This window comes from Eumetopias jubatus, unplaced genomic scaffold, assembly GCF_037043125.1.
Source record: "Eumetopias jubatus isolate StellerSeaLion01/CBP00866 unplaced genomic scaffold, mEumJub1_p1.0 scaffold_1, whole genome shotgun sequence".
NCBI lineage: Eukaryota > Metazoa > Chordata > Mammalia > Carnivora > Otariidae > Eumetopias > Eumetopias jubatus.
In genome coordinates this window covers 3957957-4079852 of record NW_028274807.1, presented here as the reverse complement: position 1 = coordinate 4079852, position 121896 = coordinate 3957957, and the positions used below count along the sequence as shown (strand labels likewise).

At 54.9% G+C, this 121896-nt stretch overlaps 4 protein-coding genes and 1 long non-coding RNA gene across 7 annotated transcripts; 1 reads left to right on the top strand and 4 right to left on the bottom strand.

The window, feature by feature from the left end:
• Window positions 1-5070: 5070 nt before the first annotated feature.
• On the top strand, window positions 5071-60538 carry ABCG1 (ATP binding cassette subfamily G member 1). 2 transcript variants are annotated; one of them, XM_028126435.2, is made up of 15 exons: window positions 5071-5179; window positions 12219-12462; window positions 42085-42202; window positions 43889-44021; window positions 46075-46125; window positions 49674-49819; window positions 50096-50219; window positions 51812-51926; window positions 54516-54664; window positions 54841-54942; window positions 55842-56010; window positions 56788-56888; window positions 56985-57143; window positions 58290-58408; window positions 59586-60538. In XM_028126435.2, exons 1-15 carry the CDS (start codon window positions 5138-5140, stop codon window positions 59812-59814), a joined length of 2001 nt encoding a protein of 666 aa, XP_027982236.1. In that variant the 5' UTR covers window positions 5071-5137; the 3' UTR covers window positions 59815-60538. The 2 variants fall into 2 exon arrangements, with proteins under 2 accessions (XP_027982236.1, XP_027982235.1); XM_028126434.2 differs by having other exon boundaries at window positions 54516-54700.
• Window positions 60539-79615: 19077 nt separating this feature from the next.
• On the bottom strand, window positions 79616-81347 carry TFF3 (trefoil factor 3). The gene is made up of 2 exons (XM_028126422.2): window positions 81225-81347; window positions 79616-79896 (listed from the first exon to the last, which is right to left on the bottom strand). The coding sequence occupies exons 1-2, from the start codon at window positions 81304-81306 to the stop codon at window positions 79616-79618; spliced, it is 363 nt and encodes a 120-aa protein (XP_027982223.2). The 5' UTR covers window positions 81307-81347.
• Window positions 81348-90554: 9207 nt separating this feature from the next.
• Window positions 90555-94215, bottom strand: LOC114226434 (uncharacterized). 2 transcript variants are annotated; one of them, XR_003612753.2, is made up of 3 exons: window positions 93971-94215; window positions 91629-91729; window positions 90555-91012 (listed from the first exon to the last, which is right to left on the bottom strand). It is a non-coding gene; the product is annotated as an uncharacterized LOC114226434 (long non-coding RNA). The 2 variants fall into 2 exon arrangements; XR_003612752.2 differs by having other exon boundaries at window positions 91629-91726.
• Window positions 94216-99468: 5253 nt separating this feature from the next.
• On the bottom strand, window positions 99469-101809 carry TFF2 (trefoil factor 2). Its single transcript, XM_088020965.1, has 4 exons — window positions 101719-101809; window positions 100911-101060; window positions 99881-100027; window positions 99469-99803 (listed from the first exon to the last, which is right to left on the bottom strand). Exons 1-4 carry the CDS (start codon window positions 101804-101806, stop codon window positions 99469-99471), a joined length of 720 nt encoding a protein of 239 aa, XP_087877091.1. The 5' UTR covers window positions 101807-101809.
• An 11378-nt stretch (window positions 101810-113187) lies between these two features.
• On the bottom strand, window positions 113188-115680 carry TFF1 (trefoil factor 1). Its single transcript, XM_088018894.1, has 2 exons — window positions 115605-115680; window positions 113188-113363 (listed from the first exon to the last, which is right to left on the bottom strand). The coding sequence occupies exons 1-2, from the start codon at window positions 115678-115680 to the stop codon at window positions 113188-113190; spliced, it is 252 nt and encodes an 83-aa protein (XP_087875020.1).
• Between the last annotated feature and the right edge of the window lie 6216 nt (window positions 115681-121896).

Genomic DNA, 121896 nt, shown 5'->3' with positions numbered 1-121896 from the left:
GGCGGGAGGGCCAGCAAAACAGGAATCCAGCAAACCGTGGGGGTGAAAACAATGTTTCTTTAAAATGAACCAGCCTACAGAGGGTTCCCCCTTGGTACTCATACCCAGGCTCAGGCTGCCACTCTCCCTGATACACTGTGTCCGCTGCCCTTTCCCATCCCAACGACAAGGGCTGGGACACGGTTTTCCTCTGCACTTACTCCTACCTCTTAATATTCTTTCTTTCTTCCTTCCCTCCCCACCCCTCCTGCCTTGGCTGTCTTTCTCATTCTCTCTCACTCATCCAAATTCTTCTTTTCTCTCCCTCATTCTTTCTCTCTCTTCCTTTTTTAAAGGGGAGGTGTTGGCTTTTAGGTAAACAGAGGTAGAAAAGGCCCAGGGGCCCTAATTCTTTGTTAACATGACAGAGAAAAGATCAGAGGAGCCAACAAGTCAGGGGCCATGACCAGAGGTAGGTCTCTAGCCCAGCCTAGGGCAAGTTTCCCACAGGGACGCCTCCAGGAATGTGCACCTGCTGAATGGTCGTAGGTGTGGGGATACAACAGCGGTGGGATTCATCCCTCCTGGCCCAGCTCCAGGAGTCTCTGTCACGTCTCCCACCTCTGTCTGCTAAGAGAAGGGATGAGCCCCTTTCCCTGCTGCCTGGTGCAGTACCAACATTTTGCTTTTCTCTGTCTAAAAACATCCACCTTCAGAACCAGGGCTTTGGGTTGTAAAAAGCAAGCCAGCAACCAAGCAAACCCCTCCCTATACCATCCCCTCCAGAACCGAGTTTCCTTGAGGCTTTGGGAAAAGCAGTCTCACAAACCCTCGCGCATTGTCACTGTGCAGCCCTTGATGTGGTAGGAGGGGGGCTGGGGGCGGGGCGGGGGGCCAGCCTTCTTTAGTTCTTTGTTTTCCTCCATGAAATGCTGATATATCAAATGAGGGAGATGTTCCCCTGGTGGAATATGGGCAGGGTGGGCACTTTTCCACACTGGGGTTTGGCGGGTGCTGGAAGCAGCCTGAAGGATTGGCTCCAAAAGGGACAGGGTCACTGAAGACCAGGAGGCCCCTGTGTCCCCACTTTGCCTCCCCCTAAACTACACGGCAAGGGCTCCTGCAGCTTTAGGGAAAGAATGACCCCTAAAGTGTGTTAAGCTCACAGAACGAGTTAGAAAAATACCCAGTCTAGATGAGAACCTCAGCTTTTGGATGTGGTGATTCTTTCGGGCAGGGTTTTCTCCATTTTGCACCCTGCCACACCACCCCGTGTTCCAATGTGGAGATCAGCTTTGGGCAGAGCAGGCAATCTTTTTTTTTTTTTCTTTAATTTAAAGATTTATTTATTTATTTGAGAGAGAGAGAGGGCGCACCTGTGAGTGGGGGGAGAGGCAGACGGAGAGGGAGGGAGAGAATCTCAAGCACACTCCGTGTTGAGCTCAGAGCCCAACACGGGGCTTGTTCCCAGGACCCCGAGATCGTGACCTGAGCCGAAACCGAGAGTTGGATGTCCAATAGCCTGAGCCGCCTGGGAGCCCCCAGAGCAGGCAATCTCTGAGTGTACGCTGAATGTGGGGTGAAAGTCACAGGTCCTGGAAAATGAAGTTCAGGTTGGTGTAGCTCTGTAGTTGAGCAGAAGAAAGTCAGCCAATGGGGTCCACCTTAGTTAATTCAGAGCCAGCCACCCTGTAATCAAAGAAGGCTCAAGGTCAAAATTGTCGAAAGCCAAATCACCAAAATATGAAGAAGACTGTATTAATAAAGAATATATTCATTAGATTTCTTCCTAGCCAGCTGGGAGCGGGGAGGCTGGGAAGCCATGGGGTGCCCCCGGAGGGTTCTCTGGAGGGATCTCATGTTTGGGACCTGCAGGGGTAAGGTAATCCATGATGCCAAGCCAGCCTTACCCCCTTGTGGCCGGCTCTGCGCAGGAGTTTCACCCAGATCAGTCCCCAGGTCCATGGTGAGCCCATCTGGATGTCTGAACTCCCTGTGCCCCCCCTTGCCCCCTCTTCAGTGGACACCAAGAGCAGAACCCTTGCACCAAAGACGGGGTGCTCGGGGTGCCCCCATCTCCCTGCCATTTCCCAGCCTCAGTGGCTGGACATCTGGCAGAGATAAATTGGACAGTCCTTAAAATGGAATTTGGGGGATAAAGTGCAAACCAGGCACCTGGAATGACATAATTATAAGGAAAGCGAATTCAGTCCCCAGTGGTGGAGTCCACTGACCTGCTTGTCCCTGGGATATCAGGTGGCCGGGAAGATTGTCTTTACCAGCAGTCTGAGTGGAGCCTGGGGACACTGGCTCCTCAGCGGGAGGAAGGAGAGTCTTGAATAGGTGGCCAGTGATGCACCCCAAGTTTCACAAGGGACACTGAGTCAATGGAACCCATGCAGAGAAAGGTAAGCAGGAAGAAGGGGCACAGTCTAAGAAGCAATATTGGGAGGAGGGGGGATGCCCAGGGGAGCTTGATCCAGAGAAGTGAAAGTCTAGAGAGAAATATGGCACCTTGGTTGAATAACTCAAGGCCTACTGTGGGGGGGACGGGCTGCCCGGCTCTGCGACTTGGCGTCTTAGCAGAAATCTCCACTGGGTTTGGGGTCTGGACTGGACAGTCCTGTGATGAGCTCCTCTTGTGTTTGCCTGCTTGGCACATCCACTTCTGCTCAGAGTACCCCCAAATGGCCTTGTGAGGCACCCTGTCCCAATCTTTCTGGATGGTTCCAGTGGGGCTACTCTTCTCTTTGGCCTCTTTGGCCCAGCTAATCAGTGTTTGGCACCCCCCCAAACTGGGGTACAGTGACTGGCTGCTGGCTGATGGGATGCAAGCCTGAAGCTGCTGGGGGGGGGGCTTTACAGAGACAGTCTTGCTGAGGGGGAAGCCAGCAGATGGAAAGTAGAGGCATGGAAAGAGCTAGAGACCAAGAGCTGAGGATACAGTATGGGTCCTTGGTGTTGGCAGGCTTGAAACCAGCACACCCCGAACCTTTCTGTCACCTAAGACTATGCATTATCTTTAGCGTAAGCCAGTTGGGATTGGGTTTCTGTTACTTACAACCAACAGTCCCGATACAAATGTCACAGATCCGACTTATTCTACTGTTCGCTTATTCCTTGACTTGGCACAAGAAGGATGATACCAGTAAGGATTGGGATCAGCTTGCTTGCTAGTGCCATGCATGGCGGAAAGTGCTAGACCTGCACTATTTCCCACATGACTGAGAGTCTTATTACCCAGCCTACAGATGTATAAGTGAGGACTCTTTCAGTGCCTGTCATGGAAAAGCCAGCAGCTCACGCCGTGCCAAAAAGGACTCACTTTCCCATTGTCTTCCATCTCTGGCTTCACACTCAGGGTCTACACACTGTCCCCTGGGCTGTCCCCAGAAGCCCGGCAAGCATCGCCTTACACCTCTAGTTCCTGACCAACTGTTGCTATAAATCACATGATACAGAACAGAGGGCAGGGCCGGGAGGTTTCCAGAGGAACTTCTGCACTCATCCATAGGCGTGAGGAGAGTGGACAGTGGACAGAAAATAGAGGCCAGCGCCACAAGGCTACGATGTCACATCGCCTGCCCTGACCACATAACTGGGCAGTGTCCAGCCAGATGCTCGTGGGGAAATCCTCCTCTCCTGAGTTTCATGTCTTCCTCTTACTGCTTCTTGTCTTGTCCTTCCTGTCCTGGAGCAGGTGGTGGGCTGCAGGACCAGCCACCAACCCGGGGCCCCAGAAGTAGGCACCTTTGTCTCTGCCTTTTGGCCTCATCTCTCCCCAGGAGGTTTGTGGATTTGAATCCTCTTTCCAGAACATTTGGAGTTTTTTGGCTTCCCTGTTCACTCATTTAAGGCACCACACAGCCTGCTGGGCTGGGCATGCTGAGTGGCTCCTGAAAATACAGTGGTCATGTTTCCTTCTCAGCCAAAGATAGAAGAGAGGTAACGCATTGATCTTCGGGTGAAACTATTCAGACAAAAGCAAGGCCCTCCTCCCCCTGAACTCGACATCATACCCCCTTTCCCTCCTTTGGGTTGAGAGGAGAATTTGGCTATGGTTGTCAGACCTCTGGGTGTGAAGTCCACCTGCCAGGTGTGCTGGAGGTGAGGAAAGATGCATTCCTACCTGCAGTCCCAACATGCAAACCACTGAACAAAAGCATTAGCCTCTGAGATTGGGAGTGAGAATGTCTTGTCACCATGGTTACCAGGAAATGGTCCCACTTATATATAATAAGGGCTTTAGAAGACCCCAGGCCATCTGATATTCCAGTCTGGTGCCACAATGAGAGGGTGTCTGGAGGGCCATCTCTTATGCAGTTACCCTGAACACAGCGGTGGGTCAGGTATTGAGCCAGGCACTGGAAACAAGGCTTTTTTTTATTGGGGCGGGTGGGCAGGGGCAGGACAGAGGCCTGGGCACCTTAACCAAGCGCCCCTTTGTTACCCAGCATTTAGACCTGCATCTGGCTACAACAGTGGTGCAGGAATGAGTGTGTTTGCACTGTCTCAGTGTGGGGGGGGGGATCACCCCAGATACGGATCTCTAGTTGGAGGGGGAGGGCCGGCGTTGGAGAGGCCATGTCTTCTTTAGTCCTCACGCTCCTGCCTGGCAGAAAGGTACCCAACAACGAGAAAGGAAGAGACCCCCCCCTTCCCTTCCAGCCTCCCTGACGCCCCCTCTGGCCCCATCCACACAGCCACGCCGGTTTGGAGGGGCGGTCCTTGGGGGAGACTCCACTGTGCGTCGGGCGCTCGGGGCCGCTGGTCCATCCCCGTCGAGTTTCTGGGCGCGGGGGCTCCGAGGCTGGGGAGCACCCGCAGCACCTGCCAGGACCCCGCGGGCGGCCAGGGCAGCGGGGACTCCCGCGAGCTAGCCTGCCGCCCCTCCTCAGGAGCAAAACAAGAGCACGCGCACCTGCCGGCTCCGCCCCGCCCCGCGCGCCGGCCAATCGCGGGGCGTGGGCGGGGCGTGGGCGGAGCCGGCGGGGCGGGGCGGGGCGGGGCCAGAGCCCCGGCGGCTGCCCGAGCCGGAGCCCGAGCGGGGCGCAGCAGCCCAGCCTGGAGCGAGCGCAGCCTCGTGCCCGCCGCCCGTGCCCGCCGCCGCCGCCGCCCGTGCCCGCCGCCCGCCGCCCGTGCCCGCCGCCCCCGGGGCATGGCCTGTCTGATGGCAGCTTTCTCGGTCGGCACCGCCATGGTGAGTGAGCGCATCCTTCGCCCCCGGGGCTTGCTTCTATTTTCCAGGAGAGCCAGAAACGCACAAAGACCCACACCCTCACTCTGACAGCCGCCCCTGGGTCCCCGGGGAGAAGCCCGGCTCCCATTGCCCCCCCGCCCTGGCCACCTGGCGCCTCGGGATGCCCCTTGCCCCCGCAGGGGACGTGGGGGCACGCGGAGGGGCCAGGAGTGTGCGGGAGGCGGCCAGCAGCCCCACAAGTGCACCGATGGCCCCACCTCGGCCCCTTCTGGGTAGGGGCCTGGGGCGTGGGTTCCTGAGCGCACTGGGGAGGGTGGCAGCCTGGGCCCTAGGGAAGGAGGCGGGGGAGGGGGGGGTTCCTCTCTGCCGGCGCGCGCGGCCCGGGCTTGGGGATCCGGCACTTCTCGCGCCACCCTCCGGAGCGCCGGGCACGATCTGGGGGAACAAAAGAGGGAGCTGCTCCCCGAGAACAAGAGCCTGCGCTGCCCCTGGCGCTCCCCGGGTACAACCTCTCCCGGACCTGCTCGGGAGGGAGCGGTGGATTCCGGGGAGGCAGCCCAGGGGCGAGCCTGGATACCTGCAGGCCACCTTTTCTGCACCCTGGACAGAGAGCAGGGTGGGGACAGGAAGGCGGATCTCTCGTTCCCGAGGGTGCCAGCTCCGTAGAGGGACCACCAGGCGCCGGCCGATTCAGCGCTAGACGCAGTGACATCAAGAGCTAGTCCCAGGGGTGGTCCAAAGTCTCCTTTTGCTCCTTTATAAGAGCTCCTTAAACTCACATTAGGGAAAAAACAAAAACAACAAAACAACAAACTAACCATCGACCCATCCATCCTAGGGCCTTTTATTTTTATGCCTAGCACACCGACATTGCAGTTAGGTACTTACAGACTAGATTTCGGGTCATCTAAAGTACAAATAGAAAGTATTCCGTATTTCACCCCACCTCGCCCTCCCTTTCCACCACTCTCTCTATCATCTTTCTGTGGATTTACTATCCTGCTAATTACTCCCCATAGGCTGTAAGCCCACAGTGCACGGCACGCGCAGGGTTTCACCCCCACCCCTCGCCTTATTTCATTTTTAGCATCCTGTATTTGAAGTCAGCAGGGCTCAGCAGGATTTGACCGACAGTTACCTCTTGCCTTGAGCCCAAGAAAAAAAAAAGCGTAGCTGGCTGTCTGCGCATGCTCTCTCTTACAACTGCATCCTATGCCTCCAAACAGGTTACTGTAGAATACATACCGAGCGTCGCCAGCTCATTATATAATGATTTTGTGTAAACCGATAGAATGGGGCCGCAGACATGTTTAGGATGTTGGTGGAGCAGGGGCCGGTGGCAGGGGGACTCAGCGACCAGGTCCCCTCTCTGGGCATGCCCTGCCTTCAGTACTTGGTTTCTCATGGATGAGGGGGGTTGGAAACACAGGGAAGGCAGCCCCTGCTCCTGACAGTTGCTTTTATCTGGATGAATGTTTGGGTAATGCTTGGCCATTCTTCCTTTTACATTGGTCCATCTCTTTGGGATTCCTAAATCATGTCGATAATGGAAAATTCAGGAGATTCTTATTGTTAGCTGTAGGTGAGGCATGTTTCCGATCTTTTAGATGCCGCGTAACTCCTGAAGTCATTTCAAAGCTGCAAAAGTGGTTTATACATGTGGAAAAATAATGAAATCGAAATGTTTTAAGGTATAGATGTTTTTATGTCAGGATTTTTTAATGTTATGTTATAGTCTGATGCAGACCCAGAACTCCAGTGTTCTGAGCTCACGTGGAGACACTAACAGCTGGGCTCATTTTTTTCAGGGAACATTGTTTTGTTTGAAAAATCATTCTCCTCCTCAAAAATCTTGTACTTTTTTTTTTTTTTTTTTTTTCAGTTTAAAAAATTCTACCCCGGGGTGCCTGGGTGGCTTAGTCGGTAAGAGTCTGCCTTAGGCTCGGGTCACGAACCCAGGGTCCTCGGATCGAGCCCCACCTTGGGCTCCCTGCTCTGCAGGAAGCCAGCTTCTCCCTCTCCCACTCCCCCTGCTTGTGTTGCCTCTCTCGCTGTCTCTCTCTGTCGAATAAATAAATAAAAATCTTTTTAAAAAAATAAATAAAAAATTCTACCCAAGTCATAAACAAAGAGCCCTTGAGAGAACCCCAGGATCCTGAGCTCTTCCCTCACCCCCTGATCTGGGGTCCCACCTGGGACTGACTGTGCCAGGTGTGAGTCTGGAAAAGCTGACTTGGAGGATGGACGAAACACCTGGCCCTGAGCGGGCTGGGAGGGGCAGGCACGAGGTCCCAACAGGATGGTGGTATTCGGGGCTGTTTGAAGTGGGGTTTGGCGATGATGAGATCAGCAGTCTAAGTGACCACACAAGTAATACCTGCCTTTTGCTTAGTTAAGGGTATGACGTTTGGATTATTTTCCCCACGGCAGTGGCCTTGAGGATTCTTAGCTAGCGTTATCCTCTTAGGTGGCCAGGGTACCCGGGAGGGATCTGCCCTCCAGTTGAAGGGTCCACTGCTCTAGGTGGGCACCAAGCCCAGCAGCGGCACATGGGAGAGAGAACTGAGAGAGAAGTGTGTACCAGGGCCTGCTGCCTGCGCCTTTCTCTTCCTTTACCTCCCTTCCCCATGAGCTGTGGGAAGAAGTTTCTATCTCTCATTGCGTGTCCCTGGGTGAAGAGCATGAACCAGCCTCACAGTGGCCTGAGGGGACTACTAGAGACCCTCCTCAGCTAAACAGGCAATTCTGTATGCTTGCATTTCAGTTGAAATCAGCACCCAAGAGAATATTCTCAGGAATGGCAGGCAGGAACAATTCCAAATAGGGTCTCCTCAGCATTCAACACCCATGAATGGCCTTACTATTATTTATCATTTATTATGCAGCACAAATTGTGTGTAGATGGGGAGGTCAAAGATAATGCTTGGAAAAGATAGGGAAACATACAACAAATGGGGAGCGCAGATGTATTTGCTTCATTTTTAATGAGCTCAGGAGGCTAAGGACAAACTAGCTGTAACCTACATTGCCGGCCGCTCTCATCTGAGGATGTTCCCAGAGAGCTGGTCTATTTCAGAATGACAGCCGCTGCCTCCCATCATCCAAGGTTTCATGATTTTATTAATTGGGCAAGGTCACTGGACACCTGTGGAAGAAAGGTGGCTAATGGTATGCACCACTTCGGTGTCAGTTTCTTTGTGGGGGCGGGATTGTCTGGTTTCCTCAGCTTCTCGTGGCTTTTCCTCTAATGGGCGGGGGCCGGGATGACCCAGGGTCACCTACAACTTGCCTCTAGAAAGCTAAGCAATGTTCAAGTGCTGTTAAGGGCACTGGCTGAGACAACAGGGCTCGGAGCAGAAGCCACCCAGAGCTGGACCCTGGCTTGGCTACTCATTAACCTTGGGTCTTGGGCAGGAGGCAGTCTCTGTGTCTTAGAGCCCAACTCAAAACGGAGTGGGGGATGGTGACACCCCCCCCCCGCTTGGTGCAGAGATAGTAAGAGGCATCCTCTCTGCAGCCTAGACTTTAGTGGGTACAGGTCATTGCCGAATCAATAGTCACTGTTGTTTATGATCACTCACCTAGTATGCGGGAGGCATTATTTAATACTTAAATAATGAGTACTTGATTCTGCCTCCTCCCTCCCTCTCTCCCAGGTCGGGTTAGTCACCCAGCTTTGTCCTACTGCCCTGTCCACTTGCCTCCGTTCCCACCACCACTAGCTGGCTAAGGCCACTGTCACCCTCCCATCTGCACGTTGCCACAGGAGATGGTTTTTAATTACAGTTTCGGGTCCGTTACCTCCATTTCAGATCCCTTGGTGCCCCCCAAGACTTCTAGATAAAGTGCAAAACCCTTCACAGGGTTTACGAGTGCTTCACATGCAGACCCCATGTGTCTCCAGTTTCCTCTGACTCTCCCTCCCTCCTGCCCTCCCACCCGAAATCGAAATCAGAGCTCCAGCCTCTGAATTTCTCTCAGATCTCCCGATGTTCCACTCCCTCCTGCTGCTGAGCCTTTGCACAGGCTGTTCCCTTGCAGGGACCCTCCTCCCACCCCACCTGGTCTCATTCTAGCTCTGGTCTCAGGGCATTGTGACTGCCCGCATTCTTGCCTGGAGCCCAGCCTTGAATGGGGAGCTTGCTGAGGCCACAGGCCTTGTCTGCCTGGCTGACTGCTGATCCCCAGGGCTTTGCTGGGGGCTCTCATTCCTGAATGAGTGAGTGAGCGAGAGAAGAGATAGGCTTGGAGTCCAGACCCACATCATGACACGGGTTGAGGATCTGCCGCAGTCCTGTGGTGGGTGCCAGGGAGAGGGGCTGCGGTCTGGTTGGGCCATGGCGGCTGGGATGTCAGGGAGGAGGTCCTGGGGGCCACCACTGGTGAGGAACTGCCGGATGCTCCCTGCTCCCAGCTGAACGCCCACGGTTGGAGCCGGGTCTGCCCGCAGGATGTGGGTTTGGAAGCAGACATTTAGGCTTTCCGCGGAGGTGGCGGGTGTGGGGGGGGGGGGGGCATGGGCTTCAGGGACCAGGCCTGGAGCTCCCTGTCTTCCCCACTGCTCTCTCCACTAAGCCCCGGCGCACCGATGGAGTCAAAGCCGGGGCTGTGAAGCTGGAAGAACGGCACGTGCCCCCAACGGGCAGGATGGGTGGGCAGAGGGGTGGCGCTCGGCGCCCGCTGTAGGTGCTGGAGAGGCGTTGAACGTGTGGCCGAGCTCGGGCGGGGCCTGCCGTCATCCCTTCAAGGGGCCCCAGCACGGAAGGCAGTGGGCGAAGTCACGGCAGACAGAGGCCACGTCCCGCAGCAACCCCTGCGGAGCGGAGAGGTCCTGAGGAGTCCGTGGCCGGGCAGACACAAGCCTTCCCTGCCTCTGCCTCGGGAATGTAGGAACCTACTTATGTTTGCGTGTGAAATGTTTCACATGCTCGGTGCGAGCAGCAAGCCGAGCTTAATTTTCTCAGTTTTACTTTGCACTTTAATTTTTATCCACAGAATGTTATAGTCCGTGAGCTAAGTTTTGATTTGGTTAAGCTTCTCAGAGGTAGGAGATGCCTGGGAGGGCTGTGTGTGTATGTCTTTTACTTAAAGAGCAAAGCAACATTTTCAAACATGACGAGAACCAGAAATCCTTGTGCCCACATCTCCCCTGGCCCTACGTGTGCGTCTAAATATTCGCAACCCTCAGGCCCTCCAAGATTTTTTTTAAAAGATGTATTTATTTATTGTTTTAGAGAGGGGGGAGGGGTGGAGGCAGAGGGAGAGAGAGAGAATCTCAAGCAGACTCCCCGCTGAGCGAGGAGCCCGATGTGGGGTTCCATCTCACGACCCTGAGATCAGAACCTGAGCTGAAATCAAGAGTCCGGCTGAGCCACCCGGGCGCCCCAGCCCTCCAAGATTTTTGAGCCTTTCTTTTCTTGTCTTTTCTTTTTTAAGATCTTATTTATTTATTTGACGGAGAGATAGAGAGCACAAGTAGGCAGAGGGAGAGGGAGAAGCAGGCTCTCCGCCAAGCAGGGAGCCGGATGTGGGGCTGGATCCCAGGACCCCAGGATTATGACCTGAGCCGAAGGCAGCCGCTTAACCGACTGAGCCACCCAGGCGCCCCGATTTTTGAGCCTTTCAATACCACGATGTTATAAATAATGCCAGGTCGGGGCACCTGGGTGGCTCAGTTGTTAAGCGTCTGCCTTTGGCTCAGGTCATGATCCCGGGGCCCTGGGATCGAGCCCCGCATCGGGCTCCCTGCTCTGCGGGAAGCCTGCTTCTCCCTCTCCCACTGCCCCTGCTTGTGTTCCCTCTCTCTGTGTGTCTCTCTCTGTCAAGTAAATAAATAAAATCTTAAAAAAACAAATAAAAGAAATAATGCCAGGTCTTCAACGGTATAGTCATGGACCCTAACGAGGGCGCTTTAGTGGGGGAAGAGCAGTGTGTCTGCAGTCCTATGGCAGGCAGAAGGGCCTGGATCATCAGAGAGGGTTATCGATGGGCTCTCCCAATCAGGCAGATGGTCCTCAACCCTATGGAGGAGAGGTGCCAAAGGCCCACACTTTCGGCACTGGGGAATGTTCTCTTCGGATTCGAGAGACAGCCAGGAAAAGTGCAGCATAATCTTTGTCCACCCCAGGGTTCTTCTGTGCTTTGGAGGTACCTGAGGCACATCGATCCGCTCAGCGTTGCCAAGCCATTAGATAAGGATATTCCTTACTTTGCATAAATACTTTTGGTTCTTGGCATATCTGTAACAGTTCAGTTGACTCCCAGTGGAAGCTTCCAAAAGCCAACGTCGCTACAAAATATCAGGTCCTCTGGTGTTCGGGTGGGAGGAACACCTCCTTTTTTGGTGACTCAATTTGGGGATCAATTCTGCCCCTCACCTGATTGTAGGGCTCAGAACGAGCTCCAGAAAGCGCCTGTGTCTCCATTTCCTCGTGTGTATAACAGAGAGAGAGAGAAAAAAATCAACCTTTCCAACTTTCCAGCGCTATTAGGAAGAGACAGTGAGAGGCAGGGTTGGAAGTGAGTTGGAAAATTTGCAAGGAAGGCACAAGGCCGATTCCCACAAACCCCAGCAGTTTGAGTGGAGTCATGGCTCTTGGGAAATGTTTATGAGCTTCCACAGGAAGGCACGAAAAGAGCTCATTTTAAGTAAAACTCTTTCAGTTACGCATTTCCTAGGGACCCCCGTGCATCTTTACTGGGTCTCTGAATGAGCGTTCTCACTGTAAATAGTTAATTTTTTATGGTGGCCGGTGTTTGACCCTTCGAGACAAGCAAGGGGTTTATTATAGTTTTGTGAGTCGATTTGATGACTCCACAGTGAGACTTCGGTAGATTAGTCTAATATTCTACCTTAGGCACATATATATATTTTTTAATAGAAGCAGCAGCGATGGCTAGAGATGACAAATCCCTCCGGGTAAGCACGTGGCGGATAGTCGATGACCACGAGCCTCATGGCTGGGTCCCTGGTGCCCTTCCCTTCGCGGAGCTCCTAACCTCTCTTGGTGCTTCCTCTGCTTCCTCCCCGTTTTTCTAGAATACCAGCAGTTACTCCACAGCCATGACAGAGCCCAAGTCCGTGTGCGTCTCGGTGGATGAGGTGGTCTCCGGCCACACAGAAGCCTCCGAGACGGACCTGCTGAACGGACATCTGAAAAAGGTGGACAACAACCTCACGGAAGCCCAACGCTTTTCTTCCCTGCCGCGCAGGGCAGCCGTGAACATCGAGTTCAAGGACCTTTCCTACTCAGTCCCGGAAGGACCCTGGTGGAGGAAGAAAGGTAGGGAGGGCTGCTGGGGGCGGGCGGCGCCTATGGGGGGAGGCGGCCGGTGGGCTGGGACAGTTGGGGGGCTGGAAGTCGGGGGTCTGCCCAGTCTCGTCGCTGCCACTGCGGCCAATTTCTTGACTGGCTCTGTGCCCGACTGGTCCTCACCTCTAACGCGAACAGGCTGGATGAGAGGACCCCAGATTGATGGTGGCTCTTCAGTCGTGGTAGGAAGACAGGGACTGTCACGAAGGCCGGCCAGCATCCGCCTGTGCTGGCTGCCAGCGCGGGCTCGGCCCTCTTCGCCGGATGCCCCTCACGTTGGTCTTTCAAGAGGACACGATTTCTTACTGTTCCGGAGGGCAAAGGAAGGGAGGTGCTTCTCCCAAGTTTGAAGTCCAAAGTAGCCGGTGACCTAGAGCGGCCTCTCCGGCTGCCGATCATCTACATTATGGGTGGTGCCGATGGGCTATAAATAGACTGTTGTCAAATGAGCCACGGAAATGAAAATACAAGAGAGAGAGGATGGGACTGGGAGGCTCTGGAGTTTGCCACCGTTTGCTGCGTGTTCACGGGATTTGGTGACCGATGCCGGTATTTGGAGTTTTTTTAGCCACCTGGATGTTCCTGTGCTAGCTCGAGATTTCCAAAGTGTGTAGAGTTAATGCTTCCCTGGGTTGGTGTTTTGCTTTGTTTTGTTTTTTTCCAGCCTGACCTATGTGCCCATCCTGCACCCCCCTTTCAGGCGGGTGGGGGGCAGTTGGGAGACGGCATGTCCCACGTCCCCCAGGAACAACAGCCTGTGGCTTCTCATGAGCCTTTACAACTACGGGGACATCTGTGAGGAATCTGGAACAAGGACAGTGAGCCGGGTACCGCTGGCCTATTGTATGTTAGGACTCTCAACTGAAATCCAGAGTCAGACCTTCCTTCTTTTCAAGGCAGACCCACCAAGACTTTTTTAGATTTCATGATCCTGTCTTTTCCCGCTATTACCTTCATTTTGTTCTCCTACTCCCTTGAAGCTAAGCTGTTGAGGTTGTTGGCATGGACGCTCTGGGCTTCCTTGTGACCATGGTGCTGGACTCTTGATGGACCGGCCCCTGGGACCTGCTCGCCACGTTAGTTACCAGATGACTTTATGTCTGTTTGTACAAGTAGGAACACATCCTGAGCTTTATCAGTGGCCGGCTGTATGCTGCCATCTGATACTTACATTGTCAGAGTTTGCCAGCCAGTGTTGTAAAGAAAGAAAGCCCGTGGCAGGCTCAGGGTTGGGCCCGTTTGTGTGAGCCCATTGAAGTTTCAACACAGGCTTATAGCCTTTTCCTTCTCACCGTGAAAGAAAAACCTTGGGGAAAAACTCGCTGAGCCACCAGGAGGACCTTGTTGTTTTGGCTCGGTTGGTCTAGAAGGACAAACTGTGGCAGGCCTTCGAGAGGCAGAGGTCGATTCCGGCACGTCTGTTACGTGTGGCCGCGGAAATGGTCGTGAGGCTTGGATGGGTGTCCTGGACAGTGAAGGTGCCACGCAGACCAGGCATGCAAACACTGGAAAACGGAGGCAGAATCTCGTTTTGACATCTAATACAGCAAGCGTTCATGGTTTGCAAGTGGAGAACAGCATTTCCTATTAGGTAAGGGGCTTGTGAATCCCATACTCTACGTGTTAGAGCTGGTCCCGCTAATTGTCCAAGTTAGCCAGTGGTGACGGCCTCTTCATTAGTGAGGGAGGGGCCACCCCTGCCCATTCCCAGTAGCCCCCTTGGAAGCTCCACCCAGGTGGCCTCCAGACAGACACTTGCCCTACAGTAACCTGTGTGGGCTCAGGAGGGGAGGAGCAGGAAGTGGGCCCCACGGGACCTGCCGGTGAGTCACAGATGGTTAGGGCCAGAGGGGAAATGGGCATGATCGGCCTGGTGTGTCCCGGTTGCTGGCTTCTGAACCAGTGGGGCCTGATACCTCTGTCTGGCTTCCTTCCCTGCCCCCCTCAGCAGCACCTGTTTCCGCTTTGCTCCCCCAGCCCTGCCCCCGCTGGGCGCCCCATCATTTCCTTTGTTCTCGGTACCCTGCAATTCAGAATTTAGATGGCTTTCCACTCCCCATAAATTTAAGGTGGGAAATGCTTCTCAGGAAAGGAAACTAGTGGTGGAGGGCCTTGCCCATGACCCCGAGCTCGTCAGCCAGGCCGTTGCTAACTTTGCGGCCCGCCTGGGTTCCCATGCCTCGCCTGATGCAGGGCCTCAGGGAAGCAGCGCCGCCCCTAGAGGCTTGCTGCCCACGGCGGCTTGGCGGCTTGGCTGCCACGTTAGGCTGCAAGCTGCAGGCAGGGCCAGAGCTTCCAGAACGAGGGAAGGTAGCTGCTGATGCAGCTCATGCTCACTGCGTCATCACCGTCAGGCTCTTGAGCGCTACATCCAGTAGGCTCGGGGCGTGGGGACTGTACCTCCCCAACTAAGAGGCCCCCCGGACAAATCACAAAAGTAGGCATGAAACCTGGAACCCGGCATCGGGGCTGCCCCAGGGAAGTCCCTGGGCTGGTACCTGTGCATCTGCCTTTCCCACCCGGTTCACCACACCCTCCTTGGCGAGACCCCTCCTTGCTGGGGTCCCGCTCCTTTGCCCTCAGTGTGGGATCCTGCCTTTCCTGCTTTTGTTCCTCTGATTGCTGGCAACTGCCTCAGCCCCCAGCCATGATTCGGTTAAGCTGAGAAGTCACACCCAGCCACTCTGCACATCCCGGTTTCTCACTGTGGCCATTGTGAATCTGGCACCACCTCTGTGTGAGGCCACGTGTGGCCACCTTCGGGACAGGGGCTCTTTCCCTTACCTCTCTCGCCATATTAGTTTTGCTGACTTTTTTTTTTTTTTAAGGTTTATTTCTTTTAGAGAGAGGAGGGGAGACAGCGGCAGTGGGGGAAGGGAGAGAATCTCAAGCAGACTCTGTGCTGAGTGTGGAGCCCAACGTGGGGCTCAATCTCACGACCCTGAGGTCATGACCTGAGCTGAAACCAAGTCAGACTTAACCGACTGCACCACCCAGGCGCCCCTGTGGGGTTTTTTAATCGTTGAGAATTCAGCTTTCTGTGTTGAACTCCCTGTGGTGATCACACGGCCTGCATGTCCTGGCATTTCCGGGACGTGAGTTCCTGGAGGGCCCAGCTCCAGAGAGCCGCGGTGATGGTGCACGGTCAGAGCCAAGGCTGGACCCGCGGTCCAACTCCTGCTCCAGATCTCTTTCCATCACAAAGACCCTGGGCCACTCCGTACATCCCAGGGCAGGCTCTTTCTCCCACGGCTTCTCCCAGAACCAGGCGCTGGGGCCCGGCTCGACACAGAACTCTGCAGCAAAGCTTGGCGATGCGAACAGAGTTATATTTTAAACTCCTACACGATCGTTTTAAAGAAAGAGAGTGTCCTAATGCTTGGCAAAAAGGTGGCAGGTGAATCTGTGACATCATTGGTAAGATGTCAGGCGCCGGTTCTTGAAAACCCTCGAGTGGGACGATTGCCAAGCATTGAATACGGAGTTTAACAAACATCTCTACATTTTCAATTGTAGTAACGTTTTCACCATATGATTAATGATGTCTTTGGAGGAAAAGCTAGATCATATAATAGATTCCTAGCAGGGAACATAATTGTGAAAGAAAGTGTTCTCGGGAGAACAGAGTAGACTCCAAGGATAATTTCACCGGCTTCTGATGCAGTAATTACTTTCCCCCAAGGAGTGCACTCACGTAGCACAAGCTGACAGGACAAATGACCTGGAAGAGAGTGGACTTTGGCCCGGTCACACTAGCCACTGTGTCAGGGATGTGTCGGGACAGAGGCCCTCAGTCACCCTCAGTGTGACTCACTTTGAAAGCGGCTTCCGTTCCTGTAAAGACACAGTGTTGGGGATATTTGGGACCCCTGATTAAGAACAGAATCCACATCATGAAATTCTCCGGTGAACACGCCGTGACCACATTTTACACTTAAACAGCACTTCCAGGCTTTCAGAGCTGGTTCACACAGCGCTCTCGTCAGGATGGGACCCATCACAACGAACAAGAAGAATACTTGGGGTACTGGATAACGCTGCTCCCCAAGGAGACCCGAGTAGTTTCCATCTGGATAGTTAAAGCAGTTGGTGAGGCCGCTTGGCTCAGGGGCCAATTCTGCCCTCTCTCCGCATGGGATACATGAGGTTCAGAGGCAGGGCCCAGGTCCCAGGAGCACAGAACATGGCAATTGAAAAGCGGGTCGGTACAATTTGGGGCCAAGACCCAACGAGACACCTGGTAAGCCCCTGGCCCCAAGGCGGCACACCTCGGACCACTGTGGCCTGGGGGTGTTACGCCCCATTTGATGAAGCCGTTAGGCACTGCCTTGACCGTTAATGCTGACAGATTTCCCTTTTAACCGATCTGTGGGGACGTTAGTCCCCTTCGCCATTCATAAGGACCCAGAAAGGATCCCCTGAGCCTTTGGAGAAGCTCTAGCCCTCCAGTCCCCTCGCCAGGGAGGTGAGCTGATGCGTATGGCATGCTTTCACACAAACAGGTGACATGATTCTTAGAAATTAAATACACCTCCCATGATTACCTGGTGACAAAGTTCAGGTTGAGAAGGAAAGGAATCCTATCTGGGGCTTTAGAGAGTTTTCTTTACCACTCCTGAGCCTGGCACTTGTCTCAGCTTGGTGATTCTTATGGAATGGAATAGCACGGGCTTACTCTGAAACCCTACCTCCCAGCCTTGGCCGCGCTAAATTACCAGGAAGCAGTTAAGACATTCTGGGCGGATCCACATCGGATTATCGGTCCTGGTTTGCATCTAAGCTTTAAAAAAATGCGTTTCTCAAATTAAAGTTTGCTTTCTCTTAATTTCCAAAGCTACCTCCCAGGGCCTGCCATGACAGCCTGGCTAAAATGAGTGGAATGTGCCACTAATAAATCCCTTTCAGGAATTCCATTAAGGGAAGACTGGATCCCAACCAAGCGCTGGGCTGGCTCGATGCAGCCCACAGGGGCAGGGATGGGGAGCGAAGGCCGCAAGAGGAGGACCGTGGGGAGCCCATGGCAGCTGTAGGTTTGCAGAGGGCTGGGGCTGCTCAGGCTCAAGGGGGCTTATATATTCCGCAGTATGAATGAACGGCTTTTGTGCTTCTTGGGGACCATCACGCTAAGGTGGATTTTCTTTGGGGTACAAAAGAAGATTGTTTCGAATACTTTGCCTTTGTGTTTATTTGAGGCTGTAGCTAGTCTTCCAGTACAGTGTTGGTGAGACTATACCTTGCTCACAAGGGCTCCTTGCTTGAGGCTGGGGCTTTTACAAAGGAAGCCCAATGGCCCTATGTTGCCGTGGAGAGCCCAGACGCTGGAACGCTCCTCCCTTCCCCTCTGGGGCCACTTCTTAGGTCCTCAGTACTTGGTAGCTCCCTGGGGCAGGCAGGCAGGCCACCCACTCAGGCCCTGTGGTGATGAGGTCTTCTAGAACAGTTTTGATCTTCTGCTTCCTAGGCTTTGAAAGAGGCTTTGAAAACATGTTGAGGATGGGCCGGCTCTCCAACAGAATCACAAGAGGGGAACGCATAGTGACCACAATCAATACCAGAGGGGTTGCTAGTTTACAAGGAGAATGTTAACATCCAAGAGTCTCGACGCTCCCCTTCTCGATACCCTGCATGGAAGCCCAACCATCCCCAGCTGGGACCTGCCATCAGGTGCACAAGGCAAAGGTGTGGCACCGTCAGGCGGATGGCCCCTGCAGACCTGGCTTCAGTGGCCCAGCCAACATTGGCCTTGAGGTTTCCTTTTCTCCTCCACTTCCATGGCTGGCCACCCTGTCACCTTCCCATCTGCATCTTCTCTATTCGGGCACACTTGCCTTTTGCCATTTTCCCGGAGAGTTTGCTTGTTCTTGAGCCATCCGGTATCCTCGGGGAGACTTCGCAGGGCTGTGCTCTGTTCAGTGGGGCGCTAGCGTCACTGTCTCACTTTTTGAAGACATTCTTGCCACGCTCATTTTTCACCTGCCAGGTGGGTGCCCTCCTACCCTCCTTTAACACCCCAGATATGTTCATATCGTGAGAACTGCACGTTCTGGAGCTCAAGTCCTCTGTTATAAACCAGAACCTAATCTTCAGAGGCAAAGAAATAACCCAAGGTGACATTTTGCCGAACATGAAACCATTTCTGTTGTTTATAAATTGGCAGAAAGAAATGTTTAGTAAGCATACACCTGCTCTTTTTGAGTTCAGTTCTGGAATCAACAGATTTACTTATTTAAGGAACAAAGGTAACCACGTGGTCAGGGTAAATCTGACCCGTCCCATCCAGGGGTTTGTAGAAAGGAGGTGCATTCTCTATCAAATCCGTGCTGACCAGCTTCCAAAACCTTTGTAGGAAAGCTTACCTTCAAATGAAATCTATCTAATACTGAGTGTTTGGCTGATAATATGAGAAAAGGCACCAAGAGGAGTTTTCAGGGTTAAGGGTGGAGGCTGGTGTGCCTGCAGGAGCCAGTCTGACCCCAGCCATTAGCTTCACTTCTTACTCTTCAGCTGTGTTGTCAGCCACCTGCGGCCCGCTCTATGAGCGGCATTCTGTGTCAACATGAAGACATGACAGAGTGACTTCAAGACTCTTGTTATGTCCAACTGAGACCTATATTTAGAGTCCAAATCTTGGAGGCCCACAGGGGCCTCAAAGCTCCCTTAGTCTGACCTCCCCCCGGTGGAGCAACTCTTCTTGCTGCTTCCCCACCAACGGGCGGCCGGCCTCGGTCTGGGCGCTTGCCATCTCCCCGCGCAGCCAGGTCCTTGCTTGCACATGGTGATTCTTAGAAAAAGCTTCTGTCTGTGGAGCTGAAACTGAATTTGAGTTCATCTGTTGATCCCAGTTCCGCTTTTTGGAACTTTGCAAAAACACTTATCATCTTGGTCTTGAAATAAGGTCACAAATTAGGAAGAGAAAAGCCTAACCAAGTACAAAACAATAATCGCATGCATCAAGACCCAGGGCCACCTGAGAAGGAAGACACAGAAGCATGTGGCCCCTAGAGGAAAGGAGGCTCGAGTCCCCCTTTGGGCGTGGGCATCACAATGGCATCCCTGGGGGGCAGGGCCGTGAGCAGAGCTCGAGCTCTCCGTCCCTCAACTGAGGAGTGGAGCTTCACAGACGAAGAGAACGTGAGGCCGTCTTTCTGTTTCTTTTATTGTCATAAGGCAACAAAAAGTCCCCCACCTTCATATCTCAGTGGCCTGTCTTGAAACTGAATCTTTATAGCAGGAGTTTTATGGGATTTCTCACTTGTTATTTCTGCCCTCCCACTTTTTTAGGAGAAGTGCTTATTTATTTATTTATTTTTTAATGAAAAGATAACTGTTCCCTAAGCACATGCTGTTGGCTTTAGCACGCTGCATCCTAAAGGGCTCGCGGGAGAGTCATGGGGGCGTATCTGCACGGACATCTCACCCAGGAGTAAAAGAGGTTTCCAGGGAGGCAGATCTTGGATTCAGGCTTAAACCTCAAGTCGTAACTACCTGCCTCTCAACAAGCTCCACTGAGAACTCACCTCCTTTGGTCAAACGAAGTGTGTGAAATGTTCTTTGCCTGTGACATACACAACCCCAGGCCCTGGTCACAGCTGAGGCAGCGCAGAGGGCCTCCCTACCTCCCTGGGGAGGCGGTTCCCAGATTTCCTACGTGGGCTAGGCTGGGGGAGGGGGCAGTTTCCTTCTCTGGCCTGGGTAGGAACTCCCGGCCACCTGGCGGGGGGGGGGGGGGGACCTGCACTGAGCACCTCTGCCTGTCCTCACCCTCCAGGATGGGGGTATCCGGCCACCTGCCCTGCACCTGCACGTTCCTTCCAAGGGCTGCGAGACTGGCTTGTTACCATAGAACGAATTCATTCTGGCCTGCACTTTCACCTGCACCTTCTCCGCAGAGTGAGGTTCTGGCCGCCAGCCTAGAGGAAGCTCTTCAGCGGGCTTTAAATACGGAGTGCCCCCCCCCGCCCCCTTTCCCCGGCTGTACTGGGTCAACGCTGACTCCGCGGGGCTACTGCCCCGGGGGGTGAGGGGCGCGCTAGTCCCCGCTGTACGGGGGACGCACCTGCTCCCACATGCAGATCAGGCTGCGGGTCTGGGGGAGGCTGCCCGGAGGACTTTCGCGTGCCTTGGGAACCCTAAATTCTGAAGGGCTGCTAGAGCCGCGCACAGCCCGCCCCTAGCGCGCCCGCAGATGCGGGCGGGGCAAGTCCGCGCCGCCGCGCGTGCGCAGTGGCCGCCGCCCGCCCAGGCCGCCGCCCGCGCCGGGGTTACTCTCGGTCAACGCTCGCGGGTAACCTGGGCGGCGCGGCGGCATTGGCTGCGCGCGGGGCGCTGTTGCTAAGGGGAGCCGAGGGGCCGAGCGCGGGTGGGATGCTGCGGCCCTGCGGGCGGCCGGGTCTCCGCCTCCCCGGCCCGGCGCCCAGGTGCTCCTGGGACCCCCGGCGTGCAGACCCGGTGCTCCGCCGGGGCCCGACGAACACCTGCGCCGGGGCCGCGCGCGCTCCTGCCCAGGAGCCTGATTTGACTCCGGAGACGTCACTAAAATGGATCCGATGAATGGAGAGAATCTTCACTCGATGATTATTTTGATGTCCGTTTAAGCATAACTGGGAGGCTCGGCCGGAGTGGGAACAGCACACAGACATTGAGAAAGGCCAACCGCAAGGAAACGGCGGGTGTCCTGTGTAGTGTCTGCGTTCTTGTCCTTGCAAAAGCTTTCATCATCGGCCTGGGGAGGGTTCACGAATTTTCCAGACTTCTCTTTAAAGTGGAGGGTGGCGCCATCAGGTCGCTGCCTTTGAGACGACCGACTTCTGAATCCCTATAAAATGTTCTTGTCTCCCATCCAAGTACTTGTCTCGTTTTGTTCCAGGCTCACCTGTAGGTGGGGCCGAGCAGGTTGGGCGGGAAGCACCGGCCCCAGCCGTGGCGCCCTCTCTACCGTCAGGTCAGCCTTTAAAAATGAGCAGGGCGGCTTCTGGAATCCTGGAATTCCCCTTAGGAATCCGGAGCGGGGGATCCAGTAAGCGGGCTGGAATCCGGAGGGCCAGGCTGCTGCCGGCCTGCCGCCTGCTGAGTCACTTCCATGCTGGGCGTGTCAGCCGGGCAAGGAGAAGTAACAGCAGAACTCAACCGTGTGTTTTCTGGAGTATCTAGTACACATTTTCGATGAACCCGCAAACGTGATGATAAACACAGCTTCTGCAGCTGGACCTGGGAATGGCCCGGTGGAATTGGGTGCCGTCTTTCACCTTCCCTGGGGACCGGGGCTTTCTCCAGACACATGCGGCTCGGGCGCATTTGGGCTTCATTTCGGTGTGTTATGAAACATTAAACACCCTCACTCATATGCTTTGCTCAACCCTTTGGGCTCCTGACCCAATGCAAGGAGACTAAGGACTAATGATTTTTCTCACAGTCTTGGGTTTTACTGGGTTGCTTATTTGATTTTGTGACTGTAGGGTTGACCTTTTTGTAAACTGACCTAAGGACCTACAGAGTTCCCAAGTCTCTGAGGTTCGCTGAGCTGAAGGTAGAATATACAGGAAATCAGAGATGGTGGTGGGTAAGTTTCATCACCATAAATTCCCTCTTAGGTCTTCTGGAGGATTTGCTGGTACGGAGGGTAAAAGTTTTTGCAAAAAGAAGGAAGCGCACATTTCTGATAACTGAGACGTTCCATTACTGTGAACAGTAAAATGCATGTTGCTAACATAAGATCATACCATATACAAAAGTCTGGTTGAAAAGTGGGGGGCCCAGGGTACGGGTAAAGGAAGCTTGCGGGTTTCCTGTTTCTAAGAGCTACATACCAGCTTGTCCAGAAAGTGGTTATGTCTTCAATGGTGTGAGCAGTGAGCCTTCTAACCTAATCTGCGTCTGGTCCTGCTTCCCTTAGGTTGTTAACGAACGTGCCGCACACTCTGGGCCAAAGCACCCCACTTTTCCTGCCTCTCATTTTTATCAGGCTCAGAGAGGAGGAATGATCGCGATCATCTTGTCTCTTTCTCTGTTCATAGGAATGTTCTGTCTGTCTCGATTTTGGAATTGGGTATGTCTCAAGGGCTCCCCTTGGGCCCCCTCCTTCTTGTCTCCAGACTCTTCTCTCTGAGGCCACTCTGCAGGGGTAGCCAGGCAGAGTTTGCGTGGTCTTTTCCTGCACCACGCCCCCTGCCAGGAGCCTGCCTTGCCTCCCCAGGTTGGGGAAGCGTTCCTTCACCCATCCTTCCCTCTGCGGCTTGTGCCTCCCATGGTCATGGCACTCAGCACACGATTTTGTGGTTTTCTTCCTCTCCACTTCCGAATAGGGCCTATGTCAGTTAGCCCTTATCCCTGCGGTCCTGCCCTGGGCCTGGCTCAGTGGGCGCTCACTGCCAACTGAATGAATGGACTAACAAAAGCCTAGGTCACCGTGGAGCATACGTTCGCCCTGGAAGAGATCTCAGGACAGCAGGAGCCTCGAGGAGATGGGACACCTGGATCTTCCCTGGCTGTGTGGCAGCCCGTGAGCCACCTCTGGCCGACCACCTGGGAGGAGGGGCTGCTTGCGGTTTCCTTGGGTCAGCCCAGCCCACGGCCTCACCTTACAGCACCCTGGAGGGGCAGGTTGGCGGGCAGGTGGGCGACTGGGTGGTGGTAGGTCTGGATTCTGGGCCAGGCCAGGCAGCCTGCTCTTAGATCATGGCCACTCCCCTTATGAGCCACGTGGTGTTGGGCCTCAGTCCCGGCATCTGCAGAATGGGGTGAGGAGAGTACCAGCCTCAGGGGGTTGGAGCAGGGAGTGGCTAGGGCCCACCCACACCAGGCGCGGCACACAGCGGGGCGCATTTCAGCGCTGTAGGACGGACTTTGCCCACGTGCTGGCTTCTGTGTTCTTGGCTTCACTGAGGATCTTACTCATGAATGAGAGCAATGATACCAGCCTGTTTGTCTTCCCAGCAACCACACGGGAAGCTCTCCTTACCATTCCCTTGTGGCTCAGAGCAGTGAAGTTCTCTGTCCCCGAAACAGAGTGCCCTCCCTTACCCGGGACCCACGATCTCACGTCCCGATGCCCTGGGCTGTCTGCCCGGTCTGAGGAAGACCGTTGACAAGCATCCTGGGAGTTGTGCTCCAAGGGAATTTCTGTACTGTACCTTATCTAAGGCATCCGGGCTTCCTGCTCATGGTTATTATCAGGACTGACCCCCACCATTTCAGGGATGCGAACAGATACCTTATTTAAGGCTTGTGTGCCTCTGTAGATGAGCTAGGCAGAGGTTCCATTATTTCTGGGGGGTCTTTCGAGCACTTTCGGCTTGCCGGCTGATGCGGGTTGCATCGCTGAGACTACTGACACAGAGGCATCCACACTGTCCTGACAGGATGGAAATTTCCACCATAGGAACAATGTTCCCAGCAACATTACACTTCAGAATTTGGCTCAGGAGCGAGGTTCATGTGGGTTACCTTACGAGGGTGAGAGAGATATCAGGTGCTGCGCATGTTAGTCTTGTGGCTAGATTTTCATGGCTGCAAACTAAGGACGTCATGCCAACTGCTCGTGCACAGGCAGCCGTGGTGGGGCCGGCAGCCTCTCAGGCATGGGCTGTGATAGGCCGTGGTCTCGGCGTGGCGGCTGCATTGCCAGCATGTGGATCATGTTCTTGCATTTGCAGATAGTTAAGTGTGAAATCCTGTCAGGTTGTAGTTTTGTAAAAAATGCATATTCCTTCCTTTGAGTCATAAGTGAATGTGTAACAAGGCGGAGGTTAAGATGAACTGAGTGATACATGGGGCTTAGTTAGAATCTTCTTTCTTTCTTTCTCCTTCTCTCTTTCTTTTAATAAAAGGACCGCAGGTCCTGCACCTTCTAGCAACATGCGCTCTGTGGAGGAGGACTGGGCTTGGGAATGTGGGCTCCAGAATAAGGGAGTGTGTGTTCGAAGCCCGGCTCTACCACCTACGGGCTGGGCAGCTGGGTGGGTTACCTCACCTCCCTGTGAAAGGCCCATCGTCATCACCACCATCATTATCCATCTCATGGAATCAAATAACTTCATACATAGGAAGTGCTGTGCCCAACATGTAGTGGGTTTTTTTTTTTTTTAAGATTTTATTTATTTGGAAGAAAGAAAGAGTGGGGGTAGGTATAGAGGCAGAGGGAGGGAGACAGAAACCCAAGCAGAATCCCTGCTGTGTGTGGAGCAGACATGGGGCTCGATCCCATGACCCTGACATCACGATCTGAGCCGAAACCAAGAACTGGATGCTCAACCGACTGCGCCACCCAGGTGCCCCCCCCAACATGTAGTGTTTAATAAACAGTAGCTACAATCCTTATGAATGGTTTTATATGTGCTGTACTAATATAATCACAGTAGCCTAGAATCAATAGGCTGGATCAAAGCCATTTGGTTATCATTCTAAAACTAAGTTTGGGGTAAAAATCTTAGGCTTTAAAAATAAGAGCAGCAGAGCTGGTTCCCGGTGACGCGTCACAGCCACGAGCTCGCACGCCCCTCACCTCGGCCTCACGGGGGAGGGGAGGGGAGCCGCGTGGGACAGCCGCGGTCATGGGTTGTAGGTCTTGTCTTAGAGGGAGGGTTGAGCCTTGTGTAGCCACCTTGGGCTGCAGGGCACCGGCGTGGGTAGAACGGGAGGGTGGCGGCATGACCTGCCTCGCCGCATCCCCAACACCATGTGGGGCCGTGTGTCCACGTCACTGATGACGGAACCGTGTAAGTGACAGGTTCAGAGTTCCTGCGGGGGTCACTGAGACCCCAGCCGGAATCGAGGCCGGCCTGGCCGACCCGCACGCTCCTCCTCTTTGCCCTTGGTCGTGTGAAGCAAATCCAGTGACCCACCGAGGCCCACTTCGTCAACTCCCTACATGAAAACGTTTCCTTCCTTCACGCGTGTGCCCTAAAGCCCTGTTTCCAGGGAGAACGAGGCAGCATGGTCAGAACAGACTCTCCTAGGCGTGTGCACAGCTGTGACAGGTGTGGGCGACACTCACTCCCCCAAGTGACCCGGGGTGGAGAGGGGCCGTGGGCGGGGGGGGGGGGTAAGTCAGCCGCTTTGTCACTTTGTCAGCACAGGGCATGGTAGATTGGCCAGAGAGCAGGGGTCTGGGGGCCCGGAACGGCCGGGGAGGACCACTCTGGCCGTCTGGTGGCCCTACACTCACTGTGACACCTTTGCCCACCTTCAAAAGTCACTGCCTCTCAGGACGCTGGGCAGCCGGGTTTCATGCAAACTAGTGCAAAATGGACGTTCTTTGCTGTCCCGTCAGTGAGCTCGCTGTCACGTGAAAAGGGAGGACATGTTAGGCCTGTGTTTCTACTGGGGGTTTGAAAATCTGTAGGGCTTTAGGAGGGTGGGACGAGGGCACAGGGGCTGCTCGGCGTGCGGCACAGGGCCAGGCCCGGGCGTCTGAGCCCCACGTGGCCCGAGGGAGCCTCTCCATCCCCTCCCTTCCACTGGGGACTAAAAGCTCCCTGTCCTTCAGGGCATCTCTGCAGGGAGAGCAGGCTTTGGGATGCTGGGGAAACTCAGCAAATTTATTATTCTTATTTAAGAGAGTACATGTTATATTTTTATCTTCATCTGATCCAGAGAATATTTTAGATACCGCGCATGCCTGTGTGTGTGTGTGTGTGTGTGTGTGTGTGTGTGTGTGTGTGTGTGTGCTGGTTTGAGATATCACCTGTGCGGGAAAGAGGGCAAGTTTTCCTCCTGCTTATTTGTCAAGCCTGTTCAAACCCCCACATAAAGCTGTTGTGAGCTCTATCGCTGTTGGATTCCCACACTGGTCAGTTCCACTGTGAAATCTAGAAAGAAGGCCATGTGAAGGGACAGGGGTCTGCTGCAGGACCCCGGGCACTGGCATGGGTGGGAGAGTGAGGCCAGAGTGGACACGGGGGGGTTCGTGGGTCTACAGGATGGGCCATTGGGCCCCAAGCTGCTCCTCGCCCCTCCCTGCGCAGGCCTCCAACACGAGCCTACCTGAGCCATCTGTCAGTATTTAGTAATACTCCATCAGAATAAGGATGCGTTTCCCAAATCCTCCGCACCAGCTCTAGGGACTCGGTAAGAAACACGGCGGTTGGCACAGTCATTGCTGCGCCAATAAATGGGCGCATCTAGAAGCCCTCCAAAACTTTTTCCCTTTTGCACTGCCTTCCCCATAGACGCTGTCTTACTTCGCAATCCCCACTCCCTTTTTGGCAAGGAACTTGAGCGTCTTCCTCGGCTCACAGATGGTAGATTCTGAATTGCAGGATTGTAATTCATGAATGTAAAAATCATCCTTGGAGCACAGAGGTGGTCCTAAGGGTTGGAGCGTGAGTGGGGAGGCCCCAAGGCTTCTCCCCTCTATGCTGAAGAGCAGGGGCTGTTAGGACGGCATCCATGTCCCTGCCACAAAATAGGTGATGCTCAACAGTATCTCGTTTGGAAAAAACTTGCAGAGAGCTGGTGGTGACCTTTACCACCAGGGAAGCACCTGTGCCCGCAGAAAGCCCGGAGGCAGAGAAAACCCCAGCTTGCTGGCAGAGCTGGAGGTCCAGAGAGGGTTGCTGACTTGGCAAGAGTCACACCAGGAGGTACGAGTAGAAACCAGAGTGTGAACTCCCTCACTTCCCTTCTTGCTGGCTGGGGGTGACTTCCAAGGAGAAGACCTGTGCTTGGCAAGGTCCTGGACCCCCAGTCACTGGCCCAGCTCTGTCCCCCAGATGCAAGTCAGACCCATCCTAGGTGCTGTGTTTGCTGAACCTGGGTGCCCTGGGCTGCCTCTGGAGCTTGCTCCAGTCCATTCTGGACGCTCTGGGCTTTGTGCCAGGGCATGTAGGATGGAGCAGACCTTGAGGATCAGAAGACTTTGGGAACCTCATAGATGGAAGAGCCAAAGAAAATGGGATTTACATGAAAACTTGAGCCTTTCCATTGGCTTGTGAATAAGCTTGATTTATAAAGAAGTCACTGGGTTGGCATTTTGAAGTCATAAAAATTAGAAGGGAGCTGGAAAGTGGCATACTTCTCCAGCTGACTTAGGCGTCTCTGCAGATAAAGGGATTACCCAGGGAGGGGAACCCCCCGTTTGCTTCACCCTACTGCCTGCCGGAGCTCTCTTGTGGACAGTGGGGTCCATTCGTTTTTAAGCGGTGGCTTGCCTCAATTCCCGACACAGAGGAGCGCCAACCAGGGCGCAGAAAGGGGTCAGGGCAGAGGGCAGAGCAGAAGCAAAGGCTGTGGGGGAGGCACGGAGAGGCCCACGAGGCTGGCAGGCAGCTGGGGGCCTCACTAGAGGCAGAGAAGATGGAGCAGCTCTGGGCTGGGATGTGGCCGGGCCGGGTGGGCCAACCTGTGAGGAAAACCAGGCAACTCAAGCATGTTGCTACACGTTCCTGGACTCCACCCAGCCTGGTGCACCTCCACAGCTGAGTGTCCTGGTGGAACTGGGAAGCAGAAGCACCGGGAGGTGGCGGGGGGGGGACCGTGCCTGCACCTCTTCTCCCTAGGAGCATCCTGGAGTTAGGTCAGGAACGGTGGTCCCGGCAGGAGAGCCCAGGGCAGGTGGGGGAGGTAGCAGGCGGGCGGTGAGGGCGCGCAGGTCGCTGCTCCTTGGCCAGTGACCCCAACACCTGAGTGGCTCTCTGTAGCCGCAGGCGTCAGCTTCGAGGTGAGTGACTGGGCCATCCCCGCACTTCAAAGGAGTAAACGTGGGGATTTGTACTGGGGCTGTATGTACAGGGCAGTTTCTTAAGATGAAAAAAGGTCATCAGTGGATATAAAGTAGGTTTTCAAAGGATGTGTGGCTCTCAAGACCTTTTTCACTGGCAAATACTGGCAAAACAATGAAGCTGCTATAATAAATTACCTGTTAATGAATACTTTCATAAAGTAACCTCAGTTCCGTGCAAGAAGCATCCACCGAGGTGCAGGGCGAAGAGAAGATATTCAGGCACAGCGTAAACTCCCTGATGGAAAGGAATGCACTGTCTCATGAGCCTTTTTCAGTTTCTTTTTCACGATTTTGCCTTACAGAAAGTAAGAGATGCCATTTCGAGACACAGTGGCCCGTGCAGACATTCGTGCTTGTCTATGTAATATGTACATGTATGCTTGTATTTATATGTGAGTGTTTCTTTTTAAGTCAGGGAAAGAACTTAAAGATTCACAGAAGCCAGGCTTCTAGAAAATGAAGGCCCAGGCTGATGGAGTTCGGTTTAAGAGAAATCAGCTTTTGAGATTAAACAGTATCCTGGCCACATCCAAATTTATATCTCCTATGCATATGTTTATTTTGTTCCGAGTGAGAACGTGATGTATCATTGACTACTATCAATCCTAAAGCCTAATGTAACCAGCTTAGGATAAGTTAAAAAAAAAAAAAAAGGCAAAGCCAGGGATCATAAAACAGTAAACCTGACCGTGATTTTTAAACTACAGTAGGAAAACCCCGTTCTACCGCAAATCAGACAGGAATGTCTAAGGTAAGAGATGTGAGGTGTTATACACTCTTGAGAAATAATTTCTAGCCAACACTTTTTCTGCTTCTTGGTGAATTTGCTTCTGAGTAATTTTGCGGGGAAGACATGTTTGAATTTTTTCCCCCATTCTCATGATGGGGGATAAAGCATCTACTCATCATTCAATGAATTTCTTATTAATCATCTGTTATAAGCAAAGTATTTTTGCGAAGTGTTGGGAAGGGAAATAAAGATAAAGCATGGCCGTCGAGGAGTTTAATTTCCCCGGGACAGGGGGTCATGGGAGGTGGGGAAATGCAGGGGAAGGGCTCTGGGAACTGGGAGCAGAGCGGGGTGGGTGTCAGTACCACTGCGAAGAAGCTGGGGCAGGGGACGGATGTGTAATGAGCCCAGATCCCCAGAAAAGAAAGGGGTCAGAGCCTCCTGGATGGCCCCGCTGAGCGCCCGGCCGTGGTGTTGGATGGACTCTGGACCAGGCTGTATGGTTTAAGTTCTGGCTTCGCATCTGCTGGCTGTGAGATCCAGAAGGTTATTTAGCTCTTTCCACGCCTCAGTTTTCTCATCTGTAAAGTGGGGGCATTAAAGTACATCCCATAGAGGGTGGTGTGGGAATCAGATAAGTTAGTACATGTGGGAGCATAGAATGGTGCGGTCACCACCGTCCTATCACGGAAGCGGTCCCAGATCCAGAAAGAAAGAAGCAGAAGGCATGGAACCACAGGGCAGTGAGAGATATGGTGGGGGGCTCCCGCTAAGGGAGGGTAGGCATGTGCGAGTCTGGGACGTGGAGGGGGATTCTGACTGCAAGCCGAGGGACCGCGGACCACAGGGGACAGTGGGAAGGACACAGGAGGGGAGACGCCTTGGAAGGAGGTGTGATGAGCCCCGCTCGGGCGGGTCGCCTTTCTCCTGACTGGCGCCTGCCGCAGGGCTGACTGGTGGTGCCGGCCGCCCTGCTGGGGGTGGGGGGTGGGGGCTGGCCGAGGGCCCTGGGGAGTGTGGTGCCTCTGATCACATCATTTGAAGGCATTTCAATGGACAGAAGCCAGATTCAAACCCACCTTGCTCTCCCTGTCCTGCTGGGTGCCTCATTGGTCTCTGTTGTCCCGGGGCGGGGGGTGGGGGGCGGCGGGGGTGGATATCCTGCGCAGAGACGAAGCCTCCGGGCCCGGCGGCTGCAGACCCTGAGGAGCCACACTCAGACTAGCTCCTGGGAAGTGGGCCCCGAAGATGGGCACCGGGGTGTCCAGAGAACGAGTCCGTCTGTCTAGGGGCAGTGCCCGGTCTCTGGCTGGCTCAGGAATTCTCCCTGTGGCTGCGCATGATCCTTGCAGCTGACTTCTTGGGGCCACACGTGCTGTTGGCACACACGCGTGTCTGTGTCGGAGTCTCCTGCATACCCAGGGGATCAGCCACCTGTGCGGGACGCGAGGCCAGAGCGAACAACAGGAATGACAGCAGTCTGACCCCTGCCGCCCTGCGGGGCACTGTGCCCCGACGGACCCCCAACCCTGGCGCCGTGAGGGGCTGGATAGCCCTGTCCCTGCGGCGGGGGAGCCTGGAGAACGCCGGGAGGGGGATCTGACCGGGTTGCCTCCAGGCCTGCTGCTTTGACTCTCAAGGTGGTGAATGAGTTGGCAAGAGGAACAAACAGATGAAGATGGCCCAGTGGCTTGGAGGAAGAAGACTTTTAGGGGGGTGGTGGGCTGTGCTCACTGAGACCCGGCCCAGCGCCAGAGGCCCCTAGTCTTCATCTCGTTTCCTCTTCCAAGCAGCACCTGGTAGGTGTTATCCCCAATTTATAGATGAGAAAACCAAGGCACACAGAGATACGTTAGTTTCCCCAAGCCATCTGATAAACAAGGATAGATTTAGGATTTGAGCTATGGCCGATCACCCTATAAAGGTCACTCTGTTCTCCTCGGGCCATATAACTGGCAGGAGCCATCACAGAGAGGGCATTCTCTGAGGTGGAGTGCCCCAGCCAAGGCATGTTTGGGAGACCCCAGCAGACTGGCCTGGTATGCGGGGATAACTGAAGTACTGGGTGATGGGAGATGGGCCTAGAAGGGCCAGTTGCAAAAGGAAGGCCTTGAACCCTAGGCCGGAGCACATGGAGTTGATCCTGGATGGAGATAGTGGGGCCTCATCTGGAGGGGGCCCCAGGAGGCTCAGGATGCCACCCAAGAATCCCCACTGGTCCAGAGGGTGCCGTGCTTTCACTCATGAGACTGACATACCCCACGAGATGAATGCCGAGCCTGCACGTGTGTGGGGGGTCCTCCCTACAGCGGTCTAACTTCAAACAGCAGGGAAAGTTCATGAAGCAGGTAGGAGTCAGGAGCATGCCTAGCTTGGCAGCCACCTGGGTCATGACCCTGGGTCCTTGGAAATCCCAAATGTGGAAATGCAGCCGTCCTCTGAACTGCTTCTTCTGAAGCTGTCGCAGAAGGTCTCTCGGATGTGGCCGCACATGGCAGGGAGCAGCTGAGCTGTCCCCAGCTCTGCACGCTCCTCGCAGGAGAACGAGCGGTTGGCTGCCATTTTCTCTTTGAGAAATGTCATCACCGTGAACATCAGGGAGAGCGGTAGAGCTGAGCGCTTGTCAGCCCCGGCTGCTTCTGGAAGCCGTCCAGGGCTCTCTGTACCCACAATTGCGCATGTGCCGATTTTTGCTTTGTTTTTCCTTTCTCCTTCAGAGTTGGAATTTGGGATGGGGGGTGCCGTTGTTTGATATATCCCAGCAGTGATCACGACTTTCGTTAAATAGACCCCACGAAGCACGAATCGGCCCAGGAGGACTGGGAAGTCTCAGAGCGCGAGGCAGGCACACGCTCGGGCCACTGCGACGGGCGTTAGGAGGGTCCGGCCTGGCTGACGGGGCGGTGTGGACAGACTTCTAGGCGATCCTGTTTGAGAGTCTCCACGGTGCCTTTTGTGAGGGTGTGTGGCTTCTGGTCAGAGTTGTACTGTGATTTTTCCTTAATGGAAGGTGATGTGAGTGTCCCAAGGTCAACTTATTCACAGAAGAGCTGCTTGCAAGGCCAGGGGCCACTTCCTAGTGTGGCGACTGCAGAGGAGAGGCGACCATCCCTGTTCGAGAACCTCTGCCACTGCCACCTTGAGGTTCATCACTGGGATTTTAACCCACGGCATCTCCAAGGGCAGGTGCCCAGAGCAGGTCACAAGACCAGACCTGGGCTGAGCTGGTGCTCCGGTGGGGAGAGCACGCCCGGCAGCTGCGGAAGGTGGGAGTAAGCCCCCGGCCACTCCAGGCGCCGTTCAGTTGGGGCACAGGATAATAATGCCCATCTCATCATTTTCTTGCCCAAAGCCCTCCGTTAAAGGGTTCACGTTAGGGAGAAAGGCCTTCATTTGACTGTCCTCCGAGGCTGCAGAGTAACTTGGCTTTGAGGGACAGCCAGGGACCCTGCGTTGTGCAGGAGGGTTTCAAGATGATGGGCTTGCCACCTTACTGTTGGGGCAGGAGGCCAGAGGGGGGTGTGCTCTTCCCCGGGGCGCTCGAGGGACACTGAGCACCGTCTCGCGTGGAATTTGTGGACATTGCCGTTTCAAATACTTGGACCCAGGCAGGCAGAAAGAATGAGGGAGCTGCTTCTGCCTAGAGCCGGGCAGAGGTGGAACCCGGGAGGGCCCTGCGCTGGGACAGGTGGGGCTGGGGCAGCAGACGGACAGACGGAGGGACTGATGGGTGAGCAGGGGACATGGACCGTGAGGGAGACCACCGACCCGGGATGATGATGCCAAGAGGCTCTAAGGAAGGAAGGATTGAAAGGCTTCCTGAACTGTGGCCAGGTGACCATTTTGAGTCCATCAAAGTCCTGCCCCGAGGCAAGGCCTCCGAAAACTCAGCACTTCATCTGCGATTCCACTGCGGCGGGCGCGAGGCCCCGGGCAAGCCAGGGGGCGATTGTCGCAGTCGGACAGGTCACGGTGCTGCTCTGAAGCTGGACCGGGCTTGCTGCCCCAGCATTCACTGGGGGTGGTGGAGGGGGCACTGCACTGTGTGCGCAGTTTGGGGACACACGGTAACGTCCTCATGTCACGAGTGGCTCTTGCTCACTCCTGGCTCGTGTTAGGACACCCGGCTGCACAGGCCTGGCTCCTGCTATTGCTGTCAGTTCGTTTCAGGAGGTGCACAAAACAGGAGAACGACGTTTGATCTGTGGGTGTGGCTTTGCCACTTAATAAGGAGAACCGAGACGGGGGTGTGGAGGCCCTTGGGCATCCCAGGGAAGAAACAGGTAGGGTAAAAATGAAATGGCCTGGGTGTGTAGGAATGTGGACTTTGCTCCTTTTTGCCTTGAGGTTGCTCTTGGAGAGGGAGAAGGAAGGGTCTGGAGAGTGAGGGTCAGTTTTCAGCAAGAGATCCTTTTCGCTCTGGGGCCAAGAGTAGTTGGGAGGGGGAGGAGGGAGGGGGAGGAGGGAGGCGGAGGAGGGAGGGGAGGAGGGAGGTGTGCAGCAGGGCTTATCTTACAAACACTGGCCTCCAGAGAAACATTACCACGTGGGTGCAGAAACCAGGTACGCGGTGTTGTTTTCGGATGAGCATGATGTGACACTTGGGGATTATTTGGCACCTTACTGGCACTTTTGGCATCATTTGAATAATCAGAAGGATTTTTTTCTTACTTTTTTCTTTTTTTTCTATTGTTCTAGCCAGGTTTAGAAGTGTGTGAAAAAGACCAGTTCTGCTTTTAGAAGTATAAAAATAACATAGTGATAAAAACCTGCTTCATGCCTGACAGGAGGATGTAAATGACTTCCATCTATTCTTCAGTGCCTGCAATGGGGCTGCTCCACGGCCGGTCCTCAACAACCCGGCTGGCGTGGGTGTGCTGTGTGTGTGTGTACATGGTGGGGTGTGCATGTGTGTGTGTACATGGGGTGTGCGTGTGTGTGTGTGTGTACATGGTGGGGTGTGCGTGTGCATGCGTGTGTGTACATGGTGGGGTGTGCGTGTGCATGCGTGTGTGTACATGGTGGGGTGTGTGTGCGAGTGCATGTGTGTGTACATGGTGGGGTGTGCGTGTGCGTGGGGTGTGTGTGTACATGGTGGGGTGTGTGTGTGCATGTACATGGTGGGGTGTGCATGGTGTGTGTGTACATGGTGGGGTGTGTGTGCGAGTGCATGTGTGTGTACATGGTGGGGTGTGCGTGTGCATGGGGTGTGTGTGTACATGGTGGGGTGTGTGTGTGCATGTACATGGTGGGGTGTGCATGGTGTGTGTGTACATGGTGGGGTGTGCGTGTGCATGTACATGGTGGGGTGTGCATGGTGTGTGTGTACATGGTGGGGTGTGCGTGTGTGTGTGTGGATGGTGGGGTGTGCGTATGCGTATGTGGTGGGGCGTGGGGCATGTGTGCGTGTGTGTACGTGGTGTGTGTGTGTGCGCATAGATGGGGTGCGCCCGCGTTCATGGGGTGCGCGCACACATTCATGGGTACATGGCCGGTCCTTGCAGTGAGGGCTCTTGCAGCTATGAATACAGAGAGGGCACAGGAAGTTGAAATGGAGTCAGAATTTAATGTGTGAGCCTCTCCACTCACCACTCGACTGGGGGTTTATAGAAATCAGGGAGTGACCCTCAGAGACTTCTGATCATTGTTCCTGTTTGTTTTGTGCTGTTCTTTCCTTTTAATCATGGTTCAAGCTCTTCACTGGTTGCAGGAGAAGGTGGCCCTGCTTTCACCTAAAATCCTTCATGTTCCCCTGATCTCTTCAGGGTCACAGAAACAACGCGTCCCAGGGGTCTCCTTCTCCAGTGACGAGTTTACACCCTGACTGATTCTACAAAGGATTCGAGAGAAGGAATCATAGTTTAGTCTTTGAGAACTTCTGTTATACGGCAAACACCTCACTTTGTCCTCTGACCCATGTGCTGTCGCCCCCATGGTGGGCTGCTTGGGACCTGCGCGCCCCCTCCCACCTCCGGAGAGGGAAGGGGGTGGCCCTGACGTGGATCCAGGTGTGGACACCTCCTCCCTGTGTGTCCCGGGCAAGTCCTTCGGCCTCTGCAAGCCTCAGCCCCCAACTCTGACATTAATTCCCTCCCAGGGCTGCTGAGGCCACTGAGGCAGGTTCAGTGACATATGCAGAGGGTTTAGCCCCCAGACGGCCAATGGCAGCCACACGGAAAGATGCTGACGGTGTCGCTGGCAGGACAGTCTGTCTTATCCCCCAGGCCAGTGGGGTTTTAAGCCGCTGTGCATGAGTCCACGGAGGCCCGCGGGCACTGCCCACTGGGCTCCAGGAGCGGTGGCTGGGATGGAGAGGCTCATCTGTGGGCACTGCCATCCTCCTGGCTAGGCTGCAGTGTCTGTGCCCAGCCCCACTCACGCCATCTCAGTGGGTCAGCATCCCAGAGAACCCCATGGGATATTAACTGTGACACCGTTTCCCATCACCCAGGTCATGCAGGTCACCTGGGCCATAGCCACCTGTAGCCAGCACTACCAGGTTGGGTGCTCAGAGCCACTCTGATGCTGATGCCCAGGCCCAAGACCTTGTGGGAATGTGTTTAAATTAGGGGCAAAGGAGAATTTCTCATAGTCTGGGATGTGATTAACCTGGCCATGAGATGTGCCAAGTCCAGAGATGCCTCCCTGCACAGTGGGAGCGAGAATAAAGCTTCATAAGCACGTGCACATGGGCTAAGCCGGCTCCGTGCAGTCTGGATGAACATGGACAACAATGGCACGCACAGGAAACATTTACAGCCCGGTGGTGATGTGAGCCATCAGAACACCGGGCCCAAACTTGAACCACGGGAGCCAGCCCCCGCCCCAGAACGCAGAGGACTTCTCTGTGCCCCACCCGCCTTCCCTCCTATCTTTCCACTGATTTGCTATTCCTGAGTTCCAAACGCTGAGACTGATCTGGAGTGTCTTGGTGCAAACCAGATCACACAGTCTTTGGATTGGTGCCATTTTTGTATTCTGTGACACCGGCATTCATCTTCATCAGTTGGGTAGGAAGGTGCGACTGCGTTTCTGCCTTGTGGCAGAGAAGACCGTGTCAATGGAACACGGCTGTGGATAATGGGGGTCACGCCGTATGTGGTCAGAGGGACCGTGCATCATGGTTCCATGAGTCTAGCCAGGCAGAGCGAGAAAATATCTATGTAGCTCTAGGATTCTGTGTTGGCTGTGCCGAATTTTACCTCTAAAAATTACGGAGAGTAAAATCACATCTATTTAAAAATAGCCAATAATCTATTTATTCCCTGGCTCTTTCTAATTTGCCTGGGGCAAAGAACATCTCCGGGAAATGAAACCCTTGCTCAATTTGAGGGAAGATGCTGTGTCAGGCTCTGCACACTGATGAACTTGGGTCTGACACCTGCCGTGAGCGTGGCGTGTGCAGAGGGGATTCCCTGTTTCAGGACCCCAAGGCTGTTTCCGTGGGAACTGTGTGGGAACCTCAGCTACCGTCTGGTTGTCTGGGGAAAGAAAGTTTCACATGACTCACATCTACAGGATATTAGTGCCAGGAGGGGTTTTATCCTGGGGCAGCTGAGGCCAGGACGGGTGGGCGGCCTGTCCGTGGCCACTCCCTAGTCCTGAGCGTGGCTGGATGAGCCCCTGGGCTGCCTCTTACCACCTTGGTCTTCCCTGTCGTTGTTTCTCCTGTTCACGTTCGATGGCACATAGTTTAATCTGTTCCTTGAACCTCATTATGAAAGTTTTACACTGGGAATGTGTTCTAACCAGGCTTGGTGCCATGTGGGCTACCCAAGAAAGTCAGGGTGACACTGGATGGAGGAAGGACTTCCTCTGGAAGAGCTACCAGATGGCAGCAGGCATCTCTTCTAGAACAGCCCGGGGCTTCGCTCTCACAGTGTAGACTGTCCATCAAACCGCCCCTTGTGCAGGCTTGCTGGCTTTCACATCGTGTGCACAGAGCGGAGTGGGGTGGGGGAGTCATCGTCGGGGGGTGCAGGTGGGCGTGAGCTGGGGTGAGCAGGGCGGGGCTGAGTGTAGGAGTGTCTGGGCACTGCTGGAACTAATCTCTGCACACGGTGGCTTCAGACAACACACACGTGTTGTCCTCAGGTTCTGGATGTTAGGAGTCCAAAATCAGGGCTGTGTTCCTTCTGGAGGCTTTAAGGAAGCATCTTCTCCTTGCCTCTCCCAGATTTCCAGTGGTTACACTCCTTGCCTTGCGGCACCTTGCCCTGTCTTCAGAGCCAGCAGGTAGCATCTTCAGATTTCTCTTTCCCCAACCTCTGCGTCCTTGGTCATATCTCCTGGTACAGCCTCTGCCCCGCCTGCCTCCCTCTTTCCCTTAGAAAGGCCCTTGTGATTATTTTGAGCCTGACTGGATAATCCAGGATAATATCTCCATCTCAAGATCCTTATTTTAATCCCATCTGCAAAGTAACAGATTCTAATGATTAGGTTGTGGGCCCTTTTGGGGGCCATTATACTAGACTGGTAGAGCACAAATCCCCCCCTCCCCCCCACCCCCACCCCATCCCTCCATCCCTGTCCCCCTCCAAACCTCCATCCATCCAGAGTTCTCACCCTGAACCCCCAAAACTCAAGGCCTGAAAAACCCCCAAAGCAGTTGGGGATTGCTTTGAAGGAATGTGTTTCTAGTGTACCTGGGTGAGCTTTGGAGACATGAACTAGAACATTCTATCAGAGAACGGGCCCTGAGGTCACCTTTCCTCGTGCTCCCATGGAAGTGGGGCCCCTGATAGCAGAGCTGCCCTGAGGGCCCGTGATGAGGTGGCCCCTGAGAGTGACTCCGGAGACTGTGGCCGGGATGCCCCCCACCCCCAGCAGCGTGGCTCCCTAGCTAGGTTGGCACCTGTGGGAGGTCTGGGAGGGATGGGGACCAGCAGCCCTAAAGCCGTCCATCAGTGAGCACTGACAGGCCGTCACCCATCCTGCTACTGAGCTGGGGCTCTGCCGGCGGCCCCCCCTGGGCCCTGGGGGTAGAGTGAAGCTTGCTTCCTCTCAGAGCTGCCTCGGCTCTCCTGTTCTCCCCGGAGCAGGCGCACCCCATCCTTACCTGGCCTTTCCTCAGCCTTGCAAGCACACGTGCCCGAGAGAAGTGACGTGGCAGGAGCCCAGCTGCCCTGGGCGCCAGGCCAGCCCCGCTCCGCAGTTCTGGAGCAGGTTCACAAACTGCAGCCTGGGGACCAAATGTGCCCCCCTCCTCTGTTTGTAAGTAAGGTTTATTGGAATGTGGCCTATTCTGTGTGGCACAGCCACCTCGGCAAGGTCTTGAGTGAGGGAACAAACCCGGGACGGTGGCCCCTCTGTTGCCTCTGCCTGCAGGGAGGGCTCCACGCACCGCGACGGTCTGTCCACACTTATGTTTGTGGCGTGCTGGGCCTGGAGGGGTCAGCGTGCTCAACTCTCAGGATGGCATTTGGCATTCGGACAGCGGCAGAACCAGCTCTGCTCTCCCGGGGGACCCACTGCCGCTGTTGGCCACCCGCCCCGCACAGGGAGACTGCGCGCCTTTGCTTGGTGCGGCTCAGAAACCAGACCCGGGGGTTGAGCGACCCTGGGACCTCTCTAGAGACAGCCGCCGCTTCTAAAGCCACAACTTGCGAAACCAAATCTGAGTGAGCCGGTTGCTTGCTGGAATTTGCGGGACGAACTGCTCATTATTTTCTGCAGGAAACCGGGATCAGGGGCCTGATGGGTCCCCGGGGGCTCAGATGGCATTTTACGGAATGAAGCACCTGAAGGGTAAGGGAGGATTTGACCGGCTCAGAGCTCTTCGGATGCACCCAGGGGGTTTTGGCCTTAGCTTCGGAAACATGACCCGTGTGGCATCCTTGGCCTCCGTAGATGGGGGGATTTCGTCTTTTGGGGAGGGAAGGCGTGTCCTGTCTTCCCGTCCTCTGGGAAGTGCTTCCTGCATAGCAGACTGAAGGCACATGCCCCAGTTGAGCTGACCCTGGTGATTTAATGGGAGCCACCCACACATGGGAGCTGCTGCAGCCCCCAAGCCTCCTATAGCTGCATTCCTGGTCCTGGCAAAGGCTCATGCCCCGGGGCGGCGGCGGGGGGGAAGACACTTCTGGGGTTGGGCAGCGTGGGTGGAATGTGGGCTTCTCTGCTGACCTGCTGTGTGACCTTGGGCAGGTCATTAACTCTCTCTGAGCCCTTGCTTCTCGTCTGCAAATTACAGATCGTGTGCACCCAGGGCTGGCATGTGCCCAAGAGCAGGGCTGTACTCTGAGCTTCTCCTTCAAGGGCTCGTTTCTACAAAAGGAGACATCTGTGTGCCCCCCACTCCACTGAAGTTACGCTCCTGTGTGTCCCCTGACCTTTGTAAGTGGGACAGACAGACACCATGTCCCTCTAAAGCACCGTGCGCTAACCTGGGTCCGGGTGCCAGAGCTTTGCCAGCATCCTCCGAGACGGGAAGGCCCGGTGTCCGAGCAAGGTTCCTGTCCTTGTGAGGGAGGGGCCAGGCACTGTTCTCTGTGTCTTTGTCTCTTCTGTCCTCTCCTCTCTTGTCCGGGTTTTGCTTGGGCTTCTGGACTGACTGTTTTAGAGACGGGCTGCCCGCACCCTGCGGGGGGCTGATGGGCATTGCTTGGCCCTGCCCCTCTGCGGTTTCTGTTCCTGGGATCCCCCCGAGCATCACAACCCCGACCAGAAGCATCAGGACAAGCCCCCGTGTAAACGAGTGTCCACGGCACACGGAGGAGGAAGCAGGCGGCCCCGCCACTGTGCCCAGAACTGGGCTGGGCGGAGCTCCTGGGCGGGAAGTAGGGCACCTCCGTTTTGGATTTCTATAAGGGGACAAGTGCAAGGCTCTGCCGCCAAGGATGATTTGTTACATAAAGACAGAGCTGTGCACGTGTGGGCCACCCACAAACCCCACCCTAAGGGGATTCCCGGTCCCCCAGCACCAGACCGAGGTCCCCACTTCCAAGTGGGCACGTGGACCTCTGCGGGTCCAGAAGTAGAACAGAGAGGTGACTTCTTCACTTTCCACTGTCACTTTTGGGATTCTTCTATCCCAAATGTGTGTTTGTTGTTTCTAAAGAAAAGCAGGTTTCTGATATTAGAGAGGGCAGCCCCAAGCTGCGTCTTGCCCCTTCTCGGCTGCCCGACCCTGTGCAGGCCCCGCACGGAAGGACCCCTCCCGGCCAGCCTGCCGCAGGTCCCCTGTCCTTTCAGGCTGTGCTGGGAGCCAGTGTCCCTCCCGGAGGCACGAGTCCTGAGCCTCACGAGCCTCGCACAACCTGGCTGTGTATCGGTGCAGCCAGCACGGGGGTTCATGGGCAGACCCACCTTCCCAGTCGCTGGCTGTAAATGACAAGACCACAGGCTACACCCCAGGGGCCCACCTTCTCCCTTGAAAGGTCCCGCTGCCCCCACAGCTCCTGCATCCTTGGTACGCATCCTGGCGAGCACAGCCTGCGTGAGTTGTGCTATTATCTGGTGCGCCGTGTGCACCCCGACACCAAGGGACAGCCCCAGGTGCTGTCAGAGGGTCCCCCATGGGCGCTGCCCCGAGGGAAAGGGCCTCTCAGAACCCCAGGATGCGGGGCCGCCCCCAGGCCAGCAGACTGCACTTGGCCTCCAAACAGCCGGTGGCCATCTCGTGGTCATCTCAGGGACTCACCTGCATCCTCAGGCGGTCCCTGATTCACAGAACAGCCTAAGGGAGGGTTTGCTCGAGAGTAACCCCGGTCCTGACCTGAACCGCCAGGAGGCCAGCCATAAACGAACAGACGCCCGCCCGGCATTAGCGCTCCCTCGGTGATGTCATGCAGGTCCCCGTGGCCCAGGCCCCGGGGTGCCTGACGAGGGCCCCTGCACCAGGAGATTGACCTTGCAGAGGAGAAGCCTCTGCTGTCCCCTGGCTTTTCCGTGTGTCTGTCCACCAAGGGGCAGACAGAGACTCTATGCTTTGGGGTCCTGGCCCCTCCCTGCACTGGTCCCTGTTAGCTGACCTGAGTCACCTTCGTTCCTGGGGGTAGGCATGTGAGCACCTCCTCCAGACTGCGGGTGTGCATCATTCCTCTACCCCTCTCCCAGCTCGGTGACTGTCACCCCTCCCCAGGGACTGTCGCTGTCCGTAAGGAGGCGCACCGCAGGGCCACAGCTTGCGGCCTCTCTCTTCTGCCCGAGGAAACTGGTCCTCGGGCACTCCCTGTCCAAATCGAGGTGGCACCTGGTGACCGGCAGGAGTGGAGGTGTCTCATCTGCGAAAGACGAGTAGACCCCTGGGTGAGAACTCCCCAGGCCCACGCAGGTGTGGGGGTGCGGGGAGCAGACAGCCAGAACAAGGGGCTCCATGGGGCGCTTCCCTTGCCCCTTTAACCGTTGGGTGTGGGGGGGTCAAATACTTCGTTTGCATGATTGTGACCATTGGAGGGTCTGCTCTGAGGATGTTTCTCAGGAACTGAGAAAATGTTTCTGAATTAGGAGTCTTTACCTGTGGGTCCAATTGCTTCTATTTTGTTTATAGCACATTGAACAGTCCCCTCGAAGAAAGATTAACATGGCTCTGTGTGGCGTGTATTTTCCTTTGATGCAGCTCCCGGATGGAGACTTGGCAGAAATTCCAGAGCAATTTGATGTGGCTGCAAAAGGATAAACTCTTAATTATTAATTAATTAATGCCATTTCAATTATTTAATTATAAGGTAATGATATGTGAATAAATTTTACACAAAGAGTTTATATGGATATAAAGTATAAATAAATGAAAGAAGAATCATTTGATTAATAAAGGCACTTGCTTACCGTCATGGGGGCGGAGGCAGCATGGCAGGTGGCGTGGCCCTGGGTTAAGATCTGTTCACACTGGCTGTGGGGTCCTGGAGGAGGCACCTGCTTCCTCGTTCCACCAGGAGGTGGATTCCTCGTAGGCCAGAAAACGCGTGTGCAGAGCTCGGAGCTGCTAAGGGGACCGTGAGAGGCAGCTGAGGAAGGGTACCGAGGGGGCACGTAGGAGGCTGACTTTCTCACCCAGAGCTCGGCATTTTACGCGACGCACGAAAAATCTTGCTTTTAGCCTTGGTTGTGTTGTTACTATATTTATGGGTTTGTCCTTTCTGTGTGGGGGTCGGACCCACGAACCCCGCGATGGCTGGGAATGAATGTGATGTGGTTTCTGCAGGCTACAAGACCCTCCTGAAAGGGATTTCCGGGAAGTTCAACAGCGGGGAGCTGGTGGCCATCATGGGGCCCTCTGGGGCTGGGAAGTCCACGCTCATGAACATCCTGGCTGGGTACAGGTGAGTACAGCTGTGGTGGAGAACAGGGTTCTCACCCCGTTGTTAGCCTGGGGGCAGCAACCGGAAAAGCGAGGCCACCTCAGTCAGTCCTGTCACTTCTTAAGCTTCTGCACAGACTCCAGTGAGGCCTGTGGGGTTGAGCATTAAGAGGCTTTAGGATTGGGGCGCCTCGGTCGCTCAGTCGGTTCAGTATCTGACTCTTGATTTCAGCTCAGGTCATGATCTCAGGGTCATGAGATCAAGACCCGCATCAGGCTCTGTGCTCAGCGGGGAGTCTGCTTGAGCTTTTCTCTGTCCCTCTCCCTGCTCTCTCTCAAAAAAAAAAAAAAAAAAAAAAAAGATAAAAAAAAAAATGTAAGGTGAGCAGCAGGAGAACCGTCAGGCAGGGGCCCGGGGCTCATGTGCTCTAGCCTGGGCCTGTGTTAGCCCCCGACGTCCTGCCCAGTGTCTTTCCTGGGAGAGCGGCTGGAAAGCTGGATCTTTCCAAGTGTTAAATTGCCCTCCTAGAGCCGCTGAACTCGGTTCTCAGGCTCCCATTTGCCAACGTTAGCAAATACCGCTAATACTAATAGTAATTTCATCTCCTGGAAAAAAAGACAAATATCACCGCTTTCCTTAGGACCTCTGAATTACTCTTCAATGCCAGAAATTAGGGTTTTTAAAAACCTCCCATACGACAAGTTTCTGTCTGTTGCATTCACATCGAAAGCTTGAAGCAGATGCCCGGCATCATGGGGGTTCGTGGCAGGCATAGGGGGCGGACACTTTCAGCTGCTGCCTGGCCGGGGGTGCTCGGGCAGCCTGGGGCCACCGACTGCTGCCTGGAGGTGCCTGGGCCGCGAGCCTGGCTCCCGGGGTAGCCAGGGGATCCCGGCCCGTGCCCTGGAGGAACGAGCCCAAGGTTGCAGTACTGGCCAGGGTGAAGCTGGAAACCAGACGGGATCGCACTGGTCTCCACAGCCCCTTGGTGTTTCTGTGCTCCGGGACATCTAGGAGGCAGGTCCTCAGGGGGATGCCTGTGGCTTCCTCCCCCTCCCCGGGGCTGAGATGACACACCGCGAGGGCATGGGGCAGCGCAGATGCACAGTGGGTCTGGGAGGGGGAGGGAGAGAGGGTGGCTGGCGTCTCTGGGGTGCACCCGCCATGCCCCAAACTATTGAGTGAGGGAACAACTTCCCCTGTGGAGAAGGAGCATCCCCTCGGCCGCAGGAGTGCAGGGCCCAGCCCCTCCTGGGAGCCACCTGTGCCCCGGGAGTCTACTCCTCTCGTGCCCTCAGGAACTGGTTCTGACTGACACCCTCGGCTGCAGAGTCCTGGCCTTTGGGGCCTTTGGTGTAGCCTTGGCTACTCACGAGGTCATTCGGAAGCCAATCTCACAAGGCTCGGCAGAGCCGGGGTGTCCCTCTGACCTGGGGGCCGCAGGTGGGAGCACCCATGAGTATCGCTGCTCATTAGCACCTGTTCCTTACGGGTTCGGTACCCCTTTCCCCTTTCATCCTGAGCATGTTCTCCACACGGCTCCATCCTGCGTGTCCTGGTGCTGTTCTGGGTCCCCCCCTGCCCCGTCCCTTCTGGCCGCTTGGCGTCCCTGCCATAAACGGTCCAGCTGGGAAGCTGCTGGGAGGGGTCCCCTCCCTCCCCGAGGCCCTGGAGGAGGAGCTCACTGGATGCTCTGTGGGCTTACAGGGAGACAGGCATGAAGGGCGCCGTCCTCATCAACGGCCTGCCCCGGGACCTGCGCTGCTTCCGGAAGGTGTCCTGTTACATCATGCAGGACGACATGCTTCTGCCACACCTCACGGTGCAGGAGGCAATGATGGTGAGCCACCCCCCCCCCCCCGCCGCCCCCCGCCTGGGCCCGCCCCGGCCCAGCCTCCCTCGTCCCCGTTAGACAGAGCAGTGCCCTCTGCGGGTCACCTGCACACTGGCAGGTGGGGCACCAGGCCTGCTGTTTGGGCAGCCTCATCGAAAACAAAGTCCCCACCCCCGAGGTTCTCATGGACTCTGGACGGCGAAATCATGGTCATGTTTATGAGAAGGTTATTGACCCATCTTCTGTGAGTGACCACCTAGAGGTGGCCACAATCTTACCGCCCGTGCGCCATCAGCTGTCCTTACTGATTTGTGGCTCTCGGCCCGAGGTCCCCAGTCTGGCGCCTGGGTTGGGGCCCTGAGTGTTTGGTCCTCGGCCCCCCTGCTGGCCAGGGTCGGGGAAGCAGACCCAGCATCTGCTGCATCCCAGGCCCCGTATGCACAAAGGCCCAGACAGTCACCAGGAGTGTGCCAGTGAGCTCGGGGCACCTGCACGACAGGGTCTGGAGCAGCCCGGACATCGTGTGCTCAGGCTGCTAGCTTTTCTGCCTTCTCCTGGCCCACTGCAAAAGACCGTGCCCAGCCTCCCGGCCCTCCCCGTTCTCAGCTGCTCTGCCTCGCGTCCCTGGTCAATAAACGGGCGTTTGCCTTGGTTTCCCTGCCAAGGGAGGTCTTGCCCTGTGCTTCTGACTTGAGGCAAAGCTTCCTCTCTGCGGGGTTGGAGAGTGGCTGCCCGGCCGTTTCATCCGAAGGGCTACTCCAGGGGGTTCTCATCTCAGCAAAGGGAAGCAGAGTAAGATGTCAGTTACACGATCTGCCCCCTAACCTGCTCTGCGGGTTTTCCTCATTCATGTCCCGGGGACTGAGTGTTCTGGAAGGGGGAGAACTCTGCACCGGGCTGGGCCTCACCAGCAGCCCTGTGTCTGGGGCCCCTAAGAGTGTATCCTGCCTCTACATGGCCATTCTGACCGCGGCACTGGGAGCTCAGGAGGAGTTCAAACGGAACAGCAAATTTAGAAAATTCAAGCTTTGCTGATCCCTGAAGGGTTACTTCACCATTCTCTCGGGCGACCAGAATTGAGCTTCTCAGCCAGTTGAACTCAGCACTTGGTTACTTGGTTGAGAAACTTCCCTTTGGCTTCCAGCTCGAGCCTTGCTTTCTTGTGCAGACAAGATTGGTGACAGTCCCCAACCTGTCACCACGCTCTGCTGTGAAGTTCATTTTCAGAATGAAATTAGGTTTTGACCTTGGAGAGTTTTATGATACCTTTGAAAATCACCTCTCGCTTGAGGGAATCCTGCCTTTTGGTTTTGAAGGTCCTGCCACAGGCCTAGGGATGACACCGGGCACCTGCACCCCGTCCCAGCCACGTGTCAGAACGGCTGTGCATTTCCACATGTTGTCTCTGACCCTCAAGACCACCGGGCAGACCGCACAGTGACCCTGGGTGTTGCCCAGCGGGTGGCTGGCCCTGCAAGCCCCCCAGGCCTGGCCTATCCCCCAGCTCGCCGGCTGGAAAGTGTGCCCATGAGGAAACGGAACAGTCCCCCTTGTCCTTGGCCTTGTCGCCCAAGGTCACCCCCAGAACGGGGCAGGCCAGAACCGGGGCCGATACTGGATGTTGATGGCCCCTCGGGGTCTCACCAAGCCGTGCCAGGGGCCCCTTGGTGTGCCAGCAGACAGGACCTCAAGCAAAACAAAACGACCACAAAACGGGAGTCCTCACATTTAGCACTGGCCGATTTCTGTGGTGTGAACACTCCACGGCGGATCATTTTAGTCTGTCGGTGCTTTAACAGGTGGCCCGTGGACTTCCTAGATATACAGCAGTGGTCTCCACTGATGCTTGGAGTGTGCCGGTTGGTCAGGTGCCCACACCTGCCTTCCCTCTGGGCACAGCAGAGAAGACATGTGACATGACAGGAAGACTCCCGGACACGTACTGCTACCCTGGGCCCTGGGGGGGTGGGAAGCCCAGACCTCCGAGGGGTGTCCCCTGTCATGTCAGCGTGAGGTGTGCCCTGCTGACCGCCGTCTGTTCTGGTCCCACCCCCGGCAGGTGTCCGCACACCTGAAGCTCCAGGAGAAGGACGAAGGCAGGAGGGAGATGGTGAGTGCACCCTTGAGCCACCGGTCGTCCCGAAAGTGCGCGAAACCCGTTTGGCAAATGCGTGGGGAGGGACTTTTGGGCATTGGCTTTGTTTGCTGGTTTGTCACCTCGATTTCCGTGCGGGGGACGGTGACATCTCAGTGTGTGCTCTGGCCTGGCAGCTGTGGGCCCCGGAGGGGCCTCCTTGCCACAAGACTACAGATCTCAGTGTGGCCACCAGCCTGCAAGGACGCGGCAGGGAAGCTCAGGCGGCCCGAGCACACCAGCCTGGACATTAGACCAGGCACTCGCTCTGCCCTGTTTAGTGCTCAATATGCTTTATACGCCATTGCTTTTTTTTTTTATAAAACACTAACAATGAAGATGGTTAGTCATTCCCTTAAAAATAACCAGCCTCCACCCACACGCACTCACAAGAAGAAATTTGGTTCTTACACATTATTAAGCAGCCTTAAAAAGAAATCAAATAAACAAGTTCCCGGGATGCTGGAGACCTTCTAATCCTCTTCATGCCCCCTCCCTGGCTCCCCCAAAGCCCAGGGCCCAGGGAGGGTGCCGGGAAGCCCCATGCGGCCCCATGCAGCAGGTGGGACCCTCTTATGTTTACACATCAACTGGGGGAAACTCAGTTTCCCTCTCCGCTCCACGGTTGGCCTGGCGCTAGTGGGATTTCCATGCAAGAGTAGGGTTGGGTGAAATCCCACTCATGCGCGATACCATCTTGTCTTCTAAGCCCTCGGAAGACAAGCGTCCGGCCGTGGAACGAGGAGGATCTGCAGGGTTGGCACCAGTGGTGCTACGTGCCTCTCTGCTGTAAATCGGAACCGTGCGGTGAGCACACTTAAGAAATATTAATAGCACTTCTATTTACTGCGTCAACTCCCTTTCCTGTGGCGCATAGTAGTTAATGTGACGTGTCAGGAAGACCATGCCGGGCATCCTCTCCCCTGTGGCCCCAGAGCCGGCCACCACCCTTCAGAACCCTCAGGACCAGCCCGGGAGTCCGGGGTCAGCTGCCCTGCACAGGCGGGAGAGGGGCACACGAGCCCTGTGCTGTTGGGGTGTTTCCTGGGAGCTTTTATTCTGAGGTCCAAAGGGATGAAATGGATTACTGGAACCCAGACGCGGCAGGTGTGCGGACCACGCCATCGGGTGGCCGGTCAGGGTCTTGGGGAGGCCACGGGAGCCCACTCTGCCTGCTCTAGCGGAAGGGACAGGGGCGAGACCACCTTCTTGGTAGGGCGAGGAGGTGTCTCTCGCGGGCCACGCCCACGTGCACGTCCTCCATATGCCTGGCCTAAGACTCGGCCATGAAGACAGCCGTGCACCCTTCTCAGCGGGGTTTATAAGAGCAAAGACATCAAGTCGGTGGGGGTCTTCTCGGCCAACTGCGTGACCAGCTTCACCTGCTGCTGGATTGAACAAGGCGGTGAGCCCTCCTTGTGGGGCCTGGAGCTGGTCCTGGGTCCTGCACACGCTTCTCACTGGAAGCCCCCGTTCCAGTCCTCAGCCAAGTGTAGGGCCCGCCTCTCCCAGGAAAGCATCCGCAGGATTGTGTGGTTATTTCAAGGATGAAACAGCGGCCGAGTGCCTGCCCTGACTCATTTCCCTCGAATCTAGGCTGTGGTTGTTTGTAACTTGTGGAAACAATAGGATGGAATGTTCTAGTAGGTAACGGAATGTGTTGTCAACAGCCTTCCTTGGTTCCCAGAAAAGCAGCCTCAGCCCTTGAGGGTTCCCAGCAAGGGGCTTGCTCGGGAGCGAGATCTCCCAGGGCTGAGACATTGTTCTTTCTGACTGGTTTTAAAACAAAACCAACCCGCAGAGCCTCCCTCTTGAGAGAACGCTGGAGAAACGGGCTGGACAGGGCAGCACTGACATTTGCCTCCACCTCCAGCGTCTTGTCTGTGGGGCAGAGGGCACGTGGGGCAGGGCACACCCGGCCACAAGGAGGGACCCCCGAGCGGACAGATGGTGGAAGGGAGTGGGCATATGCCGAGCCATGGGGGACCCCAAAGGCAAGCCCGGAGCGACCGGCGTGACTCTTCATTCTGCAAGTGTGACCTGTGGTTCCAGAAGACCGCACAAGCTTGGTGGCTCTGAGAAAGCCAACAGATGGCATCTGCAGGGGAAGGAGACTGTCCCAGAGAGCCCTCCCCACCTGCCCCGCCTTGCTGGCCCCTCCCGGGCAACCTCGCTGACCTTTCCTGGTTGGGATCCCTCAGATGCAGTGCATTCTAGGAGGGCAGTGGATTGGGTTTATAGATCAGCAAGGAAAAGGCCTAGTGGGATTCGGACCCAGGTCCGTCGGACCCCACTGCCCCCTGGCCCGTGGAACAGTGGTGCCCTGGCTCATCCTGTCACCCAGGCTGTATTTTGTCCTGACTGTGAATCAGTAACTCAAGAGTTGGAGTGGAAATTTTCTTCCCTGTGAGTTCCTTCTCCTTCTGGATGACCTCATCTCCCCGGAGAAACCACTGGCCTGAGGTCCGTCCTCAGGGGCCGGGATGGTGGCCAGGTGTGTTCTCGCAGGAACTCCAGGAGGGCTGGCCCTGGGAGGTGAGCCTGGGGTGGAGGCAGGGCGGGCTGCTGCGGACACCCACCGTCCCGGGGCACTGCCTCCAGGAAGACAACCTGAAAACTGCGCTCAAGTCTGCTGACTTCTGTTCCCCGAGTCAATACTGGATCAATGATCTGGAGTGGACACGGAGGCTTAGTCACAGTGGACTGTTTATATCCCGGTGCCTGGCCTGCTTCCCAGGAGGAAGGGGGGCATGGGCAGGGCCCCCGTGGAAGGAGGGACTGCGTCAAGCCATTTTCTGGCCTTGCTGCCCCATCAGAGCCCTGGTTCTCCCATGACGAGTGCCAACGGGTGGCTTTCCTTCTCCCTGAGAGGCCTGGCTGGTGTGGCATGGGTCTGTGGAAGCCATGGGCCTGCTCAGAGTGCCGTTAACAGCTGCTGGTAATCACAGGCCTTCCTCTGGCCAGGCTTTATGCCGCATGTTTTCACTGCTTCTCCCATGTTGCCGTCATGATGGCCCTCCCCTTTCTGCTGTTCAGACACCTGATCATCCCCTGGCTGTGTGTCTGCCGATCCCCCCGTTCTGCACGTGGCCATTGAGCACCTTCCCGGGCCCCCCGTTCTGCATATGGCCACTGAGCACCTTCCCGGGCCGCCCGTTCTGCACATGGCCATTGAGCACCTTCCCGGGCCCCCCGTTCTGCACATGGTCATTGTCACCTTCCTGGGCCTGAGTGAGGCTTACAAGGGCAGGAGCCTGCCAGGTCGCCAGCAGGAGGCAGAACCGGGCCTCCAGTCCCAGCAGGCCTGGGTCCAGCACTGCTCCCCAGCCTCCTGGGCCCAAACCAGGAACTCGGACTTGGAAAGGCACCTTCCCACTTGGCAACAGGCAGCCTGGGATGGGCCCTGTTAAGCAACCCCATCCGTGTGTGTCCACGAGTGGGCTGGGGGAGGCGGCAGGTGTTTCCAGGTGGTGAGCTGTGGCGGGCAGTCCCTGACGGCCATGCTGGCTCTGCTGCTCCCCCAGGTCAAAGAGATCCTGACGGCTCTGGGCTTGTTGTCTTGTGCCAACACACGGACTGGGAGCCTCTCGGGTGGCCAGCGGAAGCGCCTGGCCATCGCCCTGGAGCTGGTGAACAACCCTCCCGTCATGTTCTTTGATGAGCCCACCAGGTAATCAAGAGCAGCGGAGGGAAGAGCCCTGCCCTCTCCACCAGCAGGGGCCCCTGGAGTTGCCTCCAAAGGGGGAGGCATGTGCTCTGCCTACCCATCTTTTTTTCTGTCCTGGGGTCCCGGGGAGCAGGGGCCTGACTTCCTACCCTCTCCCTGTCTGACTCTAGAAGACATGACAGGCTCAGGCCTGTAGGATGGACCTCCCCATAGTGCTGTGAATATGGGGTATGGTTTGGCGGGTTCCACAGGCATCTCACGGCACCCCTTGCCTTGCAGTGGGCTGGACAGTGCCTCCTGCTTCCAGGTGGTCTCCCTGATGAAAGGGCTGGCTCAGGGAGGGAGGTCCATCATCTGTACCATCCACCAGCCCAGCGCCAAGCTCTTCGAACTCTTCGACCAGGTATGTGCGGTGATAGCCCAGGTGATGCCAAATCCCAGGGACTCACAGCTTCCTGTCAGTTCCCGGGGGTGTCTTCATTTTTGAGTAGCCTTAAGTGTTCTGTTTCACCAGACTCTGGAGTCATAAGCAGCTAAGGTGGCAGGGCGGGAGGGTAGAAAGAGCTGACCAGTGTTCTCCCTCTGGGGAGGAGGGGTCTGACATTGCTAAAGCTTCATTTTCCACCCCCACCCCTGTAACAATGGGGGAACACCTGTTTTACAGAATTGAATGGCAGGTTATCATATGTGTACAATATCATTTCTTTTATAAATCATAGGTTTTGACATTATAAACAAAAAAAAAAAAAAAGAAAAAAAAGGCCCAGGGATGAAATGTGTACAGCTTCAAAATCTTTCCTAGCAGGTGGTTGGTGTGAGGGTGAAGAAAAGCAATATAATAAAGTAATGCCTGTCCATATGATATCTTCCCTGACTTAAAGTTCCCTTTGAACTTTAACATTTTGGGGAAGTAATGTAAAGCTCTCCTGAAAGAAGGAGAAATTGACTGATGGATGGGTGCATGGGTAGGTGGGTGGGTGGACGGGTGGATAAATAGAAGGTTGAATGGGTGGTGGATGGATGGGTAGATAGGTGGGTGGATGGATGGTTGGAGGGTTGAATGGGTAATGGATGGATGGGTGGATGGATAGGTAAATGGGTGGGTAAGTGGATGGATAGAAAGTTGGATGGGTAGTGGTTAGATGAACAGAGGGATGGATGAATGGATAGATGGAAGGTTGAATGGGTGATGGATGGATGGGGTGGATGAGTGGGTAGGTGGGTGGCTGGATGGATGGAAGTTTAAATGGGTAATGGATGGATGGGTGGATAGATAGGTAAATGGGTAGGTGGGTGGATGGATAGAAGGTTGAATGGATAGTGGTTGGATGGATGGATGGGTGGGTGGCTGGATAAATGGGAGGATGGATGGATGGGTAGGTGGAAGGTTGAATGGGTGGTGGATGGATGGGTAGGTGGAAGGTTGAATGGGTGGTGGATGGATGGGTAGGTGGAAGGTTGAATGGGTGGTGGATGGATGGGTAGGTGGAAGGTTGAATGGGTGGTGGATGGATGGGTAGGTGGAAGGTTGAATGGGTGGTGGATGGATGGGTGGATGAGTGGGTAGGTGGGTGGATGGATGGATGGAGGGTTGAATGGGTAATGGATGGATGGGTGGATGGATAGGTAAATGGGTAGGTGGGTGGATGGATAGAAGGTTTAATGGATAGTGGATGGATGGATGGATGGGTGGGTGGATGGAAGGTTGAATGGGTGGTGGATGGATGGTGGATGTGTGGGTGGGTAGGTGGATGGGTGGAAAGATGGATGGATGGATGGGAATGTTGAATGGGTGGTGGATGGATGGATGGTTGAATGGGTAGTGGTTGGATGGATGGATGGACAGACGGATGGATGGGTGGATAAATGGGAGGATAGACGGATGAGTAGATGGAAGGTTGAATGGGTGGTGGATGGAGGGCTGGATGGATTGGCAGCTCCTGTTGCTTTACAAAGGAGGACAAGGTTGATGTTCCTCTCCTTACTTTTTTCTAGCTTTATGTCCTCAGTCAAGGACAATGTGTGTACCGGGGAAAAGTCTCAAATCTTGTACCATACTTGAGGGATTTAGGTCTGAACTGCCCAACCTACCACAACCCAGCTGATTTTGGTAAGTAGAGCCTTAACCAGCTGGAGGGGAAAGAAAGGGGCTCTTTTCCACTCTCTGTGGGTTTCTGCTTTTACCCGAAGCCCCCAAATCTGGAATTCCTTGAATATTCCACACATGGCTCAACTGCCATCCTGTGGTGAAGCTTTTAAGAACAGAGAAGAGGTTTTCTTTCCTCCAGAGATCTGGGAACTAGAATAAGGACGTTGTTGTTAGGAGCCATTTTTCCCATTTTGCTGTGTTTGATTTCTGATTTAAAGGAAGGTATTTCTGAAAATAAATAACCTTTAAAAATAAAAAAATGACCCTCTTACATTGATTAACCAAGTTAAAATGCGGATTTAAATTTCCACCAAACATAACAAAAAAGGTGAAGCTCAGAGTCCAGAGACCAAGGTGATGGTCTGAGCTCCTTCTCCTGAGTTGAAGGTCCCGAGGTTGGCAGCGAAGTACGCTGTGTCCTTGACATGTAGAAGCCCACCCCTGCATGCTGGCGTTGCTCCCAGGGGCCATGCCCTCTAGGCTGTTGATGCTGCTGCTGCTGGCCATCACTTTCCCCCCACCACTGGGTCTCCGGGCCCAGCACCCCTCCCACACCATGGCCCACACATCTGTCAGCAAGCCTCACAGCCTCTCCAGGACACGTCTCCAAAACCAAGTCTCCTCTTCCACCAGGCTCTGCAAGCCAGGGAGCCAGGAACCCCTCTTGCCTTCTCTTTCTCTCAAGCTTCATATTTACTAGGCCGCCAAGTGCTTGACACTCCCCACCCAGACCTGTCTCCCCGCACCGGCCCCTGTGCTGGGGTCCGGTCTTTGCCTGCACATCCTGTCTGCTTGTGGCTGCTGCAAGGTTGCCCCACAAGCCGGGTGGCCTAAATCAGCAGAAATTCATCCTGTCGCAGTTCTGGGGCTGGAAGTCAAGTTGTGGGCCGGGCCGAGCTGCCTCGGAGGGCTCCAGGGGGAGGGTCCTTCCTGCTCTTCCAGCTCCTGGGGGCTCCAGCGTGCCTGGGCTGGTGACTGGGCCACCCCAGTCTCTGCCTGTGTCCTCACATGGCTTTTCCCTCAGTGTCTCTGGGTGTCCTCTCTTCCTCTTGTGAGGATAGCAGTCATGGGACTCAGGGCCCACCCTAAATCCAGGATGATTTCATCTGAAGATCCATAACGAATTATATCTGCAAAGAGCGTTTTCCAAATAAGGCCACATTCTGAGGTTCCCAGTGGACATGAATTGGGGGGGGCATCAGCCTTTCTCATCCATGTTTTTCCCCCAAACACCTGGCCACAGCACTGCTGGGATTCTATATCTCTACATCATCATCCCCCAAATTGTGTTCCATGAGACACGGTTCCCAGGCCAGGCTCTGTCTTCTGAGAAGTGGGTCATGACGGCGAGGGGAGCACACAATGGACAGGAACAGGCCGGCGAGGAGGGGAGCCTCACCTAAAGGGAGGCTTTGGCGTGTTGCAAAGGTAGTGGATGGAGCCAAAGATCGTCACACACCTGTTCCCCGGAGACAGAAGGTGGGCGGGGGACAGGGGCTGCAGAGGAGGGGCAGAGCAGGGACATCCAGCGTCTGCAAAGAGGAGAGGACCTAGGGGGTAGGAAACTGGGCACATGGGACTGTGGGAAGGCCTCACGAAGGAGAGAGTGTACCCTTCTGGCAGCTTCTAGGCCCTCTGCGTCACCGGAGGGAGGGCTGGAGGGGAGCGGGGCCGTTTGGAGCACGGTGGAGCAGGGTGGGTGTGAGTGAGCAGGTGAGCCGGCCGTGCTGGACCCATGCGGCATCACTGATGATGACGTTCTCTTGTGGCAACGTGTCCTGGTTTACGACAGGATCAAGGAGGGCTTGGCCGCCCCGGTTCAGGCTCAGGGAAAGTAAATAGCTCGTGTGGCCATAGGGCAGCGCCAAAAATTCGAGGCCAGGGACTTTGGGCTTCATCAAGGATGTCAGTGAGGGGAGGGGCCGCGGGAAGAAGGCGTGGGAGACCTCAGGCCGCGGGCCGGAAGGGGCAGCGGTCGTGTGGGCTGTGGAACCAGGGGCCACGGAGAGGCCGTGGGATCCAGAGACAGGGTCAGTGGAGGACACACTCCCTGGGGACCGGGAGGTGGGGCTGAGGGTCCCAAGCTGGCTGGTGGCTCTGGGCCCCTCTCCATGGTTCTGAAGAACTGTCACTGTGCCCATCGCTCTTGCCTGAGCCCATAGTGACAATGAAGCCCCCTCTGGCTCATCCCTGGGCTCCAATCCTGGGGCTTGAATGCCCAAGGCAGGCATTCAGTAACCATCACTGGGTGAATAAGTTAATAGACGTACGAGCTAGTTACCTCTCAGGCTTCCTGGCATCGCCATCTGAATTCGCATTTCTAGGATCCTGATGTGACACCTGGCCTTGCTGGGGGTTTTAGAGCTGACGAAAGGTTCGTTGTGGCATGAGCTTATCCTATCATGCAGCATCCATATAATCCACTAAAAGGACTCCCGCAAGGCTCATGGCTGTGTTGTCGCAAAATGACCAAGGCCTGGGGTCACGTTAGCGACAGGGGGCTCCTCCCTGGGGTGGGTGCTGGGACTGACCCGTCTGTGTGTCCCGCAGTCATGGAGGTCGCGTCCGGTGAATACGGCGATCAGAACGGCCGCCTGGTGAGAGCCGTCCGGGAGGGCATGTGTGACTCCGACCACAGGAGAGAGCCTGGGGGGGATGCCGAGGTGAACCCTTTTCTTTGGCACCGGCCCTCTGAAGAGGTAAAGCAGGCAAAACGATTGAAGGGGTGGAGAAAGGTAATGCAAAGCCCCGGCCCCCCGCGGGACAGCTGCATGCTGCGCCTTGTGCCCTGCTGCATGGGGGCTCTTGCTCAGCCAGGGGGAGCTGCGTCCTGGGCTGGCGGCTCACGACTCCCCCTTCCGGTGTGCACCTGCAGGACTCCACCTCCATGGAGGGCTGCCACAGCTTCTCAGCCAGCTGCCTCACCCAGTTCTGCATCCTCTTCAAACGGACTTTCCTCAGTATCATGAGGGATTCGGTAAGGCTGTGGGCCAACGTTCTTTCAGGATAGAGGGAGCTGCAGGGTTATTTTCCGGTGTGTTCATCCTGCCTGAGCGCTCAGGCTATTTTCCCTGCATTTGCATCGGTCAGCTTTCCCTCCGTGGTGCTGCCGTGACAAACAGTCCCCAGTGGCTGTGACAATAAATATGTTTGTCACATTGGTGTTGTGTGTTGGCGGCTGTGGCGGGTGGTCCTGCCCCACGTGTCTCATCCTGGGACCCAGAATGGAGTCACAGCTCCTTTTCTGGAACATGGCAAAGGGCAGCCTGTCAGAGTTCCTGCTGGGGTGACAAACCTTGTCTTGTGCTCGCTTTCCTCTGGCCAAGCCCAAGTGGGAGTGTGCCCCTCTCCCAAGGAGGCCCTGGGGGCCCAGGGCGCTGGCAGGTGCACAGAGCCCCGCCGGGCAGGAGGTGGTGAGTGACTGGGAGCCGTGATCCTGTCTACCCATCATAGTGGACAGCATGGCAGGCTCCCTGCCGAGGGGGGCTGAGTGCCCAGTGGGGCCTCTGGGACCTGCTTTGAATGTTGGGGGGCTTGCAGCTGCCCAGGCCAGAGCACTCCAAGGAGGGGCCTCGGGCGTATGCATTCTCTACCCCCCAGCACTGTTTCACCTGACCCCTCCTCTGAAGGTAGACTGCCCTTCGTGCCTTCTGTGGAGCATAGCAATTGCTTCTGTTTTAACAGCAGTAAACTGCTGTGAGTGTGTGTGTGTGTGTGTGCGCGTGCGTGCGCACGCGCGCGCGCGCGTGCGAGTTGGTTTAGGGTTGGGGCTTGTTTTTCTGGAGGAGAACTCGGGGGCCAATGTCTCCAAAGCCTCAGCCCTGAGGTCTTCGCCGACCGCCATGCATGTCAGCGAGAACCGTGTCTGCCCCCCAGGTCCTGACGCACCTGCGGATCACATCTCACATTGGAATCGGCCTCCTTATTGGCCTGCTGTACCTGGGGATTGGGAACGAAGCCAAGAAGGTCCTGAGTAACTCCGGCTTCCTCTTCTTTTCCATGCTGTTCCTCATGTTCGCTGCCCTCATGCCCACCGTTCTCACGTGTGAGTGCCTGACCCTACACCCGCCCACCAACGGGGGACCGAGGTCTTGGCTCGGCCAATAGATGAGGTTCTGACACAGAACGTCATGGTTTTTTGAAGCATTATTTTTTTGTTGACAGGGACTATCATATTTTCTCTTAGACAAGAAAATACATACCATGTTTAAGCCAAAGGAATTAATCACTAGTGGAGAAACCATGAGCATTGTGGAAGGCTGACAAGAGAGAGATTTCTAAAAATTTTTCTAATCAGGAACACCTCAGATCTTACTGCTTACCTGTTACCTCATTCACTTATTAAGCCAGCCTGCTGTGGCCACATCTGTGTGTGGATAAAGCTATTCTAGATGGATTTCCATGCGGTTCCAGATGGTTTGCAGAGCATGCTGCCCTTGCTTGCTCTGGGCTGACAGTAAACTCTAGCATAAAGCTTGCCCCAATGTTGCCTCCCTAAATGGCCCTGCATGCTCAAGACCAGCTTAGGGGTTCTTGCCCATGGAAGGAATCGCACTGGTTAGTGCTGAGCTTAGCAGGAAATCCTTGTGCGAATCACTACAATAATGCTCAGTATCCGAGTAGATGTTCTCTGCACTTCGATTATCCGCCCAGTGACCCTTCGGGTTATAAATATGGTCGGCAGTTTTCCCGGGCTGGTGAATCGTTCCGTATGTCTTAGCTCCGTCTCTGAGAGCTGCTCACATGGCAGGTGGGCATCGTGGCGATACCTGGCTGGTGGGCTGTGTCTGCCTGACCCCTTTGCCCTCCTTCTGTCTCCTAGTTCCCCTGGAGATGGGAGTATTTCTTCGGGAACACCTGAATTATTGGTACAGCCTGAAGGCCTACTACCTAGCCAAGACCATGGCCGACGTGCCTTTCCAGGTGTGTTAGTGAAGGGGCAAGAGTTCTCCATCATTCTCTGTAGAAGGGGCGGGAGACACCCATGTCCGTGAGGGGTGACGGGCCCTGTGTTTGCAGATCATGTTCCCAGTGGCCTACTGCAGCATCGTGTACTGGATGACGTCGCAGCCGTCCGACGCCGTGAGGTTCGTGCTGTTCGCTGCGCTGGGCACCATGACGTCCCTGGTGGCACAGTCCCTGGGTCTGCTCATTGGAGCCGCATCCACATCCCTGCAGGTACCAGCTGAGGACACAGCACGGGGGGAGTGGAGGGCCTCCCTTCTCCACCTGGGCCAGTGCGGCCAGGGCCCCTCCTCCCTAAAACGCCGCCTCCTAATTCTGCCCTGACTTCCTAGATTGGCTTCAGCAGGTCGCTGCCCAGGGAAGGAACCGCACCGTGGTGGCTGGTCAGGGTTGGCACACTGACGACAGCAGGTGCCCGTGGCCTTCATGCCTGCCAGGCGCTGTTCCCAGGGCTATCCACATCATAGCTCATTGCTCCCCAGCACCCCACAAGCTAGGGTGGTGCTATCCCCATTCCATAGTGGGGGAGACTGAGGCCCAGAGAGCCAACGTGATCTGGTCAGGGTCGTGTCGCTGGCTCCGAGTCCAAGCTCTCAACGCCTATGTTTTGTTGCCTCTGGGGGATCTGCTCCGCCATCCCGTGGCCCTCCAATGGCAGCCTGTGCCCCTACCCTGCCCCGGGGCTTCACATGCCCCGCAACCTGCCAACCCCCATATGTGCGGCGGCTTCTGGGTGCCCAGGTCAGCTCTGCCCCCAACACAAAGCCACAACTCTGGTGAATCGTGTGCCCCCCAGACCTCCCATCCCATGCCCTCCGCTGTCCCTGCGTGTGATGGACTCTCCGTTTCCGTCTTCAGAGCCCCCTGCCAGTGACTGCCTAGCCTCCAGGCCGGGCCCCTCATCTGTGGATAGACATAGCGATGGTGTGCATGGGGTGCATCGGGCAGCCGTGGAAAGCCCTCGGCCCCACCAGCCGCCGCGAGTGCACAGGGAAAGGCGCTCCTTGCCCCTTCCTCCCTTGGACGTGGCAGCAGCACCCGGCTGTCCACTCCTCCGGATGCTGTGCTGCAGCCTCATTGCTGCTCCCCTTGGTCCCTGCCTCCCGCAGGAGGCTCTCTCTCTTCGCCGCCCCTCAGCAGGGGCCCACTGCTCTCTGCATGGAGACAGGCTGCAGGCTGGAAGACAGGGGCTCTTAGTGCCGTCCTGGCTTTGTGTGACCAGCCGGGAGCCCTGGCCCTTTCCCAGCTGCTGGTGACTCTCCCCAGACGCGTGGGATATGGCCTCCGGGGGACACCTGAGGGAACTGGGTGGGATTCCCGCCTGCTGCCCCTGAGCGCGTCCCCTGTGTGCCCCCCCAGGTGGCGACCTTTGTGGGACCCGTGACGGCCATCCCTGTTCTCCTCTTCTCGGGGTTCTTCGTCAGCTTCGACACGATCCCGGCTTACCTGCAGTGGATGTCGTATATCTCCTACGTCAGGTAGCGTGTGTGGGGACCCTGACTGCTCAGGAGCTCTGTGTGGACCGAGGGAAGGGACCAAAGCTACCTCCTAGCCACCAGCTAAATGCCAGGATGATGCTTGCGCCACGAATCCGAGACTATTGATGCCTTTCACTTTTTCCCAAGTCCGGTGTGTGCACACCCTCTCGAACACACACACGCACACACATGCACGCATGCTCGCACGCACAAGGATAAAATAAATACTAGCGCTTTATGCCTTGAAGAAGCCGTAGCGGACCCCCGTCTTCTGCCCGTTTTGGAGGACTGCTGTGGGCGGTGTGTTTCCATCTCACGAACCTCGTCCCTCTCTGGAATGAACAGTGCTCACAACCAGGTTCTGCCTCTGTGTAAATCCGGTGGAAACCAAGTCCTGTTTTAAACATCTTAATATCTTTGAACAAGAGCGTCCCGGCCCCCGGGCGCCACGGCGCTCGGACCCCGTTCCCTCTGCTCTGGGCCCTGGCGCCTCGGCCTCACCGGGCGGCGTCCATCTTCAGGGCTCTGCTGCCCCAGCTGTAGCAACCCCGCATGACACACAAGATCCAAAGTTGGGAACAAGCTTTCTTTTTCTAGAATGTCAGTTCAGACCCAGAGGTATTGTTCGGGAAAACAAAATCAAAACAAAGCACCCGTGCAGAGTTTCAGCAATCCGTGTGTGCTCCAATGCCAAGAAATCAGAAACCCACGTCTTTCTTCTCAAAATTGGTATTTTTGTTCTGACGCTGTAGGGCTGCCCTGGAATGAGAAATGGTGCAGAAGGGTTTTACTGAAATGCTCTATAGTCCTTCGAAGGCTATCAGAGCCTTTATTATAGCCAACTGTTAAAAAATATGTTATCTCAGGCGATCAAAGAGCCTTCCAATTCGTTTCCCCCACTGAACAAATACCCACTCTTCGTTCAGTTTGGTTTTGTGGGTAGAGGCTCTGGAGGAAACAAAATTTGGGAAAACCTTAGCCAAGCCATTGGATGTGTCTGTCTTGGGAGGCTAGGAAGTATTTCCGTGAAGACGGGTCTCGGGGAGGGAATGTGGCCGCACCGCAGATCACGGACAGGGGGACCCTGTTTCCCTCGGCAAATGGAGGCGGGCGCAAGGGCGTGGGGTCCCCTGGCCACGGGGAGGGCCTTGCTCACGGCCGGTGCCTTCCTCCACAGGTACGGGTTTGAAGGGGTCATCCTGTCCATCTACGGGCTGGACCGAGAGGACCTGCACTGTGGCATCGATGAGACATGCCACTTCCAGAAGTCGGAGGCCATCCTGAGGGAGCTGGACGTGGAGGACGCCAAGCTCTACCTGGACTTCATCGTTCTGGGTATTTTCTTCATCTCCCTGCGCCTCATCGCCTATTTTGTCCTGAGATACAAAATCCGGGCAGAGAGGTAAAAACACCAGAGTGCCAGGAGACACGGACGTAGACATCGCGGCCCAGGACCCCTTGTAGAGCCGCAGAGACCGCTGCCGCCCAGACCCCGGCGGCACGCTCGGGCCGCGGGCATCGTGCTGCCCATCCGCGCCCAGCCAGCTCGGCGCCTCTCTCCATCTCCCTTTCTGGCTTCACCTGGGAAGAAGGTGTAGAAAGTCGTCACATCTGTGTGCAGAATTTAACACGGCGGTGGCCGGGCATGCAGGAGTGGGCAGCAGAGGGGCGGCCGGGAAGCTGGGGGTGGCCCCGTCTCGGGACTGTCGCTGTTGTCCTACGGTTTTGCCTCCTTCTCCAGGGAGAAGTCAATTTCCAAGCCAAAAGCCGGTAACTCTCATTCATTTTAAGAAACTGTATCTTTTTAGTACTTGTTAAAGGAAATTATTCAGGGTAAATAACGCACTTTGCTTAGAGATACGAGGGGCTTAACTAAGGCGCGGAGCTGGTCTTGTTTTCAGGCAGACCTTGGGAAAGGCGTGGGCGCAGTGCCCCGGCAGAGAGAAGGCTCTGGGGCAGCACGCATTCCGAAAAGTCATACAGAAAGCTGGAGGGTGACATAGGCCAACCTTCCCAAAGTCTTTTCTCCCCCCCCCCACCCCATGCTGCTTATCTTAAGCAAAAAATATGTTTATTTCTTCCTAACTTTCTGAACACCTTAATTTCGCCTAAAAAGTGTCTAGAAGATGAGCCTTGTTGATTTTTTGCACACATGTCCCTCTCCTCACGTATCACATCGACTACCTCCGCGAGAGCTGGGAGAGCTTGGGGGGGGGCAGCAAAGCCAGGGGGGCCGGGGAGGGAGCCGCCAGCGGCGGCGGGGGGGGCGCACCCAGACCTCACGGCCTCCGAGGCGTCGCAGGCAATGGGCACAGTCCGAGTGGCCCTGGCTCCTGTGGCTCGGTCATACGTTGCGCAATGTCACAGGCGAGGCCACCTCCCGAGCCATGCGTCTGTGACATCCCTGCCTTCTCCGTGCTGGGCCCCTGTAGATGTCACAGACCAGAAGCTCCTTCTTCCCAGCGACGGAATCACAGAACGAAATCCCTGCAGGGCAGGAGCGGCGGGCACATCTGCGGGGTGAACGGCCTCTGGCTTGGCACTGGCCCCTGGGGCGCCTACCAACTGTCAGAGGCAGTGCGACGGCAGGGGGAGGTCAGAGGAGGCCAGGGGGGGAAACGGAGTGGTTCCCCGCTTGGAATCTCACTGCCCAGGGGCTGGGGTCTCCCAGAGATGGACTGTTTTCTGCGCATGTTCATGCCCTGTCTGTACCTGTCTCCTCCATGAACAACAACGCTGCGTGATCTCCAAGGCCGCTGTCAGCTCGAAAGGGGTCTTTGACTCCTCAGTGTTGTTCCCAAAGCTTCTATTTCCCACTTTAAGAGAATGGAAAGAGTTTGATTTTTACTCACATACAGATTTGACTTGCAGATGCTTAGCAATGCCTTTTTCAGCCTCCCATCCTTTGTAGTAAACACACTGGAGCGTATTCAGCTGTAACTGAGTTTTGCTGTTCTGTACAAATGCGGCATTACCTTCCAGATTAGGTCATTTACCCAGGATCTAACTTAGGCTTTATAAAGAGTCTTCACTGAGTTTCAAGATAGATTTGCCTGCAAGATGTCACGGGTAGGAAGACCCACCTAGGAACAGCCTGGTAAAATAGAGGGAGGGGCGAGGAGATGGATGTGCTCACAGCACGTGCGGTCAGTACTTAAAGACCTCTTTCCCTCTGTGACCCTGCAAGGACCAGCTAGCCTGGAACCATGCTGCAGGGCTGAGGCCACCCTCCTCCGCCCTCCAACAGGCAGCTCATGTTGTGTGCCCTGAGCCCACCGTGCCGTGGCTCAGCCACTTGGGAAGGAAACAGTGAGATCCCCCGAGATTGAAAATCTGGTTTCCAAGTCTACCTGTGCCCTCAGAAGGGATCATTTCCCCAGGAGTTCATGTTGCCCGCATTTCAATTTTCCACTGTTAACAAATTACATTCATCCCCTTAATAGATGAGGAATGGAGTCAGGGGCCGATATTGGGGGACGTGAGGGCTGTCGGCTGCTTCAAGGGAAACCCATACGCAAAGTAATGCGGGAATTTTTGAAGGGCGCTCACTGGTGTGTAGCGAGTGTGCCGAGTCGGCAGGCAGGAAGATCTGCTTAGAAAGACATACGTCCAGGCGGGGAGCAAGGCTCTGTCTGCTCTGGGATGCCGCCCTTCCCCTTTGTGGGCAAGCGCCCCCTGCTGGAGCCTTCTCTTACAAACCCTTGGCATCACTGATGCAAAGGGTGTGGTTTGCATCTTCAGGTCCTTAGATAAAACATCTTATTCCAATGACCGAAGATAACGTCCAAACAACTTACTGATTTGTTTTTTTTTAATCCTGTGGTTAAGAGGTAGGTGACCATGTCTTTCACACATTGGGACTGAAAGCGGACCAGCTTGCCAGAGTTCATTCTCATACAGAATTTCTGAATGTAAATGCCGCAACTATTCTTTTCATCTCAGACTGTGATTCTTCTTTTAGAAGAAAGAATTACATCTTGCATAAAAGATGTGCAGCCTCTCCCGTGTTTGTGAGTACAGGCGAAAGTGGAAGTCCAAAGCATATCACTTCTAAGTGACGTTTGTCAGGAGAGAAGGGGGGGAGCTGGGATTCTGCCCACTGCCCATTACTCACTACCCACTGCTCCTGCACCTGCACCTGCTCCTGTTCCTGCTCCTGCTCCTGCACCTGCAACTGTTCCTGCTTCTGCTCCTGCACCTGCACCTGCTCCTGTTCCTGCTCCTGCACCTGCACCTGCTCCTGCTCCTGCTCCTGTTCCTGCTCCTGCACCAGCTCCTGCACCTACATCTGCTCCTGTTCCTGCTCCTGCTCCTGCACCTGCACCTGCTCCTGCTCCTGTTCCTGCTCCTGCACCTGCACCTGCTCCTGCTCCTGTTCCTGCTCCTGCACCTGCTCCTGCTCCTGCACCTGCACCTGCTCCTGCTCCTGCACCTGCTCCTGTTCCTGCTCCTGCACCTGCACCTGCTCCTGCTCCTGTTCCTGCTCCTGCACCTGCACCTGCTCCTGCTCCTGTTCCTGCTCCTGCACCTGCTCCTGTTCCTGCTCCTGCACCTGCACCTGTTCCTGCTCCTGTTCCTGCTCCTGCACCTGCTCCTGCTCCTGTTCCTGCACCTGCACCTGCTCCTGCTCCTGCACCTACACCTGCTCCTGTTCCTGCTCCTGCTCCTGCACCTGCACCTGCACCTGCTCCTGCTCCTGTTCCTGCTCCTGCACCTGCACCTGCTCCTGCTCCTGTTCCTGCTCCTGTTCCTGCTCCTGCACCTGCAACTGCTCCTGCTCCTGCACCTGCTCCTGCTCCTGCACCTACACCTGTACCTGCTCCTGTTCCTACTCCTGCTCCTGCACCTGCTCCTGCTCCTGCACCTCCTCCTGTTCCTGTTCCTGCTTCTGTTCCTGCACCTGCTCCTGTTCCTATACCTGCTCCTGCAGCTGCTCCTGCACCTGCTCCTGCTCCTGCACCTGCTCCTGCACCTCCTCCTGTTCCTGTTCCTGCTTCTGTTCCTGCACCTGCTCCTGCTCCTGCACCTCCTCCTGTTCCTGTTCCTGCTTCTGTTCCTGCACCTGCTCCTGTTCCTATACCTGCTCCTGCAGCTGCTCCTGCACCTGCTCCTGCTCCTGCACCTGCTCCTGCACCTCCTCCTGTTCCTGTTCCTGCTTCTGTTCCTGCACCTGCTCCTGCTCCTGCACCTCCTCCTGTTCCTGTTCCTGCTTCTGTTCCTGCACCTGCTCCTGTTCCTGCTCCTGCACCTGCTCCTGCTCCTGCACCTGCTCCTGCTCCTGCACCTGCTCCTGCACCTGCTCCTGCTCCTGTTCCTGCTCCTGCTCCTGCACCTGCACCTGCACCTGCTCCTGCACCTGCAACTGCTCCTGTTCCTGCACCTGCTTCTGTTTCTGCTCCTGCCCCTGCTCCAACTGCAGGGCCTGGGCTCTGGCGCCAGCCCCACCTGCGCCCACATTCAGAGCACTTTGTGCCTCCCTTGCTCCGCCCTCACTGAGTATTAGCCGGAGAGGTCAGTTCTTGAAAAGGTCCTGCGTGGGGGCTGTGGGAAGAAACCCATGTAAACAGTTTACAGAAAAGATGCTAGAGTCTGCTGAAGTCACCTGGGGTGAGGGGCCTTCTGGGCCAGGAAACAGAACCTAAGCTTTTAGATAAAAGTCCATCCTAGAGACCCACAGAGAGGCCATGTTCCCACCCTGAGAAGGGCACTACCAGGAGGTCAAGGACTAGGTGGAATCACCTTCGGTTGTTTTGCTGAGAGAGGAACAGGCTGAGCCCCAGTGCCCTGAGCATCTTTCCCTGCTAGGGTGTCCCGGGTCCTGCACTGGGAGCCGCGCTGGTCCTCTGTTCATCCCCTAACTCAGCAAACATGGCCATTGGCGCTCTGCACGAGCTCGGTACTGTCCCAGGGCCTGGGGGCCTGGGGGGAGGGAACCCAGATGTGGCTTGGCCTCCAGTGTGGCAGGTGAGAGGGATGTGTTCATTCTGCAGATACAGAACATGGGGCTGGGGGAGGGCAGGTGAGGTCCCAGGTCCCACACCAGGAAAGAGCGCAGTTGACATATGAGCCACGGTCTGACCCCAGAGCCTTCTGTTTTGTTTTGTTTTGCCATATTGCCTCCTGTTTGTAATGCCCAAATACACATGACAATACTTTGTAAGGCATGAAGCGCAGTGCTAGTTTAGTGGCGACTCATTATGGACTTGCTGTCACCACACAGAATGGGAGGGTGGCCCGTGCCCCTGCCCCCCATCGCCTGGCATGGGGGTGTCCCTATGGGCCTGGAGGCTGAGCTGACTCCTGTCTTGTGGGGAGAGGGCTTCCTCTGCCCTTGCCTGGTCTTGGCTTCTTAACGCAGCATACCTGAGGACTAGCTCGGGTGGGCAAGAGAGGGCTGGGGTGTGTGTGTGTGTGTGTGTGTGTGTGTGTGTGCGCGCGCGCGCACATGCAGGCTTGCTCCAGGTGTGAGCTCTCATAGTATCATTCTGTGGTCTTTGCTTTGTCTCTAAATGCTCCATCATCCTTTAGTCCCAGAAGGAAAGACAAAATTCCCTCACTTCATGTCTGCTGTGCAGATGGTGACGAGTGTAGTCAAAACCCAGAGGTTTTCATCCAATGCTGGGTAAAGTGGAATGTGACAAAGGGTAAAACCAAACCCCCAAGACGGAGAGGTGCAGAGTGTGTGAATATAAAGTTAGACACTTATAGGAAATAAAGACTGCTAATAAAATATTTTATATAAAACTTTTTATTTGTGTTCAGTGTTAAATGCTTCAAATTCAAACTGATTTGCTTAACTCTTACTAGGCAAAATGGGTTTTTAAGTTGCATTTTGAATATGTTTGTTGTACATCTAGTAAGAGTTCCACGTTATTACTCAGTGTTCTGGTCTACCCCCACGATGGTACACAGTCACCTTCCTCTCTTGGACACCTTCATGTTTCATGGGGGACTGTCTTCAAGTTTTGGGCTTTCCCTCTGTTCTCCCAGACTCCTCCTGCCTTGTTAATGTTGGCCACAACCAAAAATTGCCAAGACCCCCATGTGCTGAGGCCCGAGCCTTCCCTTCCCATCCCCTGCTGTCCCCTCTGCCTTAGAGGGGCCTCAGGGGAGACAGGCACTGGTGGCGATTCCTCAGAGGGACATCCCTCGCTCGTTGCTCTCGTGTTTCTGGAAACCCACCTCTCCGGCCTGGTCTCTGTAGAGGCTGCGATGGGGAAAGCACATCCTCCCGAGGTTGGGCCCCCACAGTGAACGTGAGCAGGACCCCGAAGGATCCTGGTGTTATGCATTGCCTTGGCTCCCCCAGAGCCAGGACTCCCAAGGGCAGGGGTGCTTGGGCCCCGGCCTTCAAACTGGTCTACAAAATCGGAGGGCACCCCACGTGTGGAACCCAGTCGTAATGGCGCTGTGTGCCCGCTGGCTCCCTCTGCTTCTCCTTCTGCACCTGCCTCTGCAGACCAGCGCTGCGCCTCAGCCCAGCTGACATTCACGCCAGGGTCCTTCTGGGTCACAGTCCTTGGCCTCTCACATCAGGGAGATTCCTCCAGGATAATCGGCCTCTGCAGAAGCCATATCCGGGGACTCCCTCGGGCCAGCGGCAGTCAGAGGCGGGGGAGAAACCCCCTTGCACACTTTCAAGCTCAGCTCAGCCTGTCGGTAACATCCAAGCCTCCAGGGCAGGAAGGCAGGGTGAAGATGACCCTCAAGCCCAGCCTTCTCCTGGGTGTAGCTGGATTTTCTGAGAACTACTGCCCCTTCTTCTCATCTTTGTGCAAACGGAAGGGTTTAGCCTTAGCCCAATTCTGTGTGTTGCCTCTGAACACGCCAACTTGAAATCATTCCTCCAACAGACCTTTCTGTGGCCTCCTCACGAGCACACTGAGGCCAACTAAGGAAGCCTGGTTTGCATTTACATAAAGCTGGTCTGCATCCATGGTGCATGTGAGCATAGATCAGGCTCAGAGCCCCTGATGCCTCCATGGTCTCCAAAATAATCTCCTGGTGTCAAAAACGAGAAAACAAACAGTGGTGCACACTAGGTATGCCAGGGCAAGGGATTGCCGTCGGTGGGGGCACAGTGTAGGGGCATTCCGTGGCATAAAGACCATTGTGAAGCTGAAGAGGAGGGAGCAGGGGCATCAAAGTGTCCTCGTTTGATCACAAGCCCAGAGGGAGCCTGCTGGCGGTGTCTGGGTTCCAATTTCTGAGGCTGTGGGGGAGGAGGAGGCGGAGCCTGCCTGGGGAGTTTTTCCACAGCTAGCGGGCGGGCTGGCCTGGATCTGTCCCTCCTTCCGGGGAGATACCCCATGACCCCACGACCACCCGGCTTACAGCCCAAGCTGAGGACATGGCCAGGGGCATGTGAGCCTTTCCACTGGGCTCCATGGTTTCAGAGCTGGTCTTTCAGCCCCTACACAGGAATACCAAATTTTGGGAACAGCATGTACCCCGAGCCACGTAAATAAGAAGTAGCAAAACTCAAAATTATTACATGCAGCTCAAGTTTTCCCAGCAGGGCAGCTCCTCTCTCTGTTTGGGAGCATCTGTGTAAATGGAAGAGAGAATCCAGTTGACCACCTGTGGGTGCCTTTGGCCTATGCTTTGCACGTGAATATAAACGTGGCCCTGGTTTTGTGCACAGTTAAGTGGTTTTCCCTTCTGTTCACCATAAGCCACGTGCTGTGAGCACTGCATGAGGGAGCGGCTCCCCAGGAGCAGCAGGGCCAGGCGAGCTGGGTGGGATGCTGAGACCCGGCTGGTGGGCGTCAGAGCCCTGGGCCCAGTTCTCGAGGCCCCCAGACCAGTCTCCCGGGAAGGAGGCTGCAGAAGGCCCTTGCTGCCCCCCAGCACAGGTGCACTGTTTTGCCCCTGCCTTCCCTGCTCAGAGCGCTGGCCCCTGCAGCAGATCCTAGCCCAGCCATGGGACAGTGTGGCAGCTTCCCGAAACAGTGCTTGCCCATTTCTGCAGGACAGGTTACTTAGACGACCTCCCCTCCTGGGGGACCTTGAAGGTGCCCTCTCCTGCCAGACGAATCCATTAGGCCTGAAGGAGAGGGTGAGTCATGGGGAACGCAGGGTTAAGGTTGAGAGCCCTATATTCACAGTTTCCTGGAGATCCCAGGCTGCCACCCAATCTGGGTCTCGGTTTTTCTGGAAGGATTTCGATGGTCATGGTAGCTCTTTGGGTTATTATAGTTTTACATTTTTTTTTTTTACAATTCTATCCTTAGGTACCCCAGGGGTGTCTTTTCTGTGACATTTGGAATACAGGCTGCCTGAGTTTAATCATAAATAGCTCATTTTTAAGTCCTCGGCCAATTAAAAATGATAGAAAGGATCCTATCATCCAAATTGCTAATAAAATGGACCACCAAAGCCACATGGGGGGCTTTCCATTTTTAGAGTCTCATGATCCCTGTAGAAGGGGGGGAAAGGTAAGTTTCTCCATAGAACATGTACGTTTATAAAGTTACTCTCTGTAACCAACCCCTTTCCCCCTCATTTGTTTGTGTCTTCCTTTGTAGACAGATTGGTGAGAGAGCTGAGTCTGGTGTGAACTGTTGCCTTTTATTAGATGAGCAGCTACTTAGTGTCATCCCTTGGTTATTCCAAAGCAAGAGTCAATGCAAGCAACGTTTTCAATCAGCGCGCAAACATGTGCGAACATCTGTATTATCTAATCTGTGATTGTATAAGCCCTGTTTTTTATGACACTGGATGGGTGAATCTACAGTGATCTTGCCTTGTTACTTAGCGAATACTGTCGCACTCAGTCAGAGGTTTGCACTGTGGTAGATAAACGCAGCATATATAAATATCTACGTATATATTTACAATGACATCGGCTCTCTGGGGCGCCTGTTCCATCGGCTGTCCTGCTCCACTAGCACAGAGACTCGAGCAAGACCCTAGAATGTGAGCTTTCTAACTGTACCTTCCAGGCCGTGGTCCTGGTGTGGATATTTCTGTAGGGTTATCTCCTTAGAAGATTTGTACGTGCATTTTTTTGCAGACTTGAACTTTGTTTTCTGAAATTAGATGCCACTTATGAAAATGTGACATAAATCAAATAAAGCATTGTTATTTTCAGATTTCTACTTCACTCTCCTTCTTGCTTCCACAATGTCTGCTCTCACACCTGCCAGGAGAACTGGGCCTGGGGTCTGGTGCAGCCTCACTCTTTTTTTTTTTTTTTTTTAAGATTTTATTTATTGATTTGGGAGAGGGAGAGAGAAAGAGAGCAAGCAGTGGGTGGGGCAGAGGGAGAGAGAATCCAAAGCAGACTCTGATCTGAGCACAGAGCCCAACCGGGCTCGATCCCACGGCGCTGAGACCATGACCCGAGCTGAAACCAAGAGCCGGACACTTAACTGACTGAGCCACCCCGGTGCCCCAGGAGCCTCAGTCTTAATGGAGCAGTCGCTTGGGTCGGGGTTATAACAGATTTGGATTAAGCTGGGAAGAAAAGAGCTCCAGGGATGTTGTGCTAAGCCCCCACTTGTTCTGTGGGAGCACGGGGTCAAGTGCATTTTCATGGACTATCTCATTTAAACGCCCCCCAACCCCAGGGCGGGACCGGAGAGCCACAGCCAGCCCCATTTCACAGGTGAGGAAGTGAGGCTCAGAGATTAGACCACTTGCCAAGGCAGTGGCGGAGGCTGAATTCAGAGGGTGACGGTCCAGCTGAGGAGCCAGGGCTCTTGGCCCCTTCGTCACCATCCCGCTGTGGAAAGAAGACACCGTGGGAGCTGAGGAGGAGAATCCATCTGGTCACAGGAGGTGGCTGGGGGAATCCATCCCCCGTGACCAGAGGAAACTTCTCCCCAGGTGTTTTGCCGTGGGGCAGGATGATGGGCAAGTGTCTCCAGGAGTCAGCTCTGGGGGCTTTATGCGCTGGGGGCCCTGTATAGGTCAGCACTGGGGTTCAGGCTCGGCCTGGGTGCAGGTGTCACTCTGGGATCATCACCTGGGCATGACTGTGATGGGGAGGACCAGGTCACCTTTGCAGGTGTGGAGGAAGGTGTGCGTGCATCGACACACAGAGAGAAAAGCCACTGCCCGGTGACTCAGCACTTCCCGTCCCCTCTTCCTGCCCAAGCTTCTCCGTCCCCAGACGCTGTGCTGTGCTCCCAAACCACTCACCACCTTCCCCCATCAAAATCCCCACTCCTTCCACACGTTTTCCAGATTTACCTTTATTAGAATCTTTAAGTAACAAAAAATTCTACATGTTCATTTTAACAAATAACACGAAAGTGAATAATCTAGCCCCCAGCCCATCCCAAGCACACCCCCGTGAGGTTCCCAGAGTTGACACCAGAAAGCAGTGTATTCACCCTCCGCTTTTAATACCCAGAGAGATGGACACGACACCCCCAGCCCTCCACCCCTTGCTTTCCTTCCTTTGCACGGCATCACGGACAGCCCTCCAGACCAGAGGGTACAGTGCTCCCTATTTTTGCTTCAACAGCTGTGTGACACACCATCGTGGGAATGTTCCAGAATCCCTGCAGCCATTTGCCTTCTGATAGACCCTGTGGCTGTTTCTACAATAACCACCAGGCTTCAGTAAATCTGAAAATTTGGAAAACAGTCTTAAACTGATATCCTTACAACGTACAATTTGAATCACAGAAGCCTTTTTGGAAACGCAAGTGGAAGGAAATCCAAAAAGTAAAATAGGTGCCTGGAGAAGAAGGTGGGGACCTGCAGCCCCCACGCGTGCCCCCTTACTCCCACGGTGCCCCTGAGGGTCCCACATGGCCGGCGCTCTGTCCCTAGCCTTCCCATTACACCTGGACGTGGGGACTCTTGGGGTCTGCAGGTGTGCAGGGGGATGGGAAACCCTCACAAAGCTGCCAGGCCTCGGTGATGTTGTCAGGAAAGATGAGCCCAAGAGGGTCTTACCCCACCCAAGGGTGCTAATCTTTGCTGATCACCATGGCCTTGGCAGTCAAAGTAAGTACTCTTGTTGGCACCCTCATTCTCTAGAGAGGCAATGACAGAAGAAATAGGGGTCCAACCCTATGGCAGGGTACCCTTCTTGGTGGATCAGCTGACGCCCGCCCAGCTGCTTCCCTCCCTCTCTGCCCATCCTGCTGTGTGAGCAGCTAACTGCGTGGGTCTGTGCTCAGTGCTGCCACGCTTGGGCGATGCCAGTCTGGCCACAAGCAGGAGAGCCGGCAGCCTGGCCTGTTGGCACCGTGACCTCGGGACTCGACTCGTTTCTCCTGATTCCCTCATGCGGCTGTCATCTTTGAGAGTAGGTGGCAGAAGGAAAGGGGGTCTCGGCACATGCCAAGACGGAAAGTTCCCCCGTGTAGGTGAGCACTAGGACCAAAGCCAGGGGAGAGTAGTTGTGGGTCTCCAAGGGCTCTGTCTAGCGGGCGCTGGGGCTGTGCCGTGCGGGGCCGCCGAGCCTCCCATCCCTCCTGGAGGACGGAGCAACAGGGAGGCAGGTTTGTAGGGTGGAGGAGAAGAGGGGGGCATCTGCGCCCCACAAAACCAAGGAGAGAAGGGCTGCAACGTCCAGGCCAACAGGGCAGAGGCAGCTGCCCGGTGAGAAGTGGCTAATAACTCTTGTGCCCTGAGCTGCAGAAGGCAGAGCTGGCTCCACATGGAAGGTGACAAGGCCCCCTCAGGGGCCATCTGGTAGGACCAACGGCATTGGGGACGAGAGGAGCCGGCCCAGACCATGGCCCTTGGTAAAAAGTCTTGGAAGCCAACTCAATTCATGGAGCAGAAAGTCAGACATTGTGTAGGTCGGTCAATCAACAAAGAGAGATGTAATCACAACTGGGTTTATAGATAACATATACGGGGAGAGAGAGAGAGAGAGAGAGCTCATTTAATATGACATGTGCCCTGCTAAAGTTCACAGCTGTCCAGTGTCCTCACAGAATTCTGCAGCTGCTACCACTCTCCAGTCCCAGATTTTCGTCGCCCCCAAAAGAAGTCCATCACCAGTCGCCCCCCACCCCTCCAACCCCCCGGCGGCCACTAACCTACTTCCTGTGTCCATGGATGTGCCTGTTCTGGGCACGTGGTGGGGATGCAATCACGCACCGTCGCCCTCTCTTAGCAGAAAGCACAGGTAGCTTTCAAAAGCAACACACAGCATAGGAGAAGGATCACCCCAGCTCAGAAAGGTTGAGACACCCCGCCCCTCAAAAGTGTTACAGCCGACCAAGGCACGCACCCATGACAGGAAGTAATAATCAGGTTTAATGGCCACAGTGTGAGTGTAAGGGGGCAGAAAGCCTAGCATTCATCTCCCCTTTCCACCAGCAGCAAGGGAGTCTGGCTTCTCCTGGGCAAGTCAAAGTTCTCGTTCTGTGGGTTCTGGAAGGTTCTACATATGTGTATCATGCTCAAGTCGGTGAGGAAGATATTCGATCTCAAAATGATCCCTGGGACCATATGGAACCCAGTCATTATGTGAATCCACCCTGAGCCACTGAGGGATGCTCACTTTAGAGGCGCCCTGACCAGCAGGTGGAGGTGTAACAGGCGCCCTTTGGGGCCCCCCGGGGTCAGCTGAGTGGCCAGGGTGCCCCCTGGTGCCATGAGGGGCATCATGCTGCCCGTGGCCCCACCAAAGCAGCCAGCTCTTCCCAGCATTGAATTGCAGCAAGGCTGTGTCCTTGGGTGAATTTCTCTCAACTTCCTCATTGGTAAAATAAGAATAAATATGTGATTTCTCACTGCAGTTTGAGTAAAAGGGAGAAAGAGTCTCCAGCTCACACTATAGCACTTCCTAGCCCCCAATTTTAACATTGGTTAGCGCTCTCTTGGGTGCTCTAGTAACATTGGCTGTCCCCAGCCAAGAATATTGTTTAAAAATCCCGAGGAAGACCCCGTCTCTCTTGGAGACCCACCCCCCCGCCCCCCGCCACCACCGGCCGGTCTCACAGAACTCAGGGAAAGAACTGGGCTCTGGGGGACTTTGGGCTCCTGGCAAGCAAGTAATTAGAAGCAATTGCTCAAACTTAGTTTGTCTGCATTTCAGCACTGAGTTTTTAAACCTACGGGAGATCACGAAGGGATCTTTACAGGAGGTTGAAACACAGGACCGGGGATGTAATTTCTGCCCCCCTTGTCTGTTGCGGCTGGGAACATGAAGCAGAACAGAATGGCCCATGTGTGGCAGGTGCTGTCACCCGACTACACTCTTTCAGAAGGGCTCCTCCTGGTGCGTCCTCAGAGGCCAGCCTGGCTGGCTGCAAATTCACGACCAAAATACTACCTGGCTCCATGTCTGTTTCCTTCTCTGAAAATGGGGATGGTACCACCCCCTGGCTCTGTGGGCTTGTTTAGGAGCATTCGGAGAGTTAGCAAATCTCAAGTGCTCAGTTGGTGTCTGACACCTGCCAGGTTCTCCATCAGTCCTGGCTTCCAGGTCTACCACCGGCTTCTTTACCCCCCTCCTCCCAGAGGCTACTCTACCCCGTGCCCTGGCCATGAACCCAGAAGGACCCCCCTCCTCTACTCTGAGACCTTGGAGCTGCTGGGGCTGGGGGGTATCTGCAGACCCTGGAACCAGACTCTGGGCTTCGGTCCCCCTCTCTGCTGTGTGACCTTGCGCTCTTGAGCTCATGCTCTGTGCTTCCACTCGCTCACTTGTAATCCATACCTCGCAGGGCTACTGTGGGGCTCCATGAAGTAAAATGTGTGAAACAGGACAGCCCTGCAGCAATGAGCCTTCCTTAGAGGAGGCTGAGCCGCTCTTTTATCATGTGTAGGGGGCAGGGGACCCAGTGCCCCCCGAGACCCTCGTCTCTTCCTTTCCGGGTCTCTCCCCCAGCACAGAGCACCTCTCTCGGGGTGGGAGATGGAGGGAATGGGCCGCACCTGGGGTTCTGCTCAAACCCACGAAAAGGAGAATGAGGAAGAACTTTGAAATATTGGCAAAGATGAAGTTCTCCCTCAATTGATGGAGACTGGAGGTCGGCAGTGAAGGGGTGTGACTCACCCCTGCGGGGGTCCTAGGGTCTTCGACACGCAGGTCAGATCGGCCCCAGGATTTCCAAGCGTTGAAACTGGGCCCTTCGGTAGGTCAGTGGCATGAGGACAGAGGGAGGATGGGAAGGAGGGATCAGGCAGTGAACAAAGGAGGGGCCACGGTGCTCTAGGGCTTTTTCCAGCTCCACCCCAGCCCTTGCAGCCCTGGAGGGGTGCAGACCCAGCTACAGACCCAACCTTCCCAGGTGCCCGCCTCGGGGTCCCCCAGCAGGGTTCCTTGGGAGGGGTCAGGCTCGGCAGAGTGGGCTGGGTGTGCATGACCCCACGTTTTATCCCCTGGGCCTCGACAGCCGTGGGGGTAAAGCGGGAGCAGAGCCCCTGAATGGGAAGTAAGGTGCAGAGTGCGGGGGTGACGGGGCAGGTGTGAGCCAACGTCTTGTTATCCCTGCTTCTGTGGGCCCAGTGACCCTCTGTCATCTGACCTGCGGAAGAGGGGGAGGGGGCTTTCGGGAGGTGGTCCTAGGGGAACCGGAGAACACATCTGCCAGCCTTTGGGATTTTTTAAATTCAAAAGCGTGATTCAGGTTTAAGATTGAAAGGATGGGAACCAATAGAGGCCAGGGAGGCAGGGGGCCCTGGGGCTGCCCTGCTTGAGGGTGGACTGGGCAAGAAGAGGCAGGGGGCCCAACCGGGAGACAAGGTTCTGCCAGCAGAGCCCACCTCTTTATACCAAGGATTTCACAAGACCCCTTTTGATCTCTTGAAAGGAAGTTATACTTAATAATTTTATACTTAATAACATGCCTACACACAAAGTAAAATAAATATGCATAGTGCCCTATAAAATAGGACAAGTAAAGGGAAAGTGTTGGTGGATGGAGCAACATCATGCGTTTCCATGTGCCCACACTCCCCATGATGGCCCTGCACAGGGCCCCCCCCCCCCAGCGAGCGCACCACCTAGGAAGGCAGGGAGCCCCAGGGCCAACAACTCACAAGCCACGTGGGGCCCTGTCCCTAGTGATGCCATGTTCGAAATGATCCACTTGGCCAAAGCTCCAACCTCAGTGAAGCCTTCCCTCTATTCACATCAGCCTGCATTCCCGGGAAATCCCAGCATCTCCAGACTTTGCAAAAACCCAAATAATAACTTCATGTTAGGATTTACACAGAAGGAGGCTCTAGACTCAAACCGTTATAAACAGGTTTGTGGCTGCCCTTGGCGTCCAGCAGGAAGTCCACAGGATGCCCTGGCGCACTGCAGACCCCTGACAGTCTGGCTTTGTGTCCACTTGATGCCAGCAGCGCCCCCCCCCATTCATATGACGCTCAGAAAACGTGCCACGAGTTTCGAAACATCCCCGACGGCTGTGCAGAACCACTGAAACCCACTGGTCAAGACCATGTGTCCCTGGGCCCCCATTGCCCCACCACGCCTTCAGCCTGTGTCTTGGCGACACCCTCCTGCCAAAGACCACGGGAGCACACATGCTGTCAAGGGGGGGTTGATGGACTTGGGGCAACAAGGGACACCACGTACGGTGGGGCACCTTGGTAAGACAGCATTAGAAAGGATCAACTATATAGGACTTGGGGGACATTCACGGAAATGGGGCTTGGCTCAGGATTGGGTGCTGGCAGGAGGCAGAAGCAGCTGAGAGATTGGGTATCCTAATAAATCCTATCTAGAAGGCGGAGGAATGAAGCCAGGCAGCGGCTGGGGAGGGTAGGAAGCTGAGGTACACATGCCAGCCAGCAGAGGGGGCTGGTGGTCCCTGGGGTTCAGACCAGGTCCGCGGGCTGGCTCCCGGGCTGGGGCTGGGACTGGGGCCGGGGGTGTCTCCCTCCATCAGGGTCAGCGGTCTGGCCGGTTGCAGGTGCTCTGTGAACTCGTTTGCGAGCATACCACAGCCCCCCATGGGCTCGGGACTGGGCTAGGCTGAGGCATGGAATTGAAGCGGGGGGGGGCCTGAATCTGAGCAATCAAGATAAATGGTATTTTACTGGAGTACTTTTTAAAAGTGGCCTGGCAGGGTCCCCAGGTTGTCTGTGGTCTTTTGGGCCCAGAGGCTTTACGGGGACGCATGAACCACAGGTTTTGCTTGCTCCTTTGGTTTTTGACAGGCTGGAGAAGAGTGGAGATCTTGAGCCCTGGGTCAGCATCTGCCTCTTAGACTTGGAGATCCAGTCCTCCCCAACAACCCACTGTGCGTTCATGGTTGGGTGTCTGCCCTGCGCGGAGGGAGGTGCTGGGATTCACCCTGCAGACTGCGGTTTGCTGGGCCTCTGAGGTTTTTGGAAGCTCCCCAGATGACTGTAACATCTACATCCATTCTTTGAAGTAGTCATGAGGCTATTGGCTTGGAGGGGGGTTGTGTGCTAGCATTCACACTGCCCAGGACCCCCAGGGAGCATGGAGCAGACGGTCCAAAGCATGACTTGCATGAGGATCCCCTTTGCCCCCCTGCGGGAGCAACAGAGAAAAGGGAGAGAACTTTGAGCCCCAGGACGAGATGGTTCAGCCCCCACCCAGATGATTCTCCTGAGCAGGGGGGGGTTCCCTGGAAGGAGGCCCCCGTGCTGGGGGTGAAGGTTGCTTCTGCATCTGAGTCTGACCTGGGGTCTCCCCAAGTTACCCAGGAAGACACTCTCAAGCCTGGAACACGCAATAGTGGGATGGCAGACATAGCCTGTGAGTGGGGGTGGGAGGCAGGGCTGCCGCCCGTGGTGGTGTCTGTGGCTCCGATGGAGACGGGGGCCTCCGATCGGGCCCGCGAGCGAGACGGTGGGTGGAGAGCACCGTGTCTGTGAGGGGTGACGGCTGCAGCCAAGGAAGGCAGGGTGCGGAGGCCCGGGGACCCTCATGCCTCCACAGGGTCGGGGGCTGTCCCTGTCCCTGGCCAGGCCTTGGCCCTCTCCTCGCTCTGCAGGTGTGTGGCCACACCGGGAAGCCGCATATCCCCGAGGGCCCATGTGGTCCCCAGGTGGCGAGCCTCCTCTGAGGGCCTGGCAGCCACAGGCAGAGGACACAGAAGCTCTTTGGCCCCCCACAGCGAGCACCCCTGGGCCGCCCATGAGCCCGGGGCATCTTCCATGAGCCCAGGCCCCGGGCGCGCAGGGCCACGGAACTCGCGCTGAGAGCCACTGGGCGTGAGGCAGCCCCGCAGAGGCTTGGCGCTGTTTGCTCATCTCCCCCCTGGAGCAGGTCAGGGGGGAGCCCCGGAGCGCAGATCTGGACTCGGAGACCCCAGGACTGGCAGAGAGGAAAGACAGGGGCGCGTCCCCTCGTTGCGGGGAGGGTGTGACGAGTGCTCGGGGACCAGCGCCTAGGGGGTTGCTGGCCGGGCCCAGGTGTGAGGACTCGCTTGCGGGGAGAAATGCACGGTGTCAGCCGGGGTCTTGGTCTCCCATCGGGACCTCGAGGGACACATCTGCCCACCTAATGCTTTCTGCTGACGGGAGCAAACTTGACCCACCACCCACGGGACAGTGAGAGCCAAAGGTGACCAATCTGGAACATGCCTGAAGCCTTGTTGTAACTGAGGAAGGGGCAGGGGGAGGAAGGGGGGCCCCCAGCCTCAGGTTCTGGGTGGACCCTGTCCCTCCGGGGCACAGGGGCAGACAACAGGCAGTCCCGGGGCAGGTGGGGAGCACAGGAAGAGGGGGTGTCCAGATCAGGGCTCAGGCATGGCAGACACAGGCAGAGACGGGTGGGCTGTCACCATCGACGAGGCTGTGCGGCCGGAAGCTGCAGAGCCGGGCCCCGGAGGCCGGCTGGGTAGCAAGGGGGATGGTGACAGCATGGCCCCGTCACCAGGGTGACCTCTGAACCCCTCCAGCTAAGATCCGGCCCGGCCTCCAAGGCTGGGCTTGGTCTGTGAGGAGAAAGGGACACACAGGCAGAGGGAGGGGTCTGTCCAGGGGAGCACCGCTGTGGGTAGCACGTGCTCTGGGGAGGAGGCTGCGCTTTGCACCTGCTGCGCGGTCTGAGGTGTTTCCAGAAAGGTTCACTCCCTAGGCCTGGCAGGTGTAGTGGCTGGACATTAGAAGGAACACATAGGGCTTTGGATTTGGAGGCCTGGGCATCCTGCCTTGGCCTCCTCATAGCAGACCCCATTGCGTGGGACTTTTAAAGTCTTTTTCCTTATCTGTAAAGCAAGGGTAATGATATCTCACTTCCAGGGACATCATCAGCTCGGGGCACCTGGCCCCAAGTGCAGACCCCAAAACAAAGCCTGTTGTTCTCATGGGAGCCGGTGTCTCTTTTCAGTAGGAGGATGACTCAGACCAAGAGACCCCATTTCTGTGAGCTGCTCTATTTGTTGACGGCCGTCCGGCAGGAAGGAGCACGCGGGGAATCGAATCTCTGGCCATAAGGGGGTGCGGGCAGCAGACACAGCGTGCAGGACGCCCGGCCCGAGCAGAGGGTCGTGCTGAGCTTCCCACCCGGGGGCCCTGCGTGACATCGGTGGGGAGGCACGTGTCCCAGAAAGTTAGGGACGGAGGGAAGAGCTCTGCATCTAGGGGTCGTTAGGACTTCATGAGAACCCGAGACAGAGTCCTCATGGTGAGACTAGCTCATTTCCTCAGAAAGCTGCCTCCGTTTTCAGAAGAAAAAGGTAAAAGACCACCAAGGGGCCACAGCCATTACACTTGACTTGCAAATAAATACAAAAAAGTGCCAGTTGGTAAGATGGCTTTATTGGTTTGCTCTCTTCACGAAGGAAGACATTAACCACCTTTTTTTTTTTTTGAAACTTATATTTGAAATGTCTTTTCTGAATTTGCACGAGGTGGTGGCCACTTGGAAAACCACTGGGCCTCCCTGCGGTGTCAGGCTTGGTCTGAGACCCGCCACATCCTCATGCAAACAGTGCAGCTACTGAGGGTCATCTTTCAGCTCCGGGGTTGGGGGGGGGGACTGGGAGGCCCTGGGCTGGAGGCGCTCGCACCCCCTCCCACCACCCCCATCTGGGAGAGGCTGAGAAAGGAGAGCCACTTGGCAGAAATAAAACACAAGAGCATGGAGTCTCAGGAAAGAGGAACAGCCCTCACGCTGCGTTTGGGATCTTGCTTTATTCGTTAAGACATCAGGCCCCAGGCCCTAGCTTTCAGTGAAGGGGCTTGCTGGGAGCAGGGTAGGAGAAAAGCAGGGATGAGCCACAGCCGGCAGAGGACACAGGCAGGGTGCCCCGAGTGTGGATGGTCATTTCCCGGGGTGTCCAGGGCCAGTGGACGTTGCTTCAAAATCTGCATTCTGGAAACAAAGCACAGGCATGCATCCCCATGACCAGCCTCGACCTCACCCAATGGGTGCCTGGCTTCTCAAGGTCAAGACAGGCTCCAAGGTCAGTGCCTTGGCCTGCGTTCTCCCCAAGTCACTAGGAAAGCGTTGAGTGTCTGACCTTGTGGAGAATAGCCATATGTCCCACCAGAACTTAGGGGTTCAGGCAGGTGATAGAAAGGATGGGCCTCGGCAGGGCCGCTGTCAGCTCCCAAAGGAGAAGGTATAATCCCTGCCCCCCGCTGAGGGGCCCCAAAGACTGGGGACAGCCAGCAGAGAGGCAATGGACAACTCCCTCCTGGTCCCGAAGCCTTATCTGGGCCTCTGCCTGGATTTGCCAGGAAGGGGGAGGAGGCCGGGGGCAGTGGGCGGGGGCCCCATCATCCATCAGGATGCTGGCATCAGCCGGAAGGCGGCCCCACTCCCTCATTCCGGGGGACAAAGGGCGCGCGTGCTGATTCCAGGAAGGTGCCTTTCGTAGGCGCCTGTGTCCTTCTTAGAAGATGAGCTGGCACCTGGACTGCCAGGTGGCTTCTAGCAGACCTCACGCCCCAGATGTGGGGTGGGACTGACGGAGCCAGGGCTGCACACACCCCCCCCACCCTGCCCCCGCCCCCGCGTGTGCGGACCCCTGCTTGTGGCTGCCCCGGGCTTCCCCCGGAATGGCAGTCCCGGCCCCGCTGCACCGCGGGTGGAGGCAGGCTGGGGGAAGGTGGTGGGGTGCGGGGAGGCACCGGGGCTCCGTGCCTGGGGCCGCCACTGTCTGTCCCGCCAGGAGCACATCACAAACGAGACAGGGCTTTGTTTGCTGACTGTGGCTTCAGACACTGGCCCAGCTTCCCAAACCTGTGCATTTTCCACTTCGCTCCAGGAGAGTTTTTAAACTAGCTCCCTGTACGTAGCACCTCGACTTTGAACACCTTTTCGAAACAACGGCTTTTAGAGTCGGCACAGACCCCTCAGCAAAGGGACAGCAGGGGCAGCCCCTGGCTGACGCCTCCGCCGATGGACAGCCGCGGCGCTGGGGGCCCTGCCCGGGCGTGCGTGGCCTCCGGGGACCCAGGAGGGATGCCGTGCCCGCGGGGCCGCTCACCTGTGTCCTGCAGAGGCTTGAAGCACCAGGGCACCCCGTGGATGCTGGAGTCGAAGCAGCAGCCCCGATTGGTGCACTGCTCAGGGGTGATGTGGGGGTAGCCACAGTCCACTCTGTCCTTGGCCGGCACCTCACACAGGTTCGTCGCTGTCCCAAACAACACCTGGTCAGCGCGGGTGGGTCTGCTGACTTCAGTTTGCCAGTGCGCAGCCTCCCCCCGGCTTCTGAGTTCAAAGCAAATGACCCCCCTGAACCCCAACACCTGCTTGAGGAGGACGCTCCTCCCGCAGAAGGTTTTACTTGCCCTGTGGGAGCTCTGGGCCTTGGCCAGGGTGCCCCTCGCACTGTGTGCCCCCAGGGTCCTGTCAGGGGTCCGTGGGCCGCGGTTCCTTCCCCCTGGCCATCTGGGGGCCCCCAAACCCAGAAACAAGGCTCCCCTTCACTGTTTTATCAACACAAACTGCTCCCTTAAAGAAATGAATAGTATAATAGGAGATACACACTTAAAACAGAAAATCACAATGCAGGCTGTTTTCCCTTCCTTTTCCGTGTCTCCCTGTCCCCCAAACCCTTGGTGTGTCCCATCTTTCTGGCACATCCTTCCGTCCTCAACACTTGTTTTTGAAGCAAGCCTATGTTGCTCAAGTTCTGCAATGTTCGCCTGGTCACTTAACAGGATTTTCCTTAGGAAAACGGAAACCACAGGAAATCCCTGAAATCCTCCCCTATCCTTGCCACTGGGTAATTCCTCATTCCAGGGCTTCCCAAACCTCGCTCGCGCTGGGATCCCAGAGACACTGTGGCGTGGGGGGGGGGGCGCATCCCGGGCTGCAGGATGTGCAAAGCCGTCCGGGTGACTCTGGCGGGCACCCAGGCTGGGAGCCGCTCCCTTCGGCACGTGATAAGAGCCACACCCTAATTTCTTCAAACTTGGGCGGATGGGACAGCCACACCCCCCACCTGCAGGTGCAAGGCCAGGACTAAGTGGAAATTGTCCGTGTGCACTGAAAACATTCTGGAAGAAACCGTATTCATTGGTCTTTCTGTTTGGTAAATGTGCCAACACAGTGTGTCAAGACCTCTCTGGTAGATGAGAAATCTGCGGCCAAGAAGGCAACGGGGTGGTAGGGTTGGCAGAGGCTGCCAGCCAGGCCAGATTCTAACCTGGCTTCTAACCTGGTCCCAGCACCGACTGAGAAGGTTGCATGCAGTCAGTTACTAACTTCCTGAGCCTCGGTTTCCTTGTCTGTAAAATGGGAACAGCAAGACCCAGTTGGTAGGGCTATTGAGAGGAACCGTGTGCATCTGGTAAATGGCAATTACTAATTAACGTGGGGGCCTGGTCACCTTCCTCAAGCCCCCACACGGCCCGCCGAGCCTGCATCTTGCCTCCCCCCCTCCTCCTCTGCCCTCCCCACGCCGGCCCCGGCCCCCTCCTTCCTAAGGCGTGAAGAGGAAGCCTGAGCAGTACTCACACAGGCCCTGGTACGCTGCTGCCCAGCTGGAGGACCCCAGGACCAGGAATACCACCAGCAGCCGGAGCGCTCTGGCCTCCATGGTCACGGGCGGGCGGGCGGGCTCTGGGGACCCGTCTGCTCGGCGAACTTGCCACGTCGGCCAAGGGGACGCCTTTATACCCCGCTGTTTGTACAGGTACTCTGGCTTCTGTTTGCTTGGGGACGGCCCTCCCCTCCTCTGGCCGCACCTACTTTTCCCTGCGCAGGACTGTGAAGCCCCCGGCGGCTCATCTTCCCGAAGGGGGACAGGCCAGTCTGACCCCACCGCCGTGGTAGCAAGCCAGCTGAGAGGCCAGACTCCGGTCCCCGGTTTACCACTCCTCTCTGGGGAGCTGGGCTGTGAGTCCCAGGCTAGCCCGGCCTGGGGGAGAGGATGAAGGCTCAGCGTGGGGCTGGGCAACGGCCAGAAACCCGGCCACGAGCAGCCCAGAAGGCAGTGACCACGGCGCCCGGGACCAGGACCAGCCTCGGGGACTTGAAAAGACGAGTCCCGCCCGGGATTCAGGCCCGCTGCGCGCACGCATCTCGTTCCTCCCTTGTAATTCTTGAAAATCCTGTTCTTTCTGTTTCTCTTGTTGACAGCAAGAGTTATTTTTTATTCTTAAGTACACTTTCATAAATGTATTTGATACACTTATTCAATATTTTAAGAAAATTGAGTTTGATAGATTGTAGCATTCTGATAAAAAAAGAATACATGCAGTAGGTTTTGAAAAAGCAGACAATCCAAAAAAGTCCTCTCCTGTCCAGAGGTATCTGCATTTAACACTTTCTTAAGTATTTTTCCAGAAATGTTCTCTCTAGACCTAAGCACGTTTTTAACCCAAATGAGCACTTACTAGATGTCTTTGTTCAGCTTGTCTTCTTTTTTTTAATGAAAGATATATCCTGGAAATTATTTTATAACAGCTTATCAAAACAAGATTGGGAATAATTATACCCATCTTCCAAAGGAATGAACTAAGGGCTCCCGACATAAGGTGCCTGTCAGGGCTTCCTCTCGTGGGCCCGGCAGAGCCGGAACCCAGGAAGCTGTGTAGGACCCGGAAGCAGGTGCACCTGGCAGGTCACCTCAGCCCCCGGTGGGGGTGCGGGGTTGGAAGGGGACCTGAACTACCCCGGAGTTTGCCCCCAGGGCTGTCCTCCACCCAGTGACTGATGGGGCCTGGCTCTGCACGCGTTGGCGATGAGGGTTGGGTCCCACCTTGCAACAGCCCAGGCCTAGCCCTTCCTACGCAGCAAGCCCCCACCGTCTGCTTTTCACCCCCTTCTTCCAAGACAAGTGCAGGCTGAAGACAGAGCAATGTCTGTGTTGTTTTCAGGGCTTTGCTTTGCTCCCAGGAGAGTGTGTGCCCAAGCTGAAAGATGGCACAAGTTTTGTTTTATGAAGAGATCATCGTAGAGAAAATCCCTGGGAGCCTTTTCTGGACAGACCTCTGCCTTTGCACTCCCCGTAATATCCTCGGGCCCGGCCAGGTTGTGGAGCTGGGCCAGGTTCCAGGAAAGCCCAAACACCCGGGATCGGGCTTGGAAGGGCCAGCTGTTGGAACGCTGTTGGGGCGCCCTGGTTTCCGTCTGACCGCACTTGGAATCCCCTGGGGAGCTGGACCCATACGGTTGCTGTCCCCTGCCCGTCCAGCCTGGGCAGGTCATTCAGATGAATGCTGGCGAAGCCGGCACCCAGAACCACCACCACGGAGGAAAACCACCCTGCCTTTTGCTTCGGTTTAGCTCAGCTGATGTCAACGGAGCCTGGGGCTTGTGCTGAGGTGACAAATCCCTGCCCTTGAAGAGTCCCCCGTGGACAAACAGAATCATGTTGGGATTCTGATGGGAAGCTGAGAGATTTGGCCCTGAGTCACTTTACCACCTGTTCCTCAGTTTCCCTGCCTGTCCCAGAGTGCCTCACTCACAGGGCTTGCACGAGTAGGTAACGCAGAGCTGAGCCAGGCGCCTGGGGACATACGCCCGTCGCCCGCCGGGTGTGGCCCGGCAGCCGAGGCCACCGAGGGTCCAGGCTCCCGGGTCTGATGGGGCATCCGTGGCATGGGGACAGCGAGAGCAGAGCTCGGGCTGCCGGCCAGGGACAGCACTGACTTCTCCGAGGACGGCAGGCTTGAGCTGGCCCGTGGGGACTAGAGCTTTGGGTACCTGTTTGTGTGGGGGACGTCCTGTGTGTTCCTCTTCTCTGCTCTAGTGAACCCTCCAGCCAGCGGCAGAGGATGGGGTCCAAAGAGTCCACCCTGCCTTCCAGAGCTCACGGGCCTGTGGCCGTCCCCAGCCTCCCCGCTCCTTTTGAGGGGGACGTTCATCTTCCAGGAATGAATGAAAACCAGACCCAGGACTGGTCACCAGCCCTGCCCTAACAAGGGGCTGCCCTGGGTGCCCCTGAATCTAGGGTGAGCACCCCCCGGCTCCTGCTGGGGGCTCTCTCCTTCCTCGGCCTCTGACATCTCTCCTCTGCCGCAGTCTCCCTGGCCATATGCCTGGACTGCCCTGGGATCCCTCCTGCCCTGGGCTTTGTGTGCCAGTGTCCCAGGGAAGGTGAGGTTCCTCCGGACGAGTCCAAGCAGCGGGCGGTCTGGCCCTGAGTGCTGGGGCTGCGACCTCCCACCTGCAGAGTGCATGGCCATAGGCAAGTATATGCCACAAGAAGGGACTGGGTGTGGATCGAGGGCGAGGTGCTCCACCTGCTAGTGTTGGACCCTGAGGACACCAGGCAGAGCCCCTGACCTCAGAGCCCACAGTCCAGTGAGGGAGAGTAAGTCTTGACATGTGGATTGTGATGCAATGTGGTAAGAGCTGATGGGACGCCGCCCAGCAGGCTTCTCGTTGGGAGTGCAGTCTGAACTGGGTCTTGAGGAGTGAAGAGGAGTTCACAGACGGGTGAGGGTCTGAGGGTGTCCCCGGCAGGCACTGCTAACTCACCCAACACAAGAGTCAACGCGGCCTACGCAGGCTTATATATTCTGTGCTACCTCTCAGCTCACTAAGATTGTCACTCTGGGTTATTCAAGCCAGCGGAGGGCCAGATGGGGGGGAAAAGATACACAGTCCGGTTAATTGGTACACCTGGGTTAGCCCTGGGCTCACACACCCGCCGGGGGAGCCTCCTATTGACCGGCTGTTACTCATTCTACAGCTGCCCTGGGTGTGGGCGCCTCCCTCTGTGCCCTGCATAGAATTTCCTCCTGCTTCCTGGAGGGGGGGTTCCAGACCCTTCCTGGAGGCTCCGGTCTTTGGCGTGGTTTACACTGAGGACAAAGGGTGGGGGGTAGAACTGTGCAGATGAGTCCCCCACCCACTCTGGAGAAGGAGGGAAGAACAGAGGGTGAGTCAGGACAGAGGCCGAGCGCCCTAGGAGGCCCCTCCTGGGGCTTGCACCTCCTGCGCCCGGCGAATATGGGGGCATGAGACGCCCCTGGGTGTTCTGGAGGAACGGACGTCTAGCCCGAAGCCTACTGCTGGTGGTTTCCGCCACAGTAGCTCTAACCCCAGAGCTCCTGGGGGCTGGGGCTGTTGCATCAGCCCAGCGGCTGTTACAACAAGGAATGTGTCCCAGGAATGAGTTAGCTGATGACCCAGACACTGAAGGGAGAGAGAGAAGTCAGAAACAAACAGAGCTAATAGCTGGGAGCAGAAGTGCCTGGGGGCACCAGGCCCCTCACAGACAGCCCCGCCTTTCAGGGCGGCCTTTTCTGGAGTGACTGGACCCGCTCCAACAGGAAGCCCAGGCTCCGGTAGTTGCACTGACACAGGACAGGGAGATGACCCTGACCTGCACCTGTCGCTTGCCAGCCCCTGGCGCGGCCCTGAGCCGCGGCCCGGGAGGACGGCCAGGAAGGGCGGAAGATGGCCCCCTGCCGACCTCTGTGCATTTCCCTGTGAATCCAGCCATGTTGCCAAGTGACTTCCCAAGAGTGCTGGAATGGATAGTGCCCTTCCCAAACTCATATCCTTCCTGGAACCCCCGAGAATGGTTTATTTGGAACTGGGTTGTGGCAAGTGTAATTATTTAAATGAAGATGAGGTCGGACTGGAATGGGGTGGCCCTTAATCCAATATGACTGGTGTCCCTATAAGGACAGAAACACAGACTCTCGGGGAGACGACATGTGACAATGGAGGCCCGGGCTGGGGGGGATGCAGCAAAGTGCCGAGGAGCGCCAAGGACTGCCTGCAGCCTCCAGGGGTGAAGGAGGCAGGAGGGACCCTCCCCCAGCGCCCTGGGAGGGAGCCCCGCTTCCCCACCTTCATTTCAGACTTCTGGCCTCCAGAGTGCGAGGGAAGAGCTCTTTCGCCGGAACCACCTAGTTCAACGGCCTTTGCTACACTCGAAGCATAGCTAGCTCTGAGATCTACCTTCACTTGCATCTTCTCACAACGGGGAGGAAAACACACAGCCAGAGACCTGGAGAGCTCGTGTCCCGGGGACCTTCCCCTTTCCCACCCTGACTGGGCTTCCCAGGAGCTCCGCCTGGTGCTTGGTGCCCCTGCACCCGGGACCCCGTCCATCCTGCCAACCACAACCCTGTGCTTCCACGCCCGTCCTGGGCCTGCTTTGTCCTCCCTGTGCACCTCCAATCTCTGGTCTCTACAGATCGCTGGCCATATGTAATCGGCACCAATGTTTGTAGAACCCTCTCCTGCACTCCCATACCTCACCCAAATAGTCGTCAAGCAGTCCTTTGTTCTCATTTCCTTGTCTCAAGGGAGGCTAAGACAACACAGCCTGGTGGGCAGTTGTGAGACTCCCATATCCTGGTTGAAGCTGGGCCAGGCGCCAACCCCCCCGAGGCCAGGGGAGGCCCCTTAGGGAGGCGACTGTGTCATGAGTTGTCCAAACTGGGACACTTTTCAGAGCCTACAGGGCACTAGTAATGATCATACCGGGAGGAGAAGTGTGAACGGGGATCATCCTGAACCAGTGGGACGAGGTCCACCTGCCGAGTGGGCTTCCCACCAGCCCCCCAGTGGGTGGTGGTCATTTCCGAGTCCATGTGACTTTGATGGAACACAAGCACAGGTACTCTTCAAAGCTCTGGAACCACACAAGCCATGGGATCAAACGTGAGTGCGTCATGCTCCGTCGTGCCCTGACATACTTGATGTATGTACTGATGGGACACTCGTGTGTGGATACGAGCGTGTGTGTCTGGCCCTCAGCATGCTCAGGCTGCTCTAACAGAAGATCATGGTCTGGGTGGCTTATAACAGCCTTTATTTCTCACAGATCTGGAGGCTGGAAGTCGAGGATCATGGCACCAGCGCGGTTGCCTTCCGGTGAGGGCTCTCTTCTTGCTCACAGACGTTTCCACCTCACGTGGGAAAGAACAGAGCGGGGAAAGGTGAAAAATAGACAAAGCTTCCAGGACCTGGGGGATAGCATCACAAGGTCTAACAGAAATGAAATAGAAAAAAAAAAAAAAAAGCAAGAAAAAAATTAACAATGCTGGATCTTTGAAAAGATAAAAAAAGCAATCGATATGTTTCTAACTAGACCCATCAAGAAAACAATGAAAGAGAACCCATATTGCCAATATCAGAAATGAAAGATGGACTATCTCTATAGTCCTACAGGCATTAAAAGGAAAAGCAGGTAATATGCAGAATAACATTAATTAATATTTATAGCAACAAATCTGATGACTCAGATAAAATGGACAAAGTCCCTGAGAAACACAATTTACCAAATGGACACAAGAATAAATAGGAAATCTAAATAGCCCGATTTCTATGGAAAATTTTGCAGTTACTATCAAAATCTTTCCCGCAAAGTAAATTTCAGGTTCAGATGGTTTCACCGTGTCATTCTGTCAAAGAGCTCCTATCTCACACACACTAAGAAAGAAGATGAGGAAGGACTGTTTCCCAGATCATTTTGTGGGGCCAGCATAAATCTACTACCAAAACCTGGCTAATATTTTATGAATTATGAAAGACCATCACAAACATAGATTCAGAGAAACTTAACAAAATATTCGCAAGCCGAATCCAGCAACATACCATAAACAGTAACACATCATGGGTGACAAGGGTTTATCTAACGATAACAAGGTAGGTTTAACATCAGATAATCAATCAGTGCAATTCACCACATTAATAGAAAAAATGAAAACAAAAACTGTGATCATTTCAACAAACGTGTTAAAAGCATCTAACAAAAGTCAAACTCACACATGGTGAAGACTCTCAGACAACTAAGAATAGAGAGGACCATTCATCATCTGATAAAGGGCATCTACCAAAACACACCTCAGCACCATTCTTCACGGTAAAATATGAGCCTTCTCCCTGTAAGACTCTGGGACCAAGGCAAAGGATTCTTACTCTCATTTCTATTTAACATTGTAAGGGTGGTTCTCATAGATGTAATAAGGCAAGAAGAAAAAAAAAGGCATAAAGATTAGAAAGCAGAAGTAAGATTGCCTTTATGCTCGGGTGATTACTTCCAATTGTTTGCTGCTGATATGTAAAAACACAATCCATTTCTATATTAACTTTGTGTCCTATAATTTTGTGGTTTTAAAGATTTCTTGAGATTTTCTAAAATCACAGATGTCGTGAAGGTACAGTTGATAGGCTTGATTCAATTAATATTCAGGCTACCTATTCAGCAAGACGTGACAGGTGAATAAAAAAGCCAAGCCACAAACTAGGAAAAGATACTTAAAACCCATGCAATCGACAAAGGATCACTATCGAGAATACATAAAGAATTTCTACAAACCAAGAAGAAAAAGACAAACAACAGTTTTTAAAATACACGCAGAGGTAATTTACTGTAAAGGATGGAAAGAGACCCAATGTCCCTCACAGTTGGGAACGACAAAAGAAACTAACATTTACACACCATTTCGCTCACATGGATTGTACCCATGTCACAAAATACTGACAAGGGTATGGAGAAAAAGGAACTCTTCCTCAAAGTTGCTGAATGTAATTAGTGCATCTACTTGGGCAAGCATTTTGACAATACCTAGTAAATGAAACAAGTGCATATTGTTTTGATAGGAAGACACTGGGGATAATATACATAATTGCTAATCAGTAGGGGAATGCACCCCACATGAAAATGAATGCATCAGACCTATTTTTATCAATAAGAATAAATTTCTAAAGTGTAAAATATAAGATCAAAAGCCTGTATATTATAATGCCATTTCTGATTATTTAAAAAACAACAACAAAAAGCACCACATACTGTTTAGGGGTATGCATAGGAATAAGATACACTGACTTCAGAATGGTGGTTAACTCCAGGAAGGGAGGGGAAAGAACAGGTAAAGGTGGTACTTTCCTTGTTTTATTTCTTTTTATAAAATGAGAGGTATCAAGGCAAATAGAACAAAAGTCCAACATGAATAAATCTGGGTGGTGTGTATATAGAGAGGAGCACCCTACCTTACATACTGTTTCTCTAAGAAAGAGGATTTGAAATCTGGCTGCTGAAAATTGTTATTTAAACAATCCAGATACCATAAAGCGGTTTGGGAAGCAAGGGGAGAAAGCGCTGAGAGTGACCAAGCCTGGGAGAAGCCAGCTCTGAGGCTCGGGATCTGAACACTGGGGGCCTGGTCTGGAGGAGCCATTTTAGTGTTCCGTCCGGGATGCCTGGTCAATATCAAAGGGGTTTATCTGGTCCGGGATGAGGGAGGGACCACTCTGGAATCCCGTCGGGCGTCCATCTTAATAGCAAATGACGGCTCCAGTCATTCCAAGTTTTCTGATTTTGATTCCTAGGTTCCTGGGCCTCTGCAGCGCAATCTCAACTTTCTCTCCGTATTAGTAGGTTTGCCGAATCTGCTCGATATGAAGACCTGACTATGTCCCGGGTCGGGGAGGAAGAGCGTGCTTGAGCGTGACTTGGTATCCCAGCAGGGGAGTGCCGAGGAAGCGATCGTGGGTTCATACTATTAATCTCTGAACCCAAATATGCTGCTGGTGTGTCCCCTGCTGTGTACCATCTCAGCCTTGACTTCAAAGTCCGTCAGAGAGAATAAACTACAGATTGTGATTCTGACTTTCTAGAAATGAGCACTAATCCATCAGAGGAGGAAAAATGGCCCATTAGATTTTTCACTAAAAGTTAGCATAAGAATGATCAGAATTGAAAGTATCTCACATCTCATAAAAGGCAACCTTATATCATACCTGATTCTTTCCACCACATCCCAAGTTTTAGCTCAGCTGCATTAGTTTTTAGGGAATTCAAAAGAAATTGAAAGCAGATCCCATCCTTAAGAAATGCATTGTTTGCCAAAAGCAAAAAACATATTGAACCATCAAAGGGAATGTGCCAGATGACCTGGGCCAGATTCTCCACATGCTTCCTTGCACCTGTCTATGCAGGGGAGGGAGATTCCTCGGGGTGGGGAGGGGGGAGAGATTCCTCACAGCCAGCCCCCTCTGCAGGGCTGCTCCTCACAGGGATTCTGGCTGGTTTGTGTTAAAGGTGCCACATGGACTTTTGTTGGCTTCGAAACCAGTATATCTCTCACATTCACTCTGTCGTTACTCGCCATCACATCAACGTTTCAAAGAATGCTTTTGCCCTGCTGTCATGTATGCACCGTATTGAGTATATAATCCATCGGGGAACTGAAAGCAAAGTGTGAGTTCACAAAGAATGGCAACATGACAGGCAAGAGCCAGCCTCAGTGACCAATGCCTCCCTGTAGTTCTTAGTTATAAAGGTACCCACCGGGTCTCGAGACTCGTGATAGCCCTGTTTTGCATATCAAATGGCAAGAAGTTAATACTGTGGTTCATTAGCAGATCATTCATACATACATAGCGCTCTGCGATATCTTGTTTTGAACGACTTGAGGGGTTTTACCAAAGTGTTAATATTTGCTGAGCTCCTATAGGTGGATAAGTTATTGAACAAAGAACAATCGGTCAATATTTATCAAACGTTCTTTGTGTGCATAGGCTTCAGCCCAGGTACTGTGGGTGGTTATAAAGGAAGAAGATGATGTGGTCAACACTGATAAGAGAACTGCAGTCATTGGAGAGGGCATCCTAAAGTCAAAGTCAAAGACCACATTGTGGGATCCGGGCTGCCTCCCTAGAGCTGTAGCGACTGCCCTCCAGTGGCTCGGCACACGGAGAAGGATCCGGCAGGTGAATATGTTAATTTCAAAAGTGAGGTCACAAACACACATGCAGGCTGTGGGAGGAAAGATATGCGGGCATGGGGTATCAACATCAGCGCCTCACTCTTCTAATGGAGGCGGTGTTGAAGGGAAGGGAGACTGCACTGGGCTCTGCCAGGCGGAAGGGACGTCATCGAGTCAATGGGGGATGTGTTGCCTAAACGTGAAGAAAATGCAGCAAGAAGGCGCCTCTCTCCAGGGCATCAGGGCAGAGTGAGACATCCCCAGACTTGGAGCATATGTGGTGGAAGACTGATTGCGATGATCTGGGGGTGCAAATGATAGCCATCCTTGGTCCCTCGTGACTCAGTTCCACGGGACTTGGTCCAACTTGCTAACCAGGCTCCTGAGTTTGATGCCCAGAGCGGCTGACTGGTCTTGGAGCAGATCCCTGGCTTCAGCTGACTTTCTGGCTCGCTCCCTTGAGCTGGAAGCTGCTTGCTGCTCAGCACCCATCTACAGGAGGACGGAAGTCCCTGCTTTCGGGTGTCTGTGGCCGGCCGCAGGATGGATCAGTGAAGGGAATAAAACAGGTCGACCCTGGCCTGAGGCTCGCGGGTGAGGAATCCTGTAACACAGAGCTCCACCCTGAGGCGAGAAGTTAGTTATCGGGCAAACTGCTTCATTCCAGGCAAGCGCCCGCCCAGTGGCTACTGAGTGATGGAAATCGGAGGCTGAGCATTTGCTCATCATCACATTTACATGGACCCGTAAAACTAACTGAGAGCAGGCAGACAGGAACCCCACGTGGTTTCATTTGCCATGATAAGGATCATTCGGATCATAATTCAATACACTCAGTGCACCAAGTTACATTTTGCAGAACACTGTAGCCACAAAGCAGAAAAGTTCAGGTTCTAGAGCTAATAAAGAACTCATATGTTATTATGAGGATCAAGAGTGGTAGGCAGGATAAAAGCAGACATTAAGCAATGCTGCCCAACCCTCCCGTCTGTTGACACTTCTCACAGAAAACAAAGCCTCAAGCTCTTTCGTAGGAATTACAAAAAATAATGGGTAGTAACTTTGTAGTGTATAGGGTAAAGTGAATTGATATACAAATATTTTATTTCTGATAAGTGTTTCATTAAGAACACAATAGTTTATATTCTGGTCTTTTTTTTTTTTTAACATTGTTTTTACTTTCTGGAGAAACGTGCATGCTCTCAACAAGATTTTTAAGTCAATCCAATAGATAACTTACCTGCTGAAGATCCAAGGATGGATTTTCACTGTAATTATTTGTATTATGATTCTCTTCATTCGCTTCCTGTATTTCTTGATCAGGATTCCATTTGCTTTCTGCTTTTAACCAATAGTCATCATGATTAAAAATTATAATTGGAATTTATCAGTAGATTGCTAAAAATATAGAACTTTAAAACACTAATGATCAGAAGGGATTTATCTAGCAGGACACTGAGTGAGTAGGGGATGCCATCTCGATGATCCCACAAAAGAGAACTCAGGCCAAAGCACTCACACATGACTAAGAAGGACACTTTATAAGCCACAAGTCGCAATGAGGATGTGACAGTTATAAATGTTTGTACCCATAAAAGGCTAGGCAAATGTATTCTGCTTTACAAACCAGAAAGAATGGGTCATGCAGGCAGAAATGGATAAAAACACAACTGATGAACGTTGGGGACACCATGCTGGGCATAAGACAAGTCATGTGAACAGAAATCTAAGTAAGGAAATAGAGACTCCAGCAAAGTAATCAGTAAGGTAGATCTTAGGGACACATGCACATCAGGCTTTAGGTCCTGACAACGGGACCTATTAAGTACCCATGGGAAAGAACGGCAAAACTTCATCATCCACGTGCTCACCAAGAAAGCATGACATTCCACAGAACAGAAGCCTTACAATCAGTCTGTGGTCAAAGGGAACAAAACTAGGAAATCAGGACAATATTTTTAAAAGGTTTTTGCACATGGATATTTACATACTTTAAATATAAAGTAAACATTTACGGCTAAAAGATAAACTACAAACCAGAATTACAGAATTTTTTTTAAATCATGATAATAAAAACACCATATTTCTGAATTTATGAAGAATGTTTAAAATATTGATGACAGTAAAATGTATAGCTTTAAACACAGATCAAGAATAAGTGGATTAAGGGCGCCTGGGTGGCTCAGTCGTTAAGCGTCTGCCTTCGGCTCAGGTCATGGTCCCAGGGTCCTGGGATCGAGCCCTGCATCGGGCTCCCTGCTCGGCGGGAAGCCTGCTTCTCCCTCTCCCGCTCCCCCTGCTGTGTTCCCTCTCTCACTGTGCCTCTAATCTGTCAAATAAATAAATAGAATCTTAAAAAAAAAAGAATAAGTGGATTGAATTCCCAGCGTGAGCCCAAATAAAGCAATTGATGAAGGAGCTGAGGGGAAAAGCGTACGATTAAGCAAAAATCGAAATGTCTGTTCTTAAAAAAAACAAAAACAAAAACAGCTAAAAGTTCAAACCGCCAACTAACCAATTCAAGGAGGGGGAAAAGGAGGAGAAAAACCCTAGTATACAAAATAAGGCTTGACGAAGGGGAAACACCTGTTGAAACAGAGGAAACTTTAAAAATTATATAAAGCTTCTCTATACCACTTTATGCGACTCTGTGAAATTTGGAAAATCTAGATGCGCTGGATAAGTCTCTAGGAAAAGTGCGGTTCACCAAAACTGCTCCAATAGAGACAGAAAGCTCAAATAAACTTCAGGAGAAACAGAAAGTGTTATCCAGGCACAAACCTGTGAAATCTTCATGCCCAGAAGTGCTCACAGGGAAATTCTAACAAAGCTGCAAACAGCAAATGGTCCCCTGGCTACAGAGATCGTTCCAGAGAATAAAAAATAAAGGAAAATATCCCAATTCAAACTGAAATATTAATTTGAAAAGCGTCATAAACCCAAAGTGCAAGTGCTAAAACTATAAAACTTCTAGAAGAATATGTAATAAAAAACCTTTGTGGCCTTGGATTAGGCAGATTTTTTTTTAGCAGGGGACACAAAGTATGAGTCATAAAGAAGGTGGGCTTCAGCAAAAGGAAACACACTTGCTCTTTGAAAGGTACTGCTAAGGAAACGGAAAAGCAAGTCACAGACTGGGGGCAAGTGTTTACACAACACATACCCAGTAAAGAGCTTATTTGCAGAACAGATGAAGAGCCCCCACAGCTCAGTGTGAAGATGACAAAGCCCCTGAGCAAAATGATGTAAAGATTTGGGCAGAGGCTTTAGCAGAGAAGATGTAAGAGAAAGATAAGCCCATGAAAAGATACCCATGTCACTAGCTGCTAGGGAAATATAAATGAAAATGAAAATGAAATAGGGCATCGCAGCGAGCCTGGCTACAATTGAAAAACAAATGATACCAAGTGTGGGAGAGGATGCCACATACCTGGAATTCTCATACATTGTTGCTGGGAAGGCAGACCAGGACAATTACTCTGAAGAAGGATTTGTTAGATTCTTACAAAGTTAAGCATGACTCTTCCCCGCGCTACCCAGCAATCTTACCCACGGATCTTTACCATGAGAAAAGGTATTTACCCAAAGTCCAGGATAGACCTGTACGTAATCGTTCATGGAAACTTGGTTCAGACTAAGGAACCGGGAGCCTGCCGGGAAGTCCATCAGCTGGTGGGCGGTACCGGTGTCAGATGTCCCTGCTGGGGGGGCAGGGCAGAGGCGGGAAATGATGGAGGGGAGCCCCCTTACACGCAGAGACCAGGACGCGGCTCAGGAGTGTGGTGCTGAGTGCAAGAAGGCAGGCTCAGGAGCACACGCTGGTGGAATATTTGTGTGAGATTCCAGAAGAGTCAAAACTGTAGTGAAAGAAAGCAGATCATTGGTCTCTTGGGGCTGGAGGTAGGAGGAGGGTATTGACCTTGAAAGGGCGGAGAGAATTCGGCACCTTCCTTGCAGTAGTGTCTCCATGACTGTGTACGTTTTTCAAAACTCAACGAACCAATTCACTGAAAACAGGAAAATTTTATGATATCGAGTCATACCTCAATAGAGGTAATTAAAAAAAAAACCCCTTTAAGGTATAAGTGTTACCATTATCAATGTTACTAGTGTAAAGACACTGAGCTGATTAATGATGCTGTGACTGAGTTGTACCCCGCCCCCCAAGTCCGTATGTTGAAACCATGACCTTCAGGTTGATGGTATTTGGAGACAGGGGGTGAGGAGGTGGCGGGGGAGGGGCTTTACAGATATAATTAAGCTTAAATGAGGTCATAACTGTAGGACCCTGATCTGATAGTGTGGCAGGATTGCAGGGTTCTTGTCTCACGGAGTCGAAGAATGAATCTCGAGGACACAAAAGGGTGAAGTGAGAGTTTATTAAGAGAAGGTGAGAGCAGAAAGGAAAGGAAAGAAGCAGCTCTCTAGAGGGAGGGGGGGTCCCGAATGGGTTGCCACGGAGGGCTTCTGCTGGTAGCCTTTTAGGGAGAACTGACCGGGAAGCTTGCGGCCTTGAGTTTCTAGCGCCATCTTGGTTTGAGCATGGACTCTTGATGACCCCCTTCATGACTTAATTCTTTGGGGTTTAGTCATTTACTATGATACACTGTAGCCGCCAAAGAAAAATACTGGCGGCCATCCGAGACCAGGTGGTCTGCCTCCGTATCTCTTGTTGGCTCTGGTTTAGCTTCTGCCTTCCGGGAATAGTCTCAGAGCCCAGGCAGGGGCCCGCTCCTCTCCCTGCCTAGACCTTAACTCTTTCCTTTCTCAATAGGATTAGTGTCAATATAAGAAGAGACTGGATCTCTGTCCTCCCCCTCCCTCCCCTCTCTCCCTCCCTCTGCTTTGCAAACCCACATCAATAAATCTGGCCCAATCTGACTTACGTGATAAGTTTAGCAATTTACAGTAGTTATTGAGATGACTCTCTTGACTTTGGGAGGCTAAGTATAGTCAGCACTCCTTTGCTGCCCCGGGAGACCCACGGTGCCCAATAGGTGAAGGCTGGGGAAGTCTGCTCCCAGGGCGGCCAGCAGAGGGCACTAGAGGACTGACGTGTGAGCATCCTTGGCTGGAAGCTCTTTACGTTCATTAGCCACCTGTCCCAAGGACAAACAGAACGGTGGTCCTTCTTTCCTCAAAGCCACATTTGTGACCGTGCTAAATGAAGGTTGAGCACTTATGAAGTTCCGTGCTCTCTTCGGAGGACAGGAAATCATATGGAGTCGGCCACCCTCGGGACCCTGTGGAAAGCTGGTCATCCAGGCCTGGAACCATGGTATTGGCACATCTGTGTCTGAGCGGCCAGGGGAGCCTGGCTGGGCTGGAGCAGGGATCAGGCTCTTTCAGGTGCCGTGGACCAAGGAGATTCCTCTGTCCCCAGTCCATCTGTGTTCAGGGAAGCTCAGAAAACTCCCAGGAATGCCCTGGAAATCCCCCCACAGCTGTTCAGACAGATGCAGACAAGCCTTGGGCAAGGGGTTTGTGAAAAGGGGGGGGGACAATAAGCTGACAAATTCCCATTTCACTGGAACACCTCTGGCCAGGCCCTTCCCAAGGAGGTGGCGGCAGCATCGTGCCAACCTAGGACAGGGACCACTGCCCACTGGGACCACAGCATGGCCAGAGCCATGGAGGAGCCCTGGGGAGGGGACTTGGCAGGGAATGGCCTTCCTGCATCAGCAGGTAGGATCATGGAGGGTCTGAGAACTGTGTCCTGAGACAGTGGGGACACTTCTGTCTCCCCGGGTGGGGGAGCCTGGCCTGGCTACGTTCTCACTAAACACTTGCTATGTGCCTGACACTGTTGTTGGCACGTCTCATAAATTAACTCATCAGATCCTCACAACAAGCCTCTAAAAAAATGATCCTGTTAATTTTAACCCCCACTTTGCACATGGATACAATTAGGCACAGAATGTCTAAGTATAGCTCTCAAGGTCACACAACTGGGAAGTGAGCTTGATACAGAGATCATCTAGAACATAAGTGCAGTATCTCTATTTTGGAGATGTAACACATACACTCTTCTGCAGGGCCCTGATTCCAGGGGCCCCACGGAGGTTCAGACTGTGCTTCGGTCTTTTCTTCTCTTTCTTTAGGCAAAGGGGGCAGGGAGGGGTGTCAACAGAGGGGCTGGGCCCCCGGACCCCAGAGCAACAGCTAAGGGTATATGTGTGTATGTACCATGTCTCCAAAACACATGGGATGAATATGTAATGCCTATGATGAATACACATCCGAGCGTCATTATCCACAGATCCCTATTTGCAAATCCACCCTCTCGCTAAAAGTTATTTGTAGCATGAACTTTGCCAGCCGGAGGCCAATAAGGTGACGCTCTGCCTTCTTGTTTCAGCTCTCAGAGTGAAGGCAGCTGTCTTTTCATGGTCTGTTTGTACCTTGTTTTATGCATTCTTGTGCTTTTTGTTGATTTTGCTGTTTAGATGGTTCCCACGCACAGTGGGGAAGTGCTGTCAGGTGGCCTGGGGGTGAGCGGCTGTGACATGCTGTGCACACGTGTACGTCCAGCCAGGACTTACAGTGCTGGTTGTTGTGAGTCCAATGTTACTGCATCCACAATGTATATGAAATAAATGGTCTTTAAACAGAAACATACATCAAGCAAGGTCATGTATTGATCCTTGATGCACTTGGTTAGGAGGTGCTCAGGAACGTGACCCTGTGTGTCTCCCAGTCTCAATGGCTCAAGAGTTTGCTAATTCAGTGTCAATGACTCTATGGAACATAACTACCTTGAACAGAGAATCCACTGTCCGCGTGTCCGGTATACAGTGACTGTGTCATGAATGTCAGGAGTAGGTATGTGTTCTTAGGCTCTACCCACATTCTGGACACAGCCATGCTGCTCTGCACACGGAAGGGGCTTTTCAACACGTCCCCACCTGGTCCTGTCAGGACAAGAGAGCAGAGGCATCTCTGTCCAGACTCTCCGGAAGGAGCCCACTGTGTACCAGGCAGCTCATGAAGACTCGTTTCAGTTCCCACTGCAACACGACTAAGGATGGAATTAGTACCTGTAGTTTACAAACAGCAAGGCTGAAAATCTGAGAGAGAGGAGACCCTCCCCAAGGTCACACACCAGGGATATCAGCCCACAGGTGCACTGTGACATGTCCTGTTGCTCCCTTGGCCAAAAGGCTTCTCAGAGCATCTGTCTACCTAGGCCGGCCAGGCAAGGACTGCACGAACCTGGGGAGCCGGGAGACCGCCACAGTGGACTTGAGGGGCAGCACTGGACTTTCCCTGCCCCTGCTCCGGTTGGGGGCGACCGCTGCCAGACTGTGCACCTGTGCACCAGCCTCCCCGCTCCCCCACCAGCAGGGTCCCACTGGAGCAGACACCGCAGAGGGGACCAGGGAATTACCTCATCGTAGGAGGAGAAAGAGGAAGGTTGGCTTTTCTGATGGGGTGGGTTTGAATGTCACCAGCTGTTATTCTAGGGGCAATGAGGACCCTAGGGTGGCCCACCTCAAGGAGGAGGTGGGGGGCAGCACTATCCCAACCACGGTGGGGTGCCACACAGTGGCACCTGTAACCCGCAAGAGTCAGAGTACCTGACCCGGAGTAGATCTGCCAAGTCCCCCAGGCCCGTGGCGGCGGCCAGTGCAGTTCTTCCAGAAGCCGCCCTCGGTTATCAGGATGGGCTCAGAACAAAGGGCGCGCTGCACCGGGGAGACCCCCGCCCAGGGAAGCAGGACTGGGGAGGGGGCATGAGGAGAGAACTCCTGTCCCCGCACTCAGAGATGTGTGCCAAGGGCCCCCGCAGCCTGAGGACGGGGGCCAAGGACCAGAAAATGCCCAAGGAGGGCATGAAACCAGGAGCTTGCCCTGAACCCAGCATGCAGTATGGCCACGGCACCAGTGCTGGGAGCAGAACCCCAAACTCTCCGTCCAGGGGTGTCGGGACAGAAGTACTATGCAGCGGGCTCAGGCTGGAGGTGGCATAGGGAAGGAGGGACAAGCCACAGAAAGACCGGCCCGTGTCCTCCCCCTCATGTCCACCCCCGACTGAAGAATGCCAGGACCCTTCCGCGGAGACACACGCTAGGTTTTGTGCCAAAACCCTCCCACTGGCTGGCCTGGCCTTGGTGGCAGTTGTCAACCTCCTCTTTGGACCCAGACTTCGGCACGTTGCCACAGCTGCTCGGGGGTGGAGGATGGGAAGCGTCGGAGCCAGCCCACCCCGCCCCACCCATGCGAGGACGGATGGTGGCGCCCCGCACTCCTGCAAAAGCTGTAGTCTGGGATGCATTTGGTAAAGGCAAGGCAATTTTGTAATTGCAATCTGAAATCAGACATTACTGCAAGAGGTTTTCGGGGCTAAAGTCATTTGAGTTTCTATACAATGATTGGGAATGGGAGTGATCGTGGATCGTGAATTCCCTCTTGCTGCTGGGGTGGTTTGTACTGGCTAGATGAGTTGTCCCCACCCTCCCCCCCCACACACACCCTCACACCCTCACACCTGTATACACGCACACTCCCTCTCTCCCTCTGTTGCTCCACTTCTGTGTCAATGAAGCCAAAAGGAAACTTAGCAGACTTCAAGTGTTTTCTTTATTTGAAGAAACTGTATGTTGAACCAGTGAAAAGGATAAAAAACAGATCAAGGAAAGCCAGGAACTCTGGAGACATGAGATGCGATGGTGAGTCTTCTTCATTTCCAAACACCCAGAGAGCCTGGTGGGTTCTCGGAAGGGACTCCTCTTAATAATGGCAATCTAGAAGTGTGAAATGCCAATGGGTGGGGACAGCGTCTGGGGGCTGAGGGAGCCCACGCTGACAGGCCCTGGGGGCTCCTATCAACAGGCCCTTGACCAGACTTCCTGCCCAAGGAGCTCCCTCTCCGGGGTGGGGTGGGCAGGAGGACACTTCTCGGGGGTCCATTCTCCCCCACTAACTGGCAATTGTCCAGAGAGACCCTTAGGTCTCTGCCGCGCTCTTTGGCTCACCCTGATGTTCTGAAACGGGGAAAGGAAAGCGTCTGGCATGGGCAAGGGCATGCTGCCCGTTTTGGGGGACACGCCAGACCTGTCCTTGGTGTTGATAACTCAGGGTCAGAGACGCACTGTGGCTAACGGGGGGAGGGACAACCGGACCCTCCCGGGGTGGCCCTGAGCAGGCCGCCACGGGCAGAACTTGTCTGTCGTGCTCACGGTGAGGGAAGAGCGAGGCCCATGGGAGAAGGTCCACGTCAGCCCCAGCACCCGGCACAGCATGTGGCACTTAGTGGCACTGCCAACCCGTGGCTGCAGGACAGTCGGTTGGGCGGCACCACCAGCTGGGCAGGGATCCAGGGGCGTGGCTGAGGCGACCTGCTCTCCACGGCCGTCGCGCGAGCCATCCTCAGAGCCACCTTTTCCGGAGATGGTCCCCCCTGGGCTCGGGGGCACTGCCCCGATGGGGGTCAGGCCTGGGGTCGGCTTGGGGCCCGCCCCAGCTCCCAGCCCCCGTCCCGCAGGACGTTACCTTCCACAGGGATTGGGAAGAAACACCAGGGCACGTTGACGATAGTGTCGGAAAAACAGCACTTGCGAGACGCACACACCTGAGGGCTGATGCCCGGGTACCCGCAGTCCCTACGGGCGGACACTTCCATGACACACTGCTCCGACTCTGGAAAGGAGCAACACGGAGACTCGGTGAGGGCAGCTCAGGAACCAGCAACGTCTCTGCCCGTCCTCCCACGGGGATGCGGCTGGGTTCAGCCTGTTATGAGGGGCTGCTGGACCGCGACCCCCCCAAGGACCGTCTAAGGGCTGGCGCCAGCGCCTGGACACCCATGGACCTGCACGGATGCCACAGGTCCGATGTCCTGGGGCCTTGGGAAACTCAGTTCGCCTCTCTAGACCTGATATTCCCATCTGTAAAATGGGTGATCACTGTACTCTGATGAGAACGGGTGGTAAGCACCCTTTAAGCAGGTGAAGCATTTTGCCAAAGTCCTGAAAGCCAGCAATGCTTCCACCGGAGAAAGGGCCCTGCCTAATAACCAGCCATGTGCCTGTCCCCTTTGGAGCCCAGGGAGCCTGTGACGGCTGTGGCCAGGGGGCCGTGGGTGCCGAGCTCCACCCCCACGGCGTGCTCTGCACATGTAACTTTCTTCTGTGCACGCGCTGGCAGGAAAAATGACCTTCTATCTTGCGAATGTGCGCTGCCATAAACCTCATCCTCAGAAGAACATCCTGGAAGTCTGAACTGGATCTCTTACCATTTGAGGCCTGTGAGCAGTTATGTGGAGAATGTCCTATTAACTGCCTTCATATCCCTTAAAAGCTCCTTCAGAAGTTGCAGCTTTACAGCTAGGAGAGGCCTGGGAGCCGTTTTTCCTTCTAATCGTACAACTGATGGCTTCTCACAGATGTCTGTGGGGGGGGGGGGCGGCGAGTGGCTGACCCTTGGTGCTCCAGGTGGGGCTAGTGCGCCAGGGGCCGCTGTCTCTTCCCTTCTGGCTGGCCGGGGTGGGGGCGGGAAGAGGGCCACCTCCCCGGCCGGTTACCTTGCTTCGGAAGGGGGTGGAAACACCAGGGGACATTGGGGACTGTGGAGTCAAAGCAGCATCCGGCGCTGAAGCACGTCTCGGGGGTGACGCCCGGGAAGCCACAGTTCTTCCTGTTACGGGCTGTGATCCGTGAGCACTGGCAGGGGGCTGGGAAGAGAGCCTCGGTCAACCTGTCCCCCCACAGGACCCCACCTGCTCTCGGGGGCACGTTCGGACCCCTCCCCAGGTGTGGCGGCCACACAGGGAAACCAGAAAGTCTCATCTCGTCCAGATTTCAACTACGCATCGTCTTGAGGAACAAACAGGGTTTTGCAGAAATTATTAGTTTAAAAAAAAAAAAAGAAAGGAAAAGACTTCAGCAAAGATGGTGGACCTCAGGAAAAGTCAAGATGAAAGGTGACCAAGGTGGGCTCCAGATGCCCTGGGGGCCTCCTGCCCCAGCCCCTCTCCCCAGCCGGCCCCCCAGCACCTGTGGTCACCCTGACCTTCTCCGGGAAGGAGGCCTTTCCTGGAGGTCTCCCACACCCCTGGGTGTCCCTCCCGAATGGCAGGAAAGGATGCACAAATGCAGTCAGCCCACATCACAGAGCTCAGGATGCCTTTTTAGCTACTTCTACTCTCCAGGGAGCCCATCACACCACCCTGTGGCTTTGAGGAAGACAAACAAGAACAGAGACCCACCGAGGGCAAGGGACTCGCATACGCCCATTGCATTTGGGGCTTCTCCCGGCTCGCGGGCCCGAATGCTCTGTTGCCCAGTCAAGGACGCCGAGCTGCACAGGGCAACATACGGGTGGTCACTTACAAGGTTTCTGGGCCCCTGCCAGGGCACACAGCCCCTCGCCCCCCAGGACGAGGAGTACGGCCAGGAGCTGGACGCTTCGAGATCCCATGTCCACGCTGCACGCCAGGGCTGCCTGCAGAATGCGCACCGCCCACAGCCATGAGCTGTTTTATAATGTCCTCTGTGTTTGCTCAGCAAACGCAAATAACTTCTCTCTGTCCCCTGTGGCACCAACACCTTGGGCCCTTTGTTGGGAGAAGGAGCTCAGATAGGCCGCTGGGCAGGAGACCGAGCGGCCGTGCCTGCAGGCAAGGCTTCCGGCAGGAGCTCCCATGCCGCCCCAGGGCCAGGAGCCAGGTCGCGCCAGGATGCCGACGTGGAAAAGCGGCCACATGCACGCCTGGCACTGGGCACCCCCAGGGTTACACCCAGGAAGGGATAAGCCCGGTGTGTCTCCTGATAAAGTATGTGGTTATCACATGATTTTTTTTTTTTTTTTAATATTAGACCCAGGGTTACTGGGGAAAACGACCAAGCCGTTGGAGGCATAGAGAAGACCCCCCCCTCAAGGCCATCGCGGATGCCTCTGCCAACCCCTAGTCTTCTGTGTCTCCTCGGCTCCGTCTTGGGGAGGGGCTGCTCCCCGTGGGCATGAGGCTGGTGTGTAAACATCACAAGCTTGTTTCAGCAACCCCCGAAACGCCTCTGTTTTTCTTCCATGGGAGCCCTGTGTGTTTCCTAAAGACGTAAGCCTGCCCACGCGCAGGGGTGCAATGTTCCGGGGCAGAGTCCATGGATGGGATGGGGGGAGAGGGGAGGGACAGGGAGGCACCCCAAGGGACAAAAAGGGAAGATTTGGGGCAGAGAGGAGGCCGTGAGCCCCCACCTCCTGATGCCTTGCAGGAGGGGCCCCATCTGTAAATCGCAGGTTGAGCAGCCAGGGACCCAGAGATGCACAGAATCCAAAACCCAGCGTCCTCGGGGTCCAGAAAGCTTCTGCCTAACCTACTCCAGCCCCTCCAGTCCAGGTCCCTGACCCACTGGGCGGCCACTACTTTGCTTGAAATCTTGGAAAATCAACTTTCCCCATCCCATGTCCCCGCCATCCTCGGTCACCAGCAAGACATAAGGGTCCCGAGTGACCATCGTCTCCTCACTCTGCTTCCTCTCCCTGACCCACTGCCCCCATCCTGGCCCTTCCAGGAGTCCTGCAGAACCCCCACATCCATGCCGAGCCCCTGGTCTCTCCCCCTCACCCCTGGCACCAGCAGAAGCCTGTGCCTTTCCAGACACGCTTCCCTTCCCGGACACGCTTTCCTTGTGCTCATCCCAGGAGAGGTGCTCAGTCCCCACCCAGGGCACCAACTGTCCACATGGTGCTTCTGTATGAGTTAGAAAATGGCTCACTTGCTTCTAGACGAGTTACTTGGAGCTGTGGGCACATCATGATAATAGATGCAACATCTCCCATATCAGTGGCACCCTACCTGAATGCGGAGCTGTGCACAACACACCCTCCGAAACTGTGCTGGGTGTGGCCGTGTGCCCATCACAGGGGCTCAGGCCGGGGGGCTGGATGCTGGCCTTGTGCCCCAGTGTCTCCCCGTGCATGCAAAACCATGCTCCTCAGGGATGCAGGCTGTGTCCTGGACCGCTTCCGATGCCCCTGCCCTCCTGTCGTCTCCCGACCTTCAGCCTGTCAATTTTGTTAAGGATTTTAGCACTGAGTTCAGTGTCCCTTGTCACGCCACGACCTGGCAGCATCCCAGAGGGCTTCTGCATTCCGGTGAATCGTTCATCCAAATTCATAGCCCCTTGGCTTTTCATTTCCTCCTCACCTCTAGAAACATCCGTCCCTACTCCTTGTCTGCTACGTGTCTCCCACAACCACCCTTGGAACTCATCCTCTACTCGGAAAGACGTGCTAATGTCCTTTCTGTTCAGGATGTCCCAAGCGTCTAATATCTTCTCTGTTACTCCCACCGCACCCTCTCTTCCCCTCTGTGAGCACCGTCATGCCCCGTCCCTTCCACTGTCCCTCCTTCCCCGCCTGGTGCCCACTCTGTGTGCTCCTCCCGCTGTCCTGGTGCGCGGCGTGCACCCATCTGCTTGCTGTCTCCAGGCCCAGCCCCACAGCGGAGCTCACCTCACACACACCTCCGACTGTGGCCACCGTCGATGCAGGGTCTCCGAGGGATCCTGGCTCCCACTGGCATTATAATCCTTCTTTGAAGCTATGCTTCTCCACCCCCTCTCACTTCCATTCCGCAAACTTTGGGGCGGCGGGGGGGGGGTGATGTTGTCTATCAGTTCACAGAGAAAACAGAAATCATCAAATGGGAACTTCCTGGGATATCACCCGGGTGGACCTCTGCTTCTGACTATGATGGAGAGACTGGTACCAGACTCTCTTTCCCCGGCATAAGTAACTGGAACTATGCGACAAGAGCATGTCCAGATGCTGAGCAACAGGCAGAGGCTGGCTGAGAGAAGGAAGCAGTGCAGGAGTCCCTCGGTCCCCCTGTGCTCTGCCTGGAGCTACCGTCTGGACCCCAGCCCAGCGAGGCGACCGCACCGAGCAGGCAGGCTCACGGGGCTGTGGGGACGGAGGCTGGAATTAGAAGCCGCGGAGGCAGTAGATTTTCAGGGTAGGGGCCCAGAGAAGAGGGCACGCCAGAAATATGAGTGGTGGTCTCTCTGGGGTTTTAGTCAAAGACTCAGCTGCCCATGAAGACACGGGCAGGCGGCAGAAGCTGCCGGGAAAGAACGTGCCCTCGGGAGGGGAGAACGTCGCGGGGCAACCACAACACAGAAGTCGTCTGAGCTCTGACCGCCATGGGGACAAGGCTTACTGCCGGCTGGGGCATTCAGCAGGGACTCAGAAGGCCATGTCCTGTCTTACTCAAAATACCACAGACACGGTGCCTTAAAGAGCTGACATTTATCTCTCACAGTTCTGGGGGCTGGAAGTCCGAGACCAGGCTCCGCACATGGTCTGGTTCAGGGGCAGGCCCTCCTCCTGGTCTGCAGACACCACCTTCTCACTGTGTCCTCACCTGGTGGAGAGAGAGAGAGAATAAGCTCTCTGGTGTCCCACCATGAGGACTCCATCCTCATGACCTCACCTAACCCTAATTACTTCCCAAAGGTCCCGCCCCCAAATACAATCATATTGGGCATTAGGACCTTAACAGATGAATTTTAGGGGTACGCAAACATTCAGTCCACAATATGCCATAAAAGTAGGCTTGATCTAGTTCTAGAGGAAAGGCACTCTGTGCCTATTCTAGCAGAACATTAAAACAAGTCTTAAAAGAATCAGGTTCACCTGGCAAGCAAATTAACTGCCCAGCAGAGCAAAACTCAGCAATTTATTAAGGGAGACAATAAAACCCAGACGCACGACATTGCATCCATGATGTCTCACACAAAACCAGACACCACCAGATGTGTGAAGAAGCAGGAAAACATGACCCATAGTCGTTAGAAAGACCAGTGAGTAGAGATAGACCCAGAGGCTGCATTTAACTGCTCAAACATTTAAAGAAACACAAAAATATAATGAGGGAACACATTTAAAAATCAGAATGGAGAAGAGAAACTAGAAAAGAACCAAGTGGAAATTCCAGACATGAAAATACAGTATCTGAAAGGGAAGAATCCACTGTATGTGCTTTAGATTAGATACTATGGAAGAAACAGCTGGTTTGTCAGAAGCCAGCGCAGTATAAATTCTCCAGACTGAAGCAGAGAGAGAAAGGGGGCTGAAAACAACGAACAGAACTTCAGGGCCCCGGGCGGACACTGTCAGGGGGTCTAACAGACCTGTAATTGGCATATGCCAGAAGGAGAGGAGAGCATAAGTATTTGAAGAAATATTGGACAATCTGGGGGGGGGGGCGGAAACTTGATGAAAAACATAAACCCATATATCTCAGAAGCTCAATAAACTCCAAGCAAGATAAATACAAAGAGAACCATATCAAGGCAAAGCATGATCATATTGTTGAGAAGAAATGATTGAAAGAATTCTTACAGCCCCTGAAGTTCCCCACATTCCGGGCAATGCCCCTGACTTCTCGCCGAAACAGTGCACACCGGAAGGAACAGAATGACGATTTTTAAGTGCTGAAAGAAAAGAAACCAGCCATTATAAGGTCAGAATTTTATACTCAGTGAGAGTATCCCTCAACGATAAAGGCAAAATCCTCTTTTAAAACATGGATTTTGTTTTTCAGAGCGGTTCTGGGTTCACAGCAAAAATGAGCAGAAGAAGGCACAGAGATTTCAAAATACTTTTTTTTTTAGACAAACAAAAACCCCGAGAATCGGCCACTTGCAAACCTGTTGCCTGAGAAGTTTTCAAGGCCGTTCTTCTGGCTGAGGAGCGCACGAGTCCCGCGGGAGGTGCCACCACTTCCCACCTGGCCGGGTTCCCTCAGCGCGGCACCCACGTGGTCTCGGCGCGCGTGTGCGTGCGCGCCACCCAGTCGGGTCGGCAAGGCTTCTCCCTCGGTTTGCAGCAACTGTCTCCCATCTAAGGTCTCAGCCACAGACAAAAGTTTGGGGTTTGGGCCCCAACCAGACACAAGTTTTTCTTCCTTAATTATCTTTAAAAAATGGAACTCTATATATGTCACTCCCTTGCTGCTCCGCACTCCCCACAACCTGTAGGGTAAAGACCAAGTACAGGCTCCTGAGAATGAAAAGCAATACTCTGTAGGAACTGGCCCCCCTGCCCCCATCACCACCACCACTCTCTCGTGCTCCTGGGCCTCTGACAGTGTAAGCAACTTGCCCTTCTCTAGACGCACCCTGACGGTTCAGCCTCTGCTCGTCCTTTAGCTCCTAACTCAGGAGCCACCTCTTCCAAGAATTCACTTTCACCAGAGTGAGGACAGGCACCCTCCACCCTCCACACACGCCCTTGCTCACCTAGTTCGCAACAGCTGCACGTGAAGTGGACTTCTACATTCCTTATTCCTTTATTGATTGTACAAAAGAGAACAGCTAACAAGCATTGCAGGCTGGCTTTGTGCCAGGCGATCTTTCACACGCTCTATCTCGTTTAATCCCTACAACAATCCCAAATCAGAGCTAAGGTTTCACCCCCATTTCATGGTCTGTGGAGGTAGAAGGATTTGCCCAAGTAACACAGCAACTATGTGTAGGTTGAGATGGAGACCTCACCTCACTCACGTTGTATGCTGGAAACCTGACCTCCTGTGCGCACATGATGGGGGTCGTGGACAAGTGGGTAACACCCCGGGAACCGAGGCAGGAACTTGCCGCCTAGTGTTGCCCCTTGCCCCAGTTACCTTCTGGAATTCGTGAAACAGTATCTAAATATGGATATATGCAAATAAACCAGGCAAGCCCCTAGTGTCCTCATCTGTAAAAGGAGAGGTGGAAAAAGAAACTTTAAACGCTTTTCAAAGTCTCACATGCCTTCTAAAACCTGAGTCGTATAATATCTCGTTGTTACAGTATCATCAGGGGAAAACGTATTTTTATTTCCAACATTTCCATGCGTAGTCACTCCAAATCCAGAAGAGCAGAGGTCCCCCACCAGTCTTCCCAGCATTGTAAGTTTCTGGTTTGGTTTCTGCAGTTTGGTTGTGCTGGTCAATAAGGTGGGTAAATGACAGAATCTTTTAAAGCCCAGGACTAAATGTATCTACATAATAAAGAACGTGGCCAAAGCTGGGAGAAGCAATAAGCAAATCAACTGATGCTGATGGGAATTTTGATACTGAATCTGGGAGAGAATGACATTGGAAATGTCTTGATAAGTTATATTTGAGGGATATAATTGGACAGACATAAATTTTAGCACGTTTTTCAGGGTGTTGTGCCATGAAATCCCTCCCTGAACTTCTCTGAGAGATTTTCATCGAGATTTAAATTACTTTAAGGTGTCTCTTTGGTGTCTGAGTGGGTGCTTTGTTTTGTTTTATTTGGCACCATGCTGAGACAAGCCACGATCTGGCCAATCTTAAAACTTAAAAATGTTTGAGGGGCGCCTGGGTGGCTCAGTCGTTAAGCGTCTGCCTTCGGCTCAGGTCATGATCCCGGGGTCCTGGGATGGAGCCCCGCATCGGGCTCCTTGCTCGGCGGGGAGCCTGCTTCTCCCTCTCCCTCTGCTCTCCCCCTGCTCACGCTCTCTCTCTCTCTATCTCTGTGTCCCAAATGAATAAATAAAATCTTTAAAAAAATGTGACTGTGCCCTAGGAGCCTTTGATACCTTCCGGTAAGTTCCGTGCTGGATTTGCCAAGTGTGTCTCTCTCTTATTAGCTGATGTTTCCTATCAGGGTCGCAGGCATTGAACATTTCCACCGACCTCCCCTCCCCACACTCACAAAGGCAAGGGAGTTTTCTTCAACTAATAATATCCTTCCCAGTGACCCTACAAATAAGATCTTAAACCACAATTTGGCTTCAAGAACCGGTTCCTGGTCTAATCCTTAGATCAACATTTTCTGAACAGAATCCTGTTATTGTGTGGAAATTATCCAGAGGCAATGGAAGCCTCCAAGTACACGACCAGCCACAGAGCAGAAAGGCTCGTGGATCAAAGCCACAGAGTATGGTAAATCAATGTACACCATGTGTGAAAATCAAGAGGCAGGAGAAGTGGCAGGTTAATGCTTTGCCAGGGGTGCAGGTGGGTGGAAGGACCACATACCTGGACCCTGGGTAATGTTCTGTCCTGCCCTCAGCCTTCCCACCAACGCAGGGTACCCAGGACCAGCACTGGTGCTTGAACAAGGGGCTAGGACATGGATAGCACCAGGGGCCACCATGCCTGAGCTTTATTAGAGAGACTCAGGGCAAGCATCGCCGGCCCAGCTGTAGCCCACGGTGACCCACAGGACAGCCGTGACATTAGTCTGTGTTTCTGGGGCTGACACATGGGCTGATTCGGGCCGTGACAGGGGTCACCGATGGGTCCCTGATTTAGAGATATCAGAGTTTTCAGCCTGGACATGCACGGTCTGTTTCTGATCGCTTGGCCTTTCCATCCCTGCCTATGTATAGTACATTTCTGCTCGTTCCTTCCTTTTTATTGCATAACACATCCTACAGTTTACCAGCTGTCTACATTTAAGACATCTCAGGAGTGCCACCCACATCCCACGGGCCACAAGTTTCCCACTCTCTGTACTTGACCAAACATTTTCAGTTTCGCATATTGCATTTGTTTTCCTACCATTATCGACAAACTGACCAGTCTCAGATGTAGAAGATGATCATGACACCTGCCCTTTGGTGATCTGCATCGATTAGGGCTCCTTGGTAGCAAGGAACCGACACCAGCTGTCACGGGCCGAACTGGACTCCCACCAGATTCATCTGCTGAAGTCCTGACCCCCAGTAATCAGAACGTGACTTGATTTAGAGATAAGATCTTTCAGAAGGTGATTAAGGTAAAATGAGGCCAATAGGGTGGGCCCTGATGCCGTAAGACTGGTGTCTCAGGACACAGACATGCATGGCGGGACGCCCATGGGAGGATGTGGGGAGAAGGCGGCACACGTGGACTCGGGCGGAACCAGCCCTGCCAACACGTGGATGTTGGACATCCAGCCTCTGGAGCTGGGAGACGATAAATGTCTGTTGCTGAAGCCACACAGGATGTGGTCCTTTGCTGCCGGGGATGGTGCCGGCTAACACACCCACTCGCACTGAAGGAGAAAGTGGGGAGGCGGTTAGTATCCGGAGCCCCAGTCCCACCAGCCTCAGGGCCAGCACGTGCTCCCACACTGCCCTGGGGCCACTCCATCGCCCTCTCCACCGCTCCACTCCCGGAAGCTCCTCCGTCACACATTCTGAGATTCCGAGTCTAACGAAGATGCAACTCTCTCCGCCGCTGGCTGTCTACCTAGGAGATCCCCACCTCCCCCCGAAACATGGAGCTCCCTCCACTAGAGAGGTCTAAACTTTTGTCTGAAGTCCTTGAAGGACATGGGAAGTTCTAGAAGGTCCCCTGAGTTGCTGCTTTCCAGGCTGGTAGGAGATGGGCAGGATGGCACAGCTTTGCCAGGTGTTAAATGGGTCAGGTTGGCATTTCAGCTTCGTGCCTAGTAAAACCAAGCCACCTTTAAACAGACACATCACTCCATTGCATTGCTCCGAGGTGGAAAGCCTGTTTCTAAAAGCAAAATAGAAAATATATAAAATTTTCCCCTGCCAAGCAATGTATTCAAAGATAGCCATTATCAGGATGGCCTCCTCTCTTCTGAGGGAAATCCAATGGTGCAAGTTGCAGAGGGCTTGCCCCCAAGTGGCCGCCCTCAGCCCAGTTTCCCCAGGGCCCTTTAAGAGCCGAGTGTGTGTGTGCGTGTGTGTGTGTGTGTGTGTGCGCGCGCGCGCACGCCTGTGCATGCCTGTGTGTGCATGCGTATGAGAGACACATCCTTCCTCGTGCCTTATCAGCAGAACTGTTCCCACGAAGGCACTTTATTGTCACAGCTGCCTGTTCCCACCCCTCTCCCCAAGGTGCCTCAAGGACTCAAGGGGCCTCAGGCAGCCGTCAACTGGCCACCCTGGACTCTCACTGCTGGGAGAGGGGGCCTGGAGGGTGGCCTAGAGGGGCCAGGAGGGGCCTGGGAGGGGGCTGGGAGGGACCCAGAGGGGGCCTGGAGGGTGGTGGTCTGGAAGGGGCCGAGAGGGGGCCGGGAGGGGGCCAGGAAGGTGTCCAGGGGTCCACCCCACAGGCTGTGATGACTTCTCTGTGTTCCCAGTGCTAAGGGCACAGACCCTCACATTGTCGCTGGGCCTCTCTGTCCTGCCAGCACTGTCCATTCTCTCCTTGAACCCAAGGAGGAAGTCGCACGTCCCTAGTGCCCCCTGCCCCCAGCTCCAGCCTCTGCACCTGCTCGTGCAGCCTCGGCCTTCACCCCTCAGGCTCCACGGTCCACCCAGCAAAGCTTCAGGGAGCTGGGGCCACCAAGGGATGGAGGGACAGATGCCAGAAACCTGCCCTGAGCATTCCTTGAGGCACTCGGGTTCTGGAGCTATCGAGGTGCCCCACCCATCGGCTCTCTGTCAGGCCCCCCACACTGGCTGCCCGACTGTTTTCTCTCCCTCCCCTCAGCTGCAGCCTACAAGCGGATGCTTGGGGAGGTTGCAATTTTCCACAAGGACCGAGTGGCCTAGACCACTCCCTGGGTCCCACCTCCCGGGCAAGGACAGAAGGACATGTGTCCCCACCAGCCTGAGGCAGGGCCATCCCGGCAAGAATCCCCAGGCTCTCTCTAGGCCTGCGGTCCAGATGGTGGAGCCAAGATCATGCACCCGCACATCCTGGACGGCCCATGGTGGATGGCGGACCTGGATTTCTCCCCGTGTCACATGCTGGGAGGGGGAGCTGAAGCCACTAGCCAGCCCTCCCTCACTGGGGACCCACCCAGTCAGTCACCTTGTCACCTGGCTGGGGCCCCCCGACCTGATGCATTCGCCAGGAGAAAGGCCCGTCCCTGCTGGGCACCCCCCAGCCACAGAAGCACTTCAAGTCATGGAGCCCCCGGTCTGCATGTCATAGAAAGTGTCACCAATGCCACACAGCTCTTGGAGGGGGTGGTAAAGGGAGACATCCCATGATCAAACTCCCCGCTGTGTCAGCCCCGCTAGAGACCTCATCTATTCAGTGCGTTAGGATACGTGTGACACGGGAAGGAACAAGATGGGGGGGGTGCTCTGGTGTCCCAGCCCCCTCCCAGCTTTCTCTCATTGCATCCTTGAAATTATCAGTAAGCCTGTGATCCACGAGGGTGGGCAGGCCAGTCGGGCTGTGGGTCTGCTCACGCAGGCGAACGGGTGAACATTCCCGGCCCCGTTCTCGTCAGTCACGGGGGGTGGAGACGGGGGATGAAGATAAGGATGAAGGATCATTTGGGAGGGAGTTGGTTTTGAGAACAAAGACATGCCTTTTGACTCTCCCCACACCTCCCTCTGTTGCTGCTCACTTCTGATGCTGAGCCTGAGGTTTCCAGCCGAGAGAGAGAGCCTGAGCTGCACAGATGGCTTAGGGAGAAGTTGCCAGGTGCAGAGGAGGGAACAAATGAATTGCCCGCATTCCTTTAAACAGCTCAAGGGCCCAGCCTGGAGGACTCAGCCTAAGCGGTTTCACGTTGGGTGAGAGTGTGCCCCCACCCGTGGTAGCCGGGCCCTGGTAATGTGCTATCGAGGAACAGGAACGCCAGCCAGCAGTGCTCTAACCCATCAGGACATTTGGGTTGACTCAACATGAAGTCTCAGGGTGGGTGAGTCAAATCATAGCTCAGGGATGTCAGGGCTCTAGTTCTATGGCTTTTCCTCATTAGCACAGAAAGGCTGCTTGAAGCACCACATCGCACTCTCACACCACACATCCAAAGGCAGGCTGCAGGGGCTGGCCAGGGCAGCAAGAGGGAGCTCTTCTTCCAAGGAGGAAAAGTCATTCCCCAGAGCCTCCAAGTAGATGCCCTCCCGCCTCATGAGTCAGAACGAAGTCCTAGAGACTCCTCCAGCTGAAATAGTGGCCCCCGCTTTTTATAGACTGGAAATCAGGTAAGAAAGAAGGTGGGGAATGAGTAGCAGGTCCCCAGAAAACAGGCCTGGTGCTCCCTGTCAGCGGGGAAAGCCCATCTGCCTGGCGCTGGGAACCAGAGCAGCTGTACTCCCCAGGATGCTCGAGCTGCCCGCGACAATCTAACAGCCTTGTGCACTGACACCCGGTGCTGGCACACACACCTCATTCCCTCCTCTGACCCCCACGCCTCCCCGAGGTGGGGTGAGCCTATGTAGGATGAGAAGCCATACGTGGAAATGGTGTACCTCCCTCTCCAAGAAAGGATAATCATTTGCAATTTTTTAAAAAGAACTGAAAGCACGAGTAACATTCATCTCCTTTAATCGTTAAGCCAATTTTGAGTCCAGGGGTGTGTGCCATCTGTCCAGGAGCCGAGGCGCGGATGCGGAGGGCCCCGAGTGCCTGCCGGTGACGTGGCTGGGCTCCCGGCCGCCGGCCGAGGCCATTGCAGCTCCTGGCGCCGCGGCCCCGAAGCGCATCTAGAAGGAGCACTCCTCTGAAGGGTGAGGTGTGAGAAGGAGACACAGGCAGTGAAAACCCCACGGTTTGTTCACTTGTGAATAACTACAGAGATGCCACTTGGAAGCACCAAGGGGAAAAGTCCTTAGAAAACACTCCCCGCCTTCCTATTTCAGTTACTCTCTCCAATCCCACCCAAGCAGGGATAAAGCGCTCCCAGGATCCTTCACGGGCTTGCACTCAGTGATGTGAAGAAACACAGGGACAAATAGGGCTCCTTGCCAAGCGGTCTCCCAGCCTGGTCTTTGTGTCCCCAACCCGACATCAGCCTGATGCAGGCTGGACCACCTCCCCACGCTCGCCCGTGGCCCCTGCTGCGGGTACAACGCAGCTGGCCGCGCAGACTAGGGCCCCGCGCTCCCATGAGGTTTTCTCCCTAATCCTACACCTTCAGACCCTACAGGGCCTCCCTGGCCATACCGTCGGCAGCGTTGTCCACGGCCACAGGGTGGAAGCACCACGGGACTCCACGAAGAGTGTTGTCGAAACAGCAGCCCCTAGCTTTACACTGGGAAGACGTGATACCTGGAGGGCCGCAGTTTGCTCTCTTGGGGGGGTCCACCACACACGTCTCTGGGGGTGCAGGGGGTAAGAGGGAGGGTAAGTCGCTGGCTGATGCCCATCTTCCTTCTCCAGTTGAACCAGCAGCCAGCTGGTGCCGCAGATGGGGACTTAGGGCTCAGGCTACAAGAGGGGTAGCCCAGCCTCATGTCCTGGTAGGAAAACCCTTCAGCTCAGGGCAAAGGCAAGGTGCCCGGGATTTGCAAATTTTACACCTACCTACGTAATTTATCCCTGCATTCGTTCACTTCAACAAACAATCCTTTAGCTTTATTCAATCAATAAATATCTATCGAACACCATCTGTGTGTGCTAGAAACGGAAATTAGCACCGCAAAAGTAGACAGTGAAGGTCGCTCAAGCACCGAGCTCATGTTGGGCCCCGTGCCAGGGGATGGACCCAGGAACTAAAAACAGAGAAGTCTTGGTTAAGAAGCTAACAGTCTAATGGAGGAGAAGAGCCCGTGAATGTACGGAACAGCACCGTGAGGCCACCCCAGTGCACTGAAGGCACGCACAGGAGGCACAAGGACAAGGCAGAGAACAAACCAAGGAGGGCTTCCTATGGGAGGAGGTTACCAGGTAGGATGAAGGACACAATGGGTGTAACCTGCAGAGGGAGCAGGTGTTCAAAGGCAGTTGAGAAAGAGCAAAAAGGTGTATTTTAGGAGGTGTAGTCCGTTTGCAGGAAAGACAAAGAGGCTGGGGTGGGGTGGACTCCTTCAACCTCTCAGCAGCTTTAACCCGGGGGTTGGCGGGGGGGCAGATGGGAGCCAGGATGGTGGAGAACACGCGGGTTGGGGGGAGACACGCTGGGGAGGCAGGGCTGCCGTGTGGTCTACACATGGGAACTGCGGGGGCTGAACCCCGTTAACCCAGCCAGGCATTGAGAAGGTGAGCTCACGCGGGAGCTGCCCTCCACGGGCTTCTGTGTCCTCCTCCACGGATCGCCTCAAGCTTTCTCTGAAGGAGGGGTCTGTGGCTTCGCGGGAAAGGTCTGGCCCATCTCCCACCCACCGGCTGGGGGGCCTCTGCAGGACTTCAGCCTCCCCGTGTCTGGCTCCCCGCCGGAGAGGGAGGGTGGCGCCCCCACCCCCAGGGCGGTTGTGAAGCCAGGAGGAGCCGTGTGTGCACGTGTGCGTGCGTGTGTGCTTGCGCACGCTCAGACATGGCTCTGTGTCCTGCCCACCTGCCGGGGGAGGGAGCGGCAGCTGGGGTGGGATGGGGTTCCAGGTTTCCTTGCTCTGTCCACCCCTTTACCAGCACAGGACGGACCTAGGCGGGAACGGTCTCTACCGGGGCTGTGCTCGCAATCGAGTTTCTGGATGCCTCGTGACAGGACTGCTGGCGCACAGAGAAGGGGTGAGCCTCGGGCCCGAGGGCCGAGCGGGGTCGGCCGCGGAGAGGGATTCACAGCCCGGCCCGGGGGCGGCCGCGGGGCCACACTCCTGGGCATCCTCCACGGCAGAGCCGCGTCTTCTCCAGGCCCAAAGCCCGCGTGTCCTTTCTGGCCTTAGCCTGTCCCTGCCTTGGGGACCTTCCAAGTGGCCACCTGGTGCCTCCGTCGTCCCTCTGCCCACACCCCTTTCTTTGTTGTTCTTCATCGGGTCCTCGGAAGGTACCCTGAGATGCACAGAAACCATGGCTCCTCTTCCCCTCCTCAGACCTCTATGGAAATCCTGGTTTTGAAAACCTGGGAAACTTTACAACAGCGTCTAATGCAAATAACACTTATTGAGCACAGGGCAGCTCGCAAAGCGCTCTCTGAAGGCCTTGTCCCACCCCCGAGCCCCTCGAGGCCGATGTCCTGGTCCAGGGGCTGAGATGGTGGCTCAAGGGAGCCAGGTGCTCTGTCGCTTGTGGTGCCCACGGAACCCGCACACCGGGACCGCAGAGCCTGCGGGGGTCCTCAGGGGATGCTCGTCCATGGAATGGGCCCTTGGGCATCTGGGTGGCTTTGACCAGAGGCCGGCTTGGACATCTGGGGAGCTGTTCTCCCACCGCATCTCCGAGACTGCCCCTTGAGAGCCGGTGCTCGGGGCGTCAGTGCCGGACACAGCAAGCAGTGATCAGGGCGCCCATGTGCTCACAGCGGTGCTCAGAGCTCCCATGGCCGTGGTGGCCCGGATGCTGCTCTCCATGGGCCTTCTCCCTCCCAAATCCTCCCAGGGCCCAGCATGGCGCTCAGCTCAAACACATGGTCTGTGGCTCAGGCACCACCACGAGGGCTGATGCGGGAGGGGGGCCGCTTACCAAGCTCGCCCCGGGCCAGGGAGCTGAGGGTCAGCACGCACACCAACATCAAGACGCAGATCACCCTGGGCTCCATGGCGGCCGTGACCTTCCTCTCTGCTCCAGGGGAGACCACGAGTCAGCGATGGGACCCTGTGCAGGCCCTGCATTTTATGCACAGGCTCTGTTTGCCTAAAGAGTGTGGGGTAACATTTGCCTAAGGAGGGATCCCCCAGTCCTCCATTCCAGGTAATCTCCACTGATTAAAACAAGTTTGCTGATGGGGCAAGTGCCAAGGTGCGTAATCATCCTGAATGAAGGACTCGAGGTTCAGAAAGTCCCTCCTGTCCCTTGGGCCTGACCAGATCGCTAACCGCAGCGGAGGCCCTCCTGCAGATGTCAACATTACACTCACGGAAGGGTGAGTCATGGGAGAGCCGGCCCCAGAAGGCACAGTTGTGCCAACAGTGGCTCATGGGGTCGCCCCCCACGGCGGTCCGACTTGGAGCCGATGGGGCCCGCCCACCAGGCTGTCCCGTCAAGGGTGGCAGGCCAGTGGCCTTCGACTATTTTGAGAACCCAGGTCTGGGGGAGGGCCGTGGCCGCACAAGAGGGTCAGGAAAGGAACAGGCCCACGCCCCCTCCCCTCTCGGCCCCGGGCCCTCGGACTGCAAACTTCATCTTTTCCGAGAGTGCCATCTGTTGGGCATTCCCACGGCCACGTCGTAGGTCAGCCAGTGTGCCTCACAGGGGAAACGTGGCTCATCCGGAGGGGTTCTCCCTCCAGTTGGCACTGACATTGAAAACTCAAGAATGGGGGCGCCCGGGTGGCTCCATCAGTTATGCATCTGACTTCGGCTCAGGTCGTGATCTCGGGGTTGTGGAGTCAAGCTCAGCATCGGGCTCTGCGCTCAGCGGGGAGTCTGCTTGAGATTCTCTCTCCCTCGGCTCCTCCCCATCCCCCCCTAAAAAAAAGAAGGGGAAAAAAAAGAAAACATGAAAGTGTCCAACATCCTACCTAGAGGAATTGTGTATTTCAACTTATTTACTTAAATTAATTTTTCTGTTTTTCTCTTTCCCTCTACAGCACAGTCCTTTCAAAAAGGAAGCTGTATATATACGAGCAACCGTCTGAACTGACCGAGCGGGAGTGCTCGTGCCTCCGGGGACCCCTCTCCCTGTTTCAGGCCCCACAGTAAGGCTCCTCAACCTTGTGCTTGAAGGGTAACCTCGGGCCAGCCCTCCCCTGGCCCCACCAGGTCCAGCTCTGCTCTCTGAGCCCCAGGGTCCCCAGTCCCCTGCTGACGCACCACGTGGAGCATGCCTGTCCCCCAGGAGAGCGGAGGGTCGGTGAGGCAGGGGGCTTCGTCTGCTCTGTGCCTTCTGGTGGCCCTGCACCTATAATCGTTCTTATCTTATTCAATAAACATCTGTTGAGGAATGAATGAATCAACGAATGAATGAATGAGCAACAGGAGAAATATTTTTTCCTCAATGAACAATGAGGCTCCAAGAATTCGCCTTGGAGAGGTGTTTACTTTTCTAAGTGACCTGGTGAATCAGTCCGGCAGCCCCTCTGGGAGGGGAGCCCCAGTCAGAACTGGGGGTGCCACAGTCTTTGTGCCCTCCGCCCTGAGCCCAGCACCCCCCAACCCGAGCTGTCCAGTGGGGTCTCCAGAAGAGGCTCGATGTGCAGGACCCGGGGGCGGGGGGCGGGGGGCGGGGTTAGGGCACAGAGTCCTCCGTGGAGGTGGTTCAGTTTGCCAGAAACGGTGTGTGGGGGTGTGCCGGATCCGCAGTGATGCTCATGGTCACGGAAAACCACCCCTAATTTCTCAGAGCGAAAGGGGAGCTCTCAGACACAGAATTGCAAATTGCGCAACAATTTGGAAGAAAAGTGTGTGACTGTCAGTGGAGCTGATGCTACATAGACTTACAATCCAGCAGTTCCACTGGTTCTGGGTCTGGCGTGTGTCCCGGATAAACCCCACACTTAGGCAGAGGGAAGCAGAGACAAGGATGGTCTTTGCAGCATTGCCCGTGATACCTTTAATAAAAAAAAAAAAAGAAGGAAGAAAAGGAGAAATGGAGAAGCTGAAAAGAAGGAAGAACGAGGAAGTAAGGAGGGAAAGAAAGGAGGAAGGAAGGAAGGAAGGAAGGAAGGAAGGAAGGAAGGGGGAGGCAATGTGAATGTTCATAAGTGTGTATGGAAAAGGAAAAGGGGGAAGAGTGTAAGGCACATGTGTGCATCACGACCCTGCAGAACATGGGAATGAATGAATGAATGAATGAATGAATGAATGGAAATGAGTGAGTGCTGGCAGCGAAGCTGACGGGGAAGCATGAGAAGGGCGCTTGCAGCCCGATGTCGGGCTTGCCGCAGGTTTCCGGTGCGTGGAGCCGGGTGGAACTGTGAGAGCTGCACCCCATGAGCTAAGGTTGCCCGGTGACATGGGGGAGGCTGCTGACCTGCGTGTAATGGGTGCATCTGGGAAGTGGGGACAGAGACATGGATCAGGGAGGGCACCAAGGGCCACCAACGTGGGCATCATGTTCTATTTCACGGAAGGAAATCTGAAGGAAGTGTGGTGGGGAAGTCAGCATCTATTAGAGGGGAGACTCAGATCCACAGGTGTCTGTCCTGTCGTTCCGTGTGTGTTTGCAGTGACCTCCTGCTCCGTGGGGACTGCTAAGCACCCTTAGTCCGGTGCTTAACCAATGGAGCCACCCAGGTGCCCCTGGTTGGTTTGTTGTAAACGGCAGTCTAGTGAAGCAGGAAACGCGCTGGGTTGAGGGCTAACCTGCTAACGAGTCAAGTCATGCGGTGCAAGATTCTGGAAAATGCAGCGCCCGACCCCAAGATGCCCCAATCTAATGCGATGCTCACCGTTCAGGCCCCATAGCCACGGCGGGACCCCTTGTTGAGGACCCCTCTCCCCAGGGTCACACCGCAGCTCTGGCTTGGCCTGATAGGTCTCCCACCCCAGCACCGTGCGCCTCAGTACAGGGGTGAGGGTGTGATGCAGGGGCTGGTTCCTCCCATCTGCCTTCACCGCCCTCTCTGGGCCCTGTCCACCGCCTCCTGTTCTCTGGCTTCTGGCTGCTACGAGCTGTACTCAGGAGGAGGTGAGCTTGGGGTTTTATCTCCCAGGTCCCTCCCTGTGGGGTCACCTTACATGGCCGCATCCCTGTGTCCAGCCTTCGGCTAATGGTGGTCTTGCCCAGGCCCCTGTGCGGACCCCTCTCCATGCTCCTCCAGGCTGAGGGGTGTGCTGCCCCCACTGAGAAGCTAACAGTCTCTCCATTTCACCCTCCCGGAGTCACCCAGATTGAGGGGGACAGGCCTGCTTCCCGCCAGGCCTCTGAGTGACACAGAAATTGCTCCCGTCACCTCACGCACCGTGGAAACGAGCCCCTGAGGTTGGCCCCTCGAGCGCATCTGCTGGTCAGGAATTGGGCACCGGTGGCCACGGCAGGGGGCGGTGTCATAGCATCTCAGCTTAACGGGGCGGTGACATGGAGTGAGGTCATGTGATCAAGATTTGGGGTCAGCCCTGCACGGAATGGAAAAGGAGAGGACGGAGGGTGGCGGTGGCGGGGGCGGGGGGAAGGGCGGGCCCCCGAGAATGGGCGGCCCAGTTCCCAGAGCCGCAGGGCAGGCCGGGGCAGCCGGGGTGGACGGCCCTCTCCTGGCCGGGCAGCCACAGCTAGCCATCAGCCACTCCAGCTCCCTTACACCAAGATCCTGGTAGCCGTGAGCCACGAGACACGCAGCTGGGACATTCTGGGCAGGAACGTGCCGCTGGGAACTTTGAACCCTGAACCAGCCCTGGACCTTCCCCAGCGGCAGAGGCAACCCCTGGTCGTCTGTGGGAGGGGCAGCTCTCCTACCCACAAAGCTTCCGTGGACCACTGACCGAGCTCGGCTCACAGAGCGCAGGCAGGGTGCCACCCTCCTCGGGGCCATTCCTGACGTGGCTTCCAGGTGCGTCAGGTTAGACCCCTCCCAGCCCAAGGTTGCTGGGAGAGAGCCTGTGCCCCGGAGGAGCCTGGGGGGTGTCGAGAGTGGAGGCAGGCAGTTAGGCCCTGGAGAAAGAAGGACCCAGCTCAGAGGACTGATGTCCTCACACCCACCCAGCGTGCAGGACAGGTGCACCAGCACAAGCACACGGGAGGCTGTGACCGTCTTGCGGGCGGGACGGAGCCCTGCATTTGGCGGTGGCCAACGGCTCATGCAGCAGACATGCCGGAGCGTCCCAATACATGGCAGCCTCGCTACTCAAGGCAGTCTGCTCCCTCACAGACTTTGTGAAGTCAAAATGCATTCTGGAAAGTTCCCAGCTGCTTCACGTGCACAGAAGATGTGGGAAGCCTGGTGCTGCAGCAGGGGTTGGGGTCTCAGGCTCGAGGAGGCTTTGGCACCAGAGTGGATCTGTCATGCTCACCCTTCTCAGCCACACTGGGAATGGCCGGAGCATGATCCCATCACTCAGAGGTTCAGAAATGCCTCAGTGAGGGACCACCAGCGTCCTTCACAAGTGTCACGGCTCCTCCCGCCTCAACAGAAAGGGAGGCCTGGTCCTGTTGAGGAAGGGCCTTACATCGGGGCCACAAATGCCTATGATGAAACTTCCCCAAGCCTCCTGCAGAACAATCTGAGCCATTTACCAGTGCTATGGGCTCAACTGTGTCCCCCCAAAAGATGTTGAAGTCCTAACCTCCAGTACCCGTGATTGGGACCTTATTTGGAAATAAGATCTTTGCAGAAGGCCAGCTTAAGATGAGGTCATTAGTGCGGACCCTCGTCCAGTATGACTGGCGTCCAATAAAAGGGGACATTTGGAGACGTAAGTACACAGGGAGAATGCCATCTACAAGTCACGGTACGCCCGCGGCCCCAGGAGCCGGGTGGGGGCCCCGGACAGATTCGCGCTCAGCAGGGACTAACCCCAATGACACCTTGATTTCGGACCTCTCGCCTCCAGACAGGGCAAGAGTAAGTGTCGGTTGTAAATTCAGGGTGTGGTACTTATTTACTACGGCAGTCCTGGGAAACTAAAACACCCAGGGTGTGTACCAGAGAAAGGAAAGTATGTAGACGTTCTGATGGTCATTAAATATTTGCTCTGAACTGACGCTAATTCGGAGACCCAAACCCCCACGTGGGCCACCAAAGAGGGAGCCTGTGGGTTTCAGGTGCAAGATGGAGGCTTGGCCCGAGTCTTTCTCATTCTGGGCCCCGGGGGGGCCTCCCCCAGCCCAGCCTGGGAAGCAGGAGTAGATACACTTCGTAGCTACATGGCCTCTGTCCTAGGGGTGAGGGATAATATGGCAGAAGTCCCTCACCAAGACCGAACCAAAACCAGCATCACAGTCCGCGAGGGAACTGCCAAAAATCAGCTTGGAAGACCCGGGGGATGGTGGTGGCAAATGCCTGTTGACTTGGCCCCCCCGGCCAGGGCTAAAGCCGTGGACAATGACCATGGCAAGGCCAGAGGCTTTCTTTGTAAATGGCCAGACAGTCAAGACATCAGGCCTTGTGGGCTACCTTTGGTCTCTGCTACATGGATCTTTGTTTTATTTTTGCAACCCTTAAAAAGTACAGAGCCCATCCTTAGTGGGTACAGGCACGATATGGCCCACAGACTGTCATCTGTTAAGCCCTGTGTCTGCAGCGTCATAAATGTAAATGCAGCGGAGGTTCTAGATGTGATATGGTTCCTGGAGCACATGACCTGGCGCCCGACTTGTGGCTCTTGGCCTGGAAAGTCTGCTCTTCCCCCGTTCCCTTCAGAAAAGACCATCAGCGGGATTTTGCTATCCAATGGCAGAGGCTGCAATAAAGCTCCGTGGTGCGGAAGGTTTAGGGTCCTGCCAGGTCTCCTGCTCTGCCACACACTCTGGAGAGACCTTGGACATTGCTCAACATCCTGCTGGCGCTTTAACGTCCATGACATGAGGCTATGCTAATTGGATTTGGAAAATAGGCTGCTCAACATCCTGCTGGCGCTTTAACGTCCATGACATGAGGCTATGCTAATTGGATTTGGAAAATAGGCTGCAAGATGCCTTAGGAAAGCACACGTGCATCTGCGAGTTCAGGGCCCCGGCCTGCTGGTGAGGTGCTTAGGAGGTGCGGGGCTGGGAAATCTTCTCTCTAAAGTGGGGAGAGAAGTTTCTGCGCCTTGTACCGCTCACCCCAATAAATACTCATGGGCCGTTAGTAATATGTAGTAGATTTGATCACACTGTCCTGGCCCATTAGCCAGGCTACCGGTTTGCAGTTTCGAGAGGAATTCAGAACAGCAAATGC

Bases quoted from the DNA above. Each gene is read 5' to 3' on its own strand.
- ABCG1 (XM_028126434.2), top strand. From the start codon at position 5,138: ATGGCCTGTCTGATGGCAGCTTTCTCGGTCGGCACCGCCATG. The intron at 51,927-54,515 runs GTAAGTAGAGCC...TGTGTCCCGCAG, and splicing joins CCACAACCCAGCTGATTTTG to TCATGGAGGTCGCGTCCGGT. The intron at 56,011-56,787 runs GTGAGTGCCTGA...TCTGTCTCCTAG, and splicing joins CATGCCCACCGTTCTCACGT to TTCCCCTGGAGATGGGAGTA.
- TFF3 (XM_028126422.2), bottom strand. From the start codon at position 81,306: ATGGAGGCCAGAGCGCTCCGGCTGCTGGTGGTATTCCTGGTCCTGGGG. The intron at 79,897-81,224 runs GTGAGTACTGCT...TGTTTGGGACAG, and splicing joins AGCAGCGTACCAGGGCCTGT to CGACGAACCTGTGTGAGGTG.
- TFF2 (XM_088020965.1), bottom strand. From the start codon at position 101,806: ATGGGATCTCGAAGCGTCCAGCTCCTGGCCGTACTCCTCGTCCTGGGG. The intron at 101,061-101,718 runs GTAAGTGACCAC...CTCTCTTCCCAG, and splicing joins GGCAGGGGCCCAGAAACCTT to CCCCCTGCCAGTGCTCACGG. The intron at 100,028-100,910 runs GTAACCGGCCGG...GCTCCTTTCCAG, and splicing joins CCACCCCCTTCCGAAGCAAG to AGTCGGAGCAGTGTGTCATG.
- TFF1 (XM_088018894.1), bottom strand. From the start codon at position 115,680: ATGGAGCCCAGGGTGATCTGCGTCTTGATGTTGGTGTGCGTGCTGACC. The intron at 113,364-115,604 runs GTAAGCGGCCCC...CTGCACCCCCAG, and splicing joins CCTGGCCCGGGGCGAGCTTG to AGACGTGTGTGGTGGACCCC.